Genomic DNA, 144,179 nt, shown 5'->3' on the forward strand with positions numbered 1-144,179 from the left:
GGAACTGACTTTGATATTTTAAATGGCTTAAATTGAATGAAGAAAACTTCCAATTATAAACATGTTACTTGGGGAAGAAATAGGATTCTGTTCCTTAGTAAGAACAAAAAACTAATATGAGCTTAAGATTTAGTCTTAGAGCTCAATTTTGAAGCCCAGAGTAACAGTAGAAGAATTGAATCCAATTGTGAACCAAATAATTGATTACATTGGAAAAAAGAAATATAGAATTTAGAAATCAAATTGGCATTCCAAGATTGAAGACACAAAGTTCTTCTAGCTAAAATAGCTAAAGACATAGATTAAACCTCATTTGCGAAAATATCAAAAAAATGACGACACAAATTAAATTATTAGCATGTTGATCAACTTAACAATGCTAAACAAATCATAATCCGATACTTGTTGTGTCCAACCAGAAAGTTGAAGCAGTTGCAACATCAGCCAAATAAATTGCAGGTCTAAGAAAAGTACCTGAAAATAAATAATTTTCCTAAAATAAGATAAAAGTTTCCCATCTGAAGGAAAAAAATAAATACTATTTGCTATAGGAATAGTAGTATGTTAAGCAAGAGTAGAGATAGCCCCATTAACTTGGGGAATCTTTCCTCAAAACTTAAAACAAACTGTCGGCAAAGGATACAATTTAAAAACCTTAAAGAAGGAATAAAAGAAATTCCCGGCCTATTCCATTCCCTAGTATCAGGAACTAGAGAAAACCTCTGAAGAAACCACAGAAGGTTAATAAGCAGAATTTAAATGTTAGCTAGTCTTAATCAAAAGAACTAGTTACTTCAATATCCAAAATAATCAACACCTTTTCAACAAAGAACAAATGTACTCTATTTAAAAATAAAAAACATAATTTATGTAAGAACTTACCTGATAAATTCATTTCTTTCATATTAGCAAGAGTCCATGAGCTAGTGACGTATGGGATATACATTCCTACCAGGAGGGGCAAAGTTTCCCAAACCTTAAAATGCCTATAAATACACCCCTCACCACACCCACAATTCAGTTTAACGAATAGCCAAGAAGTGGGGTGATAAGAAAAAAGTGCGAAAGCATATAAAATAAGGAATTGGAATAATTGTGCTTTATACAAAAAAATCATAACCACCACAAAAAAAGGGCGGGCCTCATGGACTCTTGCTAATATGAAAGAAATGAATTTATCAGGTAAGTTCTTACATAAATTATGTTTTCTTTCATGTAATTAGCAAGAGTCCATGAGCTAGTGACGTATGGGATAATGACTACCCAAGATGTGGATCTTTCCACACAAGAGTCACTAGAGAGGGAGGGATAAAATAAAGACAGCCAATTCCTGCTGAAAATAATCCACACCCAAAATAAAGTTTAATGAAAAACATAAGCAGAAGATTCAAACTGAAACCGCTGCCTGAAGTACTTTTCTACCAAAAACTGCTTCAGAAGAAGAAAATACAACAAAATGGTAGAATTTGGTAAAAGTATGCAAAGAGGACCAAGTTGCCGCTTTGCAAATCTGATCAACCGAAGCTTCATTCCTAAACACCTAGGAAGTAGAAACTGACCTAGTAGAATGAGCTGTAATCCTATGAGGCGGAGTCTTACCCTACTCAACATAGGCAAGATGAATTAAAGATTTCAACCAAGATGCCAAAGAAATGGCAGAAGTTTTCTGGCCTTTCTAAAACCGGAAAAGATAACAAATAAACTAGAAGTCTTTCGGAAAGACTTAGTAGCTTCAACATAATATTTCAAAGCTCTAATAACATCCAAAGAATGCAACGATTTCTCCTTAGAATTCTTAGGATTAAGACATAATGAAGGAACCACAATGTCTCTACTAATGTTGTTGGAATTCACAACTTAGGTAAAAATTAAAAAGAAGTTCGCAACACCACCTTATCCTGATGAAAAATCAGAAAAGGAGACTCACAAGAAAGAGCAGATAATTCAGAAACTCTTCTGGCAGAAGAGATTGCCAAAAGGAACAAAACTTTCCAAGAAAGTAATTTAATATCCAATGAATGCATAGGTTCAAATGGAGGAGCTTGAAGAGCCCCCAGAACCAAATTCAAACTCCAAGGAGGAGAAATTGACTTAATGACAGGCTTTATACGAACCAAAGCTTGTACAAAACAATGAATATCAGGAAGAATAGCAATCTTTCTGTGAAAAAGAACAGAAAGAACAGAAATTTGACCTTTCAAGGAACTTGCGGACAAACCCTTATCTAAACCATCCTGAAGAAACTGTAATATTCTCGGTATTCTAAAAGAATGCCAAGAAAAAAGATGAGAAAGACACCAAGAAATATAAGTCTTCCAGACTCTATAATATATCTCTCTGGATACAGATTTACGAGCCTGTAACATAGTATTAATCACAGAGTCAGAGAAACCTCTTTGACCAAGAATCAAGCGTTCAATCTCCATACCTTTAAATTTAAGGATTTCAGATCCTGATGGAAAAAAGGACCTTGAGACAAAAGGTCTGGTCTTAACGGAAGAGTCCACGGTTGGCAAGAGGCCATCCGGACAAGATCCGCATACCAAAACCTGTGAGGCCATGCCGGAGCTACCAGCAGAACAAACGAGCATTCCTTCAGAATCTTGGAGATTACTCTTGGAAGAAGAACTAGAGGCGGAAAGATATAGGCAGGATGATACTTCCAAGGAAGTGATAATGCATCCACTGCCTCCGCCTGAGGATCCCGGGATCTGGACAGATACCTGGGAAGTTTCTTGTTTAGATGAGAAGCCATCAGATCTATTTCTGGAAGTTCCCACATTTGAACAATCTGAAGAAATACCTCTGGGTGAAGAGACCATTCGCCCGGATGCAACGTTTGGCGACTGAGATAATCCGCTTTCCAATTGTCCATACCTGGGATATGAACCGCAGAGATTAGACAGGAACTGGATTCCGCCCAAACAAAATTCGAGATACTTCTTTCATAGCCAGAGGACTGTGAGTCCCTCCTTGATGATTGATGTATGCCACAGTTGTGACATTGTCTATCTGAAAACAAATGAACAACTCTCTCTTCAGAAGAGGCCAAGACTGAAGAGCTCTGAAAATTGCACGGAGTTCCAAAATATTGATCGGAAATCTCACCTCCTGAGATTCCCAAACCCCTTGTGCCATCAGATACCCCCACACAGCTCCCCAACCTGTAAGACTTGCATCTGTTGAGATTATAGTCCAGGTCGGAAGAACAAAGAAGCCCCCTGAACTAAACGATGGTGATCTGTCCACCATGTCAGAGAGTGTTGTAAAATCGGTTTAAAGATATTAATTGAGATATCTTTGAGTAATCCCTGCACCATTGGTTCAGCATACAGAGCTGAAGAGGTCGCATGTGAAAACGAGCAAAGGAGATCGCATCTGATGCGGCAGTCCTAAGACCCAACATTTCCATGCATAAGGCTACCAAAGGGAATGAATGTGACTGAAGGTTTTGACAAGCTGATATCAATGTTAAACTTCTCTTGTCTGACAAGGACAGAGTCATAGACACTGAATTTATCTAGAAACCTAAAAAGGTTACCCTTGTCTGAGGAATCAATGAACTGATTGGTAAATTGATCCTCCAACCATGAACTTGAAGAAACAACACAAGTCGATTCGTATGAGATTCTTCGAAAATGAGAAGACTGAGCAAGTACCAAGATATCGTCCAAATAAGGAAATACCAAAACCCTATTCTCTGATTACAGAAAGAAGGGCACCGAGAACCTTGGAAAAAAATTCTTGGAACTGAGGCTAGGCCAAACGGTAGAGCCACAAAACTGGTAATGCTTGTCTAAAAAGAGAATCTCAGACACTAAAAGTGATCTGGATGAATCGGAATATGCAGATACACATCCTGTAAATCTATTGTAGACATATAATGCCCTTGCTAAACAAAAGGCAGGATAGTCCTACAGTAACCATCTTGAATGTTGGTATCCTAACATAACGATTCAATAATGATAGATCCGGAACTGGTCTGAAGGAATTGACCTTCTTTGGTACAAAGAAGAGATAAAATAAAACCCCAGCCCCTGTTCCAGAACTGGAACTGGCATAAATACTCCAGCCAACTCTAGATCTGAAACACATTTCAGAAATGCTGAGCCTTTGCTGTGTTAACTGGGACACGGGAAAGAAAAGAATCTCTTAGCAGGAGGCCTTAACTTGAAGCCAATTCTGTACCTTTCTGAAACAATGTTTCTGAAACCAGAGATTAAGAACGGAATTGATCCAAATTTCTTTGAAGAAAACGTAATCTGCCCCATACCAGCTGAGCTGGAATAAGGGCCGCACCTTCATAGGTACTTAGGAGCTGGCTATAGGTTTCTATAAGGCTTGGATATATTCCAAACTGGAAATAGTTTCCAAACTGATACCGCTCCTGAGGATGAAGGATCAGGCTTTTGTTCCTTGTGAGGAAAGGAACGAAAATGATTATTTACCCTGGAAAGAAAGGGAAAGCAAAGTTGACTTAGAAGACATGTCAGCATTCCAAGTTTAATCCATAAAGCTTTTCTAGCTAAAATAGCTAGAGACATATACCTGACATCAACTCTAATGATATCAAAAGATGGTATAACCAATAAAATTATTAGCATGTTATAGAATAATAATAATGCTATAAAATTATGATCTGTTACTTGTTGCGCTAAAGCTTCTAACCAAAAAGTTGAAGCTGCAGCAACATCCGCTAAAAATATAGCAGGTCTAAGAAGATTACCTGAACATAAGTAAGCTTTTCTTAGAAAGGATTCAATTTTCCTATCTAAAGGATCCTTAAATGAAGTACTATCTGCCGTAGGAATAGTAGAACATTAGCAGGAGTAGAGACAGCCCCATAACCTTAGGGATTTTTGTCCCAAAAAACTCTAATCTGTCAGATGGCACAGGATATAATTTGCTTAAACGTCTAGAAGGAGTAAATAAATTACCCAAATTATTCCATTCCCTGGAAATTACTTCAGAAATAGCATCAGGGAGATAAAACACTTCTGGAATAACTACAGGAGATTTAAAAACCTTATTTAAACGTTTACATTTAGTATCAAGAGGACCAGAATCCTCTATTTCTAATGCAAATAACACTTCTTTAAGTAAAGAACGAATAAATTCCATCTTGAACAAATACAAAGATTTATCAGCATCAACCTCTGAGACAGAAACCTCTGAACCAGAAGAACCATTATCAGTATCAGAATGATGATGTTCATTTAAAAATTCATCTGAAAAAAGAGAAGTTTTAAAAGACTTTTATGTATACTAGAAGGAGAAATAACAGACATAGCCTTCTTAATGGATTTAAAAAATAAAATCTCTTATGTTATCAGGAACACTCTGAAAATTAGATGTTGACGGAACAGCAACAGGTAATGTAACAGTACTAAAGGAAATTTTATCTGCATTAATAAGTTTGACATGACATGCAATACAAATAACAGCTGGAGAAACAGATACCAAAAGTTTTTTAGCAGATACACTTAGCTTGGTAGCTCCAGCACTGTGCAGTGATTTTCCTGAAGTATCTTCTGACTCAGTTGCAACGTGGAACATCTTGCAATATGTAAAAGAAAAAAACAACATATAAAGCAAAATTGATCAAATTCCTTAAATGACAGTTTCAGGAATGGGAAAAAATGCCAAAGAACAAGCTTCTAGCAACCAGAAGCAATAAAAAATGAGACTTAAATAATGTGGAGACAAAAGTGACGCCCATATTTTTTCGCGCCAAATAAGACGCCCACATTATTTGGCGCCTAAATGCTTTTTGGCGCCAAAAATGACGCCACATCCGGAACGCCGACATTTTTGGCGCAAAATAACGTCAAAGAATGACGCAATAAAATGAAGCATTTTCAGCCCCCGCGAGCCTAACAGCCCACAGGGAAAAAGTCAAATTTTAAGGTAAAAAATGTTAAATTAAAATGCATTATCCCAAATATGAAACTGACTGTCTGAAAAATAAGGAAAGTTGAACATTCTGAGTCAAGGCAAATAAATGTTTGAATACATATATTTAGAACTTTATAAACAAAGTGCCCAACCATAGCTAGGAGTGTCACAGAAAATAAGACTTACTTACCCCAGGACACTCATCTACATATAGCAGATAGCCAAACCAGTACTGAAACGAGAATCAGCAGAGGTAATGGTATATATAAGAGTATATCGTCGATCTGAAAAGGGAGGTAAGAGATGAATCTCTACGACCGATAACAGAGAACCTATGAAATAGACCCCTTAGAAGGAGATCACTGCATTCAAATAGGCAATACTCTCCTCACATCCCTCTGACATTCACTGCACGCTGAGAGGAAAACCGGGCTCCAACTTGCTGCGGAGCGCATATCAACGTAGAATCTAGCACAAACTTACTTCACCACCTCCATCGGAGGCAAAGTTTGTAAACCTGAATTGTGGGTGTGGTGAGGGGTGTATTTATAGGCATTTTAAGGTTTGGGAAACTTTGCCCCTCCTGGTAGGAATGTATATCCCATACGTCACTAGCTCATGGACTCTTGCTAATTACATGAAAGAAAAGTAGATTTGTTAGTGTCAATATCTGATGAAGAATATTCTGAATGAGAAAAAAGACCATCAGAGAAGGATAATTCAGTATGTTGTTGGTCATTTGAAACTTCATCAACTAAATGAGAAGTTTAAAAAAGACCTAAAAATTTTATTAGAAGGCGGGATGGCAGAGAAAGCCTTTAGAATAGAATCAGAAAAATATTCTTATAAATTCCTAAATATATCTTGTACATTAGATTTAAAAAGAATAGCAATAGATAATGCATAAATACTAATGGACTCTGCATGTAAAAGTTTATCATAATAACTTATTACAAACCATAGCTAAAGATAAACATTCATAACATTAAAATAAATTAACTTAGCTTTGGTAGGACTGATATCAGTCATCAGGAATCCCTCAGTATTTTCTGATTCAGGAACAGTTTTTGGAATATCTTGCAATATGTAATAGAAAAAACAACATATAAAGCAAAATTATCAAATTCCTTAAATGACAGTTTCAGGAATGGGAAAAAATGCAAAATGAAACAAGCTTCTAGAAAACCAGAAGCAACTGAAAAGTGAGACTGAAATAATGTGAAAAAACTGGCGCCAAGAATGACGCCCACACATTTTGGCGCCAAAAATGACGCCCATATTTTTTGGCACCAAAAAACCCGTCCGCAATACACATACGTCAAAAATGACGCAATTACAAAAAAAACTTCCGGCGCCAACTATGACGCCGGAAATGACGAAATTTTTGCGCCAAAAAAGTCTCGCGCCAAAAATGACGCAATAAATAGAAGCATTTTCTGCACCCGCGAGCCTAACAGCCCACAATTTTGTAAAAAAGTCAATTGAAAATTGAAGGTAAGAAATATGAAATTTATATGCATTTTCCCAAAATGAAACTGACAGTCTGAATGAAGGAATACTGAATATCCTGAATCATGGCAAATATAAGTTTAAACACATATATTTAGATCTTTACATATAAAGTGCCCACCATAGCTTTGAGTGTCATAAATAGAAATAAGACTTACTTACCCTAAGACACTCATCTACATATAGTAGATAGCCAAACCAGTACTGAAACAAGAATCAGTAGAGGTAATGGTATATAAGAGTATATCGTCGATCTGAAAAGGGAGGTAGGAGAAGAAATCTCTACGACCGATAACAGAGAACCTATGAAATAGATCCCCTAGAGGAAGACCATTGAATTCAAATAGGCAATACTCTCTTCACATCCCTCTGACATTCACTGCACTCTGAGAGGAAAACCGGGCTTCTACCTGCTGCGAAGCGCATATCAACGTAGAATCTAGCACAAACTTACTTCACCACCTCCATGGGAGGCAAAGTTTGTAAAACTGAATTGTGGGTGTGGTGAGGGGTGTATTTATAGGCATTTTAAGGTTTGGGAAACTTTGCCCCTCCTGGTAGGAATGTATATCCCATACGTCACTAGCTCATGGACTCTTGCTAATTACATGAAAGAAAGGGGGATTTAAAAAAAAAAATAAAGTTTTCTCCTTTGTAGATATTTTCTGTAAGCACAAGCTATTCATGAACACTTAAAGGGCCACTAAACCCAAAATCTTTCTTTCATGATTCAGATAGAACATGCAAATTTAAACAACATTACAATTTACTTCTATTATTTATTTTGCTTCATTTTTTAGCTATCCTTATTTGAAGAAAAAGCAATGCACATGGGTGAGCCAATCACGAGGCTTCTATGTGCAGCAACCAATCAGCAGCTCCTGAGCATATCTAGATATGCTTTTCAGCAATGAATATCAAGAGAATAAAACAAATTAGATAATAGAAGTAAATTAGAAAGATATTTAAAAATGCATTCTCTTTCAAAATCATGAAAGAAAAAATGTGGGTATCATGGCCCTTTAACACTTTTTCTCACTCACAACACTTTGAAATGTGGGTTTTAAAAAAAAACTTTTTTTCTTTTATATAGATTGCACTCTTTTTTTATTCTTTTTTCTTTTTTTCACTTGATCAACCTTAGAAGATAATTGCACTAGAAGCTACCTTTTTGTTAGTCTTAAATCTTTAAATCACACTTATCACTGGCATCTCATGGTGAAATTTGTTTATTCAGCTAAAATCAAATCCCCCACAATGCCGCTTAAAAAAAAGATAAAAGTAAATCTAAAGGTCATAATACACTTTCCCAAGACAGTATAATAGAAGAATCACCGGTAGTCCATACGGACATAGAAGTTCAACAGCTGCTAAAAGAATTCTCAGCCACAATGTTACCCCATCTTGATATAATTAGACAAGATGTGGCAGCATTATCGTCTAAAGTAAGACAATTCTATAAAAGGTTAGATGAGGCTGAAGCTAGAATTCCAGAAATTGAAGATAGAATGAACTCACGTGAGCAGGATACTAAATATTATGACTCCACAATTAAGAAACTTCAAGAGAGACTAGACGATTTAGAGAATCGTTCTAGAAGAAATAATTTAAGAATATTAGGAGTACCAGGGGGTCAGGAATTCAAAGATCTAAATAAATATAACGGACGGAACGTAGCTGGGACCATGACAGAAGAGCACTGAAGATGGCCCTTAACACCAGAAGTTGATTGGAAGATTTGCCTTTTCTGGCCACCAGGTTCACTGAGCTCTCAGAGAACCCCACACAGTGCCCCAGCCTGTCAAACTCGCATTGGTTATAATTTCCCAGGATGGGCACAGGAAACACATGCCCTGCAGGGTTCCTGAGACCGCCACCAGGAGAGAGAGACTCTCTAGTCTCTGAATACAGATATATTACCTGAGACAGGTCTAAATGATTTCCATTTCATTGCCTGAGCATACATAACTAGATCTCAGATGAAAGCGAGCAAAAGCAATAGCGTCCAAAGTCGTAACCATAAGACCTACTACCTCCATGCATTGAGCTACCGAAGGCCGAGGAGTGGATTGAGGTTAACGATAGCCAGCCTGAAGCTTCTCCTTGATCTGTAAGAAATACACACACTGATAAAATCTATGATGATCCAGAGGAAAAGAAAATGTATGCTTACCTGATAAATTTATTTCTTTTTTGACACGATGAGTCCACGGATCATCTTAATTACTAATGGGATATTCACCTCCTGGTCAGCAGCAGGCAAAGAGCACCACAGCAGAGCTGTTAAATAGCTCCTCCTTTCCCTCCCACTCCAGTCATTCGACCGAAGTTAGGAAGAGAAAGGAAAAGCCAAGGTGCAGAGGTGTCTGAAGTTTAGATAACCCACAACCTGTCTACAAGAACAGGGCGGGCCTTGGACTCATCGTGTCAAAAAGAAATAAATTTATCAGGTAAGCCATACATTTTCTTTTCTTTTTTAAGACACGATGAGTCCATGGATCATCTTAATTATTAATGGGATTCAATACCCAAGCTAAAGTACACAGATGATACGGGAGGGAAAAGACAGGGAACCTAAACGGAAGGCACCACTTCTCCCAAAAACAGCCTCAACCGAGGCAAAATTATCAAATTTGTAGAACCTTGAAAAAATGAGAAGAAAAGGACAAAGTTGCAGCCTTGCAAATCTGTTCCACAGAAGCTTTATTTTCTAACGCCCATGACGAAGCAACAGCCCTAGTGGAATGAGCCATCACTCTCTCAGGAGGCTGTTGTCCAGCAGTTTCATATGCAAAACGTATGATACTCTTCAGCCAAAAAGAAAGATAAGTAGCTGCAGCTTTCTGTTCCTTGCGTTCCCCTGAGAAAACCACAAACAAGGAAGAAGACTGACGAAAGTCCTTAGTCGCCTGCAGATAAAACTAACTCACAGACCACGTGCAAATTATGCAGAAGCCTTTCCTTCTGAGAAAAAGGATTGGGACACAAAGAAGGAACAACAATCTCCTGATTAATGTGCCGCTCAGAAACAACCTTAGGGAGAAATACCAATGTAGTATGTAAAACTACCTTATTTGAATGAAAATAAGATAAGGAGACTCACACTGTAATACCGAGAGCTCTGGCACTTCTCCGAACAGAAGAAATAGCAACAATAAATAGAACATTCCAAGATAACAATTTCATATCTAAGGAATGCATAGGCTCAAACGTAGCCCTTTGAAAAATTTTGAAAACTAAATGCAGACTCCATGGAGGAGTAACTGGTTTGAACACAGGCCTGACAAAATGATTGTACATCTGGGACAGCCACCAGTCATTTGTGAAACAAAATAGACAAAGCAGAGATTTGACCCTTTAGGGAACTTGACTATAAACCCTTCTACAAACCCTCTTGGAGAAAAGACAAAATTCTAGGAATCCTAACGCTACACCATGAGTAAGCCTTGGATTCGCACCAATAGAGATATGTTATGTACGCCATATCTTATGGAAAATCTTTTTAGTTACAGGTTTATGAGCCTGAATCATGGTCTCTATGACTGAGTCAGAAAACCCCTGCTTGGAAAAAAAAATTGAGCATTTAATCTCCAAGCAGTCAGCTTCAGAGAAACTAGATTTGGGTGAAGGAAGGGCCCTTGAATTAGAAGGGCCTTCTGCAACTGAAGTCTCCAGGGTGGCAGAGATGACATGTCCACCAGATCCGGATACCGAATCCTGCGAGGCCAAGCCGGTGCAATAAGGATCACTGATGCCCTCTCCTGCTTGATCCGAGCAATGACCAGAGGAAGAAGAGCAAACAGATTAAATAGGTATGCTAGACTGAAGGTCTAAGGAACCGCCAGAGCATCTATCAGCTCCGCCTGGGGGTCCCTGGACCTCAACCCGTATCTCGGGAGTTTGGCATTCTGTTGAGATGCCATGAGATCTAATTCTGGCTGACCCCACCTGAAAATCAGGCTGGAAAACACTTCCGGATGGAATTCCTACTCCTCCGGATGAAAGGTCTGCCTGCTCAGAAAGTCTGCCTCCCAGTTGTCCACCCCTGGGATGTGGATCACCGACAAGCAACAAGAATGAGCCTCCGCCTACTGAATTATCTTGGTTACCTCTGTCATCACTAAGGAACTCCTCGTTCCTCCCTGATGACTGATGTAAGTTCACTGAAGTTATGTTGTCCGACTGGAACCTGATAAACTGGACCGAGGCTAACTGAGGCCAGGCCAGAAGAGCATTGAAGATCGCTCTCAGCTCCAGGAAGTTTATAGGAAGAACAGACTCTGACTGAGTTCACACTCCTTGGGACATTAAGGAACCCCAGACTGCTCCCCCACTAGAAGGCTGGCGTCTGTTGACACAATTACCCAAGATGGTCTGCGAAAGCAGGTTCCCTGGGAAAGATAATCCAGAGACAACCACCATTGAAGAGAATCCCTTGTCTCCTGCTCCAGTAGTATTCTAGGAGACAAATCCACATAATCTCCGTTCCATTGCCTGAACACGCAGAGATCTGAGATGGAACCGAGCAAACAGGATGATGTCCACTGCCCCTACCATCAGCCCGAAAAATTCCATGCATTGAGCCACTGATGGCCGCGGAGTGGACTGAAGGGCTAAAGAAGAATTGAAAATCTTTGATTTCCTGACTTCTGTCAGAAACATCTTCATTGATAGGGAATCTATTAAGTTTCCCAAGAAGTAACCCTTGTCTTTGGGACTAAGGAACTCTCACCCAAATTTACCTTCCACTCGTGAAACCACAGGAAGGATAACACTGTGTCGGATCTTGCTTGTTGTAAGGATGGCGCCTGGACTAGGATGTTGTCAAGATAGGGCGCCAATGCAATGCCCCTTAACCAAAGCACTGTCAACAGTGATCCCAGAACCCTGATAAAATTCTGGGGGCTGTGGCAAGACTGAAGGGAAGACCCACAAATCGGCAGTGGTTGTCTAGGAAGGCAAACCTTAGAAACTTGTGATGATCCCTGTGAATAGGAACATGCAGATATGCGTCCTTTAATTCCAAGGTTGATATAAATTGACCCTCTTGGATCAAAGGTAGAATGGAACGAATAGTTTCCATCTGAGGACAGAACTCTGAAAAATTTGTTTAGACCTTTGAGATCTAAAATAGGTCTGAAGGCTCCCTCTATTTTGGGAACCACAAACAAGTTGGAATAAAGTCCCAGACCCTAGTCCTGAAACCGAACAAGAACTATCACTCCCATGCCAGAGAGGTCTCCTACGCAAAGTAAGAACACCTCTCTTCTACTGCATATAATCTTGCAAACAAAAACCTATTTTGTATCCCTGGGATATTGAATCCCCCTGGATTAGGGACAGGCCTGTCATGCTGACTTTGATTCACCTGCAAGATTCTTGGATTGCTTTCCCCTATTCCAAGCTTGACTGGGTCAACAGTAAAGTTTGGACAGCTCCTGCTTGAAAGAAAGAGTTGAACCACATCCTGTGAAAGATCGAAAGGAACTAAACTATACTGACAACTGCTTTCTTATCCAGAGGAAAGGAATGACCCTTACCTCTCGAAATATCAGATAGAATTTCCGTTAAAACAGGTCCAAACAAGGTCTTACCCTTGTAGGGAATCACAAAAAGTCTATACTCAGATGAGGCATCCGCAGCAGACCAATACCTATCCTCAAACGCTCTGCGGTCCTGTGGCAACTGACATACACCCAATCCCTGGGTACCATTGACAAGACTCCTTGACAGAGTCTGCTATCACTGGGGAAAAAGGGGGAAACCCAATTTCTCCCTAACCTTTTAATCATCCTTGTAAAGGTTACTGGACTTATTAGGACTGAATACGCCGGTGATGTCGGCGGCATCCATGGAAAACAAAGACTTCCCAAAGTAACAAACGGAGGTGTTCAAATTTAAACTGAAAGAAAAACACTTCAGTATCAAGCAAAGGAAGTACACAGAGTCTGAGATTTTTCCCCTAAATACCACCGAAGAATCATCCTCTTCAGGTTTCAGAGAAGAAAATTCGGAATAGCTACTTAAATACCAATCAAGTGTTTTCCCGTATCATGGGAAAAACACAGACAACATATCAGAGATCGGTCCAACGATCTTAGGAAGCAATGTCTAGACAAGAAAATTCCAGGTGGAATTTGTGAGGAAAAAATGCAGGGCACTGTATGAGATGGGTATATAAAAAACCTTTGTGGCAGTTTAAATTTTAAAGTTACTTTTTTTTTTTAATTTTAACTTTACTGTGGGCAGAAATGGCTGAGAAGAAATAAGAAAAGTATAAAAACCTCCTCTACACCTCAGCTAAATCCAGATGAGGTGTATGTTAGCCTTTGTGCACAAATTGAGTCAGTGGAAGTGTTTTCTAAAACGGAATCACTCTGACCTAAAGTCTTTATTAATCCTTTAGTGACCGGGTGAAAGTGCCTACATCGGAACACCTGTTCCGATGTAGACAAATTGAAACTACGCGATTGTGCATACGATCGCGAGATTTAAATTATTGGATCGCATCTGGGGGGCATCCCTACAACCCTAGGAACGCCCTCCAGACCGCGATCAAGTCCTAGAAGCACAGAAGGCTTCAGGACAGCCGTTTGTTATGACGTTCTATTCAGTCATAACGGAATTATGATGGAATAGAACGTTATAACGGCTTTAAAAGGTTAAAGAAGCAATGTAGCTAGAAACTTCAGCACTGAGCTGACACGGATAAGTCAACAGCTGACATACATTTAGACATATGCTCGCTCATATCCACTTCTGTGAGCAGTAGTAATCCCACAAGGGGTGCGCTTCGCTAAATGACTAAGTGTTTACATAACCCCAAGCGCTGACATCTACCCGTCTTCCGATAACCGGAAGTATTAAGAAGGCGCGCAACCAATTTGGCGCCACACAAGCTCCGCCCATCGTGGGCGTTTAAATATGCAGTTCCCGGTCGCCATTATTAGTTACAAAATAAGCCCCAGGGAACCATAAGCAGACTATCGGCTTCCTTTTTGTCATATAGCTGCTGGCTAAAAAGTTACCGCGTAACACCCTCACACTGAGCCTCTCTGCTCACTGTTTGAAATATGTAATCTCCCGGTCGGTTATATTAGACATGAAACCGCCGGGAGAAAAGATGTCACCTGATACATTTTAGAGCATCAAAACTGAGTGAATATTTGTTAGGTATCAAACCCAGGTCCCCAGCATCCTAGGCAGTATTGCTAACCATTGTGCTAGGGAGACACATTGCCTATAGCCCCAGTGCCTGCATCCAAGCTGCCCTGTTTGTGTCCCTTAATACAGTAGGACATCTATCTCCTTCACAATGAGATCTGTAGAAAATTAGTGCCCAAATTTTTTCTGAGTTGTCACTTATACCCCCAGAAATAAAGTCAGCACTTACCTCATCTTCTGCCAGACAGCAAGGCAGTTCCCAGGTTTAGATGGTCCTCTCCCTCCCATGGACCTGCAAGTAAACTAAAGTCCTGAGTAAATATCCCTCAGGTTTTCAAAGTAAGGGCAGCATTAATATATGGGAGGCGCAGTGAGAATTATGTCCAACAAGTTCCCATTGCTCTAAAGCCACCTAAAGCTCAACTGAAGAGACTGATATGGACTACGGCTACACCCTAGAACAAAGCAGCACACTCTGGCACTACTTTAAAAATAATAAACTCTTGATTGAAGAATCTAATCTAACACCTCACTTTACCTCTTCCTATCACTAACGTAGACAAAGAGAATGACTGGAGTGGGAGGGAAGGGAGGAGCTATTTAACAGCTCTGCTGTGGTGCTCTTTGTCTCCTCCTGCTGACCAAGAGGTGAATACCCCATTAGTAATTAAGATGATCTGTGGACTCATTGTGTCTTAAAAAAGAAATTCACTTTTAGGTGTGAGATTTTGCTAAATGTATAGATGGTGCCTGAACTAAAATGTTTTACAAGTATTGCACTACCGCAATGCCCTTTAGTCTGACTACAGTGAGTAGAGCCCCCAACACGTTTGTAAAAATTCTGGGAGTCGTAGCTAGGCCGAATGGGAGAGCTATGAATTGGTAATATTTGTCCAGAAAGGCAAACCGAAGATACTGGTAATTATCTTGGTGAATTGGAATGTGAAAATGTGTCCTTCAGATCTATGGTAGCAATGAATTAACCTTCCTGTACGAGAGGAAGAATGGACCTGATGGTACCTTCTTTCAAAATGGAAATGCTTATGAATTTGTTGAGGCACTTCAGGTCTAAGATAAGACTAAAAGTTCCCTCTTTCTTGGGAACTATGGAGATTTAAATAAAATCCTCTTCCCCTCTCTGCCTGTGTACAGGGATCAAAACTACCAGAGATACCATATTGTCCACACAGCGTAGAAAGGCTGTTCTTTTTTCCGGTTTCCCCGAGATACTTAATAGAAGAAACCTGCTGCCCCCTTTGAGGGCAAGATCGGAAACCTATTTTGTACCCCTGAGATATGATGGACTGAGCCCTGTTTGGGGGCATGAAACCATGTCACAGGCTGCCCCACATCATCTGACAGCGGCATGCACCGGGACTGAACAGCAAGTCCTGTCGAAACCCAGTGCCGCTTCTGAGCAGATTGCTCTAATATGCCCCCCCCCAGAGAGGGGGGGGAAAGAAAATTTATGCTTACCTGATAAATTTATTTCTTCTTAGACACGATAAGTCCACGGATCATCTTCATTACTTATGGGATATTCACTTACTGGTCAGCAGGAAGAGGCAAAGAGCACCACAGCAGAGCTGTTAAATAGCTCCTCCCTTCCCTCCCACTCCAGTCATTCGACCATTGTTAGGAAGAGAAAGGAAAAGCCAAGGTGCAGAGGTGACTGAAGTTTACAATAAAAAACATCCCGTCTAAAAATGACAGGGCGGGCCGTGGACTCATCGTGTCTAAGAAGAAATAAATTTATCAGGTAAGCATAAATTTTCTTTTCTTCTTAAAGACACGATGAGTCCATGGATCATCTTCATTACTTATGGGATCCAATACCCAAGCTAGAGTACACGGATGATACGGGAGGGACAAGACAGGATACCTAAACAGAAGGCACCACTGCATGAAGAACCTTTCTCCCAAAAGCCGCCTCAGCCGAGGCAAAAGTATCAAATTTGTAAAATTTTGTAAAAGTGTGAAGAGAAGACCAAGTTGCAGCCTTGCAAATCTGTTCCACAGAAGCTTCATTTTTGAATGCCCATGAGAAGCAACAGCCCTAGTGGAATGAGCCGTAATCCTCTCAGGAGGCTGCTGTCCAGCAGTTTCGTAAGCCAAACGTATAATACTCTTCAGCCAAAAAGAAAGAGAAACAGCCGTAGCTTTCTGTCCCCTACGTTTGCCTGAAACTACCACAAAGAGGAAAACTGGCGAAAGTCTTTAGTCGCCTGTAAATAAAACTTTAAAGCACGAACTACATCCAAATTGTGTAAGAGCCTCTCCTTCTTAGGAGGAGGATTAGGACACAAGGAAGGTACAACAATTTCCTGATTAATGTTCCGATCAGAAGCAACCTTGGGAAGAAATCCAAATTTTGTACGTAAGACAACCTTATCTGCATGAAAAATAAGGTAAGGGGGCTCACATTGTAATGCTGAAAGCTCAGACACTCTACGAGCAGAAGAAATTGCTACCAAAAATAAAACCTTCCAAGATAACTTGATATCTAAGGAATGCATAGGTTCAAACGGAACCCCTTGAAGAACCTTGAGAACTAAATTAAGACTCCATGGAGGAGTAACTGGTCTAAACACAGGCCTAATTCTGGTTAAGGCCTGACAAAAAGACTGAACATCAGGGACATCAGCTAGACGCTTGTGTAACAGGATAGATAATGCTGAAATTTGACCCTTTAAAGAACTTGTAGATAATCCTTTCTCCAATCCTTCTTGTAGAAAAGATAAAATCCTAGGAATCCTAACTCTACCCCAGGAGTAGCCCTTGGATTCACATCAATAAAGGTATTTACGCCAAATCTTGTGATAAATCTTTCTAGTGACAGGCTTACGAGCCTGAATCGAAGTGTCTATGGCTGAGTCAGAAAAACCTCGCTTGGCTAGAATCAACCGTTCAATCTCCAAGCAGTCAGCTTCAGAGAATCTAGATTTTGATGATGGAAGGGTCCCTGAATCAGAAGGTCCTTTCAAAGCGGAAGCCTCCAAGGAGGTAGAGACGACATCACCACCAGGTCTGCATACCAGATCCTGCAAGGCCAGGTCGGTGCTATGAGAATCACTGAAGCCCTTTCTCCTGTTTGATCCGGGTAATCACTTGCGGAAGGAGAGCAAACGGAGAAAACAGATGTTAGATTGAAGGACCAAGGGGCCGCCAGAGCATCTATCAGCTCCACCTGAGGATCTCTGGATCTCGACCCATACCTGGGAAGTTTGGCATTCTGCCTGGATGCCATGAGATCCAAATCCGGCTGAACCCATTTGAGGATCAGACTGGAGAACACGTCCGGATGAAGTTCCCACTCCCCCGGAAGAAAGGTCTGTCTGCTCAGAAAATCCGCCTCCCAGTTGTCCACCTCTGGGATGTGGATTTCCGACAGAGAATGGGCCTCCACCCACTGAATTATTTTGAAAACCTCTGTCATCGCCAAGGAACTCCTTGTTCCTCCCTGATGATTGATGTAGGCCACTGACGTTATGTTGTCCATCTGGAACCTGATAAACTGAACCGAAGCTAGATGAGGCTAGGTCAGGAGAGCATTGTAGATCGCTCTCAGTTCCAGAATGTTTATGGGCAAAAGAGACTCTGTCTGAGACCATATCCCCTGAGCCCTTAGGGAGCCCAAAACTGCTCCCCACCCCTGAAGGCTGGCATCTGTTGTCACAATATCCCAGAATGGTCTGCGAAAACATGTTCCCTGGGAGAGATGATCTAGAGACAATCACATAAGAGACTCCCTTGTCTCCTGTGCCAATAGAAGTTGAGGGGACAAGTCCAAATAAGCTCCGTTCCATTGTTTATGCGCATGTCCAATTGTAGAGCTCTGAGATGAAAGCGAGCAAACAGGACAATGTCCATTGCCGCTACCATCAGACCTATTAACTCCATGCACTGGGCCACAGAAGGACGAGAAGATTGCAGAGCTCGACAAGTATCGATAATCTTTAATTTCCTGACTTCTGTCAGAAAAATCTTCATAGACAGAGATTCACAGTCCTTTCAATACATGTAGGACAGAAAGGGATTGGTGGTTCCACATTTGCATCAAGACATAAAGCACATGTAACAGCTTGCACCTCATCTTGGTCCATTTTTTCACATAAAAAATTGGTATTGAGCAGAAAAAAATACTGGGAATAACAATAAAATAAAATGATCAAAAACCGTTACTGTCTCTTTAAATTTAAACGGTTTTTCTTTCTCTTGACAAACTGCTAATTTTGCTGTAGTTACAAAACGGTTAGAAAATGTAAGCAATAATTAAAGGGACATTATACACATTTTTTCTTTGCATAAATGTTTTGTAGATGATCTATTTATATAGCCCATAAAGTTCTTTTTAAAAAAATATATATATATAGTTTTGCTTATTTTTGAATAACATTGCTCTGATTTTCAGACTTCTAACCAAGCCCCAAAGTTTTATGTGAATACCGTCAGCTACCTTCTGCAGCTTGCTCCTGTTTGTGTAAAGGGTCTTTTCATATGCAAAAGAAGGGGGAGGAGGGAGAAGTGTCTTATTTCCCACTTGCAGTGGGCTTTCCAGCTACCTTTTCAACAGAGCTAAACTGAGAGCTTCTAAGTAAGTTTTTAAACAGTTTTATACTGGATTTTTATATCAGTATCTGTGCATCTTATTTTTTAGAGTAGTGTCTATTACATGCAGTTATATGAAAATGAATGTATACTGTCCCTTTAAACCTCTGCACCACAGCAACCTGCTGAGGTGCTCCTACCTTAACCAATGCTACCGGATCCCTTGTAGAAATGATCCGTTACTGCAACCTGCCAGAAAAACCGAACTAGGACCGCATCTGTGCTAAAAGTGTTCTACATGCTGCTCTAGCCCAGATAAACCCCAGTACAGCACATCTGAAGACCTGCAACTGCTTGGAAATAGTGTTACAAGCAGAGGCTCCAAAAAACAGGAAGTCCCGCACTTCGTGGGCGTGCTGCAAGTCTCTGCTTCCCTCTCAGGGGAAAAACTAAAGTGAAACCACCTGAGTCCTCCATTTTAGTGAAAATAAATTTAGCAACATAACTCCAGCCCCAGTGCCTGAAAGTCTGAAACTGTCCCCACATAAGTAAGGTTTACCATTAACCCCTTATGTACCGTAGTGCTAATGAAACAAACACAGACTCCTTAGATCCCAGAAAAAGGCAGCACTTACCTCAAACACTGCCTGGCAGTAGGGCAGTTCCCAAGCTTGAGAGGTCCTCTCCCTCACATTGGCCTGAGAAATAAGCAATGCTGAGTCAGTAATAATCTCAGGCTGAAGTATATGGGGCAGCTGAAAAAGTAAATTTATGCTTACCTGATAAATTGATTTCTTCTATGATACGACAAGTCCACGGATTCATCCTTTACTTGTGGGATATTATCCTCCTGCTAACAGGAAGTGGCAAAGAGCACCACAGCAGAGCTGTCTATATAGCTCCTCCCTTGACTCCACCCCCCAGTCAGGAAGAAAAAGGAGAAACTAAAAGGTGCAGAGGTGACTGAAGTTTTAAATCAAAAAAATATAAACTGTCTTAAATTGACAGGGCGGGCCGTGGACTCGTCGTATCATAGAAGAAATTAATTTATCAGGTAAGCATAAATTTACTTTTCTTCTATAAGATACGACGAGTCCACGGATTCATCCTTTACTTGTGGGATACAATACCAAAGCTACAGGACACGGATGAACGGGAGGGACAAGACAAATGCCTAAACAGAAGGCACTGCTTGACAAACTTTTCTCCCAAAAATAGCCTCTGAAGAAACAAAAGTATCAAATTTGTAAAATTTGGAAAAGGTATGAAGTGAAGACCAAGTCGCAGCCTTACAAATCTGTGCATCAGAAGCATCATTTTTAAAAGCCAATGTGGAAGCAACTGCTCTAGTAGAGTGAGCTGTAATTCTTTCAGGAGGCTGCTGTCCAGCAGTCTCGTATGCCAAACGGATGATGCTTTTCAGCCAAAAAGAAAGAGGTAGCCGTAGCTTTTTGACCTCTACGTTTTCCAGAATAAACAAACAGAGAAGATGTTTGACGGAAAGCGTTGGTCGCTTGCAAATAAAACTTCAAAGCACGAACCACGTCCAAGTTGTGCAACAGATGCTCCTTCTTAGAGGAAGGATTAGGACACAGGGAAGGAACAATTTCCTGATTAATATTCTTATTAGTAACAACCTTAGGAAGGAATCCAGGTTTGGTACGCAAAACCACCTTATCAGAATGGAAAACAAGATAAGGCGAGTCGCATTGCAATGCAGATAGTTCAGAAACTCTTCGAGCCGAAGAGATAGCAACTAAAAACAGAACTTTCCAAGATAGAAGATTAATATCTATGGAATGCATAGGTTCAAACGGAACCCCTTGAAGAACTTTAAGATCTAAATTCAAACTCCATGGCGGAGCAGCAGGTTTAAACACAGGCTTGATTCTAACTAAAGCCTGACAAAACGAGTGAACGTCTGGAACATCTGCCAGACGCTTGTGCAGTAAAATTGATAAAGAAGACATCTGTCCCTTTAGGGAACTAGCTGATAACCCCTTCTCCAATCCTTCTTGGAGAAAGGACAAAATCCTAGGAATCCTGATCTTACTCCATGAGTAGCCTTTGGATTCACACCAATAAAGATATTTACGCCATATCTTATGATAAATTTTCCTAGTGACAGGCTTTCGAGCCTGAATCAAGGTATCTATGACCGACTCAGAGAATCCCCGTTTGGATAAAATCAAGCGTTCAATCTCCAGGCAGTCAGCCGCAGAGAAACTAGATTTGGATGCTGGAACGGACCTTGAATGAGAAGGTCCTGTCTCAGTGGCAGTGTCCACGGTGGTAGAGATGACATGTCCACCAGGTCTGCATACCAAGTCCTGCGTGGCCACGCAGGTGCTATAAAAATCACTGAAGCTCTCTCCTGTTTGATTCTGGCAATCAGACGAGGAAGGAGAGGAAATGGTGGAAACACATAAGCCAGGTTGAACGACCAAGGTACTGCTAGAGCATCTATCAGTACTGCTTGAGGATCCCTTGATCTGGACCCGTAACAAGGAAGTTTGACATTCTGACGAGATGCCATCAGATCCAATTCTGGTGTGCCCCATTGATGAATCAATTGTGCAAACACCTCCGGATGGAGTTCCCACTCCCCCGGATGAAAAGTCTGACGACTTAGAAAATCCGCTTCCCAGTTCTCCACTCCTGGGATATAGATTGCTGACAGATGGCAAGAGTGAGTCTCTACCCATTGAATTATTTTGGAAACCTCTATCATCGCTAGAGAACTCTTTGTTCCCCCCTGATGATTGATATATGCTACAGTTGTGATATTGCCCGACTGGAATCTTATGAATCTGGCCGAAGCCAGCTGAGGCCACGTCTGAAGCGCGTTGAATATCGCTCTCAGTTCTAGAATATTTATTGGGAGAAGAGCCTCCTCCTGAGTCCACACACCCTGTGCTTTCAGGGAATTCCAGACTGCACCCCAGCCTAATAGGCTGGCGTCCGTCGTCACTATGACCAATGCTGGCCTGCGGAAACACATTCCCTGGGACAGATGATCCTGTGACAACCACCAAAGAAGAGAGTCTCTGGTCTCTTGATCCAGATTTATCTGAGGAGATAAATTTGCATGATCCCCATTCCACTGTTTGAGCATGCATAGTTGCAGTGGTCTGAGATGCAAGCGAGCAAACGGAACTATGTCCATTGCCGCTACCATTAGTCCAATTACCTCCATACACTGAGCCACTGACGGCCGAGGAATGGAATGAAGAGCTCGGCAGGTGGTTAAAATCTTTGATTTCCTGAACTCCGTCAGAAAAATTTTCATGTTTACCAAATGTATCAGAGTTCCCAGGAATGGAACTCTTGTGAGGGGGATAAGTGAACTATTTTTTACGTTCACCTTCCACCCGTGGGATCTTAGAAAAGCCAACACGATGTCCATGTGAGATTTGGCTAGTTGGTAAGTTGACGCCTGAATTAAGATATCGTCCAGATAAGGCGCCACTGCTATGCCCCGCGGCCTTAGAACCGCCAGAAGGGACCCTAGCACTTTTGTGAAAATTCTGGGAGCTCTGGCCAACCCGAAGGGAAGAGCCACAAACTGGTAATGCTTGTCCAGGAAGGCGAACCTGAGGAACTGGTGATGATCTTTGTGGATAGGAATGTGAAGATACGCATCCTTTAAATCCACGGTGGTCATATATTGACCCTCCTGGATCATTGGTAAAATAGTCTGAATGGTCTCCATCTTGAAGGATGGGACTCTGAGGAATTTGTTTAGGATCTTGAGATTTAAAATTGGTCTGAAGGTTCCCTCTTTTTTGGGAACCACAAACAGATTGGTGTAGAACCCCTGCCCCTGTTCTGCTTTGGAACTGGGCAGATTACTCCCATAGTATATAGGTCTTCTACACAGTGTAAGAACGCCTCTCTTTTTGTCTGGTTTACAGACAATCGAGAAAGATGAAATCTCCCCCTTGGAGGAGAATCTTTGAAGTCTAGAAGATACCCCATGGTCACGATTTCTAAAGCCCAGGAGTCCTGAACGTCTTTTGCCCAAGCCTGAGCAAAGAGAGAAAGTCTACCCCCTACTAGATCCGGTCCCGGATCGGGGGCTGCCCCTTCATGCTGTCTTGGTGGCAGCATCAGGCTTCTTGGCCTGTTTACCCTTATTCCAAGTCTGGTTAGGTCTCCAGACTGACTTGGATTGAGCAAAATTCCCCTCCTGCTTTGCAGCAGGGGAGGAGGTAGAGGGACCACCTTTGAAGTTTCGAAAGGAACAAAAATTATTTTGTTTGGTCCTCATCTTATTTGTCTTATCCTGAGGAAGGGCATGGCCTTTTCCTCCAGTGATATCTGAAATGATCTCTTTCAGTTCAGGCCCGAATAGGGTCTTACCCTTGAAAGGAATGGCTAAAAGCTTAGATTTTGATGGCACGTCAGCAGACCAGGACTTAAGCCATAATGCTCTACACGCTAAAATGGCAAAACCTGAATTCTTTGCCGCTAATTTAGCCAGTTGAAAAGCGGCATCTGTAATGAAAGAATTAGCTAGCTTGAGAGCCCTAATTCTATCCAGAATATCATCTAATGGGGTCTCAACCTTAAAGGGACAGTCTACACCAGAATTTTTATTGTTTTAAAAGATAGATAATCCCTTTATTACCCATTTCCCAGTTTTGCATAACTAGCACATTTATAATAATATACTTTTAACCTCTGTGATTATCTTGTTTCTAAGCCTCTGCAAACTGCCTTTTTTTCAGTTCTTTTGACAGACTTGCAGTCTAGCCAATCAGTGCCTGCTCCCAGATAACTTCTCGTGCACGAGCACAGTGTTATCTATATGAAATACGTGAACTAACACCCTCTAGTGTTAAAAAACTGTTAAAATGCAATCTGAAAGAGGTGGGCTTCAAGGTCTAAGAAATTAGCATATGAACCTCCTAGGTTAAGCTTTCAACTAAGAATACCAATGGAACAAAGCAAAATTGGTGATAAAAGTAAATTGGAAAATTGTTTAAAATGACATGCTCTATCTGAATAATGAAAGTTTATTTTGGCCTAGACTGTCCCTTTAAGAGCCTCCTCTAGAGCCTAGAACCAAAAAGCAGCTGCAGTAGTTACAGGAACAATGCACGCTATAGGTTGCAGAAGAAAACCCTGATGAATAAATTTTCTTAAGAAGACCCTCTAATTTTTTATCCATAGGATCTTTGAAAGCACAACTGTCCTCAATAGGTATAGTTGTACGCGTAGCCAGGGTAGAAATAGCTCCCTCCACCTTAGGGACCGTCTGCCACAGGAAACATTTTCTTAAAAGTAGGAGGGGGAGAGAACGGAATACCTGGTCTATCCCACTCCTTAGTAACAATGTCCGAAATCCTCTTAGGGACCGGAAAAACAGTGTAAGCAGGGACCTCTAGATATCTATCCATTTTACACAATTTCTCTGGTGGAATTACAATAGGGTCACAATCATCCAGAGTCGCTAAAACCTCCCTGAGCAACAAGTGGAGGTGTTCTAGCTTAAATTTAAAAGCCGTCATATCTGAGTCTGTTTGAGGGAACATCTTTCCTTAATCAGAAAGCTCTCCCTCAGACAGCAATTCCCTCACCCCCAACTCAGAACATTGTGAGGGTACATCAGAGATGGCTAATAAAGTGTCAGAGGGCTCAGCATTTACTCTAACACTGGATCTACTGCGCTTCACCTGCAACCCAGGCAGTTTAGATAAAACTTTAGTGAGGGTAGTAGATATAACTGCGGCCATATCTTGCAGGGTGAAAGAATTAGACGCACTAGTGCTTGGCGTAGCTTGTGCGGGCGTTAATGGTTGTGACACTTGGGGAGAATTAGATGGCATAACCTGATTCTCTTCTGACTGAGAATCATCCTGCGACATACTTTTATCAGCTAAAATATGTTCTTTGCTATTTAAGGCCCTTTCAGTGCATGAGGGACACATTTTAAGTGGGGGTTCCACAATGGCTTCTAAACACATTGAACATTGGCTTTCCTCAATGTCAGACATGTTAAACAGGCTAGTAATGACCACAAACAGGCTTGAAAACACTTTATTTAGTGAAAAAATAACTATCTTAAAAAACGGTACTGCGCCTTTAAGAGAAAAAAAAGCATACACGTTTTGCAAAACTGCTTTAAAACAATCAAATCGTTTCAATTTTATGATATAAGCATTCAAACTATGCAGCTAAGTTTGCCCCACAAGGAAAGGAACACTTAACCCTTACTAGAAAAAACGGATAATTAATAAACGTTTAAAGCAAGAAAAAACACACCCTGCAGCTTGCCACAGCCCTGCTGTGGCGCCTACCTGCCCTCAGGGGTCTGTAAAACAGGGTTAAAGCTTCGATTTGGCCCAATACTCTCACAAGGGCCCACTGGAGTTGGAGCTTGCTGCTTGCCTGTCAAATACAACTGCGCAACTGAGGCGTGAAAATAGGCCCCGCCCATCTCACTCGATGTCTCAGCCCAAATGAACCGCACCAGAGCGGTCTCAAACTAGCCATGTGGGTTCCTAAACCCAAAAAGAAGCCAAGTGTACCCTCTCATTAAGCATGAAAAACGTTCCTTCCTAAAAACGTTATCAGCACTCCCAGTTAAATAAACGTTTGCCCACAAACATTCAAACTCAGTGTCAACCATTTTCTCTTAGCCCATATATGCAAGCTTAGTAATACCCCTCTATATCTTTTAGGATTACTGCTTACCCTTTCCCTCATGGGGATAGTGTCAGCCAATTCTGAAATACCACAGTCTTTACAGAAAAAAATGACTGAATATACCTCACTGCTTATAGCATGAAAAATGTTCCTCACACTGAAGTTTAAGTACTCCTCAGCCATTCTGTGGGAACTGCTCTGGATCTTAGTGACAAATGCTAAGATCATCAGCCTCCAGGCAGTCTTCCATCTGCTGCCTGAGGGAAAATAGTACACACCGGTACCATTTAAAATAAAAAACTCTTGCTTGAAGAAAATAAAAAACATAATTTATGTAAGAACTTACCTGATAAATTCATTTCTTTCATATTAGCAAGAGTCCATGAGCTAGTGACGTATGGGATATACATTCCTACCAGGAGGGGCAAAGTTTCCCAAACCTTAAAATGCCTATAAATACACCCCTCACCACACCCACAATTCAGTTTAACGAATAGCCAAGAAGTGGGGTGATAAGAAAAAAGTGCGAAAGCATATAAAATAAGGAATTGGAATAATTGTGCTTTATACAAAAAAAAATCATAACCACCACAAAAAAGGGCGGGCCTCATGGACTCTTGCTAATATGAAAGAAATGAATTTATCAGGTAAGTTCTTACATAAATTATGTTTTCTTTCATGTAATTAGCAAGAGTCCATGAGCTAGTGACGTATGGGATAATGACTACCCAAGATGTGGATCTTTCCACACAAGAGTCACTAGAGAGGGAGGGATAAAATAAAGACAGCCAATTCCTGCTGAAAATAATCCACACCCAAAATAAAGTTTAATGAAAAACATAAGCAGAAGATTCAAACTGAAACCGCTGCCTGAAGTACTTTTCTACCAAAAACTGCTTCAGAAGAAGAAAATACATCAAAATGGTAGAATTTGGTAAAAGTATGCAAAGAGGACCAAGTTGCCGCTTTGCAAATCTGATCAACCGAAGCTTCATTCCTAAACGCCCAGGAAGTAGAAACTGACCTAGTAGAATGAGCTGTAATCCTCTGAGGCGGAGTTTTACCCGACTCAACATAGGCAAGATGAATTAAAGATTTCAACCAAGATGCCAAAGAAATGGCAGAAGTTTTCTGGCCTTTCTAGAACCGGAAAAGATAACAAATAAACTAGAAGTCTTTCGGAAAGACTTAGTAGCTTCAACATAATATTTCAAAGCTCTAACAATAACCAAAGAATGCAACGATTTCTCCTTAGAATTCTTAGGATTAGGACATAATGAAGGAACCACAATGTCTCTACTAATGTTGTTGGAATTCACAACTTAGGTAAAAATTCAAAAGAAGTTCGCAACACCGCCTTATCCTGATGAAAAATCAGAAAAGGAGACTCACAAGAAAGAGCAGATAATTCAGAAACTCTTCTGGCAGAAGAGATGGCCAAAAGGAACAAAACTTTCCAAGAAAGTAATTTAATGTCCAATGAATGCATAGGTTCAAATGGAGGAGCTTGAAGAGCCCCCAGAACCAAATTCAAACTCCAAGGAGGAGAAATTGACTTAATGACAGGCTTTATACGAACCAAAGCTTGTACAAAACAATGAATATCAGGAAGAATAGCAATCTTTCTGTGAAAAAGAACAGAAAGAGCAGAGATTTGTCCTTTCAAGGAACTTGCGGACAAACCCTTATCTAAACCATCTTGAAGAAACTGTAATATCCTCGGTATTCTAAAAGAATGCCAAGAAAAATGATGAGAAAGACACCAAGAAATATAAGTCTTCCAGACTCTATAATATATCTCTCTGGATACAGATTTACGAGCCTGAAACATAGTATTAATCACAGAGTCAGAGAAACCTCTTTGACCAAGAATCAAGCGTTCAATCTCCATACCTTTAAATTTAAGGATTTCAGATCCTGATGGAAAAAAGGACCTTGAGACAGAAGGTCTGGTCTTAACGGAAGAGTCCACGGTTGGCAAGAGGCCATCCGGACAAGATCCGCATACCAAAACCTGTGAGGCCATGCCGGAGCTACCAGCAGAACAAACGAGCATTCCTTCAGAATCTTGGAGATTACTCTTGGAAGAAGAACTAGAGGCGGAAAGATATAGGCAGGATGATACTTCCAAGGAAGTGATAATGCATCCACTGCCTCCGCCTGAGGATCCCGGGATCTGGACAGATACCTGGGAAGTTTCTTGTTTAGATGAGAAGCCATCAGATCTATTTCTGGAAGTTCCCACATTTGAATAATCTGAAGAAATACCTCTGGGTGAAGAGACCATTCGCCCGGATGCAACGTTTGGCGACTGAGATAATCCGCTTTCCAATTGTCCATACCTGGGATATGAACCGCAGAGATTAGACAGGAGCTGGATTCCGCCCAAACCAAAATTCGAGATACTTCTTTCATAGCCAGAGGACTGTGAGTCCCTCCTTGATGATTGATGTATGCCACAGTTGTGACATTGTCTATCTGAAAACAAATGAACAACTCTCTCTTCAGAAGAGGCCAAGACTGAAGAGCTCTGAAAATTGCACGGAGTTCCAAAATATTGATCGGAAATCTCACCTCCTGAGATTCCCAAACCCCTTGTGCCGTCAGATACCCCCACACAGCTCCCCAACCTGTAAGACTTGCATCTGTTGAGATTATAGTCCAGGTCGGAAGAACAAGAAGCCCCCTGAACTAAACGATGGTGATCTGTCCACCATGTCAGAGAGTGTCGTAAAATCGGTTTAAAGATATTAATTGAGATATCTTTGAGTAATCCCTGCACCATTGGTTCAGCATACAGAGCTGAAGAGGTCGCATGTGAAAACGAGCAAAGGAGATCGCATCTGATGCGGCAGTCCTAAGACCCAACATTTCCATGCATAAGGCTACCAAAGGGAATGATTGTGACTGAAGGTTTTGACAAGCTGATATCAATGTTAAACTTCTCTTGTCTGACAAGGACAGAGTCATAGACACTGAATCTATCTAGAAACCTAAAAAGGTTACCCTTGTCTGAGGAATCAATGAATTGATTGGTAAATTGATCCTCCAACCATGAACTTGAAGAAACAACACAAGTCGATTCGTATGAGATTCTTCGAAAATGAGAAGACTGAGCAAGTACCAAGATATCGTCCAAATAAGGAAATACCAAAACCCTGTTCTCTGATTACAGAAAGAAGGGCACCGAGAACCTTTGAAAAAAATTCTTGGAACTGAGGCTAGGCCAAACGGTAGAGCCAAAAAACTGGTAATGCTTGTCTAAAAAGAGAATCTCAGACACTAAAAGTGATCTGGATGAATCGGAATATGCAGATACACATCCTGTAAATCTATTGTAGACATATAATGCCCTTGCTAAACAAAAGGCAGGATAGTCCTACAGTAACCATCTTGAATGTTGGTATCCTAACATAACGATTCAATAATGATAGATCCGGAACTGGTCTGAAGGAATTGACCTTCTTTGGTACAATGAAGAGATAAAATAAAACCCCAGCCCCTGTTCCAGAACTGGAACTGGCATAAATACTCCAGCCAACTCTAGATCTGAAACACATTTCAGAAATGCTGAGCCTTTGCTGTGTTAACTGGGACACGGGAAAGAAAAAAATCTCTTAGCAGGAGGCCTTAACTTGAAGCCAATTCTGTACCTTTCTGAAACAATGTTCTGAAACCAGAGATTGAGAACGGAATTGATCCAAATTTCTTTCAAGAAAACGTAATCTGCCCCATACCAGCTGAGCTGGAATAAGGGCTGCACCTTCATAGGTACTTAGGAGCTGGCTATAGGTTTCTATAAGGCTTGGATATATTCCAAACTGGAAATAGTTTCCAAACTGATACCGCTCCTGAGGATGAAGGATCAGGCTTTTGTTCCTTGTTGTGAGGAAAGGAACGAAAAATGATTATTTACCCTGGAAAGAAAGGGAAAGCAAAGTTGACTTAGAAGACATATCAGCATTCCAAGTTTAATCCATAAAGCTTTTCTAGCTAAAATAGCTAGAGACATATACCTGACATCAACTCTAATGATATCAAAAGATGGTATCACCAATAAAATTATTAGCATGTTATAGAATAATAATAATGCTATAAAATTATGATCTGTTACTTGTTGCGCTAAAGCTTCTAACCAAAAAGTTGAAGCTGCAGCAACATCCGCTAAAAATATAGCAGGTCTAAGAAGATTACCTGAACATAAGTAAGCTTTTCTTAGAAGGATTCAATTTTCCTATCTAAAGGATCCTTAAATGAAGTACTATCTGCCGTAGGAATAGTAGTACATTAGCAGGAGTAGAGACAGCCCCATAACCTTAGGGATTTTTGTCCCAAAAAACTCTAATCTGTCAGATGGCACAGGATATAATTGCTTAAACGTCTAGAAGGAGTAAATAAATTACCCAAATTATTCCATTCCCTGGAAATTACTTCAGAAATAGCATCAGGGAGATAAAACACTTCTGGAATAACTACAGGAGATTTAAAAACCTTATTTAAACGTTTACATTTAGTATCAAGAGGACCAGAATCCTCTATTTCTAATGCAAATAATACTTCTTTAAGTAAAGAACGAATAAATTCCATCTTGAACAAATACAAAGATTTATCAGCATCAACCTCTGAGACAGAAACCTCTGAACCAGAAGAACCATTATCAGTATCAGAATGATGATGTTCATTTAAAAATTCATCTGAAAAAAGAGAAGTTTTAAAAGACTTATGTATACTAGAAGGAGAAATAACAGACATAGCCTTCTTAATGGATTTAAAAAATAAAATCTCTTATGTTATCAGGAACACTCTGAAAATTAGATGTTGACGGAACAGCAACAGGTAATGTAACAGTACTAAAGGAAATTTTATCTGCATTAATAAGTTTGACATGACATGCAATACAAACAACAGCTGGAGAAACAGATACCAAAAGTTTATAGCAGATACACTTAGCTTGGTAGCTCCAGCACTGGGCAGTGATTTTCCTGAAGTATCTTCTGACTCAGTTGCAACGTGGAACATCTTGCAATATGTAAAAGAAAAAAACAACATATAAAGCAAAATTGATCAAATTCCTTAAATGACAGTTTCAGGAATGGGAAAAAAATGCCAGTGAACAAGCTTCTAGCAACCAGAAGCAATAAATAATGTGACTTAAATAATGTGGAGACAAAAGTGACGCCCATATTTTTTAGCGCCAAAAAAGACGCCCACATTATTTGGCGCCTAAATGCTTTTGGCGGCAAAAATTACGCCACATCCGGAACGCCGACATTTTTGACGAAAAAAAACGTCAAAAAATGACGCAACTTCCGGCGACACGTATGACGCCGGAAACAGAAAAAAAAATTTGCGCCAAAAAAGTCCGCGCCAAGAATGACGCAATAAAATGAAGCATTTTCTCCATCCGTGAGCCTAACAGCCCACAGGGAAAAAGTCAAATTTTTTAAGGTAAGAAAAAATGATTGAAACAAATGCATTTATCCCAAATATGAAACTGACTGTCTGAAAAATAAGGAATGTTGAACATTCTGAGTCAAGGCAAATAAATGTTTGAATACATATATTTAGAACTTTATAAACAAAGTGCCCAACCATAGCTTAGAGTGTCACAGAAAATAAGATTTACTTACCCCAGGACACTCATCTACATGTTTGTAGAAAGCCAAACCAGTACTGAAACGAGAATCAGCAGAGGTAATGGTATATATAAGAGTATATCGTCGATCTGAAAAGGGAGGTAAGAGATGAATCTCTACGACCGATAACAGAGAACCTATGAAATAGACCCCGTAGAAGGAGATCACTGCATTCAAATAGGCAATACTCTCCTCACATCCCTCTGACATTCACTGCACGCTGAGAGGAAAACCGGGCTCCAACTTGCTGCGGAGCGCATATCAACGTAGAATCTAGCACAAACTTACTTCACCACCTCCATGGGAGGCAAAGTTTGTAAAACTGAATTGTGGGTGTGGTGAGGGGTGTATTTATAGGCATTTTAAGGTTTGGGAAACTTTGCCCCTCCTGGTAGGAATGTATATCCCATACGTCACTAGCTCATGGACTCTTGATAATTACATGAAAGAAACTAACATTTTATCACCTCTTTCACTTTACCCTTCCTAGTACTTAGAGTAGGCAAAGAGAATGACTGGGGGGTGGAGTCAATGGAGGAGCTATATAGACAGCTCTGCTGTGGTGCTCTTTGCCACTTCCTGTTAGCAGGAAGATAATATCCCACAAGTAAAGGATGTGGACTCGTCGTATCTTATAGAAGAAATGGGAGGCGCAGTGAGAATTATGTCCCACCAGTTCCCATAGCTCTAAAGCCACCAGAGCTCTACTGTAGAGACTGATATGGACTAGGCTACACCCCAGAACAAAGTAGCACTCATTTGCACTACTCGTAAAACAAAAAACTCTTGATTGAAGAATCTAAACTAACACCTCACTTTACCTGCTTCCTATCACTAACGTAGGCAAAGAGAATGACTGGAGTGGGAGGGAAGGGAGGAGCTATTTAACAATTCTGCTGTGGTGCTCTTTGCCTCTTCCTGCTGACCAGGAAGTGAATATCCCCATAAGTAATGAAGATGATCCGTGGACTCATCGTGTCTAAGAAGAAAACAACCTATCTTGAGGTCTCATCTATGGCTTAAAACTGCCTAATAGTGTTTGCTTAATAAAAGAGTTCAATTAACCCCTTACTGTCCCTGGGGTATATTGATAGAAAACCCCTTCCAGGTTAAATGGCAATCTGATTAAATAAATCCCTCTCTGTTAGGCAACAAACCATTGGAGAGGCTAGTGTAAGAAATCAATGTTCACAAGTTTATTTGTATATATATCTTCACTTTTATATGGTTATCTCCCTTTATTAGACGCTCAATACTACTAAATCCCATATGCTAATCTTATGCAACATAAAATGCCTACAAAATAGCAAGGAGATGCGGGATCTTATAATCATAAAGATAGATATCAATGGCATGTGATCTTTCTCCATATAGGAGATCCCAAAGCCTATCTATACTATCTGAATGATAAATACTAATTTACATCCTAAACCTTAGCTACATACAAGCAGCCCCAACACGATAATAGCCTCCAGAGTTTATTAATCTGCAAGTGCTGGCTTAGCTGCCTACAGCCGAGGTAGCAGTCGGGCACCAAACGCTAATAACTTTCACAGGTGCCAAAATACATTTATTCTTATAGAAACTGAACTGCTTATTAAATATGTAATGTGTCCTGTTGCCAACCACCTGGGTACTAGTGATACTTATTCTCCTGCTCTAAATCTCCTTAATATATCAAAATAAATAAGATAATGAGCCTATTTACCCATGAGCCTATTTACCCTTATAACTATTATTTTATTATTGACCACTAGGGGCTCTGTTATGGTACATGAAATGGGAAAAGCGCAAACACATTTTAGTATAACACTTCCCCCCCCCCCCATTTTAATAGGTACATACTATGAACACGATATCCTGTTATATTGCCATGTTAACCGGAGCACTTATAAAAGCCAACTTGATAATGCAGCTGTGTTACTCCTAAGCATATTGTACTGTTCTACTGTATCTCACTGACATTCCCAGTTATGGCCTTTTGCATCATTATCCCTTAATCCCAACATCACAAAGCCTCTATTTTCCAAGATACAAATTTTTTTTTAGGTTCAGTTTACTTTGTTCTTAATTTACCCCTGGATATAAATCAACACAATTTTACAGGCCCAAAAGTGACCCACTCTGTCAAGGAAAAGGGGAAGAAAAATTAGGACAGTAATATCTTAACGTACAACTCGTATAATCAGATGTGTTAATATTTGATACAATGCTTGTACTATGTATTGACTGTGAAAATACTGTTGTGTCCTCAAAAAGAAAAGAAAGAAATCAGGACTTCTGTCAGAGTCCTGTAACGCAAAGGAAAATCAGTGTAACTAACACAGTTTGCCTGAAAGGGATGATAGGCATGGTTACACAGAGGCATAGGAACTTCCCTGTGACATCCAGCAGCTAGCACATACCAAAACTGTAAAGTAAGAGCATTATATGGCTTTCAACAACTTCCCTCCAGGAAACAATCCATTGAGATCATTTAAATCAAACTTCAGCAGAGCACCTCTCTGCCTACTTCCATGAAACAAGGCAAATAACTACTGGGATACGTCAATGCTCTGTTTCCGGTGTCTTTGCCTCTTCCTTGTGGCCAGTTGAAGTATTAACCATAGGTTAGGAATTTGTTGACTCTACTGCCATTAAAAAGAAATTTGGGTTTCATATCCCTTTAAGCTACATACATTACATTGAATGTCCCTCAATTGGCAAAAACAGAATTTATGCTTACCTGATAAATTACTTTCTCTTACGGTGTATCCAGTCCACGGTTTCATCCTTACTTGTGGGATATTCTCAATCCCTACAGGAAGTGGCAAAGAGAACACACAGCAAAGCCGTCCACATAGCCCCCCTCAGGCTCCGCCCCCCCCAGTCATTCGACCGACGGTTAGGAGAAAAAGGAGAACCATAGGGTGCAGTGGTGACTGTAGTTATTTTAAAAATTAAATTTGAACCTGACCGAATTATCAGGGCGGGCCGTGGACTGGATACACCGTAAGAGAAAGTAATTTATCAGGTAAGCATAAATTCTGTTTTCTCTTACTTGGTGTATCCAGTCCACGGTTTCATCCTTACTTGTGGGATACCAATACCAAAGCTTTAGGACACGGATGAAGGGAGGGAACAAGTCAGGTAACCTAAAAGGAAGGCACCACTGCTTGCAAAACCTTTCTCCCAAAAATAGCCTCCAAAGAAGCAAAAGTATTGAATTTGTAAAATTTGGCGAATGTATGCAGTGAAGACCAAGTCGCTGCCTTACAAATCTGTTCAACAGAAGCCTCATTCTTGAAAGCCCATGTGGAAGCCACAGCTCTGGTGGAATGAGCTGTAATTCGTTCAGGAGGCTGCTGTCCAGCAGTCTCATAAGCCAATCGGATGATGCTTTTCAGCCAGAAGGAAAGAGAGGTAGCAGTCGCTTTCTGACCTCTCCTCTTACCAGAATAGACAACAAACAAGGATGATGTTTGTCTGAAATCTTTAGTTGCTTTTAAATAGAATTTCAAAGCACGAACCACGTCAAGATTGTGTAAAAGTCGTTCCTTCTTAGAAACTGGAATAGGACACAGAGAAGGAACAATGATTTCCTGGTTAATATTCTTATTAGAAACCACTTTTGGAAGGAAACCAGGTTCGGTACGCAAAACAACCTTATCTGCATGGAACACCAGATAGGGTGAATTACACTGCAAAGCAGACGATTCAGAAACTCTTCGAGCAGAAGAAATGGCTACTAAAAACAAAACTTTCCAAGATAATAACTTAATATCTATGGAATGCAAAGGTTCAAACGGAACCCCTTGAAGAACTGAAAGAACTAAATTTAGACTCCATGGAGGAGCCACAGGTCTGTAGACAGGCTTGATTCTAACTAGGGCCTGTGCAAACACCTGGACGTCTGGTACAGCTGCCAGACGCTTATGTAACAGGATAGACAGAGCAGATATCTGTCCCTTTAAGGAACTAGCTGACAGACCTTTCTCCAATCCTTCTTGGAGAAAAGACAATATCCTTGGAATCCTAACCTTACTCCACGTGTAACCCTTGGATTCACACCAACAAAGATATTTTCGCCATATCTTATGGTAAATTTTCCTGGTGACAGGCTTTCTGGCCTGTATCAGAGTATCTATAACTGATTCAGAGAAACCACGCTTAGCTAGGATTAAGCGTTCAATCTCCAAGCAGTCAGTTGCAGGGAAACTAGATTTGGATGCTTGAAAGGACCTTGAATTAGAAGATCCTGCCTCGATGGCAGTTTCCATGGTGGGACCGATGACATGTCCACTAGGTCTGCATACCAAGTCCTGCGTGGCCACGCAGGTGCTATCAAAATTACCGAAGCCTTCTCCTGTTTGATTCTGGCTACTAGCCGAGGGAGAAGAGGAAACGGTGGAAAGACATAAGCTAGACTGAATGACCAAGGCGCTATTAATGCATCTATCAATGCCGCCTTGGGAACCCTGGATCTGGATCCGTAAAGGGGAAGTTTGGTGTTCTGACGGGACGCCATCAGATACAATTCTGGAATGCCCCATAGCTGGGTCAGCTGAGCAAAAACCTCTGGGTGGAGTTCCCACTCCCCCGGATGGAAAGTCTGACGACTTAGAAAATCCGCCTCCCAGTTGTCTACCCCTGGGATGTGAATTGCAGATAGATGGCAGGAGTGATCCTCCGCCCATTTGATGATCTTGGATACTTCCTTCATCGCTAGGTAACTCTTTGTTCCTCCCTGATGATTGATGTACGCTACAGTCGTGATGTTGTCCGACTGAAATCTGATGAATTTGGCATCCGCTAGTTGAGGCCATGCCTGGAGCGTATTGAATATCGCTCTCAGTTCCAAAATGTTTATCGGGAGAAGAGATTCTTCCCGAGACCATAGACCCTGAGCTTTGAGGGAGTCCCAGACCGCACCCCAGCCTAACAGACCGGCATCGGTCGTGACAATGATCCACTCCGGTCTGCGGAAACTCATTCCCTGAGACAGGTGATCCTGAGACAACCACCAGAGAAGAGAGTCTCTGGTTTTCTGGTCCATTTGTATTTGAGGAGACAAATCTGCATAATCCCCATTCCACTGTTTGAGCATGCACAGTTGCAGTGGTCTGAGATGAATTCGGGCAAAGGGGACTACGTCCATTGCCGCAACCATTAAACCGATTACCTCCATGCACTGAGCCACAGAAGGCCGAGGAATGGAATGAAGAACTCGGCAAGTATTCAACAGTTTTGACTTCCTGACCTCTGTCAGAAAGATTTTCATTTCTACCGAGTCTATTAGTGTTCCCAGGAAGGGAACCCTTGTGAGCGGGGACAGAGAACTCTTTTCTACGTTCACCTTCCACCCGTGAGACCTTAGAAAGGCCAGGACAATGTCCGTATGAGCCTTGGCTCTGTGAAAAGACGACGCCTGTATTAAGATGTCGTCTAGGTAAGGTGCTACTGCAATGCCCCGCGGTCTTAGTACCGCCAGAAGGGACCCTAACACCTTTGTGAAAATTCTGGGAGCGGTGGCCAACCCGAAAGGAAGGGCCACGAACTGGTAATGTTTGTCCAGAAAGGCGAACCTTAGGAACTGATGGTGATCTTTGTGGATAGGAATATATTGACCTTCCTGGATCATCGGCAAGATTGTCCGAATGGTTTCCATCTTGAAAGACGGAACTCTGAGGAATTTGTTTCGAATTTTTAGATCCAGGATTGGCCTGAAAGTTCCTTCCTTTTTGGGAACTACAAACAGGTTTGAGTAAAAGCCCAGTCCTTGTTCTGCAATTGGAACTGGGTGTATCACTCCCATTTTTAGAAGATCTTCTACACAGCGTAAGAACGCCTGTTTCTTTGTTTGGTCTGAAGACAAACGACAAACGAGAAATGTGGAACCTTCCCCTTGGGGGAGAATCCTTGAATTCTAGAAGGTACCCCTGAGCAACTATTTATAATGCCCAGGGATCTGGAACATCTCTTGCCCAAGCCTGAGCAAAGAGAGAAAGTCTGCCCCCTACTAGATCCGATCCCGGATCGGGGGCTACCCCTTCATGCTGTCTTGGTAGCAGGAGGAGGCTTCTTGGCCCGTTTACCCTTATTCCAGCCCTGCAAGGGTTTCCAGGTTGCTTTGGGCTGTGAAGCGTTATCTTGCTTTGCGGCAGCAGAGGTTGCAGCAGGTCCGCTCCTGAAGTTGCGAAAGGAGCGAAAATTAGCCTTGTTTTTGGCCTTAAACGGCCTATCTTGTGGAAGGGCATGGCCCTTTCCCCCAGTGATATCCGAAATAATTTCTTTCAGCTCTGGGCCGAATAGGGTTTTCCCCTTGAAAGGAATATTTAACAGTTTCGTTTTGGACGACATCCGCCGACCACGATTTGAGCCAAAGCACTCTTCGCGCCATGATGGCAAAACCTGAGTTTTTTGCCGCTAACTTAGCTAATTGGAAAGCGGCATCAGTGATAAAATAATTAGCCAGCTTTAAAGCATGAATTCTATCCATGACCTCGTCGTATGAAGTCTCCCTCTGGAGCGACTCCTCCAGAGCCTCAAACCAAAATGCCACTGCAGTAGTTACCGGAATAATGCAGGCAATTGGTTGAAGCAGAAAACCTTGCTGAACAAAAATTTTCTTCAGCAATCCTTCCAACTTTTTATCCATAGGATCTTTGAAAGCACAACTGTCCTCTATTGGTATAGTTGTACGCTTAGCAAGTGTTGAAACCGCTCCCTCTACCTTAGGGACCGTCTGCCACGCGTCCCGCCTGGGGTCATTTATGGGGAACATTTTCTTAAAGATAGGGAGGGGGGGGGGAAACAAAGGGTACACCTGGTCTCTCCCACTCCCTATTCACAATATCCGCCACCCTCTTTGGGATCGAAAATGCCTCAGTGTATACAGGGACCTCTAAAAACCTGTCCATTTTACACAATTTTTCTGGGACCACCATGGGGTCACAATCATCCAGCGTAGCTAATACCTCCTTAAGCAGGACACGGAGGTGTTCCAGCTTGAATTTAACCCCTTAGTGACCAGAGCACTTTTCCATTTTCTGTCCGTTTGGGACCAAGGCTATTTTTACATTTCAGCGGTGTTTGTGTTTAGCTGAAATTTTCCTCTTACTCATTTACTGTACCCACACATATTATATATCGTTTTTCTCGCCATTAAATGGACTTTCAAAAAATACCATTATTTTCATCATATCTCATCATTTACTATAAAAAATTTTTATAAAATATGAGGAAAAATGGAAAAAAAAAACACTTTTTCTAACTTTGAACCCCAAAATCTGTTACATATCTACAACCACCAAAAAACACCCATGCTAAATAGTTTCTAAATTTTGTCCTGAGTTTAGAAATACCCAATGTTTACATCTTCTTTGCTTTTTTTGTAACTTATAGGGCCTTAAATACAAGTAGCACTTTGCTATTTTCAAACCATTTTTTTTCTCAAAATTAACGCTAGTTACATTCGAACACTAATATCTTTCAGGAATCCCTGAATATCCATTGACATGTATATATTTTTTTTTTAGAAGACATCCCAAAGTATTGATCTAGGCCCATTTTGGTATATTTCATGCCACCATTTCACCGCCAAATGCGATCAAATACAAAAAATCGTTCACTTTTTCACAAACTTTCAGTTTCTCACTGAAATTATTTACAAACTGCTTGTGCAATTATGGCATAAATGGTTGTAAATTCTTCTCTGGGACCCCCTTTGTTCAGAAATAGCATACATATATGGCTTTGGCAATGCTTTTTGGTCATTAGAAGGCCGCTAAATGCCACTGCGCACCACACATGTATTATGCCCACCAGTGAAGGGGTTAATTGTGGAGCATGTAAGGAGCTTTTTGGGGTATTTTTAGCTTTAGTGTAGTAGACAACCCCAAGTATTGATCTAGGCCCATTTTGGTATATTTCATGCCACCATTTCACCGCCAAATGCGATCAAATTAAAAAAAACGTTACATTTTTCACAATTTTAGGTTTCTCACTGAAATCATTTACAAACAGCTTGTGCAATTATGGTTGTAAATGCTTCTCTGGGATCCCCTTTGTTCAGAAATAGCAGACATATGACTTTGGCATTGCTTTTTGGTAATTAGAATGCTGCTAAATGGCGCTGCGCATCACACGTGTATTATGGCTAGCAGTGAAGAGGTTAATTAGGTAGCTTGTAGGGAGCTTGCAGGGTTAATTTTAGCTTTAGTGTAGAGATCAGCCTCCCACCTGAAACATCAGACCCCCGATCCCTCCCAAACATCTCTCTTCCCTCCCCTACCCCACAAATGTCCCCGCGCCATCTTAAGTACTGGCAGAAACTCTGCCAGTACTAAAATAAGGAAATTTTTTAGCATATTTACATATGCTTCTGTGTAGGATCCCCCTTTGCCCCCAACCTCACTGATCCCCCACCAAACAGCTCTCTAACCCTCCCCCTCCGACTTAATGTGCGCCATCTTGGGTACTGGTTTTAGTGAAAAATATGCTTTTTTTTATAAAAAAAAAAAAATGTCCCTTTTCTGTAGTGTAGCTTCCCCTCCCCCCCCCCCCAAGACCAACCCCCACCCTTCCAGATCCCTTAGATGCTTTAAAAAAAAAAAAAAAAATGACTTCATTTTATTTTTAACCTTTTCTTGTAACTTTTTTTCTGTAGTGTAGCGGTTCCCACCCGCTCCCGCCTCGTGCACGCGCCCGCCCCTGTGCACGTGCGCTCCGCCCCCGATCCCGCCCCCCTCCACAGCTCACCGATGGCCGCCCACCCACCAACGATACCGGCCATCGATGTCCGGTGCAGAGGGCCACAGAGTGGCTCTCTCTGCATCGGATGGCCAGAAAGTGTTATTGCAGGATGCCTCGATATCGAGGCATCACTGCAATAACCGGAAAGCAGCTGGAAGCAAGCAGGATCACTTCCAGCTGCTTTCCAGACTGAGGACGTGCAGGGTACGTCCTTGGTCGTTAACTGACATCCTTTAGAGGACGTACCCTGCACGTCCTCGGTCGTTAAGGGGTTAAACGCTAAGGAATCTGACTCTGCCCGCTGAGAAACTTTTCCTGTGTCAGAAATTTCTCCTTCAGACAGACCGTCCCTCACTGCTAATTCTGAGTGTTGTGAGGGTACTACAGATAACTCATCCAAAGCTTCTGATTGCTCATTCTCTGTATTTAAAACTTAGCTATCGCGCTTTTTTGGAAAAACTGGCAGTTTGGATAAAAATGCTGCAAGAGAATTATCCATTACTGCTGCTAATTGTTGTAAGGTAATAGGGGCCAATGCGCTAGAGGTACTAGGCATCGCTTGCGCGGGCGTAACTGGTGTCGACACATGGGAAAGGAAGAAGGACTATCCTCATTACCTTCCGTTAAAGAATCATCTTGGGCTACATTTTTAAGTGTCACTGCATGGTCTTTAAAATGCTTAGATATTTTAGCACACTTTAAACACAAAAGCAATGGGGGTACCGCCTTGGCTTTTAAACAAAGAACAAGGTCTATCTGAAGACTCAGACATGTTTGACAGACTTAGACAGCACTACAATACAGTAAAATTCACTTTTTGAAAAAACGTTACTGTGCCTTTAAATAATAAAAAGCACAAACTTTTTTTACCAAATTAACAAAAAACATCCGATCTTTATGAAATTTTCACCACATGATCCCAATGCTTTGAAATGATTGCACACAAATTTTCAAATTAATTAACCCCTTATTGCCCAAACCGGAGCCAATTGAAGTAAACTACCGGTTTAACACACTACAGCACGGTGCCACAGTCTTTGCTGTGGCCCTACCTTCCTTTTGGGTTATTTGTAGAAGAATATAAGCCTCCCTGAAGTCCTCCTACACTCTCAGGACTCTACACGTGAAGCTGCCTTGCAAAACAACTGCGCAACTGAGGCGCGAAAATGAGGCCCCCTCCCTCTTCATTCCGGAGTTATGGGGCCTTCCCGAGTCAGATTAGGTGTCTTACAATATGCCAGGCGTAATAAAAACCCCAAAAGTGTTCCCAACGTCTAAAACACTTGAACAAATAAAAGATTACCCTAATAAATTAATCGATTTAGCCCATCACAGTGTCTACCAGTATTTAAGCCCTTAACTGAAGCCATCCTTCTATACTGCGTCTCAGAAAATGGCTTACCTTCCCACATGGGGATTTCTATCAGTCTTCTAGCATTACCGGGTCTTGTTAGAAAAAATGACTGAGCATACCTTAAGCAGTTAAGCCTGCAAACTGTTCCCCCCAACTGAAGTTCTCCGGTACTCAGTCCTGTGTGGGAACAGCAGTGGATTTTAGTTACAACATGCTAAAATCTTTTTCCTCTCAGCAGAAATCTTCATCACTTTCTGCCTCAGAGTAAATAGTACAAACCGGTACTATTTTAAAATAAACTCTTGATTGAAGAAATAAAAACTACAAATCTAACACCACATACTCTTTACCCTCCCGTGGAGATGCTACTTGTTAGAGCGGCAAAGAGAATGACTGGGGGGGCGGAGCCTGAGGGGGGCTATGTGGACGGCTTTGCTGTGTGCTCTCTTTGCCACTTCCTGTAGGGATTGAGAATATCCCACAAGTAAGGATGAAACCGTGGACTGGATACACCAAGTAAGAGAAAGGTCTTTAATAAAAAGGTCAAAACTGTGCACCAAGGAGCATGAATATCATTCCTTCCTTTGTAGGTATCTTTACTATAACTTTTGATGATAAGGATTATGCCAACAGATCCTCCATAACACATAAGAGGCCCCAATCTTTCTGATGAAGAATATTGTATTAAACATCTGCTTTAAGAACTCTGCTAATTGGTTTATATGTTCTAACAGGCTGGAAGGCAGAGCACCTCATCCAAGGTGAGTGGTTCCCTACTTGGCCCTTTTGCTAACAGAAAAAACCCAAGACCACAAATTTACCAATGAGTAACACCCAGGTTTCTGAACTGTGGGTCAGAGAAGGAGCCTCAGAGGGCCAAAACACTAGGGATGTTCATTTGGCAGCTAACAAATAGGGAAGATAGCTACCACCAGCTCTTTTTTGGAGCTGGATTTCTTCTTGTTAAAGTGCAACACACTAAGATCTGGATTTGCACAGATCTTAGTAATGCAATTTCACAAGAAGAAACCCAGCTCTTAAGATAGCTGAATGCCGCTGCCAGGTGGCTGCCATCTTCCCCATTAGTTACCTGCCAAATGCACATGCCTACCAAACACTGGGGCTGTGCTGGAAACTTCATGGCTCTGCTGTACAAAAGGTACGATATAGATGGACAACTTCCTCAATGGCACACATGTTAAAGGGACACTGAACTCAGATTTCTTCTTTCGTGATTCAGATAGAGCATGCAATTTTAAGCAACTTTCAAATTTACTCCTATTATCAAATCTTCATTCTCCTGGTATCTTTTTTGAAATGCAAGAATGTAAGTTTAGATGCCGGCCCATTTTTAGTGAACAACCTGGGTTGTTCTTGCTGATTGGTGGATAAATTCACCCACCAATAAAAAAGTGCTGTCCAGAGTACTGAACTAATAAAAAAAAAAAGCTTAAATATCTTAATTTTCAAATAAAGATAGCAAGAGAACGAAGAATAGGTAGAGTAAATTAGAAAGTTGCTTAAATTCCCTGCTCTATCCGAATCATGAAAGAAAAAAAAACAGAATTTATGTTTACCTGATAAATTACTTTCTCCAACGGTGTGTCCGGTCCACGGCGTCATCCTTACTTGTGGGATATTCTCCTCCCCAACAGGAAATGGCAAAGAGCCCAGCAAAGCTGGTCACATGATCCCTCCTAGGCTCCGCCTACCCCAGTCATTCGACCGACGTTAAGGAGGAATATTTGCATAGGAGAAACCATATGTTACCGTGGTGACTGTAGTTAAAGAAAATAAATTATCAGACCTGATTAAAAAAACCAGGGCGGGCCGTGGACCGGACACACCGTTGGAGAAAGTAATTTATCAGGTAAACATAAATTCTGTTTTCTCCAACATAGGTGTGTCCGGTCCACGGCGTCATCCTTACTTGTGGGAACCAATACCAAAGCTTTAGGACACGGATGAAGGGAGGGAGCAAATCAGGTCACCTAAATGGAAGGCACCACGGTTTGCAAAACCTTTCTCCCAAAAATAGCCTCAGAAGAAGCAAAAGTATCAAACTTGTAAAATTTGGTAAAAGTGTGCAGTGAAGACCAAGTCGCTGCCCTACATATCTGATCAACAGAAGCCTCGTTCTTGAAGGCCCATGTGGAAGCCACAGCCCTAGTGGAATGAGCTGTGATTCTTTCGGGAGGCTGCCGTCCGGCAGTCTCGTAAGCCAATCTGATGATGCTTTTAATCCAAAAGGAGAGAGAGGTAGAAGTTGCTTTTTGACCTCTCCTTTTACCGGAATAAACAACAAACAAGGAAGATGTTTGTCTAAAATCCTTTGTAGCATCTAAATAGAATTTTAGAGCGCGAACAACATCCAAATTGTGCAACAAACGTTCCTTCTTTGAAACTGGTTTCGGACACAGAGAAGGTACGATAATCTCCTGGTTAATGTTTTTGTTAGAAACAACTTTAGGAAGAAACCCAGGTTTAGTACGTAAAACCACCTTATCTGCATGGAACACCAGATAAGGAGGAGAACACTGCAGAGCAGATAATTCTGAAACTCTTCTAGCAGAAGAAATTGCAACTAAAAACAAAACTTTCCAAGATAATAACTTAATATCAACGGAATGTAAGGGTTCAAACGGAACCCCCTGAAGAACTGAAAGAACTAAATTGAGACTCCAAGGAGGAGTCAAAGGTTTGTAAACAGGCTTAATTCTAACCAGAGCCTGAACAAAGGCTTGAACATCTGGCACAGCTGCCAGCTTTTTGTGAAGTAACACAGACAAGGCAGAAATCTGTCCCTTCAGGGAACTTGCAGATAATCCTTTTTCCAATCCTTCTTGAAGGACGGATAGAATCTTAGGAATCTTAACCTTGTCCCAAGGGAATCCTTTAGATTCACACCAACAGATATATTTTTTCCAAATTTTGTGGTAAATCTTTCTAGTTACAGGCTTTCTGGCCTGAACAAGAGTATCGATAACAGAATCTGAGAACCCTCGCTTCGATAAGATCAAGCGTTCAATCTCCAAGCAGTCAGCTGGAGTGAAACCAGGTTCGGATGTTCGAACGGACCCTGAACAAGGTCTCGTCTCAAAGGTAGCTTCCAAGGTGGAGCCGATGACATATTCACCAGATCTGCATACCAAGTCCTGCGTGGCCACGCAGGAGCTATCAAGATCACCGACGCCCTCTCCTGATTGATCCTGGCTACCAGCCTGGGGATGAGAGGAAACGGCGGGAACACATAAGCTAGTTTGAAGGTCCAAGGTGCTACTAGTGCATCCACTAGAGCCGCCTTGGGATCCCTGGATCTGGACCCGTAGCAAGGAACTTTGAAGTTCTGACGAGAGGCCATCAGATCCATGTCTGGAATGCCCCACAGCTGAGTGACTTGGGCAAAGATTTCCGGATGGAGTTCCCACTCCCCCGGATGCAATGTCTGACGACTCAGAAAATCCGCTTCCCAATTTTCCACTCCTGGGATGTGGATAGCGGACAGGTGGCAGGAGTGAGACTCCGCCCATAGAATGATTTCGGTCACTTCTTCCATCGCTAGGGAACTCCTTGTTCCCCCCTGATGGTTGATGTACGCAACAGTTGTCATGTTGTCTGATTGAAACCGTATGAACTTGGCCCTCGCCAGCTGAGGCCAAGCCTTGAGAGCATTGAATATCGCTCTCAGTTCCAGAATATTTATCGGTAGAAGAGATTCTTCCCGAGACCAAAGACCCTGAGCTTTCAGGGATCCCCAGACCGCGCCCCAGCCCATCAGACTGGCGTCGGTCGTGACAATGACCCACTCTGGTCTGCGGAATGTCATCCCTTGTGACAGGTTGTCCAGGGACAGCCACCAACGGAGTGAGTCTCTGGTCCTCTGATTTACTTGTATCTTCGGAGACAAGTCTGTATAATCCCCATTCCACTGACTGAGCATGCACAGTTGTAATGGTCTTAGATGAATGCGCGCAAAAGGAACTATGTCCATTGCCGCTACCATCAACCCGATCACTTCCATGCACTGAGCTATGGAAGGAAGAGGAACGGAATGAAGTATCCGACAAGAGTCTAGAAGCTTTGTTTTTCTGGCCTCTGTCAGAAATATCCTCATTTCTAAGGAGTCTATTATTGTTCCCAAGAAGGGAACCCTTGTTGACGGAGATAGAGAACTCTTTTCCACGTTCACTTTCCATCCGTGAGATCTGAGAAAGGCCAGGACGATGTCCGTGTGAGCCTTTGCTTGAGGAAGGGACGACGCTTGAATCAGAATGTCGTCCAAGTAAGGTACTACAGCAATGCCCCTTGGTCTTAGCACAGCTAGAAGGGACCCTAGTACCTTTGTGAAAATCCTTGGAGCAGTGGCTAATCCGAAAGGAAGCGCCACGAACTGGTAATGCTTGTCCAGGAATGCGAACCTTAGGAACCGATGATGTTCCTTGTCGATAGGAATATGTAGATACGCATCCTTTAAATCCACCGTGGTCATGAATTGACCTTCCTGGATGGAAGGAAGAATAGTTCGAATGGTTTCCATCTTGAACGATGGAACCTTGAGAAACTTGTTTAAGATCTTGAGATCTAAGATTGGTCTGAACGTTCCCTCTTTTTTGGGAACTATGAACAGATTGGAGTAGAACCCCATCCCTTGTTCTCTTAATGGAACAGGATGAATCACTCCCATTTTTAACAGGTCTTCTACACAATGTAAGAATGCCTGTCTTTTTATGTGGTCTGAAGACAACTGAGACCTGTGGAACCTCCCCCTTGGGGGAAGTCCCTTGAATTCCAGAAGATAACCTTGGGAGACTATTTCTAGCGCCCAAGGATCCAGAACATCTCTTGCCCAAGCCTGAGCGAAGAGAGAGAGTCTGCCCCCCACCAGATCCGGTCCCGGATCGGGGGCCAACATTTCATGCAGTCTTGGTAGCAGTGGCAGGTTTCTTGGCCTGCTTTCCCTTGTTCCAGCCTTGCATTGGTCTCCAAGCTGGCTTGGCTTAAGTATTACCCTCTTGCTTAGAGGACGTAGCACCTCGGGCTGGTCCGTTTCTACGAAAGGGACGAAAATTAGGTTTATTTTTTGCCTTGAAAGGCCGATCCTGAGGAAGGGCGTGGCCCTTACCCCCAGTGATATCAGAAATAATCTCTTTCAAGTCAGGGCCAAACAGCGTTTTCCCCTTGAAAGGAATGTTAAGTAGCTTGTTCTTGGAAGACGCATCAGCCGACCAAGATTTCAACCAAAGCGCTCTGCGCGCCACAATAGCAAACCCAGAATTCTTAGCCGCTAACCTAGCCAATTGCAAAGTGGCGTCTAGGGTGAAAGAATTAGCCAATTTGAGAGCATTGATTCTGTCCATAATCTCCTCATAAGGAGGAGAATCACTATCGACCGCCTTTATCAGCTCATCGAACCAGAAACATGCGGCTGTAGCGACAGGGACAATGCATGCAATTGGTTGTAGAAGGTAACCCTGCTGAACAAACATCTTTTTAAGCAAACCTTCTAATTTTTTATCCATAGGATCTTTGAAAGCACAACTATCCTCTAAGGGTATAGTGGTGCGTTTGTTTAAAGTGGAAACCGCTCCCTCGACCTTGGGGACTGTCTGCCATAAGTCCTTTCTGGGGTCGACCAAAGGAAACAATTTTTTAAATATGGGGGGAGGGACGAAAGGAATACCGGGCCTTTCCCATTCTTTATTAACAATGTCCGCCACCCGCTTGGGTATAGGAAAAGCTTCTGGGAGCCCCGGCACCTCTAGGAACTTGTCCATTTTACATAGTTTCTCTGGGATGACCAACTTGTCACAATCATCCAGAGTGGATAATACCTCCTTAAGCAGAATGCGGAGATGTTCCAACTTAAATTTAAATGCAATCACATCAGGTTCAGCCTGTTGAGAAATGTTCCCTGAATCAGTAATTTCTCCCTCAGACAAAACCTCCCTGGCCCCATCAGACTGGGTTAGGGGCCCTTCAGAGATATTAGTATCAGCGTTGCCATGCTCTTCAGTATCTAAAACAGAGCAGCCGCGCTTACGCTGACAAGTGTTCATTTGGGCTAAAATGTTTTTGACAGAATTATCCATTACAGCCGTTAATTGTTGCATAGTAAGGAGTATTGGCGCGCTAGATGTACTAGGGGCCTCCTGAGTGGGCAAGACTCGTGTAGACGAAGGAGGGAATGATGCAGTACCATGCTTACTCCCCTCACTTGAGGAATCATCTTGGGCATCATTGTCATTATCACATAAATCACATTTATTTAAATGAATAGGAATTCTGGCTTCCCCACATTCAGAACACAGTCTATCTGGTAGTTCAGACATGTTAAACAGGCATAAACTTGATAACAAAGTACAAAAACGTTTTAAAATAAAACCGTTACTGTCACTTTAAATTTTAAACTGAACACACTTTATTACTGCAATTGCGAAAAAACATGAAGGAATTGTGCAAAATTCACCAAATTTTCACCACAGTGTCTTAAAGCCTTAAAAGTATTGCACACCAAATTTGGAAGCTTTAACCCTTAAAATAACGGAACCGGAGCCGTTTTAAACATTAACCCCTTTACAGTCCCTGGTATCTGCTTTGCTGAGACCCAACCAAGCCCAAAGGGGAATACGATACCAAATGACGCCTTCAGAAAGTCTTTTCTAAGTATCAGAGCTCCTCACACATGCGACTGCATGCCATGCCTCTCAAAAACAAGTGCGCCACACCGGCGCGAAAATGAGGCTCTGCTTATGCCTTGGGAAAGCCCCTAAGGAATAAGGTGTCTAATACAGTGCCTACCGATATTCTTATATCAAAATACCCAGATAAAATGATTCCTCAAGGCTAAATATGTGTTAATAATGAATCGATTTAGCCCAGAAAAGTCTACAGTTTTAATAAGCCCTTGTGAAGCCCTTATTTACGATCGTAATAAACATGGCTTACCGGATCCCATAGGGAAAATGACAGCTTCCAGCATTACATCGTCTTGTTAGAATGTGTCATACCTCAAGCAGCAAGAGACTGCATACTGTTCCCCCAACTGAAGTTAATTGCTCTCAACAGTCCTGTGTGGAACAGCCATGGATTTTAGTTACGGTTGCTAAAATCATTTTCCTCATACAAACAGAAATCTTCATCTCTTTTCTGTTTCTGAGTAAATAGTACATACCAGCACTATTTCAAAATAACAAACTCTTGATTGAATAATAAAAACTACAGTTAAACACTAAAAAACTCTAAGCCATCTCCGTGGAGATGTTGCCTGTACAACGGCAAAGAGAATGACTGGGGTAGGCGGAGCCTAGGAGGGATCATGTGACCAGCTTTGCTGGGCTCTTTGCCATTTCCTGTCGGGGAGGAGAATATCCCACAAGTAAGGATGACGCCGTGGACCGGACACACCTATGTTGGAGAAATAGGGTTCAGTATCCCTTTAAGTGTTTGAAACAGCAATTCAATTATACAGCTTGAACAGGATTTTTAAACTGGAGATTGAGCTCCAATTATTTTGAGGAAGCAAATCACACAGACTCATGCATTATATGTAGCAGCAGAAAGTTGTTAAAGTGAAAACACAAGACATAAGTGGGTTTAATTAGTGCTAGTTTATTTTGGTTTCACCATTAACAAGATCAAAACAAACCAATGAAATGGACACAAGGCAGGAAATACATTCCAACTGCAGTGTGACGTTCTGCCTTGTATCTACCATGTCACAAGAACTGCACCATCACCCAAGGAGGGGGGGGGGGGGGGGGGGGGGTTTGGAGACTTTCAAGCCACCTTGAAAGCATTAAAGGGACAGTGTACTGTAAAATAGTTTTTCCGTTAATATAATTACCAATGATTCGTGATACCAGCTGCAGAGTATAAAATGTAGGAGAAATCGCATTTTCAGTTGTGTATATGAAATAGCTGGCTTTGTGGTTTGAGATCACAGCTTATTACAATGGGTTAAGCTTGCAGGTAAAATTCTCATGTTATTACTTTGTGTACACACACTTGCTTCTCTTATATTTGTCTGTAAACCAAAGCCCAATACTTAGAGAACAATGGAAAATTATTTTTTTTAGTTCTCTTCTACACTCCACCAGGAGTGTAATTTCTTCTGCTGGCTGTGTTTACATTACCGGTCAATAGCCTGGACTTAAGTATAGAAACTTTATTTATATGATACCACAGGATAAATCAGCTATTTAAAATGCTAAAATAAGGGTAAATTAGCTACTTTTAAGCAATTTAATACACCAACAGGTAAGATGGATCATTGGGAACAAAATTAAAAAAAAAAAAAAAAGGGAAACTTTTTGGGGGTAAACTGTCCCTTTAAATTTAAAAGCCACAGAATACCATACCCCTATATTATTCTGCGTGAATCTTATAATTGTATTTATTCTGTATTCATTTTTAGTTAACACGTTTCCTTTTCCACTGCATTCTGCCACTTTTCTAACAAATTCTTTGGATGGGCAGGTGTTTGGGCATTTATCATTTTACTACCAGTAGGCTACGGGAGCATGTTGCAAATTCCACTGGCAGTGGATACCGAACGATATGTAGTTTAATCCTTAAACACTTGGGTTTAAGCAGAAAATCCTCTTTAGAAGAGTCACATGTGATATAAACAAGGTGTCAAATTTACAGAAAAAAAAAAAACAAAAAACACCTAAACAAAGACAAGTAGTTCTATATACAAACATGACAATAATACTGAGGAACGATTATGTATACACAGGTAGATTGGGTTGATTTAGGTTCTGAAGCATGAAAGCAATTATACAGCAAATAGGTTGCATTTTCATTTAATCCCAAACCACTGATCTTTAACTCCATCCATCAGAAAGCTGTCACTTTGCATGTATTTGCCGCCATGTCTGCTTGGAAAAAGGTGGTTTAACTTTCATAATTCCTGCACATAAAACTGGAGATGCGGCTTTGATGGGCTAAGTCCATTTGAATTGTGATCCTGAGAGGTTACTTTGTATATGGAAGCTCAAGCCGGCAAGATGGCATATTTGAAGAGAGCCATGATGCCAGCGCTTATTAGGCCTGCAATTGGCACAGTAACAAACCAGGCCAGGAAGATATTTCTGAAGAGGCGCCAGTCTACAGCCTTCTTAGAACGTAGCCACCCCACTGATACTACAGATCCCACCTGCAAAATACAAATAAGTTAATATTCCAAAATGTACCCAATTGCATGAAAAGAACAAATCGCAAAACTATGGCAACAGTAATTGTAGAAATTAATTATTCAAGAAACAGTCTGGCAAAAGTGTTTAATTCTTTCCAGCAGGAGGACAGTCTTAGAATTTAACTAGGTCTCAAAGTTTGACTTTACAATAACCCATTGCATATCAGTAGAGCTTTTCTAACTGATAAAAAATAAAACTAGTACACTCCACGGGTAAAAGGTTCTTACTACACTAGCCTAGTAATTTTGAGGACATTTACAACACTGTATCTAGTTGTACTTATGTAACTAAATTCCCAAATAAAAAAAGCAAACTATTTTTAGTAAAAACCCCACCCAATAACCTGCATTGAGATACGCTACACAGGCACAAATACAAGAAGAAATCTATGTGCGTACACAGATTTTTTTGGTTTTCTTATAACGGATTTGTATAATAAAATAAAGCTCACCCACCCAACGCTAATCCATCAAAGATATGCCGGGGGGGGGGGGGGGGGGAACAAACAAACAAACAAACAAAAAAAACTTTCCGTACCTTGCAGTGGGTTGTGCTGATGGGAAGCCCAACATTGGAAGCAATCACTACAGTGAGGGCTGATGCCAATTCAATACTGAAGCCACTGTGGAGGAAGAGCACATTTTATTAATTAATATAACAGCCTGACAAATGTGTGTTCCATGAACATTTTACAGTCATCCAGATTCCCCATTGTCAAAAAGATCTCAAACGTTATAGTAAGAAGAAATCCCGTTTAGGTTCGACCAGCAAAACGATCAAATAAAATATGCAGGGGAAAAAACAAAAACAAACACCACACTTACCTGGAGGGTGTGATGGGAGTCAGATCTTTTCCCATGGTTTGAATTACTCTGCGGCCCCAGACCCATAAACCAATACAGATACCAACTCCTCCATAAAGCAGCAACCAAATGGGGGTGGCTGCCTTGGAAGTAACATCACGAGTCTCATAAACCAACCAAAGTGCTACTAGTGGCCCTATGGCATTGCTGTGGGAGGAAAAAAATAGACCATTATTGGTACAATGAAGGGTAATAAACAAGGGAAGTTAAAACTTTAGATTGTAAATGTCTATCTGTAAAAAGTGCACATCTCATTAAAATATTGACTGTTCTCTCATAATACATTCCTACCCCTATGGGGCAAGTTAACAAAGTCACTTACCTAACATCATTTCCTCCATGTGCAAAAGACCCAAAACATGCAGTAAGAATCTGCAGGAACTGGAAAAGCAGGGACACTTCAGGTTTATCTTGGTCATTCCATTCTTCCACAGATGAACTGTTGCTAACACTTTCACCTGCTCCTCCTTCCATGCTACCTTCCTCTTGTACATCAACCCCAGCACTTTGGTGTGCATCTGCTACAGCATTGCAGTAACTTGTATAGCTGTCCATACGGGTCCTTTTCTTCCCATCTGTTCCATGCCATGTAAGCTTCTCTGACTCTTCAGGCCGTACCTCCACCTCCCGTGTCCGCAAAGAATCCAGAGGCATGCCACAGATGGCCATTGTATAAGACGTATAACTGTTGTTGCGACGCAGTGGCTTTTCACTGGAATCTCCCATGCAGTCTCCAACCTTTGCCAAGTGCAGTTTGTGTAGCAAATCTTTATACAAGCCAGAATCCTTGTGCACAGTGTGGTACTGATAGTGCCCACTCACGTTCATCTGGTTACTGACCGTATTGTTAAATTGCACATGATTTCCATTTGGCAGCTGCACACGCCCTAAGAAGGAGAAAAAATAAATAAATACACAAACATATATAGGTAGAATACAGGTATACCTCACTTTACAGCGCTTCACTTTACAGCGCTTTGTGGAGCTGAAGTTCAACCTCCAAGGATTTCAAAACAGTGCTGTAATCTTCGTGAGATTGCAAGAAAAGTGACTGGCACCATTTTATTATGCTTAGTTCACTCTGTTTACAGCATTACAGTGCAATCTGTGTCTCAGTGCTATACTCTGGCAGATTGTACTACAGTGATTGTCACTATTTTACAGGTACAGTATTAACAGTATTAACAGTGTTAAACTAAACTTAGCGCTATTGTACACCTAATATAAGTTAGTTAAAACATGTTTAAGTTTTTAAACACACTGGCAAGTGATTTTTTAGAAAAAAGGAATGGGGGGGGGGGGGGGGAGTAGAGTTATAAAAAATGGTGCCAGGTTTACATATGCTTACTATTTACAATGATATTCTAAGTACTTGAATTTATAATTTGCAGAAAAGCAAAACCTGGAGTGGATTACTCCCTAACAAGACTAACAACAACTAGACAAACTAGTTGTAACTGAGAGTACAACAAAGTTTAAAGAGAGAGTAATTCCACTTATATGTAGTAGGACTACAACTCTGCTTACTTCATAAAGTGACTAAATGCTAAAAATGTCAAATCATTCATACATTAAAGTTTTTATTTAAATCAAATAAGGAACTCACTCATACAGTAGCAAAGGCTGTGAATTAAAACCACTTGAACTTTGTGGATTGCATTATAGCCATTAAATATCTGTGTCCACTATTAAGCTATCCTCAGTCCTTTATCAATTTAGATTAACTAAGCCCTTACAATTCGAGGGCTACATTAAATTTTTAACATTATAATATAGGACTCGAGGACACAAGTTAAACCGCTTTATCAACTGATTTTCAACAAAAGTAAGCAAATTAAAAAGAACAGGAGAGACAAAGCTGCCCCTGTCGGACCCCTGACGCGCGTTTCACGAACGCTTCCTCAGAGGGCAAGTGAAAAGAAAGCCAAAACTGCCCTGTTTCACTTTAAGGCGGTTTTCACTTTACAGCGGGGCTCCGGTCCCTAACCCACTGTATGTGCGGGGTATACCTGTACCCTTTAGTCAAACTGCTTGGGACCAGAAAAGGTTTGGATTTCAGTATATTTGTATTTGAAAAGGGGACAGCTTAAAGAGGGGATGAGACCAAGTATAAAAACAAGATCTTATGTTATTTAGGCAACATTTACATGTCATAATACAGTTTATACATGCAACCTAAACTTTCTAGTATATCATTTTAACACTTTTGTATTCATAGTACAGTACTGCAATCAGAAAGGTAAGTTATTTTTTTTAAATAAAAACACTATCAATTGCAGTGTGTGTATAAAATGGAGAGTAAAATTATTATACGTTGCAAGCACAAGTAAAACTTCTATAAGCTGGGGTTTCAAAAAAAATGTGAGCCCCTTAATGCAAGCTGCCCTACTATTAATTTTAAAAAAGGACATACCTAAATGTTGAAACACTTGAAAGTAATGCAGAATAGCTGTAAAAAGCTTACTAGAAAATATCCCCTGAACATATCCATGTAAAAGAAAAATATTTTACCTTAAAATGTCCTAAGTATTCACACCCCATAGTAAAGGACTTTAAGCAGCAAATCATTATGCGTGTCCAGGGACTTGCAAGGGAGCATGCTTCATGCACACTTGTTATTTCCCTATTCAGTTTAAGAAAGTTTACTATGAAATCTCATGAGGTATAGTAAAACAGTGCATGACCTCAGCACTACTGATGCCTATTGGCTGCTGTTCTGTTCTTCCCTCTTCTTTTTTTTCTTTTTTTTTTTTTTTAAACCTGCAGCTGTGCAGTAACTGAAAGAACTTTTTACAGAGCACTTACTCTGGTGAGTTAAGGAAATTATGTAAAAACAAATTATGCTTACCTGATCATTTCAGTTCCTTCTGTATGAGCAGAGTCCATGGCATCATTCCTTACGGTTGGGAAATACTGAACCTGGCCACCAGGAGGAGGCAAAGACACCCCAGCCAAAGGCTTAAATACTCCCCCTACTTCCCTCATATCCCAGTCATTCTGCCAAGGGAACAAGGAACAGTAGGAGAAACATCAGGGTATAAATGGTGCCGGAAGAGAAAAACTATTTTTGGTCCACCCATCGGAGTATAAAGGCGGGGGCCATGGACTACTCATACAGAAGGCAATGAAATTATCAGGTAAGCAGAATTATGCTTTCCTTCTTAATATGAGAGTCCATGACATCATTCCTTACTGTTGGGAAAACTATAACCAAGCTCTAGAGGACACTGAATGATAACGGGAGGGGTAAAAGGCAGACCCTAATCTGAGGGCACCACAGCCTGTAAAACCTCACCCCCAAAAGCTGCTTCGTCCCGAAGCAAAAACGTAAAACTTAAAAAAAGTATGTAAGGAGGACCAGGTAGCTGCCTTAAAAATCTGATCTATAGAGGCATCGGTCTTAAAGGCCCAAGAGGAAGCTACTGCACTAGTAGAATGAGCCGTAATCCTTTGAGGTCTAAGTCCCGCTGACTCGTAAACAAAGCATATAACACTCCTCAACCAAAAAGATAAGGAAGTCGAAGAAGCCTTCTGACCCTTACGCTTCCCAGAGTAGATTACAAACAAGGAAGAAGTTTGCCTACCATTAGTAGCTTGAAGATAAAACTTCAAAGCTCAAACCACATCCAGATTATGAAGTAAACGTTCCTTCGAAGAAGGATTAGGACATAAGGACGGAACCACAATCTCCTGATTGATGTTAGGATCAGATACCACCTTAGGTAGAAAACCCAAGCGGATACGTAGGATAGCCTTATCAGTGTGGTACACCAGATAAGGAGGCTCACATTGCAAGACGGCTATTTCAGAAACTCTGCGTGCCAACAATAGCCAATAGAAAAAGAAGCTTCCAGGACAACAATTTAATGTCAACCAAATGCATAGGCGCACACGGAGCCTGTTGCAAAAACTTAACAAGATTCAAACTCCAAGGTGGAGCGTTAGATCCACAGGTCTGATCCTAATCAGAGCCTTAATGAAAGATTGCACATCAGGGAGCTCTGCAAGCTCCCTGTGCAGCAAAACAGAAAGAGGAAATCTGTCCCCTCAGGAAACTGGCAAAAAGGCCCTTCTCCAGACCCTCCTGGAGAAAAAGAAAGTATCCTTGGAGCCTTAACCTTATGCCAGGCTAAACCACGCTCTCCACACCAGAATAAGTAAGCTCTCCACACCTTATGATAGATGCAACGAGTAACAGGCTTACAAGCCTGAATGAGAGTGTCAATAACCCTCTCAGAGAAACCTCTCTTGGCAAGAACTAAGCGTTCAATCTCCATGCAGTCAGCCTCAGAGAATCTAGATTTTGGTGAACAAAAGGACCCTGTTCCAGCAGATCCCTGTAACAATGTAACTTCCATGGAGATGAGGACATCCCCACCAGGTCCGAACCACATCCTTCGTGGCCATGATGGAGCAATCAGTATCACTGATGCCTGCTCCTGCTTGATGTGGGACACTACATTTTCCTGCAGTTACTTCTTCCTCGTGTAAATTAGATTGAACCTCCAAGGCACTGCTAATGCATTTATTAGCTCCGCTTGAGGATCCCTTAGCCGCAACACATATCTGGGTAGCTTGGAATTGAGCCGGGACGCCATGAGATCTATCTCCAGCGTCCCCTATTTGTTGCAAATCTCCGCAAACACCTTGGGATGGAGAGACCATTCCCCCGGATGAAAGGATTGTCTGCTGAGGAAATTCCGCTTCCCAGTTGTCCACACCTGGAATGTGGATCAATGACAGCAAGCAGTTGTGGGCCTCCGCCCACTTCAGAATCCGAGATACTTCCCACACAGCTCTCCATCCTGATAGACTTGCGTCCATAGTCACAATCTCCCAGGATGGTCTCAAGGATATCCCTTGGGACAGGTGATCTGGACAGAGCCACCATTGTAAAATAAAATTGCTGAAAAAAAAAAAATGTAAGATGTGTCAAACGCGAGGTTTCAGTTTGAATTTTAGAGCCAGATAAAATGCATAGAAACAAGAATTTTGTACATAAAGCATTCTAGCTCTGCATACAGAAACACATACATTCTGTTAACTAAGGGCATGGTATTAGCTCTTTGTTTAGTCATAAGTAAATTATGTATATACTCACCTGGTGGGCCCTAAGATATCTATGAAAGTACATCATACTAGTTCTATATAGAATCACTAAACTCAATATGCAAGTCCAAGACTGCACAGAAATACTGGTTATACACAGATCACATTCCTTTAGAAAAACATACGTAATGATTTTTCAACACAATTTACTATTAAAACCTGCAATGCTTTTTGTAGATGAATCACTCCTTTCTAGAGCATTGTGATCTATCCTATAGTAATGAATATGCTCTCAATAAAACACCGGACAGAATGCTGACTGCACATACCATAAGCAGCATGTTCTCTCAATATAACTCCAGTCCATCATAAGGTTTTGTGCATTAAACAAAACGCCCTGTATATACTTGAATTAGTATGTAATCCCTATATATGCGTGGGGCAGGATACGGTCCCTGTGTATATGAAGTAGCATGTTGTCATATCCATATAACAGGGTAGGGTGCTCTGTGTACCGACAAATACATTCTCTTTGTATAAGCAAAGGACAATGTGCTCAGCTTGTGCAATATATACACAAGACCCCTTATGTGTAGCCCTTCATGTTTAACACTCACAGCTGCTAGCCTGCTCAGACAAAGTGGACATTGAGGTCTGGCCCATGTTTTCACCTCTAGGTGGAGCCCGTGCCAGGCTCTCAAGCAGCTCTTATACAGCAGTAAAAATCATTCAGGCTTCATTTCCCGTGTTGAGTTCCCCCGGGATCCCCAACCACACACCGTGTTCTCAGCCTGCTGCAGCCCGACTGCTCCTACTCAGCTGAATTCCGGTCATTCCTGGGGCAGACTAGTGCGGGTCACAGGTCACATCACACCCCTCCCTGCCTGCACTTACTAGCAGAGCACATATCTCTGTATCTCTTCCTCGCCCTCTGTTTATATACTTTAGGTTTTCCTTCCCCTCTCTATCACTGCTGTCCTCTCCCTAAACAAAGTTTCCGTTGTTTCTAAACACACACAAATAGTTTTTTTTTTCGCTCTTCTCACTAACTTTAACTCACTCAGCTGCTCGCTTCTTTTACTTTGCAGTTTCTGCCTTGATATTCAGACAGGCATCTCTCCTGTTACGGAAAAAAGCTAAAAGAAACGACCAATCAAAGCAGGGTTGATGGGGATGTGAACCATTCTCTCTAAATGCGCACACACAAATACACTCTTGAAAGTAATTTTAGTCTGGTTTACCACTCAATATGGCCGAAATTTCGGATATAGATAATAGATATAGATCTATATATCTAGATATATTCCAGTGATCTTATACAGCTGTCTAGAGATTTCACAGATTAAAATAATGCAATGTGTTTAGAGAGACCAGAAGTAAATACTTTTTAACAAATAATCATACCATACTGTATACATAACGTGACAGCTGCCCATTTATTTATACGGAACTGGGCACATAGTTAACATCTTAATTATGAAGCTGGGGATGAAAGAGAAGCACTTGTCACATACTCCTTAGGAAACCTACGAAGCTTCAGCACAGCAGCGTCAATAAAATACTATTTAGTGCTCACCACCACCTCCTGCACGATAATGGGCAAGGCAGGGATCCAGGAAAGGGACTCAATGAGTTTCAAACATAATAAGCTTGCAACACAGTGTGATGTCAAAGGCTCCAACACTTACTTCAGATCCAAGAGCTGTGAAAGCAAATCTAGTTCTGGTGGGTCAAATTAATTTAACACAAATAGCGCGTTGATCATTCAAAGCAGCAGCTAATTATTGCACCAAACTGTTTGTAGTAACGTGCCTGTTGTCGCTAAAGATTTGGAATTACTGATTACAGTTTAAATAATGGCCAATCAGAAAATAAAAGAATAGAATAAACTGACTTTAGGAAAATTCTCTGCGCAAAGGACCTGCCCATTCTTTTTGCAGACATGCTGCAGTTTCTGCGATGACATCGCAGATCGCGCTATGTTCTGCCTTGGGGTTTATATAGCCCATAAAGTTGTTTTTTTAGAATGTATAGTTTTGCTTATTTTTAAATAACATTGCTCTGATTTTCAGACTCCTAACCAAGCCCCAAAGTTTTATGAGAATACCATCAGCTACCTACTCCAGCTTGCTCCCGTTTGTGTAAAGGGTTTCTTCATATGCAAAAGGGGGAGGGGGGTGTCTTATTTGCTACTTGCAGTGGGCTTTCCAGCTACCTTTTCAACATAGCTAAACTAAGAGCTTCTAAGTAAGTTTTTAAACAGTTTTATACTGGATTTTTATATCAGTATCTGTGCATCATTCTTTATAGTAGTGTATTACATGCAGTTATATGTGTCTGGAGGGCAAGACAAGCGGAAGTTACCTTGTAACGCCTCTGGTCTGTAAGGAATATCCTCATGGATATGGAGTCTATTATAGTACCCAGGAATTCCACCCTGGTACTGGGAATAAGAAAACTCTTTTCTAACTTCATCTTCCAACATGAGATCAAAGAAGAAAAAGAAGAGATTTCAAATGGTTTTCTGCTAGACAGGATGGTGCTTGAACCAGTATGGCGCTACTGCTATTACTTCTGGTTCTGGCCACTGCAAGCAGAGCCCCCAGAACCTTCGTAAACTCTTGGGAGCAGTAGCTAGACCAAACGGAAGTGCAATAAACTGGGAGAACTGGTTCAAGAACACAAACCTTAGGAACCTGGAGTGTTCCTTGCGGATTGGAACATGAATTTAAGCATCCTTCAGATCTATAGTGGTCATGAACTGTCCTTCCTGAACTAAGGGAAGGATAGACCTTATCTCCATCTTGAACGATGGGACAGATAGGAATTTGTTAAAGCACTTTAGGTCCAGAATCGGGCGGAAAGTGCCATCCTTCTTTGGGACCACAAAAAAGTTTGAATAGTATTATCCCAGACCTCTTTCTGCAAGATGATACCGGGACAATGACTCATAGGGAGGAGAGATCCCTCACGCACCGCAGAAAGGCTTCTATGGCCTGACAGGTTTGATAGGAGGAATCTGCCCCTGGGGAGGATGAGACTTGAAACCTATCTTATATCCCTGAGCGATGACCTCCAGGACCCATGAGTCTTGCACGTACCCAAACTAAGCATCCAAAAAAAGCAAGTCTGCCCCTATATGATACAGAACCGGATCGGGGGCCATCCCTTCGTGCCGACTTTGTTTCGGCAGGCTTCGTGCTCTGCTTGGATTTATTCCAGTACTGAGCTGGTTTCCAAGTACCCTTGGATTGCTCAGGCTTTTCAGAGGGCTGCTGACATTGGGATTTATCAGAACGAAAAACTAGGACCTTGTCCCTTAGGCTTGTTTTTATCTTGTGGTAAAAAGGCACCCTTGCCTCCAGTAACCGTGTAGATAGAGTCCAGGCCTGGACAAAATTAAATCTTTCACTTAAAAGGGGAGGGAAAGAAGTCTGGACTTCTAAGTCATGTCCGCAGACCAGGACTTCAGTAAGGGTGCCCTACAGGCTTGAAAAGAAAAACCTGAAGCCTTAGCATTCAGGCAAAAAATTTGCATATTAGCATCACAAATAAAAGAATTAGCCACTCTTAAGGCCTTAATTCTTTCCTGATCACGTCGAGGGGACCCTTCACCTTGATAAACTCAGATAAGGCGTCACACCAGTAGGTAGCCGCTCAAGCAACAGCTGCTGCCGGTTGAAACAAATATCCTGTATGTTAAAACATCTTAAGAGTTTCTATCTTCTTATCCATGGGCTCTTTAAACGACGACCTATCAAGCGGGATAGTAGTGCATTTAGCAAGCGTGGAGATAGTGCCATCCACCTTGGGGATGGAACCCCACAACTCCAATTGAGAGTCCGGACCAATTTCTTAAAGGAACAAGGGGAAAAGAACCAATTTTTTCCCATTCGTAAATGTTCAATCCTAAATCTAAAGTCCGGTTCCTCCACAGCTGAAGGGAAGGTTTAGAGGCAGCAGATTGCGAACCAGAAAGAGTGACCTCTGAAGTATCAGAGGCGCCTTTATCATCGGATAATCTTGAATCAGGTAAATCCAATAAACTAGTTGATGACCCCTGGAAAGGATAGCAATATTTGACCTTTCGCTTAGCAGGGCGAGGTAAAGCACTAGAAGGCCACAGACACTGCAGTTTGTAACTGCTCAGTAAAGTCTGGCGGTAAAAGGCCCCCTCCAGATGGAGGATTAGGAGTGCTAAGTGAAGCTGCATGTGTATTAGGAAATTACTGTAGGGTGCGCACCTCACGGGTCGGAGACTCCTCAGAGGTATCATTCTTTGACATGATTACTTTATCAAGGCATGTGGAACATAATTGAGCGGGCGGGTAAACCGCGGCCTCCTCACAATATAGACAGGTATTACAAAGCAGACTACTGATTAATAAGAAAAAACAGCACCTTCATACCCCCAATAGCTGGGGCACTCACCACCTCCTATGACCCAGGCCAAAACAGAGAAACCACTTCTCCGGTAAACCGGCCCCTGCAATAATAGTAATAAAGCGCACCAAGCCTTTCAGACTGCGCAGATCCCAAAACGAAAGTAAAAACCCTGTACATTACAACATCTGCCTGAGCCTACCATCTCACAAATGTTGTAGTATAATCAAATAAACTTATGTGATTAATCCCCACTGTTCAATAATCCCCCTCCGGAGATATTAACCCTTGATTCCATAAAGATAAAAGGAGCCACACTGTGACCCCGTCGTCTTGTGTTATATGTGTAAAAAAAAAAATTTTTTAAAATTAAACGATCTTATCGGAATCTATGTCGTGAAACAGAAAAACAGCCTCTCAAGTTTGACAGTCTTGTAGCATCGCTCCTGACATGGACTTGAGTGATGGAAGCAGGCAGTGAAACTCGTCAACACAGATTGCTTAGGAACTGTTAATACATGGCTAGATGCGTTCGCAGAAATACTCTCCCTGCATCTCCAGACTAACATTTGTCAATGCTCTCACTGAGAGGCTGACAAGACTACTTAAAACTCCAGTACCATTTCGAAGGGTAGATGCCCTTCATTAGGAACTACTCCGAATCTTCTGACACTTCTCTGCCAACCTTCTGTGACGAAAGGCAAAGTATGACTGGGATATGAGGGAAGTAGGGGGGAGTATTTAAGCCTTTGGCTGGGGTGTCTTTGCCTCCTCCTGGTGGCCAGGTTCAGTATTTCCCAACAGTAAGGAATGATGCCGTAGACTCTCCTCATACTAAGGAAGAGATATATTTTACCCCACAGATGTTGAGGTGATATTTTCCTGTTGGCTTTTTACAGTTATGCTGCATCACTTTCACTTTCTGTCCCTTTAAATGGTTGTACTCACCATTCATAGACTGATCAATGTTGGTCTCCATACTCCGAGATTTCTCCCTTTCAGGGATATCATCACAGTCTCCCATCTTGAAAGTCACGCTCCGCTCTTCTACTGGTCTTGGTGGTACCGACACGGATACCACATCTTGGATGGGTATCTTCATCTCTGGGAATATGCCTCCATCCATGGGAAGCTTGACATCATCTAGGTCAGGTTTCAAGATGGAGCAACGAAGTTCACTGCTTTTCTCTTCCATGAGGGGGGATTCAGAAGGACTAGCTTTTTTCTTCCCTGTGTATTTGAAAGGATAGGAATTATAATTAAAAGCACATAGGTTTTTACAAAAAATGTTAACACCAAATCAGCTTTAAAAAATAAAAAAAAACCAGCTATTTTTGCATACCTGATAAATTTATTTATTTTTTGACACGATGAGTCCATGGATCATTTTAATTACTAATGGGATATTCACCTCCTGGTCAGCAGGAGGCAAAGAGCATCACAGCAGAGCTGTTAAATAGCTCCTCCCTTCCCTCCCACTCCAGTCATTCGACCGAAGTTAAAGGGACAGTCTAGTATAAATTAAACTTTCATTCAGATAGGACTTAATTTTAATCAGCTTTCCAATTTACTTTTATCATCAAATTTGCTTTTTTCTCTTGGTATTCTTAGTTTAAACTAAACCTAGGCAGACTCATATGCTAATTTCTAAGCCTTTGAGGGCTGCCTCTTATCACAGGCTTTTTAAATCTTTTTCAACACAAAGACAGAAAGTACACGAGGGCCATATAGATAACACTGTGTTCAGGCACAGGGGGTTTATTTACGATACAATGCTAAATTTAAGACAATAGATAATAAACAGTCAGTCATGTGATCAGGGGGCTGGAAGAAGGTTCCTAGATACAAGGTAATCACAGAGGTAAAAAGTATATTAATATAACTGTTGGTTATGCAAAACTGGGGAATAGGTAATAAAGGGATTATCTATCTTTTAAAACAATAACAATTCTATGGTAGACTGTCCCTTTAAGGAAAGAAAGGAAAAACCAAGGTGCAGAGGTGTCTGAAGTTTACAATAACCCACAACCTGTCTTACAAGAACAGGGAGGGCCGTGGACTCATCGTGTCAAAAAAGAAATACATTTATCAGGTAAGCATAAATTTTATTTTTTATGACACGATGAGTCCACAGATCATCTTAATTAGTAATGGGATTCAATACCCAAGCTAGAGTACACAGATGATACGGGAGGGACAAGACAGGGAACCTAAATGGAAGGCACCACTGCTTGAAGAACCTCTATCCCAAAAGAGGCCTCAACCGAGGCAAGTGTCAAATTTGTAGAACTTTGAAAAAGTGGGAAAAAGAGGACCAAGTTGCAGCCTTGCAAATCTGTTCCACAGAAGCTTCATTTTTGAATGCCCATGAGGAGCAACAGCCCTTGTAGAATGAGCAATAATTACCCCTCTCGGGAGGCTGCTGTCCAGCAGTCTCATATGCAAAACTGATGATACTCTTCAGCCAAAAAGAAAGTAGCCGTAGCTTTCTGTCCCTTAAGTTTTCCTGAGAAAATCACAAACAAGGAAGACTGACGAAAGTCCTTAGTCGCCTGTAAGTAAGACTTCAAAGCACGGACCACGTCTAAATTGTGCAGAAGACGTTCTTTCTGAGAAGGATTAGGACACAAAGGAGGAACAACAGTCTCCTGATAAATGATCCTATCAAACAACCTTAGGAAGAAATCTTAGTTTAGTACGTAAAAACTACCTTATCTGAATGGAAAAGTTAAGGAGAATCGCACTGCAATGCCGAGAGCTTTGACACTCTACAAGCTGAGGAAATAGCAACAAGAAATAAAACTTTCCAAGATAACTTCTTAAAGGGACACTCAGGTTTTATTAAAATTTTCATGATTCAGATACAGCATGTAATTTTAAACAACTTTCCAATTTAATTCCATTAAAAAAAAAAAAAAAAAAAAAAAAAAAAAAGCAGTCTTTTATATTTACACTTTTGAGTCACCAGCTCCTACTGAGCATGTGCAAGAACTCAGACTATACGTATATGCATTTGTGATTGGCTGATTGCTATCACATGGTACAGGGGTAGTGGAAATATACATAACTTTGAAATGTGTTAGAAAAGAATCTACTACTCATTTGAAATTCAGAGTAAATGCTATTGTATTGTCTTGTTATCTTGCATTTGTTGATTATGCAAATCTTCTATGTTTACTGATCCTTTAATATCTAGGGAATGCATAGGCTCAAATGGAGCCCCTTGAAGAACTTTGAGAACTAAATCCATGGAGGAGTAACTGGTTTGAACACAGGCCTGATCCTGACCAAGGCCTGACAAAAAGATTAAACATCTGGGACATCCGTCAGACGTTTGTGTAACAAAATGGATAAAGCCGAGATTTGACCCTTTAGGGAACTCATCGATAAACCCTTCTCCAAACCCTCTTGGAGAAAAGACAAGCTTACAAGCCTGAATCATGGTCTATAACCGAATCAGAAAATCCCTGCTTGGATAAAATTAAGAGTTCAATCTCAAAGCAGTCAGCTTCAGAGAAACTAGATTTGTATGAAGGAAGGGCCCCTGAATCAGAAAGTCCATCCTCAACGGAAGTCTCCACGGTGGCAGAGATGCCATTTCCACCAGATCCACATACCAAATCCCGCGAGGCCAAGCCGAAGCTATGAGGATCACTGAAGCCCTCTTCTGTTTGATTCGAGCAATTACCCGAGGAAGGAGCGCAAACTGAGGAAATAGGTATGCTAGACTGAATGCCCAAGGGACCGCGCCAGAGCATCTATCAGCTCTGCCTTGAGAGCCCCAGACTGCTCCCCACCCCAGAAGGCATGCGTCTGTCGTCACAATCACCCAAGATGGTCTGCGAAAGCAAGTTCCCTGGGAGAGATAATCCAGATACAAACACCGTTGAAGAGAGTCCCTTGTCTCATCGAATAACTCTGAAGCAGGAGACAAGTCTGCATATTCCCCGTACCATTGCCTGAGCATGCTTAACTGCAGAGGCCTGAAATGGAAACGAGCAAACGGGATGATGTCCATTGCCGCAACCATCAGCCCAATTAACTCCATACACTGAGCCACTAACGGCCGTGGAGTGGACTGAAGGACTAGACTAGTATCGATAATCTTAGATTTCCTGACTTCTGTCAAAAAAACCTTCATAGACAAAGTTTATTATGGTTCCCAAGAAAGTGACTCGTGTCTGGAACTAGGGGACTCTTTCCAAAATTTACCTTCCACCCATGAGCTCTCAAGAAAGGCAACACTATGTCGGTGTGGGATCTTGCTTGCTGAAAAGATGGCGCCTGGACTAGAATATCATCCAGATAAGGCACCACCCCAATGCCCCGTGACCGAAGTACCGCCAACAGAGACCCCAGAACCTTTGTGAAGATTCTGGGAGCCGTGGCCAGGCCAAAAGGAAGAGCCACGAACTGGAAGTGTTTGTCTAGGAAGGCAAACCTTAGGTACTTGTGATGAGTCCTGTGAACAGGGACATGTAGGTACGCGTCCTTTAAAACCAGTTGTCATGAATTGACCCTCCTGGATTAAAGGAAGAATGGAACGAATCCTGAGAAATTTGTTTAGACTAAGTCTAAAATTGGTCTGAAGGTTCCCTCTTTTTTGGGAACCACAGATAGGAATAAAAACCCCTGACCCGGTTGCTGGACTGGAACGGGAACAATCACTCCCAAGGCGGAGAGGTCTTTTACACAATGTAAGAACACCTCTCCTTTTGTCTGGTCTGCAGGTAATCTTTAAAGCAGAAACCTGCCTCTGGGAGGAAAACTTTTGAACTCCAATTTGTATCCCTGAGAGACTTTCTATCGCCCAGGGATCCTGTACGTCCCGAACCCAAGCCTGAACGAAGGAAAGTCTGCCCCCTACCAGATCCAGATCGGGGGCATGCCCTTCATGCTATTTTGGATTCAATAGCCAGGTTCTTGGATGGTTTACCCTTGTTCCAAGACTGGTTGGGTTTCCAAGTAGGCTTAGATTGTTCCTGCTTAGAGGAGGAAGAGGAAAAATTTCCCTTGAAATTTCGAAAGGAACGAAAATTACTCTGTTGTCTCTTTTGTTTGTTTCTCTTATCCTTAGGGAGTAGATGACTCTTACCTCCCGTGATATCAGAAATAATTTCTGACAGGACAGGTCCAAACAGGGTCTTCCCCTTGTAAGGAATCGCTAAAAGCTTAGACGACACGTCCGCAGACCAAAGTTTTAACCATAAGGCTCTGTGGGCTAGGACAAAGAAACCCAAGCTCTTAGCTCCCAGTTTAATAATTTGAAGTGAAGCGTCCGTAATAAAAGCATTAGCTAGCTTCAGAGCCTTTATCCTTGACGCCTGTATCAGGATGTCGTCTAGATACGGAGCCACCGCTATGCCTCGCGGTCTTAGAACCGCCAGAAGTGAGCCCAGAACCTTTGTCAAGATTCTCAGGGCTGTAGCCAACCCGAAGGGAAGAGCTACAAATTGGTAATGCCTGTCTAGCAAGGCAAACCTTAGAAACCGATGATGATCTTTGTGAATCGGTATGTGAAGGTAGGCATCCTTTAAGTCCACTGTGGTCATGTACTGACCTTCTTGGATCATGGGTAGGATGGTCCGAATAGTTTCCATTTTGAAAGATGGAACTCTGAGGAATTTGTTAAAGATCTTTAGATCCAAAATTGGTCTGAAGGTTCCCTTTTTTTTGGGAACCACAAACAGATTTGAATAAAAACCCTTTCCTTGTTCCGTCCGCGGAACTGGATGGATCACTCCCATAACTAGGAGGTCTTGCACACAGCGTAGGAATGCCTCTTTCTTTATCTGATTTGCAGATAGCCTTGAAAGATGAAATCTCCCTTGTGGAGGGGAAGCTTTGAAGTCCAGAAGATATCCCTGAGATATGATCGCCAACGCCCAGGGATCCTGAACATCTCTTGCCCACGCCTGGGCGAAGAGAGAAAGTCTGCCCCCTACTAGATCCGTCGCTGGATAGGGGGCCGTTCCTTCATGCTGTCTTAGAGGCAGCAGCAGGCTTTCTGGCCTGCTTGCCTTTGTTCCAGGACTGGTTAGGTTTCCAGGCCTGCTTAGATTGAGCAAAAGTTCCCTCTTGTTTTGAAGCGGAGGAAGTTGATGCTGCACCTGCCTTGAAATTTCGAAAAGCACGAAAATTAGACTGTTTGGCCTTTGCTTTGGCCCTGTCCCGAGGAAGGGTGTGACCCTTACCTCCAGTAATGTCAGCAATAATTTCCTTCAAACCAGGCCCGAATAAGGTCGCCCCTTGAAAGGAATGTTGAGTAATTTAGACTTCGAAGTCACGTCAGCTGACCAGGATTTAAGCCATAGCGCCCTACGCACTTGGATGGCGAATCCGGAATTCTTAGCCTTTAGTTTAGTCAAATGAACAATGGCATCAGAAACAAATGAGTTAGCTAGCTTAAGTGTTCTAAGCTTGTCAATAATTTCAGTCAATGGAGCTGTATGGATGGCCTCTTCCAGGGCCTCAAACCAGAACGCCGCCGCGGCCGTGACAGGCGCAATGCATGCAAGGGGCTGTAAAATAAAACCTTGTTGAATAAACATTTTCTTAAGGTAACCCTCCAATTTTTTATCCATTGGATCTGAAAAAGCACAACTGTCCTCAACCGGGATAGTAGTACGCTTTGCTAAAGTAGAAACTGCTCCCTCCACCTTAGGGACCGTCTGCCATAAGTCCCGTGTAGTGGCATCTATTGGAAACATTTTTCTAAATATAGGAGGTGGGGAAAAAAAGGCACCCCCGGTCTATCCCACTCCTTGCTAATAATTTCTGTAAGCCTTTTAGGTATAGGAAAAACATCAGTATACACCGGTACCGCATAGTATTTATCCAGCCTACACAATTTCTCTGGTACTGCAACTGTGTTACAGTCATTCAGAGCAGCTAATACCTGCCCAAGCAACACACGGAGGTTCTCAAGCTTAAATTTAAAATCTCTGAATCAGGTTTCCCCGAATCAGACATGTCACCCACAGACTGAAGCTCTCCGTCCTCATGATCTGCATATTGTGACGCAGTATCAGACATGGCCCTTACAGCATCTGCGCGCTCTGTATTTCTCCTAACCCCAGAGCAATCGCGCTTGCCTCTTAATTCAGGCAACCTAGATAATACCTCTTACAGGGTATTATTCATGATTGCAGCCATGTCCTGCAAGGTAATCGCTATGGGCGTCCCTGATGTAATTGGCGCCATATTAGCGTGCATCCCCTGAGCGGGAGGCGAAGGGTCTGACACGTGGGGAGTGTTAGTCGGCATAACTTCCCCCTCGTCAGAATCTTCTGGTGATAATTCTTTTATAGATAAAGACTGATCTTTACTGTTTAAGGTGAAATCAAAACATTTAGTACACATTCTCCTATGGGGCTCCACCATGGCTTTCAAACATAATGAACAAGTAGTTTCCTCTGTGTCAGACATGTTTAAACAGACTAGCAATGAGACTAGCAAGCTTGGAAAACACTTTAAACAAGTTTACAAGCAATATAAAAAAGGTTACTGCACCTTTAAGAAACACAAATGTTGTCAAAATTTGAAATAACAGTGAAAAAACAGAATTTATGTTTACCTGATAAATTACTTTCTCCAACGGTGTGTCCGGTCCACGGCGTCATCCTTACTTGTGGGATATTCTCTTCCCCAACAGGAAATGGCAAAGAGCCCAGCAAAGCTGGTCACATGATCCCTCCTAGGCTCCGCCTACCCCAGTCATTCGACCGACGTTAAGGAGGAATATTTGCATAGGAGAAACCATATGGTACCGTGGTGACTGTAGTTAAAGAAAATAAATTATCAGACCTGATTAAAAAAAAACCAGGGCGGGCCGTGGACCGGACACACCGTTGGAGAAAGTAATTTATCAGGTAAACATAAATTCTGTTTTCTCCAACATAGGTGTGTCCGGTCCACGGCGTCATCCTTACTTGTGGGAACCAATACCAAAGCTTTAGGACACGGATGAAGGGAGGGAACAAATCAGGTCACCTAAATGGAAGGCACCACGGTTTGCAAAACCTTTCTCCCAAAAATAGCCTCAGAAGAAGCAAAAGTATCAAACTTGTAAAATTTGGTAAAAGTGTGCAGTGAAGACCAAGTTGCTGCCCTACATATCTGATCAACAGAAGCCTCGTTCTTGAAGGCCCATGTGGAAGCCACAGCCCTAGTGGAATGAGCTGTGATTCTTTCGGGAGGCTGCCGTCCGGCAGTCTCGTAAGCCAATCTGATGATGCTTTTAATCCAAAAAGAGAGAGAGGTAGAAGTTGCTTTTTGACCTCTCCTTTTACCGGAATAAACAACAAACAAGGAAGATGTTTGTCTAAAATCCTTTGTAGCTTCTAAATAGAATTTTAGAGCGCGAACATCCAAATTGTGCAACAAACGTTCCTTCTTTGAAACTGGTTTCGGACACAGAGAAGGTACGATAATCTCCTGGTTAATGTTTTTGTTAGAAACAACTTTTGGAAGAAAACCAGGTTTAGTACGTAAAACCACCTTATCTGCATGGAACACCAGATAAGGAGGAGAACACTGCAGAGCAGATAATTCTGAAACTCTTCTAGCAGAAGAAATTGCAACTAAAAACAAAACTTTCCAAGATAATAACTTAATATCAACGGAATGTAAGGGTTCAAACGGAACCCCCTGAAGAACTGAAAGAACTAAATTGAGACTCCAAGGAGGAGTCAAAGGTTTGTAAACAGGCTTAATTCTAACCAGAGCCTGAACAAAGGCTTGAACATCTGGCACAGCTGCCAGCTTTTTGTGAAGTAACACAGACAAGGCAGAAATCTGTCCCTTCAGGGAACTTGCAGATAATCCTTTTTCCAATCCTTCTTGAAGGAAGGATAGAATCTTAGGAATCTTAACCTTGTCCCAAGGGAATCCTTTAGATTCACACCAACAGATATATTTTTTCCAAATTTTGTGGTAAATCTTTCTAGTTACAGGCTTTCTGGCCTGAACAAGAGTATCGATAACAGAATCTGAGAACCCTCGCTTCGATAAGATCAAGCGTTCAATCTCCAAGCAGTCAGCTGGAGTGAAACCAGGTTCGGATGTTCGAACGGACCCTGAACAAGAAGGTCTCGTCTCAAAGGTAGCTTCCAAGGTGGAGCCGATGACATATTCACCAGATCTGCATACCAAGTTCTGCGTGGCCACGCAGGAGCTATCAAGATCACCGACGCCCTCTCCTGATTGATCCTGGCTACCAGCCTGGGGATGAGAGGAAACGGCGGGAACACATAAGCTAGTTTGAAGGTCCAAGGTGCTACTAGTGCATCCACTAGAGCCGCCTTGGGATCCCTGGATCTGGACCCGTAGCAAGGAACTTTGAAGTTCTGACGAGAGGCCATCAGATCCAAGTCTGGAATGCCCCACAGCTGAGTGACTTGGGCAAAGATTTCCGGATGGAGTTCCCACTCCCCCGGATGCAATGTCTGACGACTCAGAAAATCCGCTTCCCAATTTTCCACTCCTGGGATGTGGATAGCGGACAGGTGGCAGGAGTGAGACTCCGCCCATAGAATGATTTTGGTCACTTCTTCCATCGCTAGGGAACTCCTTGTTCCCCCCTGATGGTTGATGTACGCAACAGTTGTCATGTTGTCTGATTGAAACCGTATGAACTTGGCCCTCGCTAGCTGAGGCCAAGCCTTGAGAGCATTGAATATCGCTCTCAGTTCCAGAATATTTATCGGTAGAAGAGATTCTTCGCGAGACCAAAGACCCTGAGCTTTCAGGGATCCCCAGACCGCGCCCCAGCCCATCAGACTGGCGTCGGTCGTGACAATGACCCACTCTGGTCTGCGGAATGTCATCCCTTGTGACAGGTTGTCCAGGGACAGCCACCAACGGAGTGATTCTCTGGTCCTCTGAGTTACTTGTATCTTCGGAGACAAGTCTGTATAATCCCCATTCCACTGACTGAGCATGCACAGTTGTAATGGTCTTAGATGAATGCGCGCAAAAGGAACTATGTCCATTGCCGCTACCATCAACCCGATCACTTCCATGCACTGAGCTATGGAAGGAAGAGGAACGGAATGAAGTATCCGACAAGAGTCTAGAAGCTTTGTTTTTCTGGCCTCTGTCAGAAATATCCTCATTTCTAAGGAGTCTATTATTGTTCCCAAGAAGGGAACCCTTGTTGACGGAGATAGAGAACTCTTTTCCACGTTCACTTTCCATCCGTGAGATCTGAGAAAGGCCAGGACTATGTCCGTGTGAGCCTTTGCTTGAGGAAGGGACGACGCTTGAATCAGAATGTCGTCCAAATAAGGTACTACAGCAATGCCCCTTGGTCTTAGCACAGCTAGAAGGGACCCTAGTACCTTTGTGAAAATCCTTGGAGCAGTGGCTAATCCGAAAGGAAGCGCCACGAACTGGTAATGCTTGTCCAGGAATGCGAACCTTAGGAACCGATGATGTTCCTTGTGGATAGGAATATGTAGATACGCATCCTTTAAATCCACCGTGGTCATGAATTGACCTTCCTGGATGGAAGGAAGAATAGTTTGAATGGTTTCCATCTTGAACGATGGAACCCTGAGAAACTTGTTTAAGATCTTGAGATCTAAGATTGGTCTGAACGTTCCCTCTTTTTTGGGAACTATGAACAGATTGGAGTAGAACCCCATCCCTTGTTCTCTTAATGGAACAGGATGAATCACTCCCATTTTTAACAGGTCTTCTACACAATGTAAGAATGCCTGTCTTTTTATGTGGTCTGAAGACAACTGAGACCTGTGGAACCTCCCCTTTGGGGGAAGCCCCTTGAATTCCAGAAGATAACCTTGGGAGACTATTTCTAGCGCCCAAGGATCCAGAACATCTCTTGCCCAAGCCTGAGCGAAGAGAGAGAGTCTGCCCCCCACCAGATCCGGTCCCGGATCGGGGGCCAACATTTCATGCTGTCTTGGTAGCAGTGGCAGGTTTCTTGGCCTGCTTTCCCTTGTTCCAGCCTTGCATCCTGAATCAGTAATTTCTCCCTCAGACAAAACCTCCCTGGCCCCATCAGACTGGGTTAGGGGCCCTTCAGAAACATTATTATCAGCGTCGTCATGCTCTTCAGTATCTAAAACAGAGCAGTCGCGCTTACGCTGATAAGTGTTCATTTTGGCTAAAATGTTTTTGACAGAATTATCCATTACAGCCGTTAATTGTTGCATAGTAAGGAGTATTGGCGCGCTAGATGTACTAGGGGCCTCCTGAGTGGGCAAGACTCGTGTAGACGAAGGAGGGAATGATGCAGTACCATGCTTACTCCCCTCACTTGAGGAATCATCTTGGGCATCATTGTCATTGTCACATAAATCACATTTATTTAAATGAATAGGAATTCTGGCTTCCCCACATTCAGAACACAGTCTATCTGGTAGTTCAGACATGTTAAACAGGCATAAACTTGATAACAAAGTACAAAAAACGTTTTAAAATAAAACCGTTACTGTCACTTTAAATTTTAAACTGAACACACTTTATTACTGCAATTGCGAAAAAACATGAAGGAATTGTTCAAAATTCACCAAATTTTCACCACAGTGTCTTAAAGCCTTAAAAGTATTGCACACCAAATTTGGAAGCTTTAACCCTTAAAATAACGGAACCGGAGCCGTTTTGAACTTTAACCCCTTTACAGTCCCTGGTATCTGCTTTGCTGAGACCCAACCAAGCCCAAAGGGGAATACGATACCAAATGACGCCTTCAGAAAGTCTTTTCTAAGTATCAGAGCTCCTCTCACATGCGACTGCATGCCATGCCTCTCAAAAACAAGTGCGCAACACCGGCGCGAAAATGAGGCTCTGCCTATGCTTTGGGAAAGCCCCTAAAGAATAAGGTGTCTAAAACAGTGCCTGCCGATATTATTATATCAAAATACCCAAATAAAATGATTCCTCAAGGCTAAATATGTGTTAATAATGAATCGATTTAGCCCAGAAAAAGTCTACAGTCTTAATAAGCCCTTGTGAAGCCCTTATTTACGATCGTAATAAACATGGCTTACCGGATCCCATAGGGAAAATGACAGCTTCCAGCATTACATCGTCTTGTTAGAATGTGTCATACCTCAAGCAGCAAGAGACTGCTCACTGTTCCCCCAACTGAAGTTAATTGCTCTCAACAGTCCTGTGTGGAACAGCCATGGATTTTAGTGACGGTTGCTAAAATCATTTTCCTCATACAAACAGAAATCTTCATCTCTTTTCTGTTTCTGAGTAAATAGTACATACCAGCACTATTTCAAAATAACAAACTCTTGATTGAATAATAAAAACTACAGTTAAACACTAAAAAACTCTAAGCCATCTCCGTGGAGATGTTGCCTGTACAACGGCAAAGAGAATGACTGGGGTAGGCGGAGCCTAGGAGGGATCATGTGACCAGCTTTGCTGGGCTCTTTGCCATTTCCTGTTGGGGAAGAGAATATCCCACAAGTAAGGATGACGCCGTGGACCGGACACACCTATGTTGGAGAAAAGGCAGTTACATACACTGTAAAAATTTTGTTAGTGTAACAAGTTAGCAGAGCATTGCACCCACTTGCAAATGGATGATTAACCCCTTAATACCCAAAACTGAATAATAAAAGACAAACTTTTTTTTTTTTTTTTTTTTTCAAACAGTCACAACAACTGCCACAGCTCTACTGTGGCTTTTTACCTCCCTCAAAAACGACTTTGAAGCCTTTTGAGCCCTCCAGAGATGTCCTGGATCATGCAGAGGGAAGCTGAATGTCTGTCAGTATTTTTTGCTACACAGAAAAGCACTAAAAAAGGCCCCTCCCACTCATATTACAACAGTGGAAAGCCTAAGGAAACTGTTACTAGGCAAAATTCAAGCCAGCCATGTGGAAAAAAAAACTAGGCCCCAATAAGTGTTATCACCAAATACATATAAAAACGATTAAACATGCTAGCAAACGTTTTATATTACATTTTTATAAGAGTATGTATCTCTATTAATAAGCCTAATACCAGTCGCTATAACTGCATTTAAGGCTTTACTTACATTAGTTCGGTATCAGCAGCATTTTCTAGCAAATTCCATCCCTAGAAAAATATTAACTGCACATACCTTATTGCAGGAAAACCTGCACGCCATTCCCTCTCTGAAGTTACCTCACTCCTCAGAATATGTGAGAACAGCCATGGATCTTAGTTACTTCTGCTAAGATCATAGAAAACGCAGGCAGATTCTTCTTCTAAATACTGCTTGAGATAAACAGTACACTCCGGCACCATTTAAAAATAAACTTTTGATTGAAGAATAAACTAAGTATAAAACACCACACTCCTCTTACGACCTCCATCTTGGTTGAGGCTTGCAAGAGAATGACTGGATATGACAGTTAGGGGAGGAGCTATATAGCAGCTCTGCTGTGGGTGATCCTCTTGCAACTTCCTGTTGGGAAGGAGAATATCCCACAAGTAATGGATGATCCGTGGACTGGATACACTTAACAAGAGAAATGGCACACTACCGTCACTTTAAAGTAATAGTAAAGTAAAAACACATTTGTGATTCATAAACTATCCCCTTTATAAAAACAGATCCGAAAAATTTTAGTCATATTTTAGATGGAGTTTAATTCATCAGTTGTAATCAAGATGCACTATAATTTTATTTCATATCTACATTACAAAAGTTATGGCACATCTTCATTACAACTGATTAATTAAAATCCATCTACAATATCATTAACATTCCAGATCTGTTTTTATAAAGGGGAGAGCTCACCATCACTTTAAGCACGCTGCATGTCCTATTTAAGGTTCCTTAAAACTGTTAACATGTGTTAACTGTCAGTGTACCAACTTCTTGCATACAAAAAATATACCTAAAAGTTTAAAACAAAATGTTAGATTATACATAGTTACAGATTTGCTAAATATTTTTTCCTTTGCCAAGCAAGCTCTGTTTAGCAAGGCAAAACTTTCAAAATACAAGCGTAAAAAACAAAAAAAAACACCCCCCACACTGAATAGTCAAATAAAACAGGCAAGTATAAATGGCTACTTACGTTCAATCCTCTTTTTCATCCTTGGACAGATGAAGAACCAGACAAACAGAGCACAGATCACTGCACTTCCAACAGATATCAGGATGACACCCCAGAGAGGAACCTTGTCAAAGCCCAACACTAAAAAGAAGAAGAACAGCCAAGTATGAAACCCACCCACTGAGCAGTCCTTTCATGGGGAGCCTGCAAATATTTAAGAAGCTTTGGAACAATTTTCACTGCGGTTAGTAAAAGTTGCAAGGATTAGCATATTCTTAGAATGATTACTACTTACCTATGAGGTAGCAGTGTAGTTAAAAAGGCAGTTTAAAGATAACAGGGTGAGAATCAGATCCTATTTGCCAGGATTAAAGTGAAGGTAAACTTTCACGAATGAGTGCCCGGTTTTTAAACATACCATTAAAAATGGGGCACTTTCATGACAGTTTATATTTCAGCAGTTTTGTTAAAATAATTACCTTTTCTTCATGCAAGTCAGAGCAGTGATTCCCCTGCCTGCAGCTCGTCTCTTCTTACGTCAGCAATAACGAATCTGGTATTCTCCAATCACGGTGTAGCCTCAAGCAATGTTTGCTCGGGGGGGGGGGGGGGGAAGAGCTGTGATAGGAGGAAGCCAGATTCGTCATTGCTGATGTAAGACGAGCTGCGGGCAAAGGAATCACTGCTCTGGCTTGCAAGAAGAAAAAAAGAAAAAAAAAGTATTTTAACAAAACCGCTGAAAAGTAAACTTTCATGAATAAAAGTGCCCCTGTTTTTAATATTTTTAAAATCCGGGCACTCATTTGTGAAATTTTACATTCACTTTAAGCTTTTCGTAGTAAACCTATATGCAGTGAACTTGCATTAAGCCAGGGAACCTAACTTTTTTTTTTTTTAAATCCAAAAGGATAGATTAGATGGATAAAATATTTTACCAGGAAAGATACATTGAGATTTCTCTTGTTTTCAAGTATGTCCAGGGTACACAAAACATGATATAGCTAGATATAGATATGCAATGTTTTGTGCACCCAGGAGATACTTGAAAACGAGAGAACTCTCAATGTATCTTTCCTGGTAAAATTATACACATACATATTAGTATGTAGCCGGTAGCCTAGCACTCCTTCCACACGTGTGTAGCCAAAGCCTGGGTGCAATCCTCAAGTTTAAATATAAAGTAGCTCTGTAGATGGAGGGCACTCACAGGACTTATAGAAAATGCAATCTTTATTTACAAGATCGGTTTCACATCAAAGAATGTCGACGTTTCGGCCCATCTAGAGGCCTTCTTCAAGACAATTCATAATCTTCGTAAGTGCAAGCAGCACATTACATCTGGCTCCCAGCGACAGATTCGGAGATTGGAGATCTCCGAATCTGTTGCTGGGAGCCCGATGTAATGTGCTGCTTGCACTTACGAAGATTATGAATTGTCTTGAAGAAGGCCTCTAGATGGGCCGAAACGTCGACATTCTTTGATGTGAAACCGATCTTGTAAATAAAGATTGCACTTTCTATAAGTCCTGTGAGTGCCCTCCATCTACAGAGTGTGTGTGTATATATATATATATATATATATATATATATATATATATATATATATATATATATATATATATATATATATATATATATATATACACACACACACAAATACAAATATACATATACACATCCCTACCTGTCTGGCTCCTAAATTTCTTAAATTTATCAAGCACCAGTTAAAAAGGGATACAAATCCAAAATTTTCTTTCACGATTCAAACAGAATTGGAAAGGGGATTAAAATGTGATGCTTGATTACCAAATATGCTTCTTTCTATTGGTATCGTTTGTAAAAAGGAGTATGAATGCACTGCTGGGAGCTAAACATGTAAGACATTGACAAAAGGAATATATGTGCAGCCAGCATGCAGCAGTCCGCTCCCAATTGTGCATTGATGATCTAACCTAGGTATGCTTTTTAACAAAGGATAATGAGAATGCAGATTAGATAAGAACATGCAATTGCAACAACTTTCCAAGTTAGTTCTCTCTGAATAATAAGTTTAATTTTGAATGTTCTTTTAAGCAGTCTGCAGATCCTAGACTATGTAATGTTCTATAATTCCGAAATTGAGCTTTTTTTTTTTTTTTTTTTTAAAAAAAATAAAATATTCCTGCTTGTAAATGTTGAGTGCCTACAACTTTTTCAAGAACCAAATCATCTTGTTTATGTTAAAGAAAAACCTTTTATTTAGTCAGAAAAAAAAAAAAAAAAAAAAAATATGCATTTTAAAGACAGGCTTACAGTGGCATTAAAACACCTCTGGCTTTTGTGAAAAATCATGCTTGTCCCCTGTTCTGTAAGGAGGTTAAAAAGAAAATTCTGTAACCTACATTTAAAAGGAACATTAAACCCCCCCAAAAAAAAAAACTTCCCAATTTACTTCTAATATCAATGTTGCTTCATTCTCTTGATATTCTTTCCTGAAAAAACAGCAATGCACTACAAGGAGCTAGCTGAACACACCAGAAAGCCACTCACAAAATACATGTGCAGCCACCAATCAGCAGATAGTACCCGACTCCTGAGCCTATGTAGGTAACCAAGAGAACAAAGCAAAAATAGTAACACAGAATTCGGAAAGTTCTCTTCAAAATCTGTTGTCTATATGAATCACAAAAAAAGTTTAAACAGTACACTGTTCCTTTAAGTGGGCTCTAAAAAGCATTTTATTATTGATTTAATTTCCTTTTGCAATATACAGCGATCATATGGTGTTCGTCTAGATTAAAATAAAGTTGGTGAGATTTGCAAGATGCTACTTTAAAAACCCTGTATTCTTATCTAGTTAAGTAAAATGCATTTCCATCTTTAACTCTTTAGCAGGGTTAGAGTCGAAAGGGAATTAGAAAATTGCGAACAAAAAAATAAATAAAAATATAAAGTACCTTTTCCCTTTAAATCTGTGATGGGTAAAAAGCATTCAAAATAGTAACAAACAAGGGCCTAAAAGCTTGGACAGCGGCACACTACAAACTAAATTATACTGAACCCACAGGGAATACATGCACATCACCGTAAAAACAAGGCAACAATTTACAGTAGCTTGCACTGTATGGGGGGGGGGAGAAGGAGGAGGGTATCTCAGGAAGATCATTGTTTTTTGAGGTCTTAATTTCTCTTTAAAGGGACACTGAACCCAAACAATTTTCTGTCATGATTCAGAGAGAGCATGAAATTTTAAGCAACTTTCTAATTTACTCCTATTATCAATTTGTCTTCGTTCTCTTGCTATCTTTATTTTAAACGCAGGAATGTAAATCTTAGCAGCCAGCCCATTTTAGGTTCAGCACCATGGATAGCGCTTGCTTTTTTGATGCTTTCATTTACCCTCCAATTAGCATAACCCAGGTTCTTAACCAAAAATGGGCCGACTCCTATGCATCATATTCCTGCTTTTTAAATAAATATAGAAAGAGAATTTAGAAAATGTGATAAATAGGAGTAAATTAGAAAGTTGCATGCTGTCTGAATCATGAAAGAGAATTTTGGGTTTAGTGTCCCTTTAATGCACCTAAATAGTTTATGCTACAAGCTTGTGTCTCCTGTAAGCATAAATGAGCAAATTCAATTTTCATTGTCGGAAGCTTTTAAAGTAAACAATGCTTTGGAAGTTAACACAAGATACTTAAATTCATATAAATTGCCAATAGAGAGTTGTCTGGTATAAAACAAACAATCTCACAATCACATATCTACTACAGACAGTGGTGACTATAACCACTTCTTGGGTAACAAAACATGCTTGGATGTGACTGATAAGGGAGTAAAGTTCAAGATCATACACTGCTGTGACTACTTCCTTGGTCACATCAAGACTAGGGTATGAATATTGGTGTTGCTTCCACGTCATATTTAGTCTGTACTTTTACATGTTGATTATACTTATCTATTTCGGATTGTCATATTTACATAGATGAAGATATCTTAAAGGGCTAGTGACACAAAAGGGTGACTGTCCCCATGTCCATACATAGTTCAGTAAAGATCTAAACCCCCTCCCACCCATCCCTGTGAAAATGTGACCAGTTGTGTTGCTATACTTTGCGAATTTGCATATATAATAGTAAGGTTTGTAGTGCAGTATACTACTAACTATTGCTTAATGTGTTTTAAATGGCCTTGCGTATTGAAGCATGAAAACAGTAGAAGATTTGAGATGTGCCAAACATTTTTACGGTGAATGAGCAATGCTGCATGTTCTCTGGTCTAGGAAATGTATGGTCATATAGTGCCAAGTCATTTAGACATTATGGTATGAGGGGGGACCTACACCTAACTTCTGGAACTATGAGATTCTTATATGACATTCTCTGTTTCCTTTACACTCTTATATTTCACATTCTTGCTATATATTTATTTGTGAGATAAGTGAGTTTTTTTTTTTATCTTTATCACTTAGTTTTCTATATTTTGATACATTTAGGTCTTGCAAGGATTAATCAGTATGCACTATCTGCGACGTCTTCGGGTATACGTAACCTAAATATTAGTTGGCAGGGTTGCAACATGATCCATCTGCATTATTTGTTTAGACCAAATACCACTAAATTTATAGTTAAGTCTTAGTAACTAAAAGTTTAAGTGTCACAGGCATGGCCTCTCCATGCTGTTAATAAACTGCAATAATAGAAAGCGAAGCCTTAAGGGAAGGGGGGGACAAAAAAAAAAAAAAAAAAAAATGTATTTAAAAAAAAATTGAACACAAAATTAATCTTCTGCTTGGTCTTCTTAGTCAACAGCATTGCTGAGGGAAAATGGGGCTTTCGCAAGTTAGCTAGCTTCCTGTAGTAGCTGGGAAGAAAGGACTGTAGTAATTTAGCCGGGATAGTTAACTAGATTAGAACGATCAGCGTACATTAGTGTACTGCTTTCTGTAATGGGCACAGGCCAGAAGATGTCTAGAAGAGTTGATGCCTGTAAAGTAAAAGTGGTAAATCATGCTTTTAATGGTGGGATCACAAGTACATGTTAGAGCACCAAGACATTAATATAGAATACTTACAGGGGGCCCCAGTGTACATGATAGAGAACAGGTTGATGCCAATGGTGCAAGCATAGAAAACAGGTAGGGCTCTCAGTCCGTTGGGAACAGGGTCAGCCTAAAATGCAATAAAAATCAGATCATCAATTAACACAAGAAAGCTGGTATGAATCATCATTAAAGGAGACATTCAGCAACTGTAGGACTGTTCTAATTTAAAACGCTCAAAAATTATGCTTACCTGAAATTAGTTTCCTTCTTGGCAGTGAGAATCTACAAGAACATTCTTAACCTATGGGAATTACTCGACCTGGCCACCCCAAACAAGACTATAAAATATCCCTCCCATCCACTTCTCCTACCTTCCAGTAGTTCAGCCGAGGATAATGAAAAGTGGAGAGTACAGAGGGGGGGTCATGGACTCACTGCCAAGAAGGAAATTTCAGGTAAGCATACATTTTATTTTTACTTCTATTGACAATGAGAACCTAAGAGATCATTCTTAACCTATGGGAAACCAACAATACCCAATCTGAAGGGAGGGAAAGCAGTCCCAATTAATAGGCACCAGATAGTAGAACTCTTCTTCCAAAAGATGCCTCCGCAGAAGCAAAAACATTAAAGTTATAGAACTTTGTTTATGTGTGCAATGAAGACCAAGTTGCAGACTTGCAAATCTGTTCAACTGAGGCTTCATTTTTAAAGGCCCAGGGGGTAGACACCGCACAAGTGGAATGTGCTGTAGATTTGCAATCAGAATTAGAGACTTCTCAAACAAAATGGACAGTTACAGCTGAGGCCTTCTGCCCCTTGCGCTTACCAGTATACAGGATGAATAAGGAAGAAGACTGATAAAACTCCTAGTAGCGTGAAAGTAGAGCTTCAACACTGACCACAAGAGGATCACACATCAAAAGCTGAAAGCTTTGATACTCTGCGAGCAGAAGAAATAGCCAATAGGAAAGCCACCTTCTAAGTGGGTAACGATATAAACGGCATGCAGAGGCTCAAACAGAGCCCTCTGAAGAACCTTAAGAACTAAATTTAGGCTCCAAGGAGAAGCAACAGATTTGAAAAAAAAGGTTTAAATTCTAACCAGAGCCTGAGCAAACTCAGAAAACTAGCCAGCTTCTTGTCAGACAGAACGGGCAGAGATCTGACTTTTGATAGAACTGGCAGACGAGTCTCTCTAGACCCTCCTGGAGAAACTGAAATATACATAGAGTTTTCACTCTACACCAAGAGAACCTTGCTGGTCACACCAGTGAAGATCAGTCCTCCAGACCTTGTGGTAAATGAGTCTTATACAGGCTCACAAGCCTATAACCAGAGTACCACACTGTCAGAGAAGCCTCTGAGCTAAAACAACAATTCAATCTTCAAGACAGTCTCAGTATCTAGGTTTAGATCAAACAAAGCCAGGGTCAACAGGTCAGGACAAATAAGTGTCCAGCATGTAGTTAAACCATTACCTGTGAAACAAAGTCTACCCCTCCCCCCCCCCCTCCATGACCTGTTCCGAGGTCAGGGGCAATCCCATCATGCTGATTTGCTATCTTGGGTAGCCTTCTTGAGCTTCAGGTAGCCCTGAGTTTTTGCCACTCCTTCATTCCTGATTCTTGATCCAGAAGGAAGGAAAGAAAAAAAAAAAAAAAAAAAAAACACACACACCTGATAATTTTCTTTTCTTCTGATGGAGAGAGTCCACAGCTGCATTCATTACTTTTGGGAATTCAGAACCTGGCCACCAGGAGGAGGCAGACAACCCAGCCAAAGGCTTAAAATTAAATACTCCAACTTCCCTTATCCCCCAGTCATTCTGCCAATGAACAAGAGACAGTAGAAGAACTATCAGGGTGAAAAGGTGCCAGAAGGATAAACAACACCCCACATAAAAAAAAAATTATGGGTGGGGAGCTGTGGACTCTTTCCATCAGAAGAAGAAAAGAAAAATCATCGGGTAAGCATAATTCAAGTTTTTCTTCTTAAATAGAAAGAGTCCACAGCTGCATTCATTACTTTGGGGAAAATAATACCTAAGCCACAGAGGACACAATGCCAAGACAGGAGGGAACAATAGGTGGCCCATTCTGAGGGCACCAAGCCTGAACCACTACCCAACAAAAACCCCGCTTTGTCCAAAGCCGGGGGAAAAAAAAACAAAAAAAAAACCAACAGCCTTTGAAAAGGAAAAGCCCCCAAGGACACTGACCCGCAGATAGTCGAGAAGCCTAGCTAGAGACCACAAAATCTGACTCAACTGAGCCAACAGTCCTCCAGGAGACACTGTCACCCAGTCGGTACCTCACCACCGAAGGGAGCACCAGTCTAAACTCCCAAAGGGATGGGGCAAAAATGAATGGAAAGGAAACCAAAAAGGTCAAACAAAAAGTCAAAGAAAAATCCCCAATAGCGAGCCCAACTCACAAAGACCCAAATGAGTCCTGACAGAGGGAGGCTACCCCCAGACCAAGCAGAAACCAGAGGTTTAGGACCAGGCATCGGAACAGAGAAACCTCTCTCAACATTGTGCAAAGCACCGAAAGACAACTGAAGACCTCACATCGTCAGATGCAGAATACTGAAGTATTCGGTCACAAAAAACGTGTAACAGAGCCAGACGAAAAACCCTGAGTCAAGAACACACAGCCATCATCAGGATGACACAGAAGAATACTTGCAGCGAAGTAAAAAGCGGCCCGCAAGAGAACAGATTGCAAAAAAAAAACCTCCGACAGAGCACACACACTAGGCAATCTAAGCCGCGAGACCTACACATAGGTCTACCAAAGGAGGAAAGCAAATAACCTCAGCGAGGCCCACTGCACCCCCAAGAATGAGAGGTTACAAATCAGAACTCAAAAGGTGGATTGGAACCCTGGAGCTTTTGCTTGCAAGTCCAGGGAGCTAGCTCCCTATGCTAACTTAGATCCTGAAGATGACAACGCATCTCAGAACCTACTCCCAGCGTCAGCAGGTCCAAAACAGGGGAACAGAAGAACCAACACCAGCTCAAAAATGAGCAGAAATCCCAACAGAGCACGGGTGCAAACCAGACTCCTTAGGAACAGATGACACGGCCGTAGAACCAAAGGAATCTAGCAAAGGCCCAACAGTCTCGACACTGAGCCAGCAAGACTCCAGATTGCACATAACTCAGAGAGAATACCTCTCTGAAGGTTAACTCTCGGTTCCAACCTCCTGAATCCAGGAGAAGCCTTAAGAAAAGGGATAACACTTCCACAAGAATGAGAATAAGCCCCCACCCTAAGAAAAGGAATGGGACCAGAAAGCAGAGCACCTGCCCACAAGACACAAAGCCACAGGCTAAAAAGGAGAGATCAAATCACCAACGCAAAATAACTTTGAAGGAACCCCCCTAAAAAATTAGCTTGCTAACACACATACAAAGTGCAATAGTTGCAGCAGTGACACGGCAAACCCATTCGCCTGCAAAGCAGATAATCCATAAGGTTACTCCAGCAAGCTGACCAATGAGCATTGGCACTCAGAAAACCTGGCCAACCATGGCCAGGTCAATTAGAGTAAAGGTCATAGCCCACGTTCCCTGGAACTGGGGGACACCAAACCAGCCACAGAGCCTAAAAGTCCGGTAACAACCCACAAGGGAAAACGCCGAGTGAAACCTCAGCAACTGGAAGCACCAGGCGGAAGATAGGTCCGAGCCTCCAATTGTTTAAACAAACAATAACCGAGAACTGGACACCCTGTCTGATATAAAAACCAGACCCACAGGGAGATATTAATGCAATATCCAAATCAACCCGGAGAACGAGAATAACTTCCAAGTCCCTACACAAGGAAGAAACCACCCCTTGCTGAAGTCCAACGCTCCAAAGGAACTAATGCGTTAATTTGTACAACAACCTAGAGCTCATAGACGGTCAAACAGCCACAGGACCACAAGCAAGGGGATACCTCGAGGCCAAAAAAACTTGAGCAAAGGCTGGTCTCCACATCACCTCCATACCATCAGGAGGATCACAGCAAGAAAAGGATGCAGAGCATCCCCAGCTCCGGGGAAGGACCCCAAGCAGAGCCCAAGGAGACCATGCCCAAAGCCCCTAAAAAGGGAACAACCATCTCCCGGAGGGAAAACCATGTCCCTAAAAGGAGACCTAACCCACACAGAGAGGTCTCATGAAACAGGTTGATATTACACAGTCAATGTGCAAATAGCCGCAGCTGGTTACAGTTTGCAAACCTTCCGCAGCTAGCTACCTATCAGGCTACTAGCTGCCGAAGGACCAAGTCCCAAAAAAGGACAAATCCCAGAGGCTCAGAAGGCCAAACCGCCCTGCAAGGAGGTATAAACAATCTGGGTTATCTGCATGTGTAGTCGGAGGGAGCGGTAGGGAACTCGCCTCGGAGGACAGGGCCCCCCCAGAGGCGGATGGCTCAGCGGACCCTTGATTCCCAGAGCCCGGGGAACAAGGCGCTCTAATACGGCATACCGAACATAACGGATTGAAAATATGTCAACGAGGCCAAACCGGATTCTTCACTAGACGAAGAATCTAAACAGTTTCAGCATCAGAATCCTCCATAACTGGATAGAGAATATGCAAATATGGACTATAAGAAAAACAAACTAAACGGCAACTGACACCCACAATGGCTGGGGCACTTATAACCTCCTATGAACCAGACCCCTGCGGACCAGAATTAATCCGTCACCACACGGTAATGGAAGACCAGAACGTAACAAGGTGAACTGCACAGTCCAAAAAAAGCACTTCCAAAGGCCTTTATGTTCCAAGCCATGAGCCCAGTTAACACTACACATAAGCAGATTGAATCACATAACAAACATGATTAACCCCCCCCCATTCAATAATCCCCCTCAGAAGATATTAACCCTTGATTCCAAGATACAAAAAGAGTCCCACTGAGACCCTATAGTCTAGTAAATCCCGCAAGGCAGGCACCTCACTGGAAACATTTGTATGACAGTACATACATGAAGAAGTAAAATAAATCAATTTTACTGGAATCTATGCCGTGGAAACAGGAACATGGCCCTTCAAGTGTGACAGATAGTAGCATCGCCTCCGCCATGGACTTGAGAGAAGAAAGCAGGCAGCAAAGCGAAGTTAGACAACGCCGATTGGTTGTGGAGCTGTTAAAGTGACTCGGGATGGTTTCGCAGAAAGACTCTTCCTGCATCTCTGGACTATAACTTTCATCCAGGCCCTCACTTAGAGACTGACAGGATTACTTAAAACTCCTGTCCCATGTCGAAGACTACTACCCTCCATAAGAGACAAACAAACTTCTGACACCTCTCTGCCAACCTCCTGGGACGAAAGACAAAGAATGACTGGGGAATGAGGGAAGTGGGAGGAGTATTTAAGCCTTTGGCTAGGGTGTCTTTGCCTACTCCTGGTGGCCAGGTTCTTAATTCCCAAAAGTAATTAATGCAGCTGTGGACTCTTTCCATTTAAGAAAAACGTCCCACCGGATGACCTTACATTTCTTCTTTTACAGAGCACCTATCTCTGCCTACCTCCATGATACAAGGCAAATAACTACTTGAGGGTAGGGGAAGTGGGAGGGATATTTATATAGTCTTATAGTAATTCCCATAGGTTAAGAATGTTCTCGTGGACTCCATGCCAATAGAAGGAAATGTTAGTTTTCAATTGTTCTCCAAGAATTAGGCTTTGATATAGAGATACTATAGATAAGCACATCTGTAAATAAAGTGAAACAATAAGTAATATCTAATTTCCATGCAACCTCAACCCATTTCAATGGATTGTGGTTTAAAACAAAAATCCCAGCTATTTAATACACAAAAATAAAAATAGGTAATTGCTCATACATTTTATACACTGCAGCTGGTCATTGAAAACTTTAAAGGCACAGTATACACCAATTTTCATATAAAACTGAATGTAATGGACACTACTATAAAGAAGAATATGCAGAGATACAAAATTCCAGTATAAACCCTTTTAAAAATTTACTTAGAAGCTCCCAGTTTAGCATTCTTAAGATTAGACTGGGAAAACCATTGAAAGGGGCTGGGAAAGCATGAAAGGCAGACAACCCCCCCACCCCCCGCATATGAAAAGACCCATTACACAAACTAGAGTCTGTAGACATCAGTATACATCTAAAACTTTGAAGCTCAGTTAGGAGTCTGAAAATCTGCACAACTGCATTAAAAATAAGCAAAACTATACATATTTAAAAAAAAAAAAAAAAAAATCCCAGATGGGCTCCATAAATGGATCTACAAAACATGTATACAAAGAAAAGAAAAATTTTAGTGCACAAAGTCCCTTTAAGGGATACTATTTTACAGTACATTCTCCCTTTAGATTTCCACCATACCAATTTTCTCCATTCAATTCTTACCTTACGAAGGATGAACATTCGTACCAAGAAAAAAAGGAGGGCAGACATGATGCCAGACAAGAGGGGTGAAATAAACCAAGAAAGCACTAAATAGGGGAAAAAAAAAAAAAAAATACACTTAGCAGGAAACCTTGTTTACACTATATATTAGTTTGCAATGAATAACTAAAACGTGCATGTTAAAGTCCATTTAAATTATTTTCCCATGGTTCAGATAGGGCACTTTTAAACAGATTTCCCATTTACGTCTTATCAAAGCAGCTTCATTTGCTTGGTATACTTTGTTAAAAGTATTTACCCTTTCCTCACTAACTGCTTTCCCACCTGTCATCTTCCATTAAAAGCTACCAACCCCCCCAATGCAATAAATATATGAATGAAGATAGATATTTTTAAATGCATTCCCCCCCCCCAAAACCTTTAAAAACAAATTATATTGTAGACTGTCCCTTTTTAAGATAATCCCTTTATTACCCATTCCCCAGTTTTGCATAACCAATATTAATTAATATACTTTTTACCTATGTGATTAACTTATCTAAGAATCTTCTGACAGCCCCCTGATCACATGACTTATCTATGGAGTTGCATTTAATACTGTGTTGTGCTAACACAATGTTATCTATATGGCCCACATGAACTAGCAGTCTCCTGGTGAGAAAAGCTAATAAAAAAAAAAGCATGTGATAAGAGGCTGTCTTTAGTGGCTTACAAACAAGCAGAAATGTAGAGGTTTAAATGTTATAAAATATATTAACACAATGTTGGTTGTGCAAAGCTGGGAAATGGGTAGTAAAGGTGTTATCTTTTTAAACAATTTTAGTGTAGACTGTCCCTTGAATCTTGGCTCCCAAAAAAAAAAAATCAGTTTCAAAAGACCTTCCAAATTAACTTTGATTTCTAATTTTGTACATTTTAATATACACACTTTGGGGCACTAGCTCCTACTTGTATACATATACCCTATGAACACTAGTCTAATTGGCTGATGGCTGTCACATAATACAGGGGGCGCAGCAAATGGGGAAAAGAGGAAAAGTCAGAGCGGGGAACAAATTTTTTTTATTTTATTTTTTTTTTACAAGCCTTTATACCAAATTTAGTAAGGTGATCACATTAACAGTGGCCACCTGGCTATTTAACCCCTTAAGGGCCAAGCTTCAGGTGCTTGTCTTTCTGTTAAGGACCAAAGCAATGTTTGCTCTGTTCAACCGAAATTTCCATCTCATTTGTTGCACCAACACATTATATACAGTTTATTAACCCTTTGAGTGCTAAAATTTTTTACATTTTTTTTTTTAAAATTTTTTTTTTATGTTTTCAGACCCCCCCCCAAGGCTTACACTGTTGGAAAGGTTAGGCGATTGGTGGGTCTTGGGGGTCTGTAGCTGCTTAGATGCCTGAGATACAGGCTTCTAAGCAGCATGCCCCCTGCTCCTATATTTAACATTAAGTATAAAGTTGCGCAGTGAAGTCATCATGCAAAACGGGAAGCCCCGGCGATGCCTGCCACTCTACAAGCACGATTGCCGGGGTAGGAGCCCCCAGATCTCTCTCAAGGTGGGAGTGCTAGTGATGGCTCTGAGCTGTTATTAGCACTCAAAGGGGTTAAAGGACAAAAGGGCTTTAATTTGATGTGACACATATATAAAACTTAAGTTATCATTTATTATAATTTATACAAACACACACTTTAAAACTGCAGCTAGTACAACAAATCATTGGGGAAAACCATTTTCTAGTACACTGTCCATTTAAGTGTATATTACATCATTGCTCAACTTTTAACAAGTTTTCATCTGATGGAGGTGAAGCCCACTCTACCCAAACAAAAACAAAAAACCAAGTACCAGTTGGCTATTTACTTACCAATACGCAGTAATTCAGACCATTTCACTCCCTGTTGTCCTTTAGCCACAAGAGAGAAGCCAATTGTGGCTCCTACAATGCAGTGGGTACCAGAAATAGGAAGTTTCAGGAAAGACGCTACAAGCTGCCATACAGCAGAACCTGAAACACCAAAAACAAGAAAAAAAAAAAAATATGTTAAAAGCATTCAAGTGCATTTCCACAATGCACGCAAGGTAGACCCGATTACTAGTAGATCGAAATGCTGATCAGTTCTTGTTATATCCCAATTTCCATGAAGCCTCTAATATTTTAAAAAGGTGTGAAAAACATATACAAGCAGAATATGCTTCACATTTACAGACAAGTAAAAAGCAAATTCTTAAGAATCTTGTTTTGACAAGCATATCTGACCATTTAGCAATTTGCATGTTTAGAGGCTTTGTGGTGCATATTTGCATGAGCTAGCCTACAACCACCAATTAAAAACGCAGAAACTGCTTCTTTAGCCTATCCAACCAGCTCAGAGGTTGCAAGACAAATAACCGCCACTCGCATGTTAAAGTGACTGACATGCCCTACTCTAGCGCAACTGCTTGTGCAAGAGAAGGGTATCTGCATTGCACAAGATTTGTACAATGTTAAAATGTTGCCTCAATGCTGAAGGTTGTCGACGTGAGCATTTATCTGCCTGAAATCTTACTATTTCTCTTAGCACTCCCGATTCTAAAACTTCACCTTAAAAAGGAACATGAAATCCACATTTTTTTTCTTGTGTGGAGAGAATGTAATTTTAAAACACCTTTCCAACTTTAATTCCATTATCGAATTGGTTGTTTTGTCAATATCCTTTTTTGAAGAGAATATCTAGGTGAGCTCAGGAGCTGTTGATTGGTGGCTTCAGATTTCTAACACATTCAATTATCTCATGTTTAGTTATGTGCAATTAAACAACTTTGAAACGTGTTCATTATTTTACCTCCTTGTCTGAAAATTAAGCACTCAAATACTCAGGACATGAAATGCATTCTGCTTACGTCTCAAGGCTAACCCTTCTTTATATATGTCCCTAATTGGTTTTATCAGATAAATACAATATACAACCTTGGCTACTAGCCTCATTTTCCATAGACTAAAGCCTAAATTAAATCCTATAAATAAGGCAAAGGGTGGGGGGGGGTTCTGGCAATTGAAAAAGAATTGCATTAAATAAAAAAAGAAGTGATGTTAATGTGCTTTAAAAGCTAAGACTTGGCTGATGTTATTTTATAGCAACACATGTCTTGATTAAAAATGGACATTAAAAAGTATGAGATTAATTTAAAATCTAATACGTATATTGCAAAGTTTAAGGGACAGTCAACACCAGAAATTTTGTTTTAAAAAATAATCCCTTAATTACCAATTCCCCAGTTTTGCATAACCACAGTTATAATTATACACATTTAACCTCTGTAATTACCTTGTATCTAAGCCTCAGCAGACTGCCCCCTTATTTCAGTTCTTTTGACAGACTTGCATTTTAGCCAAATCAGAGCTGTCTCCATGGTAAATTCGCGTGCATGAGCTCAATGTTATCTATATCAAACATGTGAACTAATGCCCTCTAGTGGTGAAAAGCTATCAAAATGCATTTAGATTAGAGGCGGCCTTCAAGGTCTAAGAAATTAGCATATGAACCTCCTAGGTTTAGCTTTCAATCAAGAATACCAAGAAAATAAAGCAAAATTGGTGATAAAAGTAAATTGGAAAGTTGTTTAAAATTACATGCCCTATTTGAAACTTGAAAGTTTTTTTTTGGACTTGACTGTCCCTTTAAAAACAGAATTATGTTCCCCTTTCCTGTAATTTAATTCTAATTTTGTTGGTTTTCTAAATTCCAGAGTTTGTATAAAAGTAACGGGTGCTGCCATGTTTGTACTTGCCGATTACCCATTTCCGTTGCTGGGGAACCCCCCCCCCCCCCCCCAAAAAAAAAAAAAAAAAAAACAATAAAGAGAGGCTGTCCAAACAAGTATGTGTGGAACATTGGATAAACTAGAAGGGATTCCACACAGCTTTGTTTACACAGAGATAAAAAGGAAACCAATTCAAAACATGGCGCACGCATTTTATATAAACTAATTAAACCTTTCAAAGTATGTCGATTTATTACCATTATATTAGTTTAACAGACTAATATAGCTTCAATTTTTAAAGGGATAGGAAAATCATAATTAAACTTGCATGAAGCAGCGCTTCGTTCTCCTGGTATCCCTTGTTTAAAAAAAAAAAAAAAAATTGCACATATCCTACACTGGTGGCAGCTAGTTGCCAATTGGTGCCTGCACACATTTGTCTCTTGTGATTGGCTAACTAGATGTTTTTATCTGCAAGCAGTGTTTTTGCTGCTCATTCAGCAAAGGATAACAAGAGAATGACTAAAATTTGACAAAAGTAAATTGTAAAGTTTAAAATTGTGTGTTCTATCCAAATCATGAAATATTTTTGGCGTTTCCTGTCCCTTTAAGCTTTGATTACATCATTATGGACTAGTATGTTTTTACGGTTTAACATCCATTTAAATTCTGCACCAATGGTCTATCAAATTCCCGGAATCACAAGTTAATACGGACAACCTGTAAAATTCTATATGCTCACTTTAAAGCTGCTTTCAAGATAAACTTTATGTTCATCCTGGAACAGGATAATTTATTGAAGTTTAAAAACTTTATGAATTCTGCATTTTATACATGCACAGCCCCCTTCTTCAAACTATGTAGCTTTGCACTCTATTCCTTGTCATATACACCATAAATTAAGTTGTAGCACAAAATGAAAGTCCAGAAAGTGTCTATGGAGATAGATATATGTATAACTTACAAAAAAAAAAGGGAATAACTAATAAATTTACATTACTCACCAAACATAGAACTGATAGACCCAGCCATTAACAGCGTCTGAGTAGAGTTGTACATGTTGACATCAATCAGACCCTTGCGAATGGTTTCACTCACTTTAGCCCCCAGAAGGACAGATCCAATAGTTTCAAAGATGGATGCCAGGATACAAGCTTGCCGCAGTGTTACTACCCCAGAGCCGACTGCTGTGCCAAAGGAATTTGCTACATCATTGGCACCCACAGAAAACGCCAACACAAAAGCTATGATGAATCCAAGAACAAGCAACCAGAGATATTTAGTCTCTGGATCATGGTTATCAAGGACACTAGTAACTACACTTATTAAAGCAGTTGTTGATTCCATTCCTACTTTTGGCTCACAAGATAAAAACAAATAAAATACTTAATGTAAACAAAAAAAATTGAGGTATGAAAATAATTCAATAAATTACTATAAAATTAAATAAAGTAAACTGATCTGTGCCGAGAGTCTCGGGAAAAGTCTTTGCTATTTGTTATATATGTGAATTGATTTAGAGTTCCTTTTTCTCTCTGGGGTTATACACAAGCAAATTTCCATGGTGCAAAAAAAAAGATGGCCAAGCAGTCTTTTCATTCTGGGGAGGGAAAAAAATAAATAAAAACACATGTATTAAGCATTTATGTAATAAACACATCACAAGCATACACTACTATTTTGTCACAATTCAGACACAGATCGAACAAAGAATCTCAAATTCAGGTATGGAGGATTTACGTACATCTCAGTCTTTAGAAGGGCCATATGGGACTCAAAACACAAGCACACAAGCATAGTCTATTAAGCAATTTTTTTCAACTAAGAATACCAAGAGAACAAAGCAAAATTGGTGATAAAAATAAACTTGAAAGTTGTTTAAAAATTATATTCCCTATTTAAAACATGAAAAAAAAATTTGACTTCACCGTCTCTTTAACAAGATAGTGTAAAATGTGATAATGGAAGTAAATTGGAAAGTGTCTAAGAAACTGCATGCTCTTTCTAAATCATACAAGTTTATTTTAACTTTTAGTGTCCCTTTAAGCACTGTCATACATACAGAAGATTCTATCTTTCTAAGAACTGTTGCAGCAACCAACATTCTATTCTCAATGGGAAACCAGTCCTACAGTAAAAGGGACAGTCAACTCCAAACTTTGTATTGTTTAAAAGATAAATAACCCCTTTATTACTCATTCACCAGTTTTGCACAGCCAACATTGTTATATTAATATACTTTCAACCTCTGATTACCTTGTATCTCAACAGTCCCCTGAACACATGGCTATTTATTTATTTTCTATTGACTTGTATTTTAGATCATTAGTACAGTGTCAGCCACAACACGCACAATGCTAATCCATGTGGGCCATATAGATAAGTATTGATGTGAAATGCGAATAATAAAAAAAGCATGTGATATGAAGCGGTTTGCAGTGGATTAGAAACAAGCAGAATTTTGGTGGTTTAAAATGTTATAAAGTATATTAAAAGGGACAGTCAACACCAGAATTTTTGTTGTTTAAAAAGATAGATAATCCCTTTATTACAAATTCCCCAGTTTTGCATAAACAACACTGTTATAATATATTTTTTTTTATCTCTGATTAACTTGTATCTAAGCATCTTCTGTCAGTCCCCTGATCACATGACATTTTAGTTAGTATCTATTGACTTGCATTTTAGCCAATTAGTGCAGTGTCTGCCACGGGCATGATCACAATGTTATCTATATGGCTTACATGAACTAGCTCTCCCCCGTTGTGAAAAACAAATAAAAAAGCATGTGATAAGAGGCAGCCTTCAAGGGCTTAGAAATTAACATATGAGCCTTTCTAGGTCTAGCTTTCAACTAAGAATACCAAGAAAAAGCAAAATTGGTGATAAAAGTAAATTGGAAAGTTATTTAAAATTGCATGCCCCATTTGAAACATGAAAGTTTTTTTGAACTTGACTGTCCCTTTAATATAACAATGTTGGTTGTGCAAAGCTGGGGAATGGGTAGTAAAGGCATAATATTTTTAAATAATTTGTGTTAACTGTCCCTTTAAAAGCAGTGGTCTTGAAGCATCGGCCCCAGGGCCATGTGGCCCTCAAGATAGTTTAAGTGGTAAACCATTAATTTGGGCTGTCAGTATTTTTTTTTAGGGTTCTAAGAGTTGATGAACTTGATACACCTGCTTTAAAGTGTTGTATATTACATACAAGCCAAATCCCCCATTCTAGCATAATTATCTGCTGTATGTCCCACTGTATCATCTTTTCCTCCCAGATCAAGCCAAATTCCTTTTTATCTGTACAATTTTCCTTATTAAAAATGGTCATGAAACCCAGGTTATTATTTTTTCCTTTCATGATTCCGATAGAGAATGCCATTTTTAACAACTTTTGAATTTACTTCTATTATCAAATTCTCTTTGTATCTTTTGATGAACGAGGAGCTAAGCACAAGCATATATCTGTAGCACTATACGGCAACATTTTGCAAAAGCACTATTTCCTAATAACGGTAGGTACCTAGGTATCTCCTCAACAAACAAAAAAAAAGACCATAGAGCTAAGCAAAGTCGATGATAGAAGTAAATTAGAAACTTTATAAAAATTGTATGATTTGTCTGAAATCACAAAAGAAAAAAAATTGTATGTGTTCATATTCTTTTAACTGTTATTGCAGACATTAGAAAGCATACATTAAAGCGTTTAAAACTAAAAAGTAGCTTTTCCAACTTCAATCAAGTACCTGGCAAGAGGCTGCTTTTTAAAGTGGGCTTATTTAACTTGCAATTAAGTTTCATGATAACACATTCTTTTTCTAGGTTACGCAACATTGTTTTGAATGGTTTCAGAACACTGTGTTCCTGGGCTAAAGCAATATGGTCAAAACAGGCACTTCAACCTCAAAAACACTGTCACTCTACAAATGACATCACAATTTTATATCCAGACGCAGGAGTATATTTTAGTCAAATTATGCAAGAGCAACCTAAGGTTGAATTATAAAATATTAACTGGGTCCATTAAAGCAAAGCCATACTGTGTGGCATTTTTGTAACCAAATAATCCCAATAAAAAATAAGATACAATAGTTAAAAACATACAGGTTATGCTCATAAGCCACAATTATTACTGTTTAATAATGTGTGCTTCCCTTACTACAATTTAATGTCTTGCTATAACGTCCATACAGAATGTATTCTGCAAAATAGTCAGAACACTCCATTAACAGGTTTTATTCTAGCATCATTCCTTAGATCGTAAAGACCAGTGTGTTATAGTAGCCGGTGGGTAAAATGCATCTCCTAAACAGAAATAATGAACGGTGCAAGGCACCAAAGGACGCTACGGTTCAGACAAAGTGTTAATCGTGACCTCATTTTTACTTACGTTTTCCGCCGAATTCCATGAAAAGCAGTGTCCCTGGTTCAGCACAAAGACACTAATAATAAACCTATATGTCGAATACGACGCGGGAGGCAAAAATCAGGCGCCAAAAATTCTTATGTTCAAACAAGCCAGTAATTGGCTCCGGCTCCACCCCACATTGCACTGATGCGCCCGTCAGGGAGGGGCTGACTGACAGCAGCAGCCATTCCAAGGTAGATCAAGCTGGCACGGACTGGATTTGCGCCTTACAACACTATATACCGCGTGTATAAATTACATACAAAATACACTTTGTGACACGGTCGTTAAGACTTTCACTTAAATAGTTTATCATATTAAAATAAAATGTTTTGCATACATAATGCAGTGCTCACGTTTTTTTTTTAACGCATGAAATATAAGTTCAGCATCCCACGACTCAAATTGCCTGAAACCAGTCTTGAATTTGACCTTGGAATGCCACAAATAAACCCACAGAAACCCAAATTATTGCTGCCACCAAAAGCGTAAATTTGTTATCTGCTTGTTTAAAAACATTTAGGTGACACGAAACCCCTAATCTAAAAACCCAGCAACAATTAGCATACTAGTATCTCCTACAAACATTCTTGTTATTCACATGCAATAATTTAATTTCACAATTCGCTCTCCCTAAAAAGGAGGTGCAGCTATAAAGTCCTTGAACAATAAAGCTATTAGAAGCAGAACCAGTACACTAAATAAAAAGGGATATTAAACATTACATAAATGCTAGATAGAAGGAAGCATTCATAAAAAAAAAAAAAAAATTATTCTGAGAATAGTGTAGATATATTTTTTTTGAGTTTCATTAGCGGTTTAAAGTGAAGGTCCATTTTGATGAATTAGTGCCCGGTTTTTAATAAACCTATTAAAAACAAGGGCACTTTAATAAATCAAAATTGACATTTCACTGTTTTCTTCAAAAACTTACCTTTTAATCCTGAATGCCGCTCCAGCGATTCCCCCATCCGTCAGAAGCCTCTGCAGACATCATAAATGACGAATCAGGCTTCCTCCAATCACAGCTTCCCCCAGGGGGGGAAATCTTGGCCTGATGCAACACTGATTGGAGGAAGCAGAAGTCGTCATTTTGGAACTGCTTAGAAGGCTTGCAACGGGCGGAGGAAGTGCTGGAGCGGCTGCCAGGATTAAAAGGTAATTTTTTTTTAAGTAAACCGTGAAATGTCAATTTTGATGAATTAAAGTGCCGTTGTTTTTAATAGGTTTATTAAAAACCGGGCACTAGTTCATCAAAATGGACCTTCACTTTAAATATTGACGAAATAAGTGTAAAATTTTAGTGTCTATAAAACTATGGGAGCTGCCATGTTGTAACTTAGGTTACCTTCTCTGCTGTAGCCAATTAGGGACAGTTATAAATAGGTCACTAGAGTGCAGCCAATGGCTGTGTGGAATATAACAGTGTTCTTCGCTTTCATTTCTAACAGGAACTGAAAAGCTCACAATTTCAGCATGGAATTACAGGAATGGGGGAAATATATGTACACACAATAAGTGTTTAATGTCCCTTTAATTACTACATCACTTGTTGTAGAAGAGAAATCCCTCTCCCTTAATTTAAAGTGATGGTAAACTCCCCAAAACAGAACCGGATTGTTAGTGACATTTTAGATTAAATTTAATTCAGCAGTTGTAAGTATAACAATTTTGCTTAACAGATATAAAATTTGAATTTCATATCTGCATTTAAAAAAAAAAAAAAAAAAAAAAAAAAAAAAAAAAGTTATAGCACATCTTAATTAAACTCCCATCTAAAATATCTCAAACATTCCACATCTGTTTTTAGAAAGGGGAGAGAGTTCACCATCACTTTAATGTATTAAGAGCATCATTTATCCTAATTTGTCCCTCTAGTCATTGAAGACAATATACATTTAAGTTTTAAACATTTCTTTCTTACAAAAATAGATTTATATTCAAAAATGAAATGCATCAATGTGGATTCCAATTTTGTCTTGAATGTCCCTTTAAAGGGATAGTAAACACCAAAAATGCTATGGTTTAAAAATATAGATAATCCCTTTATTTACCATACCACACTTTTGCATAACCAGCACTGTTATAGAAATATACATTTTACCTCTGTAATTACCTTGCATCTAAGCTTATGCTGACTGCCTCCTTATCCCAGATCTTTTCACAGACTTGTACTTCAGGCAAATAGTGTTGTCTCTTAAATAACATTGTGCTCATGCACGTGAAGTTATCTATATGAAACACATGAACCAACACCCTCTAGCTGTGAAAAACAGCCTTCAAGGGCTTAGAAATTAGCCTACTTAGGTTTAGCTTTAAACTAAGCACAACAAGAGAACAAAGCAAATTTGATAAAAGTAAATCATAAAGTTGTGTAAAATTACATTCCCTATCTGAATCATGATAGTTTAATTAGGACTTTACTATCCCTTTAAGGTGTAAATGAGCCAGCAAGCATACTTTAAATTTAAAGAGATACGAAACTCAAAATTTCTTCCATGATTCAGATAGAGAAAACAATTTTAACCCCTTCCCGCCGCTAGGATGTTCCATGCCAACCTAACTGCTCTGGGCTTTGGCGCATCTAGGATAGCATGGAACTTCCTAACCGTTTTGGCTGTATTGAAGCCATAGCCACTTCCTAAATGGGATAGCGGGCTGGAGGGCGTGCCTAGCATCATAGGCACTCCCCCCCCCCCCCCCCCCCCGAGCCAATCCCATCATTTAACTCTCGCAATCGCATGATTTCAATTTTTTCTTATTCGTGTACAAATAAGTCCCGGCAGGAAGGGGTTTAATAACTTGCCAATTTACTTCTGTTATCCAAGTTCCTTCATTCTCTTGGTATCCTTTGTTGAAGCAGTAATGCACTGGGTGAGCCAATAATGAGGCATATATGTGTAGCCACTACTCAGCTTACCTAGGTATCCTTTTCAAAGGATAGTAAGAGCAAAAGAAAAGTGAATAGAAGTAAATTGGAAGTTTGTTTTTTTAAATAAAAAAAAAAAAAAAAAAAAAATCACATGCTCTGTCTGAATCACGAAAGAAAGAACAAAAATTGAGCTTCATATCCCTTAGAGTATCTATAATTGGTATTTGCAAGAGAACAGGGTTTTTTTTAAGTCCTAGAGGGTGGGCCCCCCATAAGTGATGTTACAAAGTTAGTTTTAATTTGAGGAATTTACATCTGATCCAGTATTCACACACAGCAGATTCTGCTTAAAGGGACATTCCAGTCAAAATTGGAAACATTTCGGTATTGAATAGAAGCATTTTTGTCATATACATGTATTAGCAAAAATGCTTCTAATAAAAGCTATAGCTGTTTTAAAAGTGAATTTAAGTATGCAACTTGCACCAGCATTTTAAACACAGCACTTGCTCAGGGAGCCTAAGGTGCTTTTACCATCAGGTAATGACTCAATTTGTTAATTGTTGACATGATAAAAGCCCCACTGATTATCTGAGCAGCTGCAGTATTTAAAATGTGGGTGCAGTGACAATATCTAGCTATGCTTCACATGCACGTGCAGAGAAAAAAATTCTAACACTAAAACAGTGTTAACTTTTACTAGAAGCATTTTTGCCAATGCATGTATATTGCAAATACTGTATGTTTCTATTCAAAGATGTAATTAATCTATGTGCAATTAAATTTTGACCGGAATGTCCCTTTAATTGAAAAGTTTTACACTCACTCACGCACTTTGATACTCCTGTGTTAAACGCAAATTACTGATCAAGACAAATGCAATGCAGTATCAGATTTCAAACTGTTCATTTATTCCACCTACATCCCGCTCTTTGCCTTATTCCACGACGACAGGGCAAGTGTCACTGTCGGGTAAAACACAGAAATGTTTTTAATAGCCAAATCAGCTCCTACTTGTGGTTTCCATAGGATACATAGTGTTACTGCACCCGTTCCTCCCTTATATGCTCTAGCGCCCCCCACAGGAGGCCCACCACACACATTATAGTGCCTCTATTGCAGAGGTTTTCAGAGAACAGAGCTTGACAAATCTTAGGAACCAGAGAGCAATACACCTACATAAAACTCTTATCTGGCTCCTAAAGAATTTTTTGTCTCCTCAATATTCAGATTGCTTGTAAATTCCAAATAACCTTGTCAAGTCCCTGGTACAGAGCTTATTATGTGAGGAAGCTTTTTGGCTGTATGAATATAGTTGAGGCTGTATAAATCATGAGGCATGGTTCCTGGAACTGGAGAAACGTACAGTTAAAGCCATCATAGGAAGTTAAATATACACCAATTTACTGAAGGATGGGGGGGGGGGGTGTAAAATTCCAATTAAAAGTATTACATGTAGTTTTGTTTCCTGAGCAACCTGTGCATTATATTGCTGCACAAGCACTAAGTGAAGAGTGACTGGAATGTTCTTGTTAAGAATTGCCTATTCTAAAGTAACCAAGGATATTGCAAAACAAACGCACATGCTTTATGCTTAAAGATTTATTTCTTGCACTGCTTTGTAAACTAAAAGGAGCACAGATGCAGCTTATGAATGCTATGCAATTAGAACTGCAAGAACACGTTAAACATTCATCATGAAACATTCTCAACTTTTGCAGCTTACTTGGTCAGAGGGTATGTGGTGAAATAGGCAACGATAACATAAAAATTCAAGTATATACATACACGTCTGGAAATCCATGCAGTCTGTTGTGTACTACATACACCAGGCGTTACCCCCCCCCCCCTAAAAACCACCAGACACACACAGGGAAGGGGCATGATACAGCATACTGGTGTTTGACTACTTTACAATATATTTCTACTTGTTTTAGGAGTACAATGTCCAAACCATAATCTCAACAGGGAGTTAAGATAGGATAGACAGTAACACTATTTCTTGGCACTAACATATAGGAGTTGTCATTTCTGATCAGAAAATGAGCCAGAAGGAATCTACGCTGCAGGGTGGGCTGGTCTCTGACTCACACAAGGTGACAACATTTCCCCTATTGCAAAAGCTCTCTCATCACAAGGTTCTGTTAAACAAAGAAGCAGCCAGCTATGTCTGGATGCCCCATTACTCAGACCTACACTCCTCCTCCCTGATAAGTAGGTGCCTCTCACGTCAAGGACAAGGTCACATGGGAATAGGAGGGGGTACTGGCGTCAGAATAAGGAGCTGCAAATTACTTTAAATGTTCACTTGGATTATATATAAAAAAATAAAAATATATATATATATTCCTAGCAGAATATAAATCTGGACACTGGCTGCCGCAGTGTAGATCTATTTTAACTCTGTAGCTGACAGTGTGCCAAATTAAAATGCAGTTATGAGATATCAGTACAATTAGTAAATCTACAGAAAGGGTATAGGAAATCTCACCTAAGACAGATACTACATAAATTTACACCCTACTGAGACCTACAGTTTAGAAAGGTAGTTCTGTAGCACAATAAAAGTATTATTTTAGAGATACTGGTATCTAGGTTACTAATTTTGTGTAGTCTTGGAACTAGAATGAATAGTAAAATGTGGGCTGAGATCATTAGTTATGTTTGTTGCTGTGATCAGTTTATGTATACCAAATCACTTGTGTCATTGCTAAAGAGATAAATGTGAAGCCAAGATTTTCACTAACATTAGAACTCATTAAAAAATAAAAACTTTGACTAGAACATGTAGTTGTGGATGTGAGAGATAGATATATCTATATATATAAAAAATCAATGCTATGATTTAACACATGAAGATCTGAAGTTATCAAACCGATAAGGTCCTATGATTAAGGCATTTTCTATAGGTCATTGACCGATTGTTAAAATCCTAACTAGTCGAGTGACATTCAGATTAATATCCCTTTTCTGAATAGGAGTTATAATTCATACTGTCAGCCAGAGGATAGGTTGAGATGTGCCCAAGGTCATGTACACTGAACATTGATTAACTCTTATTTGTTTGATTACCATATAATCAAGGTAAGTTAGAATGCTGCAACAATTTTAACGCAATTCTAGTATACCTCATAAAAAAGAGGCACACAAAGTTACCCATACTAGGATCAGAATTAATGCAGCACCTATTAACATAACACTAACCTGTATATGTTCAGTTTTTTGTAAATATACTGTACAGCAGTGTTTCCTCAACCACGGTCCCCAAGTACCCCTAACAGGCCAGGTTCTCATAGCTGAACTAGTGTACAGGTGAAATAATTAGCGGGTGGCTGAGAACAGGTAACCTGGACTGTTGGTGGGTACTTGAGGACCGCGGTTGACAAACACTGCTATACAATACAAACTATCAGAATTACATTCCTAGAAAACCATGAGCAAAAAATATCTAGATAAATGAGTGTACTATCAAATGAGGTCCCAATTAAAAATGAAAACCTTTCCAAAGGGCAGACATTTACAGTAATTTTAGAGACGGATATTTTCCCTTTGGGAAGAAAACTACATTAAAAATGGGGGGGTTGCAGTAAAAGTCCTGCTTTTGCCTCCTCACCCCCCAAAAAATAATATATATATATATATATATATATATATATATATATATATATATATATATATATATATATATATATATATATATATAATACTAATTTTAATAGGGTGGTGTGTGAAGATTTGAAAGCTACATGTGGCCTCATTGTATGCACATTAATCCTATATAGGATAATTCAAAATGAAATGCAAATCCTATTCTTTATATGCAAATACAATAGCCCAAATTATCTTTAAAATGCAAGTATTCTATAACTTTTTTTTTTTTTAAAGTTGTACTTTAGGCAAGTTATGTCAACTGTACACGTTCCTAGAATACTCTAAACATTACTTGGCAGGCACTCAGTAATCTTGATAAAGCGTTTATTCTTGAGCACAAACCAGTTTGTCTTAATAGCATGCATGAAAAGTTGCAACACTAGTTTAAGCACAAAACTTTATCTGCTGAGTCCATATTTGATTTTAGAACCCATATTAAACCAACTCAAAAGACTACAGCACGTGTTGTCACAGATTACGTTGCATAGTTGGCAGCACCATAGTAACCATGTAAAATATACACATTATATACCACATAGAACTTAATAGATGACAAAACCTAATCTATAATACACACCACTGGTATATGCAGTATTCTGTGTCTAAACCAACTTAGGATAGGAGTCAAATTCCAACTTTTAGTCTACACAACGCTACATAATTATCCTTTCAGCCACTGTTCCATACTTAGAGACAGTAAAGTCAAAATTTGCTTTGTTCTCTTTTAGCTGAGCGATGACAATCCGGTTTCATCCAATTGTTGCGTGCCTCACAAGCTGGACGCCATGTGGGGTACTTAATGATTGGATAAAGCCGGATTCGTCATCGCTCAGCTAAATAAAGGATGAGATGCAGGCAGAAAAACCAGGAGTGTTTACCTTCACAAAATTGTAAATAATTTAGTAATAAATCGGAGAAAAGAAGAAAAAAAAAAAAAATGCATCAATGAAAGTTCCCCCAGTTTTGCAGACTAATTGTAGATACTGTGCATTACATTAAGAAACTTTACAATCACTTTAATATAACATTGTATAACAAAGCTACAAATAATGTTGCAAAACACTGCTGCCATAGAGTGCTAAAGACACGTGCACACTCCTGAGCTCTTATGAGCCTACCTAGTTTACTCTTCAATAAGAGATACCAAAGAACAAAGCAAATTTGAAAACATAAGTAAATTCGAAAGTTGTTTAAAAAATGAATCATGAAAGTTGAATTCTGACTTTACTGCCCCTTTAATATAGAAGCATTTATACCTAATGTATCAACCTCATCATATATGAGGATATATGTAAGTTTGCACCATGTTTTAAACAGAGAATACTGGAGTATTACAGTGCACTAATACACATGGTATTCTCATCCCATAAATTCCCTCCACTAGATGGGACGTAGCCTACTACCACATGCCACCATCACTGCGGCCTCTCTAGCGTGCCTGTCATCGCGAATATACACAGACGTGCACTGATTATCTGAGTGTGCTCACTCTCCATCATCACAAAACCCCATCTAACATCCTTTGACACGGTCACCCCTAAACTCCAATATATAAGAACACATAATAACCAACCCATATAACGGTAGTGGCAATGGGGACACAGTCACCAGCTGTGACCTTACAATCCGCTGCAATAAGAGATGCTTCCCCCTTTAATGCACTTACCAATGCTTGTCACGACGTTCCCGTAGAGATGAGGAGCCCGCTAATTGTAGTGTAAGCACGGTAATACCTTACAGTGTCAACTATCTCACCACCATGCCGCTTGAGCCCAGCTCGTATGCGTGCTTATATGACAGAGTCACCGCCCCTTCCGCTCCTCTCCATTCAATTCATAACCCCACCCTCTCACCTAGTAGTACTTTCCCTCATTCCCTGGGTTATTCATTGAAAGAGTTTTATTGAGAAGGTGAAAACACAGTTTATTCATTATTTGCCTTCAGGTTTGTGGCTGCGCGCGTAATGTTATCTGGTAAAGGTACAGGTAGAGCTCCCGTCGTGAGCGCGCAAGTGAGGGGGGAGTTGGCGGGAGGAGGAAGAAAAGGGGGGCTGCGCGGGACAACGCGCGATAGGCCTTGGCAGAGGCCTAATTCGAAATCTGATTGGCTTCTAATAGGGAGGAGAACTAAAGATGCCTTTATTGATGTCACCCTCATGGGATAGAGGGAGTGTTCGGTGTGGTGCACAATTGCACAGAGAAAGGAAGCGAGTAAAAAAATGAATGGTGTGGAAGGTATGGCTGGTCGATTAATTATAGATTTTAGAAAGCGCGTTATTAAACTTCCTTATAAATTATATGTAAATTTAATAAAGAAAATTTCAGCATTTTTTTTTTCATTTAAATCGTGTCAGGTTATTCAACGTTTTTTTGCCAGATAAGCTGTCTTATTCTTGTATTTTTTTCGCAGTACTAAATTTTTTTTTGAAGACAACAGAAAACGAATAATAATCCGTGGTTAGCATACGACTAATAGTCACTAGTATATAACTAAAAATAGTTTTGTTTAATCCATTAAATCTTCCTTTATATTTGTTCATATAATGTGTAGCTAAAAGTGATACAGTAACTTTGTTAGGGACATAGGTGAGCAGGGGCTAGAAGGAAAGAGCTGTGGTGCAATCTTAGCAATGAAGTACGACGGCCATACTCATGCATCCCACACCTATGATTGTCCTCTTTTCAGGAATGGTTGAGTGACAGCAAGCGGCAGAAACTTGGTACGCGCACGATCAACGTGGTGATGAAAGAATTAATTGGAAGCCAGTTTACTCAATACTTCCCACAGGGCACTTATAAAATTCACTAACAATAATCATATGCCCCAAACTACCCTTTTTACCTGATACATTATTTTAAGTTTGTATTGCTATTAAACAGTTGTTATATACATTTATTCTTTGTTGCTTGAAATTTTTATTTATTTTGACAGTTAAAGGGACAGTATACAGTCATTTTCATATAACTGCATGTAATAGACACTACTATAAAGAATAGGATGCACAGATAATGATATAAAAATCCAGTATAAAACTGTACTTAGAAGCTCTCTGTTTAGCTCTGTTGAAAAGGTAGCTGGGAAGCTCACTGCAAGTGGGAAATAAGACACTCCCCCTTCTTTTGCATATGAAAAGACCCTTTACACAAATAGGAGCAAGCTGTATTCACAAAACTTTGGGGCTTGGTTAGGAGTCTGAAAATCAGAGCAATGTTATTTAAAAATAAGCAAAACCTATATTTAAAAAAAAAAAAACTTTTTATATAGCCCATATATATCATCTACAAAACATTTATGCAAAGAAAAAATGTGTATATTGTCCCTTTAAACCTTTTGTTTCCAAGCTTTGGGAAACGTAAACCATTTCGTGTCGGGTTACATTTATCCACATAGGAACAACGTTCCGATTTAAACAAATTGACAACTCACGATCGTGCATGCAATCGCTAGATTTCAATGATGAGATCGGGTCAGGACAGTCAAATGGCTAGGACGTTCCATGCCGTCCTTACGGCGCTAAAGCCCATCGCAGTTAGGACGGCATGAAATGTCCTAACATCTTTAAAGGGACACTGAACCCAAAAATGTTTCTTTCATGATTCAGACATAGCATGTGATTTTAAGCAACTTTCTAATTTACTCCTATTATCAATTTTTCTTCGTTCACTTGCTATATTTATTTGAAAAAGAAGGCATCTAAGCTTCTTTTTTGGTTTAGGACTCTGGACATCACTTTTATTGGTGGATGAATTTATCCACCAATCAGCAAGAATAAGCCAGGTTATTCACCAAAAATGGGCCGGCATCTAAACTTACATTGCTGCATTTCAAATAAAGATGCCAAGAGAATGAAGAAAAGTTGATAATAGGAGTAAAATAGAAAGTTGCTTAAAATTGTATGCTCTATCTGAATCACAAAAGGAAAAAAAAATGGGTTCAGTGTCCCTTTAAAGGGACAGTCAACACCAGAATTTTTGTTGTTTTAAAAGATAGATAATCCCATTATTACCCATTTCCCAGTTTTGCATAGCCAACACTGTTATATTAATACTTTTTACCTCTGTGATTACCTTGTATCTAAGCATCTTCAGACAGACCCCTGATCACATGACATTTTTGTATTATCTATTGACTTTCATTTTAGCCAATTAGTGCAGTATCTGCCACAATCCACGGGCGTGATCACAATGTTGTCTATATGGCTGACATGAACTTGCTCTCCCCTTTTGTGAAAAGCAAATAAAAAAGCATGTGATAAGAGACGGCCTTCAAGGGCTTAGAAATTATCATATGAGCCTTCCTAGGTTTAGCATTCAACTAAGAATACCAAGAGAACAAAGCAAAATTGGTGATAAAAATAAATTGGAAAATTGTTTAAAATTACATGCCCTATATGAAACAGGAGTCTTTTTTAGACTTGACTGTCCCTTTAAACTACCTTTAGCCCATCAGCAAATTTTTTTTGCCTTAAAGGGTCATGATACCCAAATGTTGAAACACTTGAAAGTGATGCAGCATAGCTGTAAAAAGCTGACTAGAAACTATCACCTGAACACCTCTATGTAAAAAAGAAAGATATTTTACCTCAAAAGTTCCTCAGTAGCCACATCTCATTGTAAAGGACTTCTAAGCAGCAAATCAGTATGTCTGTCCAGGGACAGCTAAGGGGTTGAGCCTTGTGCACTCATCTTCAGTTTAAGGAAGTTCACTATGAAATCTCATAAGAGTTAAGTGAAATCCCATGAGATCACACTAAAAGAGTTCACATGACTTCAGCACTGCTGATGCTGATTGGCTGCTGTTCATTTCTTTTTCTTTCTTTTTTTACCAGCAGCTGAATAAAGCTTTTTACACAAAACTTACTCTACTGAGGTAAAATATTTTCCTTTTTTACATAAAGTTGCTCAGGTGATATTTTCCTGTCAGCTTTTTACAGTTATACTGCATCAGTTTCAAGCGATTTAGCATATGAGTATTATGTCCCTTTAAATGTCGCAGATGAGATAGTCATTCCCATATCTAACGGTGGTGGTGTGTCAGAAAGTTGTCTTAACCTATTGTTGTGAGAGATGTCTGTAATGCATTGCAGCTGAGGGGTTGGTCACATAACTTTCAGCCTAACTTCAACCTCTATCCTAACCATAAGGGTAAAACCAGGGCCACGGGCAAAAAAAATTGTGGAGGCCCTTCCCTTCCACCTGTATGTCATTCCCTTTGTATTGCCCACCCTTTTCCCAACTAAAGTGTGTTTTATAAAAAGAACAACACTATATAATACACCTCCTGATACCATAAACACTTCATAAACTAAATAAATGATGTACATTGTGACTTCTCATACGCTTTCTCCTTTGACTGTGTAGCCCCCCCCCCCAAAGAGTGGGGCCCGGGCTTGTGCCGCTCTTGCCTTGCCCAAAGGACAGGCCGGGTAAAACATGTCATGCTAGCAAAAAAAATTGTGAATGCAACATTATCTCAACTGTATTGATGACACCATCCACAATATTATTGTAGTGCAAATGTGGCCAGTGGCTGAAACAAAAACAAATCCCTAATGTTACGGTTAAAATCTTCCATATACAGTAGGAAATAGAGGGGAAACTGAACCAGTGACAGGTGCTCCTAAGAACAGGAAATACAGGGACATAAAAATCAACCATTATTGTTATATGATAAAAACAAATACTCCCTAATTAGAGCCACATTTGTGAAAAACCTAAAAAGCTTATATATATATATATATATATATATATATCAATCAATCAATGTAGGGCTGTGCGATATGGAAAAAATGAATATTGTGATTTTAACCATGAAATATTTAAAAAATAAATATTAAACATACATTTCGCGATAAAAAAAATGCATTAAACTGTACAGAATCTTAAAGTATATATTTCTCATTGTTCAATACAGGCAGATATCATTCAAATACAAACAACAAAACTAGTTAAAATGAAATGATCTGTCTGTGCTTTGGTTACATAGTGCATTGAAATCATAAAACAATGGCAGACCAAATATTCATATTAACATAACAATAGTACTGGCCAAAACAAAAGACTGATTACATTTACAAACAGACATAAAAACAACAGATTAGTACACAATTAACCTCTTAACGCCGTTATGCTGTTCTATTCCGTCATATTTACACTGGGCTTTAAAGCTGTTATGACGGAATAGAACGTCATAACAAACGGCTGTCCTGAAGCCTTCTGTGCTTCAAGGACTTGATCGCGGTCTGGAGGGCATTCCTAGGGTTGTAGGGACGCCCCCACAGATGCGATCCAATAATTGAAATCTCGCGATCATATGCACGATCGCGTAGTTTCAATTTGTCTACATCGGAACAGGTGTTCCGATGTAGGCACTTTAACCCTGTCACGAAAGGGTTAAGGACATATGACGGAATTTTTCTGTCATAAAACAATTGAGCAAACTGAAAGCTGTGTCCTTAAAGGGTTAAAGTGTGAGCATTTAAAGGGTTTGTTTTTTTTAATACAACAAATACTAACATAACAAAAAGTAGAATTTCTCCCAAATTTTAGTACCAGCCAAAATCAATTAGTCTGGAGTGATCTCAACTACAGCTAATACAGGTAGTGAGTGACCACAATATGAGATATTAGTGGACTATGATTGCAGTTGTATGTTTAAAACAAAGCAGAGGAGCCAAACAAAAGTGGAGGGGCAATGAAAACCGTGACAAGAGTAGATGCAGGAATCAATAAATCAGAGCACTTTAAGGTTTTGTATAGAAATAGATTTATTTAGGGGTCGATTTATAAAAGCCTCCGGCAGCCTTCGCACCCCTTACGAGTGCAGGGTCTCACAAGAGAACATGCAGTCAGTATTTAACAAGCAGCGGTCATCAGACCGCTGCTTTCCTAACCTTTCGCCACCTCGTAGTTGGCGAATTTCAATCTCCCCATTCTCGTCCGACTGGGGAGATTGACAGCTCCTGCCCGCGCATGATTGGCTGTGCGTGGGATTGCACGTAAGCGAAAAATAGCGCTCTTGGGCAATGCCGAATTCCAGGAGCTGTTCTCCATTACCTGGTCCGTCCCCACCATCCAGGTTTCCTGAACTGTCCTCTGCGAACAAATTAAAAGGGTTGTTGCTGCCAGTGCTTCCCAGTCCGCTTGGCCTTGGCCTGTAGACATCGCTGATGCAGCTGGCAAGTGTGCTGCCTTCCAAGCTCCAAAAACAAATATCAGTGGGGCAGGAGAATCTCCTGCCCCACTGTTCTTAGTTTTTGGAGTATGAGGATCTTCCATGAGCAGAGGAGCCGTTTATTGAGGAGGAGCTTGGTCCATGGAGCTATTTACCATGAGCGCTGGTGTTCCCAGACTTTAGAGTAGAGATTGTGTCCAATACTATCTGGCATGGAAGCTGGTTAGGGAGTATCATCACTGGACAAGCTTAGCTAAGCACTCTGTTTATTCTACTGACTTATTAGCTCCCATACTGAGCCCTGCTAAAGTGCATGTACACAGATTTTTGGCTTTTGCCTTTCAAGCTCCAAGCTTTCTCAGGCCGCAACGTCATAGCGGGACTCACAGGACCCATGGAGTGGCAGGCACAGCTTTATCCACCGGCGGAGACGCTCCATCACATCGCTGTGCCGGGGAACCACATCATCTGCCATCTGAGATTAACTGGATCATGGCATGGGACAGTACTAGGTGCAGATTGTGTTGTGTGTGTGTGTCGCAGGATCCCCCTCCTGCCTCTCCTCCAAAATCCTGAAGGAAGCAGGATTTAAATAAAAAAAATCACATACTATTGCGATTTCAAAATTGCAAGACCAAAAATTGCAATTAATTGCTCAGCCATAATATAACAAAGTAGAGGAAAAGGCATATTTGTATTGTACTCAAAAATGTATTCCTAAAAAAGTAAACAGCATTAAGCCTTTTTAATTTAAATTATGACTGCAAAAAAAAAAAAAGAACCAGTATGTTTACCAAGTGTAATTATTAAAGGCACAGTCTAGACAAAAATTGTCATTGTTTAAAAAGATAGATAATGCCTTTACTACCCATTCCCCAGCTTTGCACAACCAACATTGATAGATGAATATACTTTATAACATTTAAACCTCTAAACTTGTGTCTCTTTCAAAGGCTCTATTGACAGCCTCTTAATCACATGCTTATGTGTTTGCTTTTCACAACAGGAGACTGCTCAGGAGCGGAACTTCCATGGTCGCAACCGGGCCTGGAGGTCTGCCACTGGGGGGGGCTTGGGCAGCCCTGCTCCTAAATGTACATACAATACATCATCTATATGAAATAGAAAATAGTGCAATTCACAGCACTTTGCTGTCCGTGAGCCCATATTAGCTAACTCGTTTGCTGCACCATAAATACGATACAAGCCTCCAGTATTCTAAACAAATATAGTGCAATCTGTTGCAAATCATGTGACGTTATACAGCGTTGCCCTTTCCCATCACAGACACACCTGTTTCCTAGTTGTGTATTAACGTTGGGAGGAGCCGCTATTAGCGCTTCCGGTCCTACTCCACCATGCTTGAGTGAAGGAAACTGGGCACGGTAGGAGGAGTAAGAGACCGGAAACACCAGAATTCAAGAAGGTATAGTGATGCCTGTAGAAGCACATAGAGATTCAGGCTGTGTGACCGCCTCGCTCCCGTTTTCTGCTTCTCATCTGACATGACATAACTGTATGAGTGGGCAGAGCGTGCTCTGCAAAGTTTACAACAACGGCAGTCCAAAATTCTGTTCCAGCGCCCCGCTGCTTCCTCCCTCCCCCCTGCACTCCTGTTTAATGTGTCCGAGTAGCTGTATGGAGCTTGCGGTCCCTCCACTCCTGGTGTTGAATGTGTCAGAGGAGCTGTATGGAGCTTGCTATGTGTACACAGCAAGTTCCATACAGCTCCTCTGACACATTCAATACTTGGGGCTAGATTTATTAAGCCCCTACGGCAGCAAGTTCTCTCAAGAACTTGCTCGCCGTCATTTATCAAGCAGCGGTCACCAGACCGCTGCTTCCTTAGCCTCTTCGCCACCTCTAATCTGGCGAATTTCAATCTCATCTGTCTAGTCAGACCGAGGAGATTGACAGCTCCTGCCCGCGCGTGATTGGCTGTGTGCGGGCAGGGGGCGGGATTGCACGCAAGCGCAAAATTGCACTCGTGTGCAATGCCGAATACCTGCGGGTATTTTCGCCCCGTCACAGGCGAGCTGAGGCGTACAGGGGCGCGTATACGCGCCCCTGTACGCCTCAGCTTTAATAAATCTAGCCCTTGGAGTGGGGGGGGGGGGGTAAGGAAGCAGATAGGTTGCTGGAACAGTAAGTGTTGGACAGTCTTTGCCCGCTCCTCAGCTGTGTGTGTGACAGATATGCTGTATGGAGCAGCTACATTATATATCCTCTGTATCTGTGACACGGGAGCTGTATGTACCTTAATGTAGGGGGATGTATATACAGAACGGTGTCTCATGCCCAGTACAATAAACCCTAGCCGCCTCTTACCTCACTTATCACCCAAACACGAATATCCATAACTGTGTCTCATGCCCAGTACACTAAACTCTAGCCGCCTCCTACCTCACCTATCACCCAAACACAAATATCCATAACTGTGTCTCCTGCCAAGTACAATAAACCCTACCCGCCTCCTATTTTACCTAAACACAAATATCCATAAGTGTGTCTCATGCCCAGTACAATAAACCCTAACAGCTACCCTTCTCTCCTATCACCTAAACACAAACATTCATAACTGACCCATGTCCAGTACACAAATCCGTATACCATAAAAATGTAATTTCACAGCCATGCTGTTTATTTATCTTGGCTGAAAACAAATTATTCTCTTGCTTCATCTTTGGAAAATTTAAAGATCATATCTGTGCAAGATAAAAAAGTACAAAGTGTAATTTTGTGTCTGGAAATAATCAGCTAATATTAAGAAACTCCCTTGGTATTGTTATGTTGTTCCTTCTTTTTATAATTATATAATGGATTTTTGCACCGGGGCCCTGAGGTTTCTAGTTACGCCTCTGAGACTGCAAGTTCATTTGTGCCATATAGATATCAATGTGTTCATGCCCGAGGAATTTTTTAAGAGTTAGCACAACACAGTACTAAATGCAACTCAATAGATTTTAAATTGTCACAGTCATGTAATCAGGGGGCTGTCAGAAGATGCTTAGATACAAGGTAATCACAGAGGTAAAAAGTATATTAATATAACTGTGTTCGTTGTGCAAAACTGGGGAATGGGTAATAAAGGGATTATCTTTAAAACAATATAAGTTATATTGTAGACTGTCCCTTTACGTTAGTTATTTGTTGGTGTACAATATAGTGTCCCCAAAGAGATGGGCACATGAGCAAAGTCTGATTTCGGGGACATGTGAACCCCTCATTGGAAAGAACAGGATTCCTTTTTTTCAACTGGAGGGTTCACTTACCCTTGTTTAGCGTGAAAAAGTACTTTTCTAACCTTTTAGCTTCTTAATAAATGTGGTAGGGTTCTAAACCTTTCCACCACCCCCCATATCAGGCAAAAATAAATCCTTACATACATAAGAACACTAATCTTAAATAAGACACACTCCTCGTTGAAATGTAGGCTTAAATTGACCCTCTAGATATTGCCTATTTAATTAAAAGGGGAATGTGCTGAAACTGTGTTACCTCTGAGCAAAAAAATTAAACCATGCATCTTTATAGACTCCTAATGCAAACAGTAATAGAGACAGCATGACCCTTTGTGTTAAACTTACTACAGAATATTAAAAGGTATTGGAAGTATTTCCTTTATGTTTCATTTTGGAAAATAGCTGTGTTTTCTCATTAAAAACATCATCTTATTTTCTTTCTATAGGGTCTTCCCATTTCAATGGCCATATGCTTGAGAACAGACTTTATCATGTTATCTATTTTTGTGCGCAGGTTCTCTCGCTTAAAGGGACAGTCATCACCAAAATATAGATAACACTTTTACTACCCATTCCCCAACTTTGCACAACCATCATTCTTATATTAATATACATTATTTAAACCAATACATTTCTGTCTGTTTGTAAGCCACGAAAGACAGTCTATTATCATATGGGTTTTTTTATTAGCTTTTCACAACAAGAGACTGACAATACATGTGGGCCATATATATAATATAATGTTCTCTCCTGTGGAGTTGTGCATGACTAGCTAAAATGCAAGTAAGTTAATAGATAATGAATAAATGTAAATGTGATCAGAGGGCTGTCAGAAGATGCTTAGATACAAGTTAATCAGATAGGTAAAAAGTTTTTTTTTTTTAAATATTTATTTATAACCAACAGTGTACACAAATACATAAAAAAAAAACCCCAGAAAACAATGCTTTCCTTAACTCTTTGGCCACGCAGGGCAGAATAATCATCAAAGTATAACAAAAATACAGAGACAAAGGAAATAATTTCCATATATCTTAACAATTTAACCTGACCTCCTTTATAAGATACACTCCTGGGATTTATATTTTAATAAAAAAAAAATAAAAAAGAAAAGAAGAGAAAGAGAGAGAGAAAAAAAAAAAAGGAGCGATTTAAAGAAATAGATCCCTCCTCCCCTCTCTCTCTCCCCCCTCCCCGGCCCCTATCTCGCAGAGGAGATACTGTCTCCAAAATTCAGGATATCTATCTGATAATATTAATTCTAGAAAATCCGCTGACTTGCGGAAGTATTTCAGTATTTGCAGCTGAATCTCTTCGGGCTGAGCTAAGATAACTATATCCCACTTTTCCAAAAATCTCTTTAATTTTATCCCGGGATCGAATTGCTCCACCAGAATCTGCTGCTGGATAGTACGTATGACAGAAGCTATAGTAGGAACCTGTCTTTCTTTCCATTTCCTAAGGCACATTTGTCTAACCAGTAATATTACTGTATTAATTAGGGCCCTATTCTCAATCTGTTCCTGTACCAGAAAGAATATATACATAGGATTAAGTACTATTTTAGTGGGTAGATGCCTATTTAGCCAGTATTCTACTTGTTTCCACAATTTAATTGCCTTTGGACATGCATAAAAGAGATGGAATAAATCTGCGGCTGGGAAACTACATCTAAAACAAAGACTATCTCCTTAGGTAAAAAGTTTATTAATATAACCATGTTGGCTGTGCAAAACTGGGTATGGGTAATAAAGGGATTATCTATCTTTTTAAACAAAAAACATTTTGGAGTAGACTGTCCCTTTAACTACCCCCCTCACTGTGAGGTTACTTTGCACTGTTATCTCCCGTTTACAAAGCTTTTCTACAGAGTTTATAAACATATTCATAATTTCAATATAGGTGATGATTTCAACTACAAGAATATTGTGGATTAAAGTGCTGCTGGCAATGTTGCATTGAGGATGTCATCAATGACACATTATTTTGCATGCATCAGTACAATTGAGATAATGTCTTCCTTTACAACATTTTTGCCCTTATGACATGTTTTACCAGGCCTGTCCTTTGAGCATGGCAAGAAGGGCACCATTCCCATGCCCCACTTTTTGGGGGCCCCTACACAGTCAAAGGAGAAAAGGGATTAGAAGATGCAATGTACATCCTTTATTTAGTCTATGAAGTGTTTATGTTATCAGGAGGTGTATTATATAGTGTTGCTCTTTATATAGAACACACTTTAGTTGGGACAAGGGTGGGCAATACAGAGGAAATTACATACAGGTGGAGGGGACTAAGGGCCCCCACAAATTTGTCTTGCACAGTGTCCTGCAAATGCTAAGGGAGGCCCTGGTTTTCAACAGGCAAAATCAGCTATTTGAAATGACATAAATGTAAAGGATCTATATGTTAACACCTTAAAGGGACAGTGCACAACAATTTTCATTTAACTGCATTTAATGGGCACGACTATTAAGAAGAATATGCACAGATACTGATCTAAAAAATCCAGTATAAAACCTTTAAAAAAAATCTTACCTAGAAGATCTTAGTTTAGCACTGTTGTACTAGTGTACAATGTCCCTTTAATACACTCAAGCAGGTACAATTGACAATTGTGAGCACATTAAAGAGGGCCAAATGTTACAGTACAATGTCCCTTTAAATTAAGCCAATAGAGACTAAGTTCAAAGAAATACAAGGGGACTGCATTACCCTCACTTTCAGAAAATTAACCAACACACATTTGAGACCTCACATTTTAAAGGGACAGTACACTGTAAATTTGTTTTTATATTAATGTATTTTTCAATGACTTGTTATACCAGCTGCAGAGTATAAAAAGTATGATAAATTGCATTTCAGGTTTGTGTATATGAAGTAGCTGGGTTTGTGCTTTGAAACCACAGCCTGTTACAATGGGTTGAGAGCTTCAGGTAATATCAAATCTCATTATCTTATCACTTTGTGTACACACACTTGCTTCCTTATCTTATATTTGTCTGGAACACCAATGCTCAATACTTAGACAGAACAATGGAAAACTATCATTTTATCACCTAACTATCCTGCACCCCACTGGGAGTGTAATTTCTTCTGCTGGCTGTGTTTATTTAGGTTATTCAATAGCCTACACCAGTATAGAAACTTTTACTATAGGTGGGGATACCAGAGACCAAATCAGCTTTTTTTTCAATGCTGAAATAGGGGTAAAGGAGCTACTTGAGAAGATGGATCATTGGAAACAATTTAAAGGGGAGATTTTTGGGGGTGAACTGTCCCTTTAAGGAGCAGAGCCGCTCTTCTGCAATTTATATGGTTATGTAAAAATGCCATATATGTAGATCACTTGATACTTGCTCTAGCATTATAAAATGGGGTGGATGTAAGAAATGCGAATATATGCTTTGTTTGTCTACCTTGATATTATTATGTGTTTTTGTATTTTATTTATGTATTTTTGCCCCCTCCTGAAATCCATGTATACAGAAGCCCATGCATGTGCATATTCAATGTATTTTGTTTAATCCTAAACTGCATATGTTACTACCAGTTCTCAAAGTAGTGGTATGTCACAAAATCTTTATTCCATTTCATCTCTTTGATATTTTAAAACCCTCTGCAGAATAAAATGTTGGCATTACAAATACAAAATAAATATGTCTATCTTTTATGATGGTAAGTGCAAAACATACACATGCGCACACACACATTTAGTGCTTTATTTTAAAAGCTATTAGACATATGGATTAGACTGCAACATTTATTCAGATTCAAAAGGGTGCGTTTTCGTACAAGAAAGAATAAAGACCAAGCACAAATCAAGATAAACATATTAACATCATCAACAATGTATATAGAATGACGTAGAGAGTAAAGACCTCAGACTGCAAGAATTTTCATAAATATGTACATAATTTTAATGTAATTTGCTGGATATTTTTATTTTCTATTTATTGTATTAGGATTTTGGTTAAAGGGACAGTCAACTAAAATTGTTATTGTTTAAAAGATAGATAATGCCTTTACTACCCATTCCCCAGCTTTGCACAACCAACATCGTTATATTAATATACTTTAACATTGAATCTTCAACATTTCTGCCCGTTTCTTAGCAACTACAGACAGCCTCTTATCACATGCTTTTTTATTAGCTTTTCAGAACAGGAGACTGCTAGTTCATGTGGGATACATATGAAAATTACAGGTCAGGGTTTTTATACAAAACATTTCTTTAAACAGCCCTGAAAACAGCCCTGACCTATGTATTTTTCATGTGTGTCCCTTTTTAAAGCGGCAATATGGTCACCCTACATATAGATAACATTGTGCTCAGGCTTATGGAGTTATTTAGGAGTCACAACAACACAGCACTAATTGGCTAAAATGCAAGTCAATAGATAATAAAAAAAAAAAGTAATGTGATCAGGGGCTGTCAGAAGATGCTTAGATACAAAGGTAAAAAGTATATTAATATAACTGTGTTGGTTATGCAAAACTGGGGAATGGGTAATAAAGGGATTATCTTTTAAATCAATAACAATTCTGGTGTAGACTGTCCCTTTAAAAAAACAAAAAAAACTTGGACTAAACCAAACAATGCAAATATAATAAAACTACTATTTAGTATGAGCACTTATCTTATATTAACTAAATCTACTTACCATATGCCAATACCATATGCTTTTAGTGTGTTCTGGAGTAAAGCGAGAAAAAGGAAGTGCTTGTAAGTAGCTGCTTTTTCCAGTGGTAATAAAGCTCATTTTTACAACCTTTTATACACATTTACTAAAGGTTATCAAAGTTCAGTCCACCTCTGCACAGTGTAGTGGGTGTGTTCTTCAAACCAATTCATCAAACATTCATCTTGCTATTGTTACATTTATGATGTTATGAATTCCGAACTGACATAAAATATCTCATCATTTTCCATACATGTATAATCTTTTGATAAATATTCTTAGATTATGCCCAACCTAAAAAAAAAATGCAAGTTACATTGTCAGGCCCATATTTCTGTTTACTATCGAAAGCTTTGTTCCATCTCTGTAGCTAATAATACCTAGTAAACATGCATGTTTAGATTGAATATTTTTATTCATATTATTTTTATTATTTATATGATATTTGTGTACAGCATTTTGTACACAGGTTTAAATATATTTCTTTTACAATTATGTTAATCTGTGATTTAAAAAAGGGGGAACCACAATGCAAGGGCACTCACTATTTTTTTAAAGGGACACTGAACCTAAATTTTTTCTTTTGTGATTCAGATAGAGCATGCAATTTTAAGCAACTTTCTAATTTACTCCTATTATCACATTTTCATCATTCTCTTGGTATCTTTATTTAAAAAGCAAGAATGTAAGTTTAGATGCCGGCCCATTTTTGGTGAATAACCTGGGTTGTTCTTGCTAATTGGTGGATAAATTCACCCACCAATAAACAAGTGCTGTCCATCGTTCTGAACCAGAAATTGACTGGCTCCTAAGCTTAGATGCCTTCTTTTTCAAATAAAGATAGCAAGTGAATGAAGAAAAATTGATAATAGGAGTAAATTAGAAAGTTGCTTAAAATTTAATGCTCTATCTGAATCATGAAAGAAAAAAATTGGGTTCAGTATCCCTTTAATGGTAAGTTTTGAGATGCACCCCAGGCATTTTCACTCATAACTCTGTTCCAGCCCGACAGATAGGTCAGCATGCTAAGGCACTGTGTGGCTGAGCTCTGTAGCAACCCAAGGGTTGCAGGTTCGATCCACGGCGAGGTCCACTCAGCCTTTCATCCTTCCGAGGTTGATGAAATTAGCAGCGCCTTGAGACCCTTCCGGGTTATTAGCCGCGTTTTACAAGTACCCAATACATACATACATACATTCCAAGTACTTGCAGACATACATCCCTATTCCAAATGAAAGGGAAAATGTACTGTAAAATTGTCTCCCCTTTAAATGTGTTCCCAACGAGGAATTTTACCTGTTGGGGTGTTTGGTTTAATTTACTTTTGTTTTGCCCTTTGAAAGAGCTATTTTTCCTGTTGTATCCCCACCTATAATGATCATTTTGGAACTTAAAAGGAACAGTTCACCCAAAAACTTTTCTCCCCTTTAAATTGTTCCCAATGATCCAATTTACCTGCTGGAGTGAATTCAATTGTTTAAAAAGTAGCTCCTTTAACACTATTTTGCATTTGAAATAGCTGATTTAGCTTGTGGTATCCCCACCCATACTGAAAGTTTGTATACTGGAGTCCAGGCTATTGAATAGCCTAAGTAAACACAGCCAGCAGAAGAAATTGCACTCCCAGTGAGGTGTAGGATGATAATTTTCCATAGTTCTCTTTGAGTATTGAGTATAAAGAAGCAAGTGTGTGTACACAAAATGGTAACATAATCTGTTGGCGCTCTACAAATACCTGATAATAATAATAATAATAATAATAGATATGATATTACCTGAAACTCAACCCATTGTAATAGGCTGTGGTTTAAAGGCACAAAACCAGCTACTTCATATACACAAATAAACCTGAAAATGCAATTTATCATACATTTTATACTCTGCAGATGGTATAACAAGTCATTGAAAATACATTAATGTGAAAACAATTTTTTTTATAGTGTACTGTCCCTTTAAGCTTTGGCTATATTAAAGTAATGTAAACATAAAAATTTAACTTCACTAAAATCAGTAAAAAACTGATGAAAATGTACACCTATGTAGCACTCACATTCCTGTGGGTTGGTTATTAACTTGATAAAGTTAAGACACTGATGTAGAGTACAGAGCTAAATCGATAAAATATAACCTTTAATAGCTAAATTTAAAATATATACACACAAAGACACACATTTAAAATCAACGTTAGATAGATATAAATCAGTCAAATTAGTATGACTAAGCATCCACAGAGGAAAGGCGCTGATGCAGGAATAAATGTGTAATGAAGGATTTCCACTTGGTATCACGGATAGTGTAAACTGTGTTGATAAGTGGCAATACTATGCCACAAGTAAAATACACTTGGCTGATAAGTGGCACAAAAGATGTAAAAAACAAACAAACAACACCTTACTGACATAGAAATATCGAGATAAAAATAGCGAACCTATGAGAGTAAAATGCTTAGAGAGCATAATGACAACTGTGATAAAACGTCACACATGCCCCAGGAATGCCCTTGTTCATCTCATTGTCTGACACTGCAATATTCATTTTACATATCATGCAAAACAAAATAAAATTGTATATTTCTAAATACACTTCTATACACAGTATACAAATTTATGGTGAGTATAATAAGTAAAAAAAAAAAGTTAAACGTAATTAAATCTATTATTTCAATAAGTATTCTATCCATTATCAAATATTTCAGTGAGATACAGCATTTTCAATGTACAATCATATTTTCTGGAATCAACAAGTTTAAAGGGACAGTCTACTCCAAAAAATGTATTGCTTAAAAAAAGATTATTTTTATTATTTTTATTTAAGGGCCACTAAAGTCAAAATTAAAGGGACAGTCTAGTCAAAATTAAACTTTCATGATTCAGATAGGGCATGCAATTTTAAACAACTTCTTAATTTACTTTGATCATCAAATTTTCTCTTGGTATTCTTTGTTGAAAGCTAAACCTAGGTAGGCTCATAATCTAATTTCTAAGTCCTTGAAGGCCGCTTCTTATATCAGGGCATTTTTACAGTTTTTTACAGCTTGGCAGCACTAGTTCCATATAGCTAACATTGTGCTCACTCCCTTGGAGTGGTTTATGAGGCAGCACTTATTAGCTAAAATACAAGTCTGTCAAAAAAACTGAGATAAGGGGCAGTCTGTAGAGGCTTAGCTACATGGTAATAAGAGGTAAAACGTGTATTAATATAACTGTGTTGGTTATGCAAAACTGGGGAATGGGTAATAAATGGCTTATCTATATTTTTAAACAATACAAATTCTGGAGTAGATTGTCCCTGTAAAGTTTCATGATTCTGATAAAGGCATGCAATTTAAATTAAAATTTCTAATTTACTTCCATTATCAAAAAGGTACACATTCATTTTATATGCACACTTTCTGAGGCTCCAACTCCTACTTAACATGTGCAAAAGTGCACAGAATATACGTATATGAATTTTGTGATTGGCTAATGGTTGTCACATGATACAGGGTGTCAGTATATGGCCGGGTTATAATACAATATATTTCATAATTATTCTTTAAAACAAACCCCCAATAAATGCATATACGTAACAATTAAAATTAATATAACTTCCTAAATTCTTTATATTAGTTAAATTTATAAACACATTGAATTATATTTATAGAAAACCAGATATGAATCAAACTACAAGTTTAAACTGTTACAATATTCTTTACAAAGCAAACCAAATGTACCTTTAGAATTAACCTTATTCACAATTGAATTGTATTACATCACCACAAGGAAATACTACAGTATGGGTCACTAACTTTCAGACCAGCACAATTAAACTATTTAGCCTACAATTTATCCTATATAACTCTAATTTAAAACATCAGAAATTATATATATTTGTGCAAACAACCAATTCCTATGCCAATTTCTCTGAACTGAAATAAACTCTTTAGCAGCAATAAGGCAAATTCTAAAATATATATAGCAAATAACTTAATACACACCAGAGAGTTTAACTTACAATAATAGGCCTGACTTAGAAATATTAAATACAAAAGACCTTTGTTTAGCAAATAAATTATTTAGCAATAGTGACTAGTTAAGACTACACAGGATTATAAATTCAACTTAAAATACAAATTGTGCCCTTTTAAAATTATTAACTGTAATCTAGTTATAATTACCAAATACCTTTGATTTAAATATTATATATATATATATATATATATATTTATCAATCACATATACTTCACCAAAAATAACCAATCAATATATTTAAGCTTCCAGAACTTCTTGTTTCACTTCCTATGAATAAAGGTATTGCAATATGTATAATAAAAGGTAGCCCAGTTTTGCTTATAGTGACTGGATTCCAACGCAGCAAGTTATCAGTCAAAAATTCACAAATAGTCAGCCAGTTTATCCTCTTGCATTGAGGTTATATCGCATGATAATCCCCTCCCTTTATTATTCTAAAAAGCGGTAAAACAATATGATAGGCCCTTCGGAGCTTGTCCCTGGTCCGCCCTTAACAGATTTGAGCATTGATTGGTTATTTGGGAGACGCCTCCCTGATTGGCTCTGCATGTATTCCAATAGTTAATTTATTTGGCTGTCATACCTGCTTTAATCCCCTAGGGGGCAGCAGACAAACACAATTGCAGTTTCACCATCAATTATTTCCACATCTTAATATATCCTTATAAAGTGATTATTTAACACATTATAACTTCTTGTATTAATAAACCTCTCTTGTCAGCATCTATATTTCATTTAACATAAAAGAAAATGTACAATTTGAGACCAAACACCAGTATTTTATCTATTTCTATGTTAAAATAGAAAATATCCACATATATCCATGTTTATGGCTAATATTCATAAGACATCTTGCTGTCTGTAAAATAAAGAAACAAATGTTACCATTTTGAAACAAGCATTTATGCATCTATTATACAATATTTATCAAGCTCAGCAAATATTTATCTAATATGTTACTATTAGTCACTGCTTCTTAGGTCCACAAATACACATTTTTATACAGTATTTAAAATTATACAGGCTGTATTTTAAAAATGAATTTAACAGCTGCAATGTCACATGTGTCTCTGTTTAGCTTTTTTTTTTTAAAAAATTGAGACGTATGTCTGAGCTTCTTGAATTCAAAACTCCATAGGGGGCACTTAACATCTAGGTGATATTTAGTCATTTCTTCAACTAAACTGATTTTTCCTGAATCTAATTAAGCTTCAAACGAAATCCAGTGAGCCATGGTGTTAAATTATCACATGTGTCTGTTAGTGAAGGTTGGCATATGCTTCTCCCAGATCAGAATGTATATTGAGAATTTTCAAAGGGCTTCTGAGCATATTTTCCATCAAAACACAGACTATTGGCTCCATCAACCCAGGGGTTTGTGCTGGTTAATGAGACAGATGCTCTCTTTTGAACTCTTAGATGTTATTTTTAATCAGGAGAAAGTATCTCATGTCTGATCTCAGATTTGGAATACATAGAATGTATTCAGTGATAAAATGAGCATGCTCAAACTTACTATTTGAGAGATTTCATACTTATTTTATTATATATATATATATATATATATATATATATATATATATATATAATCTAGGGGGTACCAGACTATAGTGCTCGTAGAAAGGGTGTAACACAAATGTACTGATTTACAGCAGGGTATAAAAAAAACTTTTTTGTGGCTCACCTTTTTGTCTTTTAGTCTGAGAAGTCTGTGTAGTGTCTTTGCTTCTCCTCTGTAGAGTATGGTAGTATTTAGAAATCAAAGATGATTGACCTCTGTGTGGTGCCAATTAAGGTATTTCTTTTCAAGAAATAAAATCTCTGCACAAACAGTGCAGAGGATTCCTTGAAGATTTTTGTCTCCAGCACGCCCACTTGTGACTTGCGTCACTTCTGGTCCGGCGAGACCACAACTCTACAGATCACTTGTGAAGCACAAGTGTATCCAGCGCCATCCTAAGACAGGAAAGACCTGTGGAGGTTACAAAACACCTCACTTCTTCTACAACCCACACAGGAACCTTCAGGAATCGTTATTTTTCCTCAAAGTAAAAAACAGAACTTTTTACTTTTTGCAAAAAAAGAGAAACCAACAGGGATCATCAAGGAATCCTCTATACTGTTTATGTAAGTTCAGGACAACAACCATCACAGCCTGTTTGGGAAGGAAAATACCCCAAAATCTTGCATAAACCTTAATCTTTACACCATCTGGAGACAAAAATCTTCAAGGAATCCTGTGCACTGTTTGTGCATAATCAAGGTGACAACCATCACAGCCTGTTTGGGAAGTTAAATACCCCAAATATCTGCACAAAGTTTTTACCTAACAACACCAAGAGACCTTTAATTCACCAGCACAAACACTGGTTTGTTTTTGTGCTAAAATAAAGGAGATTTTATTTGCACTAATCACTGGCATTAGCTTCATTTATTTATTTCATTGAAAGGCATCTACCACACCCCTGAGAGGGGAAGCCTGTTACTCAACCCCTTTCTAACAAGGAGATTTTATTTCTTGAAAAGAAATACCTTAATTGGCACCACACAGAGGCCAATCATCTTTGATTTCTAAATACTACCATACTCTACAGAGGAGAAGCAAAGACACTACACAGACTTCTCAGACTAAAAGACAAAAAGGTGAGCCACAAAAAAGTTTTTTATACCCTGCTGTAAATCCGTACATTTGTGGTACACCTTAAAACTGTGCTCCCCTTTATGTTACTCCCTTTCTACAAGCGCTATAGTCTGGTACCCCCTAGATACTATCCATAATTGTTTGTTACATTTTGATGATAGTGGAATCACCAGACTAAGCTGCTCAGAAACACATCAGGAGGAACTGTATATTTAAGCAAATGAAATTTTTGCATTAAAACACAGCGCAAGCCTAAACAATTTTACATATATATATGTATTGTCCACTGACATTTGCAGATACCCTGACATAATTTCCCCTTCCAATTTTCAATGGATGTAGGACACATGTATTGGAATTGGCTTAAAGTCAGTGGTACTTGGTGAGTGAAATGACAGTATGCGTCTAGACACAGTCTTCTATGAAGAGAGTCCGTTCATTTTTTAGCCTTCATGCTCATTAGCTAGGCGTCTTTAAAATACAACATTTCTTTAGTGCATTTGGGGATATAACACTTCATTCTCCCTCTATGACTTGTAGTTGGGATCTAGGATGGCACGCTCGCAACTGATAATTATGGAACCATTTATCCATAAAAGTATCATTTTTAGGTATCCTAGTTTTGTCAGCAATGACAAAAGGACCCTTCTGTGATGGAAGAAATTTCTTCTCCTTAACCTGATCTCTTCCAAAGTTATAAAGATAAACTTTATCATTTATTTCATATTCCTTTTTGGACGTTTTGAGATCATAATAGGTTTTAGTGGCAGTGGCGGCCTTTTTTAAGTTCCTTTGAGCAAATGCAAAGGCATATTGCAGGTGCTTCCTTAGGTTCTCCACATATTGATGCGTATTGGTGGTGTTTATCAAGTTCTGGTCTGATGTATGGTACAGTAGATGCTGAGGTAGAACCATTCTTCTACCAGTCATCAATTCAAAAGGTGACATCTTGGTAGCACTACTTGGAGTTGCTCTTAATGCCATTAGTACTAGAGGTAATTTTATATCCCAGTCTTTACCTGCTCCATTCACAAACCTTTTGAGGATTTTCACAATGGACTGGTTGTAACGCTCTACACCACCACTCGAGGCAGCTCTATATGCAATATGGAGCTTTCTTTTGACCCCTAGTATTTTCCACATCACTTCGCTAGTGAAGTGGGTTCCCCGACTGTATTCGATTCGATAAACATATATTGTAAAGTTGTTTAAACTTGCATGCCCTATCTGAATCATGAAAGATTCATTTTGACTAGACTGTCCCTTTAAAAAATCACCCAAAATCCAGTAGATTTTTAAAGGGATATGAAAGCCAAATTCCTTCTGTCATGAATAAGATAGTGTATTTAAAGTGACGGTAAACTTTACATGTTTAAAAATCAGTTCAGAAATCTAAGCAATATTTTACAGGGACTTTAATTGATCACTTCTAATAAAGATGCTCTCTTTTGAGCTCTTAGATGTTATGTTAATCAAGAGAAAGTATCTCATGTCTGATCTCAGATTTGGAATACATAGAATGTATTCAGTGATAAAATGAGCATGCTCAAACTTACTATTTGAGAAATTTCATACTTATTTTATCATATATATATATATATACATATATATACACATATACACATATACACATATATATATATATATATATATATATATATATATATATATATATATATTGTCCACTGACATTTACAGATACCCTGACAAGAGGGAGGTAAAATTGGATTAAAGGAATACTGAACTTTTTTCATGATTCAGATAGAGCATGCAATTTTAAGCAAATTTCTAATTTACTCCTATTATCAATTTGCCTTCATTCTCTTGCTATCTTTATTTGAAAAGCAGGAATCTAAGCTTAGGAGCCGGTCCATTTTTGGTTCAGAACCTGGGTAACGCTTGCTGATTGGGGGCTAAATGTAGCCACCAATCAGCAAGCACTACCCAGGGTGTTGAACCAAAAATGACATTAAAGGGACATAAAACAAGTTGGGATAGAGACAAAATAATATAATATGTACTTTAATTACTTTACCTGCAAATTTATACTGCAGTGCCTCACCATCTTTCGTTTTAGTTTCTGAATTGTAGAGCTCTAACTCCCCCCACACATTTCCTTTTATGGCTGTAGCTATAGCCACCCCTTTGTTTTGGTAAAATGCAGAAGTGAATAGGGATTATCTGTTGGAATACAATGCCTATGTCTAAACACTGATAAGGGGGGTGGAGTTAGCTGAAAATTTTAAAATACTTGCCAGCAATTTTTAAACAATTTTTTATGCAAAATGTTTTACTTAATTAGCCCATTTAGGATATGCACAGAGCTCAACCTGTTTTATGGCACTTTAACGCCTCCCAAAACCCCACCCCAGCCACACCCTATGTCTAACCCTTCACACATCCTATTGTGACTCCATGTATATGTACACAAGGGCTCACATGTAAGCATCTTAATGCACCAAAATATTTTCATGGTTATACAAAAATGACAAAAACTCAACTTTAAAAGCAGGAAATATACATACATTTTTTAAACAGTTAACATGAATAGCATTCACAACTTCCAACAGCGCACAATTTGATAATGGAAGTAAATTGGAAAACTGCATGCTCTATATAAATCATGAAAGTTTAACCCCTTAGTGACCAGAGTATTTTCACATTTTCTTACCGTTAGGGACCAGGGCTCTTTTTACATTTCTGCTGTGTTTGTGTTTAGCTGTAATTTTCCTATTACTCATTTACTGTAACCACACATATTATATACCGTTTTTATCAACATTAAATGGACTTTCTAAAGATACCATTATTTTCATCATTATTGTCAGGGTGCCTGTGAAGATTATTAAATTATACAATTATACATATACATATATGAGACTAATTGCATCAGTTTTATTTACTGTAGATTGCAGTCCTCTCTGCCAGATGGTCTTGGCTGAATAAAACAACCCCTACTTATTTTGGTTACATAGGATACATCACAGGCCTTTGTCCCAATTCATCAAAAGAAATTGCTTTCAAAGTAATCTTAGAAAGGTCACTTCAAAAGAAACACTACCTGGAAATGTGTAATAAAATTTCCTATCAGATCACTAGACTTCCTTATGAGAAGAAGGGAGCCTAGCAGTCTGATACAAGTGACAAGTTGTGGGAAAGTGACCATTCACACTTTGATGCAAATTGATGCCTGCTGTGTCAGATAAACATGTGCTGAACCAAATAGAAACACGTTTGTATTGAAGTTTTTAAATTCATTTTTAAAATACAGCCTGTATAATTTTAAATACTGTATAAAAATGTGTAGCTGAAAACCTAAGAAGCAGTAACTAATAGTAACATATTAGATAATATGTCCAAGATGTCCTTAGCCATAAACATGGATATCTTCTATTTCATCATAGAAATTGATAAAATACTGGCGTTTGGTATCAAATTGTACATTTTCTGTTATGCTGAATGATATATAGACGCTGACAAGAGAGTTTTATTAATGCAAAAATTTATAGTGTGATAAATAATCACTATATAGGGAAATATTTGGATTGTGGCAGTAATTGATGGTGAGACTGTATTTGCTGGTTGTCTGCTGCACCCTAGGGGATTGGAACTGGTATGACAGCCAAATAAATTGCCTGTTAAAGAAACATGCAAATCCAAATAGCCAATAAAAATGTTTCAATTCTAAGGGCGGACCAGGGACAAGCTCCGTCGGGGCCAATCCAAGACAAGCACTGTGAGAGTAACCAAAAAACAGATCACCAATGATTAGATATAAGAAAAGCTGAATGCAAGAGAGTCTTTAGTCTTTTGTCTGTGATACTGGTGATTGAATAACTGGCTGCCATACTTGGGACATATTATTTGGAGGCATTGCTTTAGATATTATTAATATTTATCACATTGATATAATATATTTGTAGTAAATAGAAATTATTAAAAAGAAAAAAAAAATTGTAAAAAAAAAAAAATTAATCTAAAAAAAAATATTTTTTGTTGTTGTGATTAAATATTTCAAAATTAATATTAATATCTTGAAGTATTATTAAAACATTTTTTAAAAAAATTGATATTGATTTTTCATATTTCAAAATATTAATATTTTGAAAATATTTTTTTCTCTTTCTTCTTATTGGCCAAAATTGTCTTAGCGTTTTAATTTAACTAAATACTATGCCAATATAATAATGTCTGTAACCAGAGGTGAATAATTTGAATCTGTACATAGTGTTGAAATTTGTTCCCCGAAATTACCCCTATCTCAGGGCGATGTTCTTAAGATGGACATTATAGGTCACATTAAAAAGAGGTGTAACATTACGGGTGATTTAAATGATTATATGGATATGCTTGAAATTAAAGCTAAAAATATTTCTATTGATGATGCAAGGTGGGATGAAAAAAGTGAATTATTCCATGAATTATTAAAAATTAATCAATGCAAAAATCTAAAAAAACGGGATGAACTAATACTAAAATCTTGGCTCTTGGTAATATGCATTATTGACGAAATGTCGCTATACCTCAGAGAAGGAATTGCAAATACGGGGGATAGAAGATAGTATTCGCTCCTCACGCAGATGCGAAGAGAATTTAAATACAGCCGAAAATAAAATTGATGAGTTTGCCCAAGACATGGCCACCTTAGATAAGCATAACCTAAATCTACTTGCCAAGATAGAAGATTTGCATAAACAACTCGCACAAAGCCAGAGAGAATTACGTTTTTAAAAAAGGTTGTATCGTCATAATGAAAACCCCTCTATTATCAATGAGGATAATGCAGATAATTCTGAATCTCTTAAAGATTACATCAGGACTGAACTGCAGAAATTTAGGGAAGAATTTGAACAAAGGACCCCTATTGGGTCAGAAATACATTTCCCAAATAGACAGTCACCTCATGTTTTAAATTCAGAGAACTGCTACACTTCAGAGGGGGAGAATAGTGATTATAGTGAAACAGAGGGCCGAGCTAGCTACCCAAATAGCCCCCATAATACTAATATGCGTAAGGGTTCTCCTCATAGTAAAAGGGAAGATAGGGAACACTCCAACCCCAAAAATAAGACTCCTAGGAAAGTCCAAGATACGTCTAATATGGTATATGACACCCCTAAAATAATTACATTTTTAAGTCATGCAGTAAGACAAACAAAAAACAAAGTACCATATATGCTAGAGTGTTATATAACAATATCTGTGTACAAAGGTAAAATATACTCCCCTCTGTATATACCGCTGCCGTCTATCAGTCTCTCCCAAAAGGAGACTGTGAGAATGTAGTGGTGTGTAATAGAGGCGCAGGTGTTTTCTTCTTCGGTGCTCCAAAATTGCCTGAGAATGAGAGGGCTTTATTTCTATGTGTGTAGATCAACACCACATAATTAGTGCAGTATACTTACTCTGAAAAATTCAGAATCCAGCTTCCTCTTCAAGGAGTTAATCTGTGTGATGTATTACGATTAAAGATTCCCCAAATCCACTGTGGCTGTGAATACAGGATAACGTACTCAAAAACAATATATAGCTGATGACAAAATGTGCAGTATACTTACTCCGATAAAATCGGAATCCGGCTCCTTGTACAGCGCTCCCGCTGATGTGATTAAAAGAATCCAAAAGGCAGCAAGCAAAATTCGAAAAAGATACAAATTTATTTAAAAGTGTCACTGTGGACAGATAGATAAATGCTCATAAACAGAAGCTCTACGCGTTTCAACGATATTTCGTCTTTCTCAAGAGCAATAAAATAATGGAATGCTGCCTTTGGGTTTGCACAGGTGCTTTTTATACAGAAATAATCAATGTTCCTTTTCCGGTTTTACCGGAGCCAGACTCACAAAATTAAGGTATTAATATCATCAGCCGATTTCTATTTGGATCAAAATTCAAGAATAGTCTTTTTAGTGTGCAAATATGCGATGAATCCAATTATATATTTTTAATATGTAAATCGGATGAGGATATTTTAAAAATTTTACCTCGCTTATTGGGACCAATCAAAATCATTTAAGAAAAAAAAACAGTAGTTCCCTTTCGAGTTCGTAATGCACATAAGTTCCAAAACAGGTCCGCTCCTGTGTTGTGATCACATGTTGATGGAAGGGCCAATCCTGGATGGTTTTCGGCAACCTTTTGTTTTCTTTCCAATGTGGATGAGATTTTCTCCGGATGTAGCAAAAAGGGGAATTTGTCAGTTTATCCATAGTCCTTGTTTATCCAATTGTTATGTGAAATGATCTTAAATTAATGGTGCAGATCACTAAGGGTTCATTTTACAAATAAGCTTTACACTTTTGCAACATTTCAAAATACATTTGTGAATGCTATGCTATTTTTAGTAAAAAATTGCTTATATGACATTAGGAAAACTAATATCTCAACGATGTGATTCATGTTAAATAGCATTACAAATTTCATGATAGATACAGGATATAAAAATATGAAAATAAAATAGATTAAAATAAAATAGATTAAAATAAAAATTAAAAAGGAATAATAATGAAATACACATATGCATGATTAAATGAAACCAAAAATAATAAAAATATTTCAAAACTAATACATAGATAAGACATCTTTTTATATTATACTATTAGGTAGAATTATATGAAAGTCGCTACTCTAATGTCTTTGTTTAATCCATGGTGGCCATAGGTCTTTAATGTGTGTACCCACCATAGTTCTCTCATATTTAATGATTTTTCTATTTCACCTCCTCTCCAATGTAGGGAGACTTTTTCAATGCCTATCCAGATTAGATGATTTTTGTTTTTATAACATTGGCAGTTATTAAAGTGAATGGGAACACCATGATCATCCTTTTTTTCAATTTTGTATAAATGTTCAAGTATTCTAGTTTTTATGAATCTTGAAGTTTGGCCTAAGTATTGTAGTACTGACAAATTCCCCTTTTTGCTACATCCGGAGAAAATCTCATCCACATTGGAAAAAAAACAAAAGGTTGCCGAAAACCATCCAGGATTGGCCCTTCCATCAACATGTGATCACAACACAGGAGCGGACCTGTTTTGGAACTTAAGTGCATTACGAACTCGAAAGGGAACTACTGTTTTTTTTCTTAAATGATTTTGATTGGTCCCAATAAGCGAGGTAAAATTTTTAAAATATCCTCATCCGATTTACATATTAAAAATATATAATTAGATTCATCGCATATTTGCACACTAAAAAGACTATTCTTGTATTTTGATCCAAATAGAAATCGGCTGATGATATTAATACCTTAATTTTGTGAGTCTGGCTCCGGTAAAACCGGAAAAGGAACATTGATTATTTCTGTATAAAAAGCACCTGTGCAAACCCAAAGGCAGCATTCCATTATTTTATTGCTCTTGAGAAAGACGAAATATCGTTGAAACGTGTAGAGCTTCTGTTTATGAGCTTTTATCTATCTGTCCACAGTGACACTTTTAAATAAATTTGTATCTTTTTCGAATTTTGCTTGCTGCCTTTTGGATTCTTTTAATCACATCAGCGGGAGCGCTGTACAAGGAGCCGGATTCCGATTTTATCGGAGTAAGTATACTGCACATTTTGTCATCAGCTATATATTGTTTTTGAGTACGTTATCCTGTATTCACAGCCACAGTGGATTTGGGGAATCTTTAATCGTAATACATCACACAGATTAACTCTTGAAGAGGAAGCTGGACTCTGAATTTTTCAGAGTAAGTATACTGCACTAATTATGTGGTGTTGATCTACACACATAGAAATAAAGCCCTCTCATTCTCAGGCAATTTTGGAGCACTGAAGAAGAAAACACCTGCGCCTCTATTACACACCACTACATTCTCACAGTCTCCTTTTGGGAGAGACTGATAGACGGCAGCGGTATATACAGAGGGGAGTATTTTTTACCTTTGTACACAGATATTGTTATATAACACTCTAGCATATTTGGTACTTTGTTTTTTGTTTGTCTTACTGTATTTTTCCCAATATGGAAAAAATACCCTCTCAGATTGGAGAACTGCACGAAAAAAAGCAACAGATAATGAAAAGCCCAATTGGGAAATGATTACAAATAAACTACAAAAATTATATATTAAAGAAACTAAAAAATGGTGGGAGATCACTTTTTTAAGTAGATACCTAAATGAAGAAATAGTACCGAGAGGTTTGAGAGTTTCCAAAGTCCCTGCTTTTGGCACAGATAACCCCACCTTTATGAAAAAATGGAACACAGTTCTACACAAATATTCCACAGATTTAGTGAGTTTATTATACGAGCACCAAGATTTAGCTTTAAAAAATATCGAAAAAGAAATGTGCACATTAGAAACGGAACTCACCCCTTTTTTAACTAATAAAGCATTTAATGATAAATTTGAAATTATAAAAGCAAAAACTAAAGAACTAGATGATCAGATTGGGGAGAATAAATATAATAAATATTTAAGAGATAGCAAAGATTTCAGAAATGGAACCCAATATGTACAGTTAAAACAAAATTTACCTCCACACAGAAGAAATGATTTAAAATCAGAGCACTCCAGGGGAAGAAACCCACAAAATAGAAATTACCACACATATACAAATAATTATCATAGGAATAAAGAACACTCTAATCACAGAAATCACATGCACCACTATAGGAGAGAAATCACCTCTAACCACAGGGAAAACAATGATAGAAGTCACTATAGTTTGAATATCACTTCATGAAGGGATCACTCTAATAAAAAATATGAAAGAGAATATTATAATGCTAATAAAGATTCACGTAATCAAAATTTTAACTACCAAGGGAGAAGGAATGATGAAAGAGGATATCACAACTATAGACGTGATAACTCTTGGAATCACAAAAATGACAATCAGGATCACAGAAATAGTGCACAACACAATATACATAGGAAAGAAAACACAAGATCCAACAATGAATATAGTACCAACACAGAGGAAACTAAACTTCACCATTCTGGATCAGATTCCACTCACCCTTTTCAAAAAGATACACACAAGGAAAGACACAAAACAGGGACACATCACACTTCCAATTACCAAGAGTGGGTCCATCCCAACCGCTACTCCCCACTACACTTAGACAGAACAAATCAAAGAAAAAGGGAGAGAACACCGGATCATACAGGGGGGGGAAGAGGAGGAAGAACAAAGACAAAGAAGGAGGTGCCAGAGAGATTAGGCATACATAATATCTCTTCATCCACTCTTACTAATAAAGAACAACAGGTACTCTCAAAGGGCCTGAAATTTATTCCAACACAAAATGTAAACACATTTCAGCTCTTTATTGATGCACAAAAGTTTATTAGAAACTTAACAGTTAAAAGATTTTTTGCAAGAAAAGAAACATTGAATCACAATCAGCTTACCACAACACAAAATAAAGAACCTAGAACTTACTTCAAAAACACATCCACTTTTATCCAAGCCACTGTAAAGGTCCGAATATAGAAGTATTTGGTAAACTATTACTTCAAGATTTAGAAGAATTGCATTCAAAACCCAAATATTCAAATCTAACTAAGGAAGAATATGGAATCTATCAAAATCTTAACAAACGTCAGGATATAATCATGAAGGAGGCAGATAAGGGAGGAAGCATTGTAATTATGGATCGTAGTTATTATATGGAGGAATCAAACAGAATACTATCAGATACCAACACTTACACAACATTAAGGGAAAACCCCCAAAAAAATATACAACAGAACTAAAACAAATATTATTACAAGCTTTAGATAAAGAAATTATCTCTCAAGATGAATATGCTTTTCTATATAAAACAGATTCCAAAACACCGATTTTTTACTTTCTGCCGAAACTTCACAAACACTCAACAAGACCACCGGGCAGACCGATCATTAGTGGGATAGATTCCTCAACTTGCAATCTTTCAGCTTTCATAGACCACCTATTACAACCATATGCACAAACAGCAAAATCATACTTAAAAGACACTAAACAAGTACTCAATTTATTACAAGATTTAAAATGGGAATCCAGTTATTCATGGCTGACAATGGATGTAACCTCTTTATATTCCATTATTGACCATAAAAAAGGCGTAGAAGCCATTGAATGGAAATTAAAACAGGACCCAGATTTATCATCAGCCCTTCTGGAATTTATCATTGTATCGATTGATTTTATTTTAAAACACAATTTCTTTTGGTTTAATGGAAAGTATTATCTACAAGTATGTGGAACCGCCATGGGCACCAGGTTCGCCCCAAGTTACGCCAATATTTATATGGACCATTTTGAACACACTTATGTATGGTCCAATGGCATCCTTGGGGTGGGCCTGGTGTCCTGGAGGAGATACATAGACGACATTTTATGTATATGGAATGATAGTGAAAGCGAAATTGATACTTTCGTTTCTCATTTAAATAACAACAATATGAATATAATCTTGACACCTGAAACCAACAAAACAGAAATCACTTTTCTAGATTTAACTATATACATATCAGAAGGTAATATACACACAAAAACTTATTTCAAAAAGTGTGACACCAACACATACATTAGGAAAGACAGTGACCATCACCCAACATGGCTGAAAGCAGTCCCCAAAGGACAATTTCTTCGAATGAGAAGAAATTGGGACACTATAACTGACTTCAACATTCAATCGAAAATTATCAAAGAGAGATTTGAAGAAAAGGGATATGAAACTAACCTATTAGAAAATGCTAGGATAGAAGTAGCAAATAGAGATAGAACAACATTAATCTCAAACTTCACTCAAAAAAACAAAAGCCTCCCAAGACACATTTCCCAAGATTCACTACCACTTTTAATTGTGGTCACAAGCAAATAAAACACATTATAAATAAACACTGGAAAGTTTTAAAAAATGATGAATATTTAAAAACCATCATTCCAAATAGACCATCTATTACCTTCAGAAAAGGTATGAACTTTAAACAAAGATTAGCACCGTCTCTCATAAAAGGAATGAATCCGCCTAAACCAATTCAGATCTCAAACTTGACAGGTTTTTACACTTGTGGACATTGCAAGGCATGCAACCACACAAAGAAGACATATAAAACTTTTACTTCAACAGTAACAGGTAAAACATACCCAATTAAAGAATTTATCAGTTGTAAAACCAAGAATGTGATATATCTAATACAATGTGAATGTAAAGTACAATACTTAGGCCAAACTTCAAGATTCATAAAAACTAGAATACTTTAGTGACTAGGTGGACTTCCGGTGGGCGGGCCTAGAGCTAGCAGGGCGAGTTGTGCGCTCTGTGTAGCCTCGTGTCCATACTCCCTAGGATACGGACTAACAGCTGCCCAAGTGGGAAAGCCCTTGACGGGACGAGTGTCTGGGCTAATATACCACAGGAGAAGGGGAGAGAAAGAACCCTCCCTCACCGAAAGTCAAAACACGCAGGTTAAGCGTGGAAGCGGACGCTCTAAAAGAGGAAAAAGGAGCTACAAACAAATGTGGAATATCTAGAGTTGCAAGTGAGCCGCATGCAAAACTGCAAGTGAGACCTGCGCGGCAAGGGCTGTAACGGCAGAGTTATATACTGGGGAGAGGTGAAGTCCCCCCTTTGGCAGAGTACTACAGCGGAAAATCAATACTTTCTACCCAGATTAAAAGAGGAAAGATACCCGTAGGGAGAACCATGGAGATCAATATCGGCTGAGAAGTGTCGCTGACATAACCGTGGGACACTGAAAGAGAGCTGAGCTGTGGAAACTACGGGTGAGACCTGCGCTGCAGGGATCGGTACAGCGGAGTCAAATACTGGGGAGTGGTGAAGCCCCCCATACGGCAGAGTACAGCTGCCGAAAACAAACGCACATACTGCCTGGACTGCAGAACTCCGTGTGTCTCTGGAGCTTGCTTCTGCGGTCCCTGGCCGCTGTTCAGTGGTGTTCAGAGCTGGGACCGTGGACTTCCGGGTCATTGGAGTTGCTTGCTGGCGGTGTTCGCGTCTCCCTTCTCGGCTGTGAGAAGTGGCTTTGTAACGCTAGCAAGACAGGGCAGCAGACGGGTGAGAGGCAGCCGAGAGGCTCTTGGTGGCTGGAACTGGATGGAGGTACCGGGCGGATCGCCCTGCGGAACTTGTGAACGGAGAGAGCCATAATTACAGAGTGGCGCAGTGGACTTTGCCTGAGTTTGACAAGAAGAAGGTAACAAGTATATTATACTGACTATTATTGAGACTGTTGCCCCATCCTAGAGGGGGGAAAGAAGAAATAAGCTAGAGAAGTGAAAGGAAGAAGAAAAAACAGAACAAGAACTTTTGACTGTGTACTATAGACTCTGGAAGAAGGTTTAAGTTGTTTAATATTCAATTGAGAGTCCACGGTACATTTTTTTCTGGGTTTTCTTTTCTTTTTTTAGGGTAAAGGGGGCACTGATATTCATGAAGGAGTAAGGGCAGTGGGAGTGAGAGAGAGAGTGGGAGCAAGAGAGGGAATTAGAAGGGAGGGGAGTAAAAGCAAGAGAGAATTTAGATCAGTAAAGAAAATCAGTATTCAAGTGTATGCATGGATAAATTCCTGGGGGTTAACAAGATGACAACTAAATATAAACAAAATGAGAGAAGACAGAGAGGTTCCCCTGAGGTATTAAATGAATCAATAGAAAGCACCCCCAGTAACAAAGATACGCATCAGATTGTGCAACAGATAAGCTCACTATTCCTTCCTAAAATGGAGAATTTACAAAAAGGTTTAGATGCTATCTCTGGAGAGATTAAACAGATCTCCAACAGGTTCACAGAATTGGAAGGAAGAGTGTCAGATCTCGAAGACACTTCTTCACACCAAGCTAATGCAATTGAAAACCTTATAAAACAGAACCAAGTTCTCCACCAACGCCTTGAAGACCTTGAGAACAGGTCAAGGCGAAATAATATTCGCCTAATTGGGGTCCCCGAATCCATTAAGTCATTAGATTTGATATATTTTGTTGAAAATACCCTCGCAAATCTTTTAAAAATGCCCGCAGGTATTCTTAAAGGTAGTGTAGAGCGGGCCCATAGGATTGGCCCAGACTATCAAGAAGGGAATACACGTGCACAGCCTAGACAGATTATGGTGAAAGTGTTAAATTTTCAAACAAAAGTGGTCATTCTACAAGCATATAGAAAGAACTCCCCTCTCATATTTGAGAACTCTAAGATTTTGATGTTTCAGGACTACTCAATGGAATTATCAAGAAAACAAAAAGAGTTCTCTCCATTGTGTACTACTCTGAATAAGGAAGGTATAAAAGCTTTCTTGTTATACCCAGCTAAACTAAAAATTTTAACACCTCATGAGGCTAAGGAATTTTTAGATCGTAGCTCAAAGACCATTTTGTAGAAAAGTATTTATTTTAAACACTTGTCTGATGTTTTTGTTTCTCCTTTTTTTCATATTAAGTTTGCAATGTTTTGAATTTATGTTTTTATTTAAATTGGAAAATGGGGCAATTGGCCCTACCTGGCAATGTTGGATTATCTTTGCTAGGGTACCTTGGTTAGATAACTCAGTACCGGTGGTAGAAAAGAAATGTAATAGAGGAAAAGAAAATTTAATGCCTGATTTGTGCTTTTTTTTTTTTTTTTTTTCCCCCTCCCCAGTTATACAAAGAACTGGTCAAAATTTTATTTATGTCACCCTGCGGTATGGTTCAAAAAAAAAAAACATTCTCTGCTTCTGGTTGTGTTTTATATTATTTATATGGTTTTTTTTGTTTTTTTTCCCACCACTTTCACCCTATGCACTTTTATTCGAGATGCAGGTTGAGTATTTATCACCTTATTATTTTACACTATTATATAAGGAAAGTAACCTTTTCACATTGATTTTCAACACTCAGGGAACTATACGGGCACTTAAAGGACTACTCACTGTCCCTCCTACACACACTTTTGCACCCCCTATCTGCACGGTGTTTAGTAATAACCGTGCTCTTACTGATATAAATTTCTGCACTTTATGTATGTCTATAACACTTATGGATAATTTCTTCACACTTAGGGTTTTTTTTTTTTTCCCATCACTTTCACCCTATACACTTTTATTCGAGATGCAGGTTGAGTATTTATCAACTTATTATTTTACACTGTTATATAAGGAATGTAACTTTTTCACATTGGTTTTCAACACTCATGGAACTTTACGGGCACTTAAAGGACTATTCTCTGTCCCCTCCCCTCACATTCTTGCACCCCCTGTGTGCACGGTATTTAGTCATAATCGTGTTCTTACTGATATAAATTTCTGCATTTTATGTACGTCTATAACACCTATGGATAATTTTTTTATTTTTTTTTTCCTTTCTCTTCTTCTTTCTCTCCTTCTCCCCTCTCGGTGTTTCTCCTTCTTCTTTTCTTCTTCTTTTTTTATTATTATTATTCCAAGGGTTTATATGGTACATTTTTTTAATAGAGGATGACCCTGAAGTTAGTTTCATGGAATGTGGGGGGGTATTAACTCCCCCATAAAAAGACAAATGATACTATCTCATCTACTGCGGCTTAAGACAGATATAGCGTTCCTGCAGGAGACGCATTTATCGGATAAGGAACATGATAAATTATGTAAAGATTGGGTAGGATCCATAACTTATGTTTCTTATACAAAGGCAAGTAGAGGTATCGCAGTCCTCTTCGGTAAGCGACTCCAAATTGAGATTGTCAAAACTATTAAAGATGCAGAGGGTAGGTACTTGATATTACAGATAAAGTCGAAGGGGAAGATATGGGTCCTGTGTAACATTTATGCACCCAATAAGAAAGATATGGGATTTTGGACAGGTCTCCTCCAAGCATTAGTGCCGTTTCAAGGTCAGGACATAGTAATGGGGGGTGATTTTAATCTGGCCCCAAACCCGGTGTGTGATAGATATCGAATGCCTGGGCATGTACAAAAGTCCACTCTTAAAAATAAGGGGAAATTTGAGGGGAGAATTTTTAAAAAATTCCAAGATGTGCTCCAATTGGTAGACATTTGGAGACTTCGTAATCCGGATGGTAAAGATTACACCTGTGCCTCTAGAGCAGCCCCAGTTCTTTCGAGGATTGATTTATTTCTTGTATCGAACTCCTTGGTCTCTAAGGTAGCTAAGGATAAAATACATAATGTACTTATTTCCGATCATGCTCCAATTGAAATATCTTTATTGGAAGGCTATCAGTATAGCAATAGGAACACATTAAGGTTTCCATATTATTTATATACGTCTGAAAATTTCAAAAAATTCTTGGCACAGTCATGGAATGACTATTATACAGACAATATGGCTCATCTTGGAAACATAGGAGTTTTCTGGGGGGCAGCTAAAGCTGTATTAGCTGGTAATATATTAGCCTATGATGCTAATATACGCAAAAAGGCAGGGCTGAAACTTCAACAACTCCAGGAAAAAGTCATATCTGATTATCAGGCCTATTGTAGAAGATCCACGGCTAGCACTAGAGAAATATATCATGCGAGCAAGGAAGAATTAGATGCCTATCTTAAACAGCAAGCAGTAAATACATTATTAAAAAGAGATAGTCTTTATTATAGATTCGGAAATAGATCAGGAAAACTCCTGGCTTCTTTGACCAAAAACCGGACAGCAGGGAAAAATATTGCGGCCATTAGACACAAGAATGCTATATTTAAATCCCCAGAAACTATTGCCTCTGCTTTTGCAGAGTACTACACGGAGTTGTATTCTAAACAAGGAGTCTCATCGGTTTCCTCTCTCCAAGATTTTTGGGCTTCGGTAACATTACCTCAAATTACCCAGGAACAATTAGAAATTTTAAATAATCCTATCTCGAAGGAAGAAATTGAAAAGACTATCAAATCACTAGCAAATAGTAAAGCGGCGGGCCCTGATGGACTCCCCATTGAATTTTATAAATTACTGAAAGATCAGGTATCGTCGGTCCTTTCTAGGCTATATCAAGATTTCTCAACTGAAGGGAATCATCCAGAACAAAATTTTACTAATGCGTTTATATCTTTAATTCCAAAGGTAGGGAAAGATCAGGCACTACCAGGGTCTTATAGACCTATATCACTACTGAACTCCGACTATAAAATATTTATGAAGGTACTGGCAGAGCGTTTAAAGATGATATTGCCTACCCTTGTACACACTGACCAAACCGGTTTTATGAAGGGCAGGACTTCAGTGACAAATCTAAGGAGAGTACTACATGCAATCTCACATTATTGGCTACGTTCAAGGGAGAGAGGGACTGGGGCTCTGTCGGAGGCCTTCCTGCTGTCTCTGGACGCAGAGAAGGCCTTCGATAGAGTCGAATGGGATTACCTATTCTCTGCACTGCAAAATTATGGAATAACAGGCAACTTTCTAGCATCAATTCATAATGTTTATCATAATCCGATTACCCATATTTTTGTTAATGGGGTATTCTCTCCCACAGTATACCTTCAAAGAGGAACAAGACAGGGCTGCCCGCTCTCGCCTCTTCTTTTTAACTTGGCCTTAGAACCCTTGGCTATAAAATTGCGAGCTAGTTTTCCGGGTATGAATATTAAGGGAGAGGTCATCCATCTGGCATTGTATGCAGATGATATGTTGTTATTTGTTGAAAACCCAAACCTGCATATTTCTAAAATTTTACAATTAATATCGGAATTTGGGTCTTACTCGGGTTATAAAATTAATACGGGTAAGTCAGAGATTTTATGGTTGCATAAAATTAAAAAGAATAATTTTCATTACCCCTTTAAAGAAATTGATTCTTCACTTATGTATCTAGGTATAAAAATACCAAGTAATCCTAATCTAATATATGAATTAAATATTATGGAGCACTGTTCGGAAGTTATCTCGCTCCTAGTACATTGGAAAAATCTCCTCCTTACATTAGCAGGAAGGATAGCATTGATAAAAATGGTGGCACTTCCTAAAATCTTATATCCTTTACTAATGCTTCCTTGTCTCATAACAAAAAGCGATTTAAATAGGCTAAATCGAGCAATAGCAATGTTTCTTTGGAAAGGAAAGAAGTCTCGAATTGCTCTTGGGAAGTTATATGCTAGTTATTCAAGGGGAGGCCTTGGACTACCCAACTTTAAACTTTATAATTGGGCTGCACTGGCACGAATAGTATTAGATTGGCAATTAAACACATATCACTTTGGTGAAAAAGCTCTGGAAAAAGCAGCACTGGGAGAATGGAACCTCTCGGTTTTACCATTTATTTCTTACAAAGACATTCCAAAACAAATTCAGTCGCATATACTTTACGGGGATGCTCTCCGAGCCTGGCATTCAATTCAAAAATTTGTAAAGGGTCCGGTGATATCGCCCAGATCTATCCCGTTCTTAAATAACATTTATTTTCCAGCAGGAGTAGACACAGGAGCGTTTAGGTCATGGGAAGCGAAAGGGTTAAAAACTTTAGGAGATATGGTGGATCCTTTAAGTAAAAAGATCTATTCGTTTCAGATATTACAAAATAGATTTGATATTCCAAATACGCAATTCTTTGCTTTTCTGCAAGCTCGACATTATGTCTCAAGTATGATAGAGGAAAACACCCAATTTTGGGACCCTTCGTTTTTTGATCTTCCTCAAAAGAAATTTTTAAGTGGCTCATTTTCATTATCAGGAATTTATCAAACAATGAATAATAGGGAAGAACTGATAGTTATGGATAATTTACTGGATAGATGGGAAACTGATATTAGGGAGGATCTTGGACAAGCCTGGATCACGGACAGCTTGCATATAGCGAGGAGAGCAACCTTGTCTGTGGTTCTTAGAGAATCACAGACAAGAATGTTACACCGTGATTATATAACGCCGCGTAGGCTATCAAAATGGAACCCAAGTAGTATAAATGTTTGTATAAAATGTGGTTGGAGGAATGCAAACTTTATGCATCATTTTTTAACCTGTCCCAAGATATATCCCTTTTGGCAAAAAGTCTGATACTGGATCAAACAACACTTTAAAATTGATATTGAATTAGGAATTCCTCAAATATGTTTTTTAAGATGGGATAGAGCGAAAACTGAAAACCAACTGCTCCTAACAATGATCATTCTGCAAGCCCGTAAATGTATTTTGGATCTTTGGACAGTTAAGACTACCCCCACCGTCCCGCAATTAAAAAACAGATTAATAAAACAACTATTTGTTGAACAACAGGATGTTAAATCTGATGTTTTAAATAGGTTAGAGGGCTTCCTTGGGAAATGGAAACCATATATTATAACCCTGGAAATTTCAGTACAAAATCAAGTCATAAAGCCTTTTGCTCAGACTGAAATAATATTGGCTTCGAGATTGAGGGGAGAATGGGGAAGTTTAGAAGATCTTTAATACTTGGTGGTGGATGCACACATTCACGTAGGTATGGTGAAGGGTTTCTAGATTTTTGATTTTTTTTTATTTTTTTCTCCTCTTTATTTTTTTATTAGTTTGTTTGGTTTTGTAGAATAATGTATGCAGCGATAAGATAAAATAGCCTTTCTTGAAAATAATAAGACAAAACGAAGTTGGCAACATTGGGTTAGAATGAAATGTAATATAATACCTAGTAAGATAAAGAAGATTGTCAACGGCTGATAAAATCATGTGGGTATGTTAATAGTCAAGATGGTAACGCCTACTGGATATTTAGCAAGAAATGTCTCTCTTTATGCTTGTGTAACATGTTTATTATTAATAAATAAAAATTATAAAAAAAAAAAAAAAAACTAGAATACTTGAACATTTATAGAAAATTGAAAAAAAGAAGGATGATCATGGTGTTCCCATTCACTTTAATAACTGCCAATGTTATAAAAACAAAAATCATCTAATCTGGATAGGCATTGAAAAAGTCTCCCTACATTGGAGAGGAGGTGAAATAGAAAAATCATTAAATAAGAGAGAACTATGGTGGATACACACATTAAAGACCTATTGACCTAAAATATCACTGCCATTGATTGTGCACAGGGATATTGGACCATAAAGGTACATGAGGAGGACCAGTATAAGCTGACATTCTCATTCCAAAAGGTCCAGTATGCATTCCAGAGACTTCCATTTGGATACATAAATTCTGGACATGAATTTGCTGTATTCATGCATAAGGCTATGCCTGATGCACTGGAAAGGGGGACTTTGTCTTATGTTGATGATGTTTTAATGAAAAGCACAGACTTTGAAAAACACATCACAGAGCTTAACACGTCCTCAGCCAACTTAAAATTGCAGGTGTCAAATTATCAGTACAAAAAGCTCAATGGTGCCTCACTCGTGTAAACTTCTTGGGACATGAAGTTACTTCTGAAGGGTTAAATCCTCAGAAGAAAAAGGTGGAGGCTATAATAAATTCTAAAAACCCAACTAACTTAAAGGAATTGAGATCATTCCTGGGTATGACGAATTATTCTCGCAAATTTATTGATAATTATGCAGAATTAGCTAAACCACTGCTACTTCTTCTAAAGAAGGATGTGAAATGGCACTGGAGTGAGACTCAAGAGACAGCTATCAAAGAGCTGAAGAGAAAACTCACTCAAGCACCTTGCTTAGCGTACCCTGAAGGTGTTAAACCTTTCTTCTTAGAGACAGGTTACACAGATATAAGCATAAGTGCTGTTTTATACCAAAAGCATGATAATTTAAGCAAAGTCATTGCTTATGCGTGCAAAACTCTATCCCCAGTAGAAATAAAATATAGCGATTGCGAAAAAGCCCCATAACAGCGTGGACTCTTTCCTTAAAAGGCTGGCCTTTAGAAATTTGCTACAAGCAGAATTAAAAGAATCCAGTTGCGGGGGAGGAGCCAGCACCAAAGGAGCAAGACGTGTGGCTTGGGAGCCGAGAATATAAAACACTATAATATGCAAATGAAAGCATCTCTTCCACAAACTTTACATTTACTTAAGTCCTGAACAGCAGGACAATCTATTGATCTCACTGCAATGAAGAGATAGCTGACATAAATCGTTGATCAGAAAACCGGCTGCTATAGCTGAACGGTATGAGCCGCCATCTTAGGGCATATCTACACACCATCGCACATCACAGCGCACCAGTAATCGCCACATAAGTTGCGACTTTGGACACTTCTTATCCTCCCTCCCCAAGCCTTATTGGGGACACAAGTAAGAACCCGCAATTGCCGTAAAATACATCCAGGTGTGTAATACATCTGCCACATCCTCCCCTTCAAATATGGAGGGGATCATCGCAAGCATGCTGCGCAACTTAATAACAGCGCTTGATAGCCATCACTGGGATATATTCTGGGAGTTGAGAACTTTTGCTGATCTGACTCAGATATCATCAGCAAATAACAGGCTAGAAGCCTCCGACAGCTGAGGCCTACCGGATCATCGACAGCATCTGAGAGATGAGGTGCAAAGTGTTATGTCCATCACCATGGATGTTCAGCATGGGAAGGGCGATCATTTTGACGAACCTTCGAATGAGAGCTCAAGGCAAATCTTTACAATACCACCAGCAGCGGACTTACATCCCGGGCTGGATCTCTCAAATAGCACTGAATCCCCAACCCGGCTCCCATCCTGATATGTGGACTTTGTGAAGGCTGTTGCGGGTAATGGTATTAAGGAGAGATCTGCCCGATATACCACAATACATGTATTTCCTCACTCCGAACTTTCAGCCATTACACAACCACCACCCTGGGCCTCTATGATCGCTAGACCCGCCATGTGTCACTCCAAGATCATTTTAGCCGATGATACCTCAGAAAAACCGGAGTGGGGTAACTTTTTATCAACTTATTTAGGGGACTGACTGTCTGATAGTTACTACCTTTATTTTCAGTTTGAGACTTAAATGAAAGAATGTCTTAAGGACTGTTGGGAACCTAGCTCTCCACTTTTTATTTTGTTTGTTCTAAATAATGTTGGATCATATGTACCTTTCTCTCCCCCCCCCCCTGGGGAGCTCACCCTTCTATATTTATACCAGCTGTGTGTGTCTATGTTAGTGTTTTGGGCACTTATACAACTCCTTGCAGAGTCCACCTTTATAGAGACATGCACCACCACCACCACCCCCTTCAGTCTAATTTCCACAGTTCACCTCAGGAGGGCTACTTACACTACATCACAGCCATTTTCCTTCTCTATAGTTGGTTGAGGGGAAATGTATTGTTTTCAATAACCTAATTGGGTGACAGTTTCTTTTCCCCAGGCTCTGCTCCTTGTTCCACAAATCCGCTCTATTTGCACATTATAAGTGTAAAGGGTTTTCTAATAACCAAGAAAGTTGATCAGCTCGTAATATAAAGTATTCATAATTGTTCTTAATTAGTACGTTGACTTATATGTTTGCTTTTGTTATTTAAATGGCTGGCTATTGTAACCTACCTTCTCATACACTATTCATTGGAGT

At 39.5% G+C, this 144,179-nt stretch overlaps 1 protein-coding gene and 1 long non-coding RNA gene across 4 annotated transcripts; one reads left to right on the forward strand and one right to left on the reverse strand.

Moving 5' to 3' along the window:
* Nucleotides 1-49,078: 49,078 nt before the first annotated feature.
* On the reverse strand, nucleotides 49,079-116,233 carry SLC20A1 (solute carrier family 20 member 1). Of its 3 annotated transcripts, none has more exons than XM_053718152.1 (11): nucleotides 116,160-116,233; nucleotides 91,158-91,753; nucleotides 88,277-88,417; nucleotides 86,408-86,493; nucleotides 80,045-80,141; nucleotides 75,013-75,132; nucleotides 61,931-62,212; nucleotides 51,873-52,437; nucleotides 51,512-51,697; nucleotides 51,225-51,309; nucleotides 49,079-50,647 (listed from the first exon to the last, which is right to left on the reverse strand). In XM_053718152.1, the coding sequence occupies exons 2-11, from the start codon at nucleotides 91,498-91,500 to the stop codon at nucleotides 50,486-50,488; spliced, it is 2,067 nt and encodes a 688-aa protein (XP_053574127.1). In that variant the 5' UTR covers nucleotides 91,501-91,753; nucleotides 116,160-116,233; the 3' UTR covers nucleotides 49,079-50,485. The 3 variants fall into 3 exon arrangements, with proteins under 3 accessions (XP_053574127.1, XP_053574126.1, XP_053574128.1); XM_053718151.1 differs by lacking the exon at nucleotides 116,160-116,233 and adding an exon at nucleotides 102,747-103,037; XM_053718153.1 differs by lacking the exon at nucleotides 116,160-116,233 and adding an exon at nucleotides 94,540-94,617.
* LOC128663706 (uncharacterized) lies at nucleotides 103,201-103,971 on the forward strand. Its single transcript, XR_008402897.1, has 2 exons — nucleotides 103,201-103,314; nucleotides 103,766-103,971. It is a non-coding gene; the product is annotated as an uncharacterized LOC128663706 (long non-coding RNA).
* Nucleotides 116,234-144,179: the final 27,946 nt, after the last annotated feature.

Source organism: Bombina bombina, chromosome 6, assembly GCF_027579735.1.
Source record: "Bombina bombina isolate aBomBom1 chromosome 6, aBomBom1.pri, whole genome shotgun sequence".
Taxonomy (NCBI): Eukaryota; Metazoa; Chordata; class Amphibia; order Anura; family Bombinatoridae; genus Bombina; species Bombina bombina.

Coding starts and splice junctions, on each gene's coding strand:
- SLC20A1 (XM_053718152.1), bottom strand. CDS start 91,500: ATGGAATCAACAACTGCTTTAATAAGTGTAGTTACTAGTGTCCTTGAT. Junction 80,142..86,407: donor GAATGTTCATCCTTCGTAAG/GTAAGAATTGAA, acceptor ATTGCATTTTAG/GCTGACCCTGTTCCCAACGG. Junction 50,648..51,224: donor TCAGCACAACCCACTGCAAG/GTACGGAAAGTT, acceptor TGTATTTTGCAG/GTGGGATCTGTAGTATCAGT.